This window comes from Coregonus lavaretus (genome assembly GCF_964263955.1).
Source record: "Coregonus lavaretus genome assembly, chromosome: 25".
NCBI classification, from domain to species: domain Eukaryota; kingdom Metazoa; phylum Chordata; class Actinopteri; order Salmoniformes; family Salmonidae; genus Coregonus; species Coregonus lavaretus.
Window position 1 is genome coordinate 23,911,574 of NC_140012.1, and position 142,429 is coordinate 24,054,002.

General features: G+C 44.9%; 6 protein-coding genes and 1 pseudogene across 12 annotated transcripts in view; 4 read left to right on the forward strand and 3 right to left on the reverse strand.

The window, feature by feature from the left end:
- Nucleotides 1-547, reverse strand: part of LOC311100500 (BTB/POZ domain-containing protein KCTD17-like) — a gene marked incomplete at its 5' end in the record, with an annotated part of 13,289 nt that extends 12,742 nt beyond the window's left edge. The window contains 2 exons of the mRNA XM_084141421.1: nucleotides 132-266; nucleotides 535-547. Coding sequence (XP_083997547.1) covers nucleotides 132-266; nucleotides 535-547 — 148 coding nt within the window. The remainder of the gene's footprint in view (nucleotides 1-131; nucleotides 267-534) is intronic.
- Nucleotides 548-3,567: 3,020 nt separating this feature from the next.
- On the reverse strand, nucleotides 3,568-7,822 carry LOC311100501 (phospholipase B-like 1; the record flags this gene model as incomplete). Its single annotated transcript, XM_084141422.1, has 4 exons — nucleotides 3,568-3,725; nucleotides 3,910-3,990; nucleotides 4,311-4,477; nucleotides 7,554-7,822. 4 exons carry the CDS (start codon nucleotides 7,820-7,822, stop codon nucleotides 3,568-3,570), a joined length of 675 nt encoding a protein of 224 aa, XP_083997548.1.
- Nucleotides 7,823-19,698: 11,876 nt separating this feature from the next.
- On the forward strand, nucleotides 19,699-37,481 carry cby1 (chibby 1, beta catenin antagonist). 5 transcript variants are annotated; one of them, XM_084142068.1, is made up of 6 exons: nucleotides 19,715-19,898; nucleotides 21,841-21,947; nucleotides 22,683-22,788; nucleotides 22,917-23,029; nucleotides 30,836-31,021; nucleotides 37,038-37,481. In XM_084142068.1, exons 2-6 carry the CDS (start codon nucleotides 21,861-21,863, stop codon nucleotides 37,116-37,118), a joined length of 573 nt encoding a protein of 190 aa, XP_083998194.1. In that variant the 5' UTR covers nucleotides 19,715-19,898; nucleotides 21,841-21,860; the 3' UTR covers nucleotides 37,119-37,481. The 5 variants fall into 5 exon arrangements, with proteins under 5 accessions (XP_083998196.1, XP_083998194.1, XP_083998192.1 ...); XM_084142066.1 differs by lacking the exon at nucleotides 19,715-19,898 and adding an exon at nucleotides 21,474-21,589; XM_084142067.1 differs by lacking the exons at nucleotides 19,715-19,898; nucleotides 37,038-37,481 and adding exons at nucleotides 21,474-21,589; nucleotides 34,076-34,217.
- A 1,055-nt stretch (nucleotides 37,482-38,536) lies between these two features.
- Nucleotides 38,537-40,481, forward strand: LOC311100502 (monocarboxylate transporter 3-like; annotated as a pseudogene). The gene is made up of 3 exons: nucleotides 38,537-38,754; nucleotides 39,706-39,849; nucleotides 40,023-40,481. The product of its transcript is annotated as a monocarboxylate transporter 3-like (transcript).
- An 880-nt stretch (nucleotides 40,482-41,361) lies between these two features.
- On the forward strand, nucleotides 41,362-45,151 carry LOC311101102 (28 kDa heat- and acid-stable phosphoprotein-like). Its single transcript, XM_084142164.1, has 6 exons — nucleotides 41,362-41,559; nucleotides 42,040-42,122; nucleotides 42,797-42,874; nucleotides 43,060-43,184; nucleotides 43,399-43,550; nucleotides 43,734-45,151. Exons 1-6 carry the CDS (start codon nucleotides 41,547-41,549, stop codon nucleotides 43,766-43,768), a joined length of 486 nt encoding a protein of 161 aa, XP_083998290.1. The 5' UTR covers nucleotides 41,362-41,546; the 3' UTR covers nucleotides 43,769-45,151.
- A 10,089-nt stretch (nucleotides 45,152-55,240) lies between these two features.
- Nucleotides 55,241-73,615, forward strand: LOC311101216 (SH3 domain-binding protein 1-like). The gene is made up of 18 exons (XM_084142324.1): nucleotides 55,241-55,437; nucleotides 59,641-59,683; nucleotides 59,822-59,926; nucleotides 60,023-60,099; nucleotides 60,192-60,303; nucleotides 63,322-63,398; nucleotides 63,561-63,648; nucleotides 63,755-63,823; nucleotides 63,961-64,051; nucleotides 64,218-64,354; nucleotides 64,509-64,617; nucleotides 64,739-64,820; nucleotides 64,938-65,018; nucleotides 66,509-66,622; nucleotides 66,974-67,071; nucleotides 67,333-67,495; nucleotides 67,627-67,982; nucleotides 71,886-73,615. Exons 1-18 carry the CDS (start codon nucleotides 55,391-55,393, stop codon nucleotides 72,137-72,139), a joined length of 2,103 nt encoding a protein of 700 aa, XP_083998450.1. The 5' UTR covers nucleotides 55,241-55,390; the 3' UTR covers nucleotides 72,140-73,615.
- Nucleotides 73,616-73,697: 82 nt separating this feature from the next.
- LOC311101217 (cdc42 effector protein 1-like) lies at nucleotides 73,698-87,709 on the reverse strand. 2 transcript variants are annotated; one of them, XM_084142325.1, is made up of 3 exons: nucleotides 87,567-87,709; nucleotides 81,539-84,676; nucleotides 73,698-75,857 (listed from the first exon to the last, which is right to left on the reverse strand). In XM_084142325.1, the coding sequence occupies exons 2-3, from the start codon at nucleotides 81,987-81,989 to the stop codon at nucleotides 75,106-75,108; spliced, it is 1,203 nt and encodes a 400-aa protein (XP_083998451.1). In that variant the 5' UTR covers nucleotides 81,990-84,676; nucleotides 87,567-87,709; the 3' UTR covers nucleotides 73,698-75,105. The 2 variants fall into 2 exon arrangements, with proteins under 2 accessions (XP_083998451.1, XP_083998452.1); XM_084142326.1 differs by lacking the exon at nucleotides 87,567-87,709 and adding an exon at nucleotides 85,012-85,056.
- Between the last annotated feature and the right edge of the window lie 54,720 nt (nucleotides 87,710-142,429).

A 142,429-nucleotide genomic window follows, 5' to 3' on the forward strand; every position in this document is an offset into this window, starting at 1 on the left:
CCTTTTATCCTCCGTTGCCATTAGGAAATAGCAATGGACGCAAGCAACGTTAACAAGCAATAGCGTGCGTACCAACTGCCGTTTCAGCTTCCTCTCTTTTTCAACAACGTCTCTCTACGACAACAGTGTACCGCGTTGACTCGAGCTCCGCCTAGTCTTCCCCCGGTTAAGCAACCGGAGCGTCATGTCCAAGCTGTTGCCGTGCGTCAAGAACTGTGGATCTTGTAGTTCTAAAATCTGTGACGATACCGTCCACTCCTTGTATCCTAAAGACAATCATGTCAAAATAATATTAAAATTGTATGATAGCCTAATATTATTCAATAACTTATTATTCAATAACTATCTGAGCCAAGACTGCAATTATTTTCAACTGCATTGTTGTGTAAATTGTGGGGAGTGAGAAACATACATTTTTTATTAGACAAAGTGTAATACATGTAGTTTAATTACACAGGATTGGGCTGATTGTTATTAGTTCTATACACACCTTTCATCAAAAGGTTCACAAATGACTCACAAAAAAAATCACACCTGAGAATATCATTATTAGATTGTACAGACAAAAATATAAACACAACATGCAACAATTTCAAAGATTTTACTAAGTTACAGTTCATATAAGGAAATCAGTCAATTTAAATAAATTCATTAGGCCCTAATCTATGGATTTTACATGACTGGGATTACAGATATGCATCTGTTGGTCACAGGTACCTTAAAAAAAAAAGGTAAGGGTGTAGACCAGAAAACCAGTCAGTATCTAGTGTGACCACCACTTGCCTCATGCAGCGCGACACATATCGTTCGCATAGAGTTGATCAGGCTGTTGATTGTGGCCTGTGGAATATTGTCCCACTCCTCTTCAATGCGAAGTCTGGAACACAGAGATCCCGTGTTCCAGCGGGAACTGGAACACGCTGTCGTACATGTCGATCCAGAGCATCCCAAACATGCTCAATGGGTGACATGTCTGGTGAGTATGGAGGCCATGGAAGAACTGGGAAATGTTCAGATTCCAGAAATGTTTCACAGATCCTTGCGACATGGGGCCATGCATTATCATGCTGAAACATGAGGTGATGGCGGCGGATGAATGGCACGACAATGGGCCTCAGGATCTCGTCACGGTATCTCTGTGCATTCAAATTGCCATCGATAAAATGCAATTGTGTTTGCTGTCCGTAGCTTATGCCTGCCCTTACCATAACCCACCGCCACAATGGGGCACTCTGTTCACAATGTTGACATCAGCAAACCACTCGCCCACACGTCTGCCATCTGCCCTGTACAGTTGAAACCAGGATTATTCCGTGAAGAGCACACTTCTCCAGTGTGCCAGTGGCCATCGAAGGTGAGCATTTGCCCACTGAAGTCGGTTATGACGCTGAACTGCAATCAGGTCAAGACCCTGGTGAGGACGACGAGCACGCATATGAGCTTCCCTGAGACGGTTTCTGACAGTTCGTGCAGAAATTATTTGGTTGTGCAAATCAACAGTTTCTGACAGTTCGTGCAGAAATTATTTGGTTGTGCAAACCCACAGTTTCATTAGCTGTCCAGGTGGCTGGTCTCAGACGATCCCGCAGGTGAAGAAGCCAGATGTGGAGGTCCTGGGCTGCGGATGTGAGGCCGGTTGGAAGTACTGCCAAGTTCTCCAAAACGACGTTTGAGGCAGCTTATGGTAGAGAAATTCATTCAATTCTCTGGCAACAGCTCTGGTGGACATTCCTGCAGTCAGCATGCCAATTGCACGCTCCCTCAAAACTTGAGACGTCTGTAGCATTGTGTTGTGTGACAAAACTGCACATTTTAGAGTGGTGTTTTATTGTCCCCAGCACAAGGTGCACCTGTGTAATGATCATGCTGTTTAATCAGCTTCTTGATATGCCACACCTGTCAGGTGGATGGATTATCTTGGCAAAGGAGACACACAAATGAACACACATTATACAAACATAAAGACACAATCACATAATAAAGATACTGTATTTTCAGTGCATCTAACAGTTTTGCTAACAACTTAAACCACAAAATTGACCTTGGATCTGTATCTAGTGGCCACTTCATCCTACTCCCTACTCCCCAGCCCCTCTGGGCTTTCAGTCCCCTGGGTCATGTTCATTAGGCACCAAATGGAAGAAAACTGAATGCAATAGAAAGGGACTACCTGGACTTGTCCAATAAGAAACCCTTATTTTCATCTTCCATTGCAAAAAAAAGAATCTGTTGTTTGCCCTAATGAACACAACCCAGACCCCAGACCCCTCTCATGGCTGGTATAGTGACAGGGTTGGCTTCATGGGGATGAAGCTGAAGTTACAGTGCATTCGGAAAGTATTCAGAGCCCTCTACTTGTTACACATTTTGTTACGTTACAGTCTTGTTCTAAAATTTATTAAATTGCTTTTTTCCCTCATCAATCTACACACAATACCCCATAATGACAAAGCAAAAACAGTTTTTTATAAATTTGAGCAAATTTATAAAAATAGAAAAACTGAAATATCACATTTACATAAGTATTCAGACTCTTTAGTCAGTACTTTGTTGAAGTACCTTTGGCAGCGATTAGAGCCTCGAGTCTTGTTGGGTATGACGCTACAAGCTTGGCACACCTGTATTTGGGGAGTTTCTCCCACTCTTCTCTGCAGATCCTCTCAAGCTCTGTCAGGTTGGATGGAGAACATCGCTGCACAGCTATTTTCAGGTCTCTGCAGAGATGTCTGATCGGGTTCAAGTCCAGGCTCTAGCTGGGCCACTCAAGGACATTCAGAGACTAGTTCAATCTTGGTTTCATCAGACCAGAGAATCGTGTTTCTCATGGTCTGAGAGTCTTTAGGTGCCTTTTGGCAAACTCCAAGTGAGCTATCATGTGCCTTTTACTGAGGAGTGGCTTCCGTCTGGCCATTCTACCATAAAATGCCTGATTGGTGGAGTGCTGCAGAGATGGGATAACCTTCCAGAAGGACAACCATCTCCACAGAGGAACTCTGGAGCTCTGTAAGAGTGACCATTGGGTTCTTGGTCACCTCCCTGACCAAGGCCCTTCCCCTTGATTGCTCAGTTTGCTCAAGGAAGAATCTTGGTGGTTCCAAACTACTTCCATTTAAGAATGATGGAGGTCACTGTGTTCTTGGGGACCTTCAATGCTGCAGAAATGTTTTGGTACCCTTCCCCAGATCTGTGCCTCGACACAATCCTGTCTCGGAGCTCTACGGACAATTCCTTCGACCTCATGGCTTGGTTTTTGTTCTGACATGCACTGTCAACTGTGAGCCCTTATATAGACAGGTGTGTGCCTTTCCAAATCATGTCCAATCAATTGAATTTACCACAGGTGGACTCCAATCAAGTTGTAGAAATCTCAAGGATGATCAATGGAAACAGGATGCACCGAAGCTCAATTTTCAGTCTCATAGCAAAGGGTCTGAATACTTATGTAAAAACATCTAAAAACCTGTTTTTGCTTTGTCATTATGGGGTATTGTGTGTAGATTGATGAGGATTTTTATTTATTTAATCCATTTTAGAATAAGGCTGTAACGTAACAAAATGTGGAAAAAGTCAAGGGGCCTGAATACTTTCCGAATGCACTGTATATGACTGTGGCAGATCCTGGTGGGCTGTGCTGTTGATGTGGCTCCAGGAGAACGGAAGCAGGCCCCCCTGAATGGTGGGACCGTTCACAGCCTCCGCTGTTAACTGTTGGGCCAGGTGGAAGTCTGTTTACCATGGAGAGAGAAGGAGAGAGAGATAATTAAAAGTGCCAATTTGTTTTACTTGAATGTTATTCTAGTATTGTGATGTACTGTAAAACTATAAATTGCGCCATCATGTTCCCTTTGATATTGTTATTTTATGAATGAGTGAATGAATGTCTGGACTGGACATCGTGGTAATTGAAACCCAACCTTTTCAGCCTCAGGTCGTTCCGACAGCAGATGGTTTTACAGGGATGGCCCTGGGAGTACGGGTCTTTCCTGTAGTCTGGAGACACAGTTCAAAAGCACTGAGTTCAGAGGTTAGAACAGCAGACATGAGAATACAGTACATCCACACAGCAAAATGATCTATCCTCCTTGAATAATTTAATCTCTGTCTGAATTCTCATTCTATTTATAGGGATAGTTTGAGCAGACCGGAATGAAAGGCCCGTTATTTTCCAGCCAGATTACGGCTGCAGCAAAAGCCTACAGACACTACAGGGCCAGCGGTCCTCCAGGCCTGGTGTTGCCTGTATCTGCCTAAGTATAAAAGGACTAGAGTTACCAATCCATGTCTGATAAAAATCATATAGCAGCACTCACTGTTGTATCTCATGATGTGCTTGATGGAGGCGAGGTCTTTAACCCTGGCCTGGTCCCTGCGGAAGATCTTGGCTCTGGGACAGAGGTCGTAGGAGAAGTCCTCTGCATGCTTCCTCCACATCACCCCATAGCCACTCAGGTTGTAGATGTCTTCATGGAAGGGCACACTGTAGAATGGTCAGTAGTCTGGTGGAGGGACCAGGAGAAAGACAAGAATAATGTAGAAAGGGTGAAGTAGGGACATATCAGATGTGGAGAGACAGATTGATTAATTGACAGATTGATTAATTGAAACATTTTATTTAAGTGTCATACAACTATTGGTACCCAGCTGACATGGGCTTATACATTTATCCTACTCCCCCAGGCTTTGGAATTAAATTGAGCAACATATCAGCTTGCCATTCATTTAATTACATTTGGGGGAGGCATTTGTAGTTCAATCCTATAAAACTTTATTAATCCCAGAGGGTCAATTAGCATGGAATAAAACCCATCAGATAACACCAGTTTAGCTTTATATCATTGAAGAGACTGACATGACTGTCTTTTACCCTGTCACAGGGCCTATGTCTGGCCAGAGTGTAGCGCCAGCCCTGGTATCTGCTCCACCACTGTCAGAGCCCTATCCGAGTGGCGCAGTGGTCTAAGGCATGCAGTGCTAGCTGTGCCACTAGAGATCCTGGTTCGAATCCAGGCTCTGTCGTCCAGGGTAGGGGAGGGAATGGCCGGCAGGGATGTAGCTCAGTTGGTATTAAATTTTTTTTATAATGTATGCACTCACAAACTGTAAGTTGCTCTGAATAAGAGCGTCTGCTAAAATGTAATGTAATGTTATGCTCCTCTCCAATGACACCCTACTCAGGTCAAACACCATGTACTGGATGTTATACAGTGAGGGAAAAAAGTATTTGATCCCCTGCTGATTTTGTACGTTTGCGCACTGACAAAGACATGATCAGTCTATAATTTTAATGGTAGGTTTATTTGAACAGTGAGAGACAGAATAACAACAAGAAAATCCAGAAAAGCGCATGTCAAAAATGTTATAAATTGATTTGCATTTTAATGAGGGAAATAAGTATTTGACCCCTCTGCAAAACATGATTTAGTACTTGGTGGCAAAACCCTTGTTGGCAATCACAGAGGTCAGACGTTTCTTGTAGTTGGCCACCAGGTTTGCACACATCTCAGGAGGGATTTTGTCCCACTCCTCTTTGCAGATCTTCTCCAAGTCATTAAGGTTTCAAGGCTGACGTTTGGCAACTCGAACCTTCAGCTCCCTCCACAGATTTTCTATGGGATTAAGGTCTGGAGACTGGCTAGGCCACACCAGTACCTTAATGTGCTTCTTCTTGAGCCACTCCTTTGTTGCCTTGGCCGTGTGTTTTCGGTCATTGTCATGCTGGAATATCCATCCACAACCCATTTTCAATGCCCTGGCTGAGGGAAGGAGGTTCTCACCCAAGATTTGACGGTACATGGCCCCGTCCATCATCCCTTTGATGCGGTGAAGTTGTCCTGTCCCCTTAGCAGAAAAACACCCCCAAAGCATAATGTTTCCACCTCCATGTTTGACGGTGGGGATGTTGTTCTTGGGATCATAGGCAGCATTCCTCCTCCTCCAAACACGGCGAGTTGAGTTGATGCCAAAGAGCTCGATTTTGGTCTCATCTGACCACAACACTTTCACCCAGTTGTCCTCTGAATCATTCAGATGTTCATTGGCAAACTTCAGACGGGCCTGTATATGTGCTTTCTTGAGCAGGGGGACCTTGCGGGCGCTGCAGGATTGAAGTCCTTCACGGCGTAGTATGTTACCAATTGTTTTCTTGGTGACTATGGTCCCAGTTGCCTTGAGCTCATTGACAAGATCCTCCTGTGTAGTTCTGGGCTGATTCCTCACCGTTCTCATGATCATTGTAACTCCACGAGGTGAGATCTTGCATGGAGCCCCAGGCCGAGGGAGATTGACAGTTATTTTGTGTTTCTTCCATTTGCGAATAATCGCACACTGTTGTCACCTTCTCACCAAGCTGCTTGGCGATGGTCTTGTAGCCCATTCCAGCCTTGTGTAGGTCTACAATCTTGTCCCTGACATCCTTGGAGAGCTCTTTGGTCTTGGCCATGGTGGAGAGTTTGGAATCTGATTGATTGATTGCTTCTGTGGACAGGTGTCTTTTATACAGGTAAAAAGATGAGATTAGGAGCACTCCCTTTAAGAGTGTGCTCCTAATCTCAGCTCGTTACCTGTATAAAAGACACCTGGGAGCCAGAAATCTTTCTGATTGAGAGGGGGTCAAATACTTATTTCCCTCATTAAAATGCAAATCAATTTATAACATTTCTGACATGCGTTTTTCTGGATTTTTTTGTTGTTATTCTGTCTCTCACTGTTCAAATAAACCTACCATTAAAATTATAGACTGATAATTTCTTTGTCAGTGGGCAAATTTTCAAAATCAGCAGGGGATCAAATACTTTTTTTCCTCACTGTAGGTTCCTGAGGAGGGAGGGAGGGGAAATGTAATTGTGTTATTAGTTGTGGTAACTTGGTTTGTTGTTTATTATCTACTGGTTATTACAGGTCCTTGAAAGACAGGAGAAACTAGTCACCTCCTCAAATACAGTATGTAATGGCTTGGGACTGTGGTGAACACATGTACTACACTGGAGCATGTGGATACCCATAAAAAGTCAAAAGAGGGTGTTTGAATTAGGCACTGATGAGCAGAGTTCGCACATATACGATCATGTGCACATCTCAGGTGTCAGTCAGATTGTACTTTCTGGTTATTTTAGGTTCCAGAGACAGAGAGGCTATGGCCAGTCAGGCTACTCAGTGAGAACAAGCTGTACTGTTCCTCCTAAGCAACACGTTATGTCGTCTCCTGCTGCAGTGGCTCTACATTTACATTTTAGTCATTTAGCAGACGCTCTTATCCAGAGCGACTTATTAACAGAGACCAATTACAATACACCCCAGAGAACAGGACAACTCTGTCATCTGTGGTCAGGGCCTTAGGCGATACATCACACAGCTGGTGCGTACCATACTCTACCATTTATCATACTATGCAACAATCAATTCAAGACAAACTATCTATCGTTATTACACAGAAATCATGTAATCATTAACATGTACAGTAGCACACAAATCACAATATCTATCCGCACACCACACCTAAACACAAGCTCATAGGTTATTCATGCATGTACAGGTTGTTACACAAATTACAAAACCCATTCCCAGAAACGTCCACCACACCCCAGGCCTCACTGGAGTTGTACTTAGAGAAGACATGTGCCCACTGCTCCTTGGTGCATGCCAGAGCGTGTGCCAGCCGCACCCTCTGCCAGGCTAGCAGGCTGTGTGGCATGACCAGGGTGAACAGGGAGGTGTTAAACACACTGTTGGTTATCTGGGTCATCAGTAGCCCACTGACCAACAGGTAGAAGTCTTTCAGGAATGTCAGGAAGCATGGGAGGAGAGAGGGGAGAGGAGAGAGCATTGAGGGTTAGAGGAGAGGAGAGGTAGATCAGGGCATGGAGGTGAAAGGGAGAGGAGAGGGGGCGGGAGATCAGTGCATGGCTGGTTAGGAGAGTAGAGGGGATTAGAGGGCATGGAGGGGTAGGGCAGGGGAGAGGACATGTGGTAGTAGTATAGCCTACCATCCCTTGGACCATAGTGTAGAGAGAAGAGAAGGTGGGCTAATGGCAAGGACATATGTGGGTGTAACATTCCTAGCACCATAGTGTAATTAAAAATGTCATTATAATGTAGAAGGTTTTATTCCTAGGAGACTGTGGTAAGCCTGTGCACAGAAGAAGGGCTTAGGATAAGGGGAAAGAGGGATTCAATTCCTAGCACCCGGAGTGTATTTTAGTCCTTTGTAATGTAGTAGGTTTCTGCACTGAGAGCGAGATAAAATTCCGTACTTAGCTCTAAAAATAGCACTTTTAAGCCACTTCAGTTTTAATGGTGATGGGGCCTGTAAGATAATTTTTATGACAAGGAACAGGGACGATGGCAAATCTTCGATAACGACATCACTTAACCTCCTTGACTTGAAAATAAGAAACCAGGCTACCAGTTTATGTGAATCATCCTTCCATTGCAGTTGCATATACACTACCGTTCAAAAGTTTGGGGTCACTTAGAAATGTCCTTGTTTTCAAAAGAAATGCATTTTTTTTGTCCATTAAAATAACACCAAATTGATCAGAAATACATTGTTAATGTTGTAAATGGCTATTGTAGCTGGAAACGGCTGATTTTTAATGGAATATCTACATAGGCATACAGAGGCCCATTATCAGCAACCATCAGTCCTGTGTTCCAATGGCACGTTGTGTTTGCTAATCCAAGTTTATCATTTTAAAAGGCTAATTGATCATTAGAAAACCCTTTTGCAATTATGTTAGCACAGCTGAAAACTGTTGTGCTGATTAAAGAAGCAATACAACTGGCCTTCTTGAGACTAGTTGAGTATCTGGAGCATCAGCAATTGTTGGTTCGATTATGGGCTAAAAATGGCCAGAAATAAATAACTTTCTTCTGAAACTCGTCAGTCTATTCTTGTTCTGAGAAATGAAGGCTATTCCATGCGAGAAATTGCCAAGAAACTGAAGATCTGTGTACTACTCCCTTTACAGAACAGCGCAAACTGGCTATAACCAGAATAGAAAGAGGAGTGGGAGGCCCCGGTGCACAACTGAGCAAGAGGACAAATACATTAGAGTGTCTAGTTTGAGAAACAGACGCCTCACAGGTCCTCAACTGGCAGCTTCATTAAATAGTACCGGCAAAACACCAGTCTCAACGTCAACAGTGAAGAGGTGATCCTAACTGACCTAAGACAGGGAATGTTTACTAGGATTAAATGTCAGGAATTGTTTAAATGTATTTGGCTAAGATGTATGTAAACTTCAGACTTCAACTGTAGATATTCCATAAAAAATCAGCCGTTTCCAGCTACAATAGCCATTTACAACATTAACAATGTCTACACTGTATTTCTGATCAATTTGATGTTATTGTAATGGACAAAACATTTGCTTTTCTTTCCAAAACAAGGAAATTGACCCCAAACTTTTGAACGGTAGTGTACATCGAACAAAAATATAAATGCAACATCTAAAGTGTTGGTCCCATGTTTCATGTGCTGAAATAAAAGATCCCAGAAATGTTCCATACTCACAAAAAGCTTATTTAGCTCAAATTCTGACACAAATGTGTTTACATCCATGTTACTGAAAATTTTTCCTTTGCCAAGATAATCCATCCACCAGACAGGTGTGGCATATCAAGAAGCTGTTTAAACAGCATGTTCATTACACAGGTGCACCTTGTGCTGGGGACAATTAAAGGCCACTCTAAAATGTGCAGTTTTGTCACACAACACAATGCCACAGATGTCTCAAGTTTTGAGGGAGCGTGCAATTGGCATGCTGACTGCAGGAATGTCCACCAGAGATGTTGCCATATAATTGAATGTTCATTTCTCTACCATAAGCCGCCTCCAACGTCGTTTTAGAGTATTTGGCAGTATGTCCAACCGGCCTCACAACCGCAGACCACGTGTATGGCATTCTGTGGATGAGCGGTTTGCTGATGTCAACGTTGTGAACAGAGTTCCCCATGGTGGCTGTGGGGTTATGGTATGGGCAGGCATAAGCTACGGACAACGACAACAATTGCATTTTATCGATGGCAATTTGAATGCACAGAGATACCGTGACGAGATCCTGAGGCCCATTGTCGTGCCATTCATCCACCGCCATCACCTCATGTTTCAGCATGATAATGCATGGCCCCATGTTGCAAGGATCTGTACACAATTCCTGGAAGGTGAAAATGTCCCAGTTCTTCCATGGCCTGAATACTCACTAGACGTCACCGTTTTAGCATGTTTGGGATGCTCTGGATCGATGGGTATGACAGCGTGTTCCAGTTCATGCCAATATCCAGCAAGTCCGCACAGCCATTGAAGAGGAGTGGGACAACATTCCACAGGCCACAATCAACAGCCTGATCAACTCTATGCGAAGGAGATGTGCCGCGCTGCATGAAGCAAATAGTGATCACACCAGATACTGACTGCTTTTTTGATCCACGCCCCTAAATGTTATTTTTTAAAGGTACTGTATCTGTGACCAACAGATGCGTATCTGTAATCCCAGTCATGTGAAATCCATAGATTAGGGCCTAATTCATTTATTTCAATTGACTGATTTCCTTATATGTACTGTAACTCAGTAAAATCTTTGAAATTGTTGTGTAGTATATGAAGAATTATGACTTTGCTAATGTTTAAAGTGGAACCTGAAAGGATGTTTATTCAGTTTCAGAGGGAGCCATTTTGTAGTGACACCCCAGATGGGACAGAGAAGTCTGTGTGTTGTAGACAGGGGATTGAACAGTAGAGGGAGCCACCCATATCTTGGGAAAATTATAAGTACTGGGTTTAAACAAAGAAGAGCGGAGCGGACGTTGTAATTTGGAAAACACTGCTCTCCGGGTGATCATGACATCTGTAAACTTATGCTGAAATCTTGTGATATGAATAAAACGTATGATCAAAGTTCAGTATAAGCGGACTCCTTTGTTTAACAGCAATAATTAGCAACATTGACTCGACACTACAGTTGCATGTTGCGTTTATAATTGTGTTCATTAGAACTAAACTTCCCCATTTTCAAGACTGGTGGAGTCTGTGAAGTGTAAAATAGAATAATACCAGGCTGCTTGGTTCAGCCATATTAGGTAGGTGGGTGCTACACAATGGTAGTGAATGAGGAGAGTTCTCCCCAATACAATTTTCAAAGCCTGATATATTAAATGAAGTGACCTTTAATATAGACCACATGGAAAATTCAATAAATCTGATTTTTAATATGAATAAAGACTAATATGCTTAAGTGCCAAAATTCTGCATTTTGACATGTCCCTCCGTGCACCCTCTGTGACTTCTAGGAAGATCTATAAGTAGACTCAGCAAAATTACGTTGCCACGAGCAGCAACGGAGATATTGAGATGAGCGAGATGCAACACTTCACTCTCACACAGTCATATACAGTGGGGAAAAAAGTATTTAGTCAGCCACCAATTGTGCAAGTTCTCCCACTTAAAAAGATGAGAGAGGCCTGTAATTTTCATCATAGGTACACGTCAACTATGACAGACAAATTGAGAATTTTTTTTCCAGAAAATCACATTGTAGGATTTTTAATGAATTTATTTGCAAATTATGGTGGAAAATAAGTATTTGGTCACCTACAAACAAGCAAGATGTCTGGCTCTCACAGACCTGTAACTTCTTCTTTAAGAGGCTCCTCTGTCCTCCACTCGTTACCTGTATTAATGGCACCTGTTTGAACTTGTTATCAGTATAAAAGACACCTGTCCACAACCTCAAACAGTCACACTCCAAACTCCACTATGGCCAAGACCAAAGAGCTGTCAAAGGACACCAGAAACAAAATTGTAGACCTGCACCAGGCTGGGAAGACTGAATCTGCAATAGGTAAGCAGAAGAAATCAACTGTGGGAGCAATTATTAGGAAATGGAAGACATACAAGACCACTGATAATTTCCCTCGATCTGGGGCTCCACGCAAGATCTCACCCCGTGGGGTCAAAATGATCACAAGAACGGTGAGCAAAAATCCCAGAACAACACGGGGGGACCTAGTGAATGACCTGCAGAGAGCTGGGACCAAAGTAACAAAGCCTACCATCAGTAACACACTACGCCGCCAGGGACTCAAATCCTGCAGTGCGAGACGTGTCCCCCTGCTTAAGCCAGTACATGTCCAGGCCCGTCTGAAGTTTGCTAGAGTGCATTTGGATGATCCAGAAGAGGATTGGGAGAATGTCATATGGTCAGATGAAACTAAAATATAACTTTTTGGTAAAAACTCAACTCGTCGTGTTTGGAGGACAAAGAATGCTGAGTTGCATCCAAAGAACACCATACCTACTGTGAAGCATGGGGGTGGAAACATCATGCTTTGGGGCTGTTTTTCTGCAAAGGGACCAGGACGACTGATCCGTGTAAAGGAAAGAATGAATGGGGCCATGTATCGTGAGATTTTGAGTGAAAACCTCCTTCCATCAGCAAGGGCATTGAAGATGATACGTGGCTGGGTCTTTCAGCATGACAATGATCCCAAACACACCGCCCGGGCAACGAAGGAGTGGCTTCGTAAGAAGCATTTCAAGGTCCTGGAGTGGCCTAGCCAGTCTCCAGATCTCAACCCCATAGAAAATCTTTGGAGGGAGTTGAAAGTCTGTGTTGCCCAGCGACAGCCCCAAAACATCACTGCTCTAGAGGAGATCTGCATGGAGGAATGGGCCAAAATACCAGCAACAGTGTGTAAACCTTGTGAAAACTTACAGAAAACGTTTGACCTGTGTCATTGCCAACAAAGGGTATATAACAAAGTATTGAGAAACTTTTGTTATTGACCAAATGCTTATTTTCCACCATAATTTGCAAATAAATTCATTAAAAATCCTACAATGTGATTTTCTGGAGAAAAAAAATCTCATTTTGTCTGTCATAGTTGACGTGTACCTATGATGAAAATTACAGGCCTCTCTCATCTTTTTAAGTGGGAGAACATGCACAATTGGTGGCTGACTAAATACGTTTTTTCCCCACTGTACAGTATCTGCGCATGTATCCCGCTGTGTACAGCTTGGTAACCAGGGCACCAAAACAGGAGAAGTTAAGCCTTGCGCTTCAACGCTTTTAGGTGTTGTGGACATTTACCCACTTTGCTATTTATTTTCTGCATCTACGTCATATCGCTGATTCTACCTTTAACTCAATAATTTCTCAAACTTCACCATCATTGTAAAGCCCTATTTATTTTGTTGCTTTGACAAAGTAATTTCTGAAGATTAGATCTCCAACCTCATTCAGAAACTGCAGCGCAAACATGGACAGAGGCTAGGAGGTGGAGAGATGGAAGGAAAGGGTCAGTTGTGATTTGCACTGGGAACTGTTTTTGTTTGGAATTAGGGGTTTTGAATCTATAGATCCCATTAGGTTGGAGGAAAAGCTGGTGCTGACACACACACACAGGCGCGCACACACACACACACACACACACACACACACACACACACACACACACACACACACACACACACACACACACACACACACACACACACACACACACACACACACACACACACACACACACACACAGAGAAAAGGATCTTCAAACACAATTCTCTTCACACCATGTGAGAGAAGAGAACATTCACGCTCTCACACATATATATCTCCCCCCCCCCCCTCTTTCTCCAACACCCCCTCCTTCAGAATCACACTTCTGGGCAGCATCCCAGTACACAGTGGCCTCTTGGATCTCTACCACAGGGGGATAGGGATGAATAACACACCTTACGTAATATTAGAAGAACATTCACATGGGTGGTGGATAGAAACTTAGCAAGCGTGTCTTGTCTGTGTATTCAGCTGAATGGATTCCAAATCAAATCAAATCAAATCAAATCAAATTTTATTGGTCACATGCGCCGAATACAACAGGTGCAGACATTACAGTGAAATGCTTACTTACAGCCCTTAACCAACAGTGCATTTATTTTAAACAAAAAAAGTAAGAATAAAACAACAACAAAAAAGTGTTGAGAAAAAAAGAGCAGAAGTAAAATAAAGTGACAGTAGGGAGGCTATATATACAGTAAAATAAAGTGACAGTAGGGAGGCTATATATACAGGGGGGTACCGTTGCATAGTCAATGTGCGGGGGCACCGGCTAGTTGAGGTAGTTGAGGTAATATGTACATGTGGGTAGAGTTAAAGTGACTATGCATAAATACTTAACAGAGTAGCAGCAGCGTAAAAAGGATGGGGTGGGGGGGCAGTGCAAATAGTCCGGGTAGCCATGATTAGCTGTTCAGGAGTCTTATGGCTTGGGGGTAGAAGCTGTTGAGAAGTCTTTTGGACCTAGACTTGGCACTCCGGTACCGCTTGCCGTGCGGTAGCAGAGAGAACAGTCTATGACTAGGGTGGCTGGAGTCTTTGACAATTTTGAGGGCCTTCCTCTGACACCGCCTGGTATAGAGGTCCTGGATGGCAGGGAGCTTTGCCCCAGTGATGTACTGGGCCGTACGCACTACCCTCTGTAGTGCCTTGCGGTCAGAGGCCAAGCAGTTGCCATACCAGGCGGTGATGCAACCAGTCAGGATGCTCTCGATGGTGCAGCTGTAGAATTTTTTGAGGATCTGAGGACCCATGCCAAATCTTTTTAGTCTCCTGAGGGGGAATAGGCTTTGTCGTGCCCTCTTCACGACTGTCTTGGTGTGTTTGGACCATGATAGTTCGTTGGTGATGTGGACACCAAGGAACTTGAAGCTCTCAACCTGTTCCACTACAGCCCCGTCGATGAGAATGGGGGCGTGCTCAGTCCTCTTTTTTGTAGATCTCCTGAAGAATAGGTCTATTCAGAGCCACATATTTAGAGAGTTAGACCAACTTTTAGAATATTGATCTAATTCTAGACATTCAGTTACATAGCATTGTTCAAATATTCCCCATGTAATGTTAATGAGGAGCTAACATGGCTGCCATAGAATGTTGTAGTGTCATATAAATGTATCATAATGATCATTTTAAGACATTCATTTTTATAGTATTTTTTAAAATATTCCCCATGTAATGTTAATGGGGAGCTAAGATGGTCATGTAAATGCATCATAATGCAGAAACCGCATTGGCCCACTCGCTAAATACATGGTTCTTCTCTATTGATCATATTGTGAGACCAAGGAGTGTTGGTTTTAATTACGCTATGATCCATTGACCAGAGGAAGTCTTATTTGCTGTTAGATAAAGATATTGAATGCTTGATATACAATATACTACATGGAAAGGTAATACGCTTGTTTTTAAAAGAGCTGTAATATTAGAGAAGAAACATTTTGGGTTGGAAAACTTTGTTTTTTGCTAACGGGGCAGGATTTTCAATGTGTTGGAATGGTCGTCAATGGCTTTCAGGCCAATATTAAATTACTTGTTTTATGACAAGGCTTTAAGATAATGATTCAGAGCTGTAATGTAGACCATCTGAAATGTTTAGAAAATATGCATTTTGGATGCAAGCTTTGCTTACATGCTTTAGACAGTACAGTAGAGCAATTAAAATATAAAACAATGCATCAACTTTAAGATAAATTGTTTTGGGGATCATTGCAGGTCTTAATATTACTGTACTGAATGATACCAATTTCACCCGACCCTACTCTGTTCATAGTGGGGTAAACGTTCTGCTTGCAATGTTGGTCAGATCATTAATTTGGTAAAATCATTATTGTTATTAAGACATCACCACCAACAATCTATTGTAACTATATACATCAATCTTATTTATTTTGACCTATTTTATTTTAAGAACTAGGGCAATATAGATATTGTAATAATGTAAAATGTTTTTATTTTCTTTCAACCAATCAGGTACGTTTTTCCTTCATGGACTGTCGCTGGGTAGAATTCAAGGCCACGTTCAGTTTCCAAACGTTGTCGAACGTTGCAGATAGAAATGCCATGAATAGAGCTAATGTGAGTTCTTATTCTACAGTATGAAAAATGTATGCACTCACTAACTGTAAGTCGCTCTGGAGAAGAGCGTCTGCTAAATGACTAAAATGTAAAAAAAAAAATGTTAATGTTCTTTTGAGCAAGTGTATACAGCATACAATAGGCCTATTACCGGGCCATTTTTACTTTAGAGTGTATGTTCAAATAATTATAATGTAAATCTGTATTTCATAAATACATTTGACTGAGTTTTCACATTGAATAGAAATACTTTGTAGAATACAGAATTCAATGATTTTGTATGATTTTTTAAATCTGCGTCACCAAGAAATAAAAAAGGTGTTTGACAATGTAGCCTATTGTCATGATCGTCATTTGAAGAAACGGGCCAATGCGCAGCGTGGAATGCGAACATACTTTATTATATTCACCACACGAACAAAAACAACAAAACGATACGTGAAGTCCTTGGTAACAAACACTAACCATACACGGAACAAGATCCCACAAAATACCAAATGCACACAAGGCTGCCTAAGTATGGTTCCCAATCAGAGACAACAAGCAACAGCTGATTCTCGTTGCCTCTGATTGAGAACCACCCCGGCCAACATAGAAACACAATGAACTAGATCCTGAACATAGAAACACAAAACATAGACTCTACACACCCTGGCTCAACATAACAGAGTCCCCAGAGCCAGGGCGTGACAGCTATGCACCACCCAAAATGTTCACTCTGGGGGTTTTCTGCTACTACAAGTGCATGCATTATAGCTGTCTGACATGACACGTCAATCAAACTGTGCCATTGCCAGATGATAACGACCCTACCGTTACGCTTGTTCACACAGCTGCACTGGGGTCGGAACGCAATAATGGTTACATTAAAGCCGGATGTACACTACCCGGTTTTGGCCCCGATTTAGCTGTCCCAGACACGTTTTTGAGATCGGAGACAAAATCCCATGTTGTTGCTGCAACAACAACATGAAAAAAAATAAAAAAATAAAATAATACATTGTAAAGTGGTTATCCCACTGGCTATAAGGTGAATGCACCTATTTGTAAGTCGCTTGCTAAGAGCGTCTGCTAAATGACGTAAATGTAAATGTAAATGTTGCCTACACGGGGTGCGCGGCCATCACCGATGCTCATCTAATGTGAGTGGGTCAGAGACCCAATCTGAGGGCTACCGAGCCAGTCTTTGAGCCATCCCAGATGTCCCGATATTGGCACAAAATGCTCTTGTAGTGTGAGATGTGCAATGACAAGTTTTAAGAACAGTGATCAGCAATACCAAACAAGAGCTATTTGACCTCTATCCACACTGCTCCATCGAGAAGATTGAAATACTGCTTGTTTTACCGTAAAACTGCCCTTTTCGTCCTCATGCTAACTAGCAGTAGCCACCGCAGCCATTTTGGAATGGCAGTGTCAGCCAATCAGCTCCTTTGTTGTTAAACGCGGTCCATGACGGCTGCGGTGGCTAGCATGAGGACGAAAAGGGCATTTCTATGGGAAAACTAGCAGTATTTCAATCTTCTCGATGGAGCAGTGTGGATAGAGGTCAAATTTGGAGGACAGTGGCATATCCCATCCCTGCAATGAGGTACGTTTCCGACCCATATCTCGCACCGGCTCCATGGTGTCTTAATGTAACCATGATTGTGTTACAACCCCAGTGCAGCTCATTCATAGACGCTAATTGCTTTAGCGTCTATTGACGACAGCATCTTCAGACCGAGGAGTTTTGTTAAGAGCCCCGACACTAGCTCTAAAGATTAACATGCATCGCTTGCAGTATGTTTTTGGAAACATAAGGAACGTATCGTTCATATCAGCCAAAAATAATTTTCAAAAATCACAAAACAAGGTTAAACTAGAAAAGTACATTTCCTGAAGAAAATGTGGTGTGCTTGATAGCTTGTTTTAAAGTATATATGGTTGTGAAATAAGTTATAGTAGTGGTAGTGACTGTAGTAGTAATGGTAGTGACTGGTTATAGTTGAAAAAGTAGGTAGATGGAAAGATTTATTGATTGAGATAAGATAGGATAGCCTGAACATGTGAAAGTTGGTTTGGTGTCCCTAGCATGAACGGTTCAAGAATTACTGTTGGTGAGGTATTTTATGCAAATGTATGCACATTTCTTTAGTTATAGTTGATAAAAGTGTTAAAGAATTTGATAGCCTGAATGTTTTAAAGTTGGTTTTGTAGCTTAATTGGCCAAGGAGCAGGACCATTTTTAATTGCTACCTCTGTATTCCTATGGTTCACATTCAAACCCATGTTAATTTATGTACATTTTAAATGATTAAAGTTCAAAATTATATATAGTAACAAAAGTATTTTGACAAGCAATCTAAGTAGGGTCGGTCTAAACATCTCAGCGTTGGTTTGTGAAATTTTTGATGTTTTAAACCATTCTAGTTTTGGTTATTTTTTGCCATTGAAATGCATTGGTATCCATAGCAATGGCTCTGTTTGGGCTCCTCAATGATGCAAAATGAGAGAGCTGTTAGCTGATGTTAGCTAGCTGCTTTTCGTCACTGTAAACTCTTACAAACCGCTTAAACTTTTTATTGGTAGAAGAAAATTCTGTTGAGTCCAGATTTGAACAGCAGAGAAGTAGAGGAAGATGCCATTCGCTCTACGTTTCTGTCTGACTAGTTGGGGGAGTGGACAAAACGGCAGTTGTTTGGAAAAAGTTGGGAGGAAAATGGTTAACACAGTTACTAAAACAGCTGTATCGTTAGAGCCATAGCGGATATTTTTGAATAGCAGAGTAGTAGACAAAGATGTCATACCCTCTAACTTTTTGACTAAGTTGTTGGCAAAGTGGTTAAAGTATGTCAAAAGTTACATTGTTTACAGTGAATGTTGGAAATGATGATGTCATAATGGGGAGCTTTAGAATGTTGAAAAAAGGCCCATTAAGTGAATGAAGATGGACAAAATGATAAAAAAGTTAAAGAAATATATAAAAGATATCAAAAAGTTGTATGCAAGCAACCTAATCCAGATCAGTCTACACCTTATAAAGTTTGAAAGGTGTTTCAATCTTAAACATTGTAAGAGGAGTAGCGTGCATAAGAATAATGATAATAAGAAGAAGAAGTATGGAAGATTTAAAGTCGGGACTTTTGCTTCGCAAGTCCCACCTAATAATAATATGAATATGTAAGAAATATACATATATACTCGGACCAAAGCGCTGTTATAGATCACTATATAATCGGATCCGTTTGCCATTATCTTTAATAAAAAGTAGGCCTATGGCATACCCTGTCATACCCCCTCAATTCAAGTATTGGTTTAATTTTATCAGACCTTCACTGACGGAGGTAGGCTATTTAAAGAGTGCATGGTGGGTGGACGCATTGACCGACAAATCTATGGATATAGCAGCCTATAGCCTAATTTCGTCTGTCAAACAGGTAGGCCTACCTATTATTTCTTAAATAGGCTGCAACACAAAGCCCTCTTGTTGTTAGTAAAGTCTAATTCAAATGAAGACTGTTGAAATGAATTATACCTCGAATTTGCCTACTTTCAGCACCATGAGCTGTCCATGTCCAATTGATTGCGCTCAGGGGTGTCGCCATACCCTAGCTCAACACCAACAATTTAAAATAGGTAGTAAAATCATTCCAACCCCGATTAAAAGGCAAATGCAGTTTAGCGGTATCAGAGGGTGACTTTAGGACCATGCAAACGCCTGGGAGCAGGAGGGAAGGCTGTTTGTATGGCTGGCTGGTTTATGGAGAGCAGAGACCTGTATATAATGACGAGATGCGCATGTCTCCACCCTAACAATGGGAGTCGTCTCAAAGGCGAGAAGGCAGGTGACAATCTAAGGTACAAAATAAGCCCATAGAAATGCATTGGCCTTATTTTGGACAGATTTTGGCGAAAGAGCAGCCTCTCGCTTCACTTCTTCCTCTCTGTGTAGAGAGCGTTGACGCAGCTGCAGGGACCAGCGGGACTTTTTCTCAACACATTGCAGAGGTAAAGATGGCTGTAGTAGATGGCTTTGGCTAGGTAACTGCTGTTTGACTTGACATGAAACTAAACTATTTTAATCCCGGTGCTGAGCTAGTGTGTAGCAGACAGCTAATTCTTGCATGACGTGTTTGTAGAATGTTAAATCCCCTATTAACTGAAGCTACGGCAACACAGTGATTTCTGGAGTCAACTTTTCTTGTTTTTGCTGTTCTCCTAATTGCATTTTAGAGTTTTTAAATTGTGTAGAAATGCAGTAAATGAGCTTTTAAAAAATTATCTGCACCTTTGCTCTGTGCTTCTCCGAGCATGCATTTCGTAGTCTATAGGCTATGGATCATTTGATTGAGACTATACTAAATAGCCTATAGGCACAGTTGATATTGCACGCCCAGTGGAGAATCAGAGATGAGGGGCGGAATAAGCAACTAATTCTAAAACACTGAGAAATGTAAATGTTTAATCAATTACATGACCCTCCCCTGGACTCGAGCCCAAAAAAATACTAAACCCTCCCCTTGACTGATATTGAAAAAACATTACCCTCCCCCATTTTCCTCCAGGTACTTATTATGTAGATTTCGATCCATCCCTAAGTGTAAACAAGCATAGCAGGTTGTAGCGCGCCGAACTATCTCTGCTTGCTATTTTTTAGGTTCTTGGTTGCAATGAATGAACACCCTACTTTCACCATAATTTGGATACTTTATGAATATCGAAATGCAAAGTTGAAAAACATTGAAAAAAGACTTAAGGTAAGTTTGCACGGAGGCTGCAGCCAAGACACACAAAATAACAAGGAAGTCTCTCTGCTCCCAACTCAAAACCATTTCGTAATTGATCGGTTCTAAAGTTGATAGAGTCATACGTTTGAAGTGGATCAAAGTGCATATTCCAATGCCAATAACATAATGACTTGCTGGTCACTACAGCGTCAAATTGCAGTTCAACTGGGGCAATCGACTTAAATTCAGGTACGACCTGGATAGATAATAACCGAGAGATCTGATTGGAAAAGCGTTAAGAAGGCTATTATTTGCTATGTTTATAAGCATTACATTTAGTTTTTGACACTGCTTTGAACAATTTCATGGACAAAAATGATTCACCCCAGATGGGACTCGAACCCACAATCCCTGGCTTAGGAGGCCAGTGCCTTATCCATTAGGCCACTGGGGCTAGATGTGAAATGAGCGGGGTTAGGCCTTTATCAAATGAATATTCGTGATAACCAGGGGAAATATAGTAACAATGACGGGAACGACTTTTTTGTATCGGATGATAAATCTGTTTACAATCGAGTAATGACAAACTATTTATCGGGGAAAACAGTTCGATCGAAGCGACGCTATCACCATGGTGATGCATTCATGTTGATGGACTATCCCACTTAAACTAAACAGCAGGGGTATTGATCAAGTATTTACATTATTACAAGGATGAAACCTAGACTTTGTCAAACTATATAGAATCGAATTGTATGTAGTTACAGTAAACATTCATAGCAATGCAACATTATTTAATATAATCCAACTCAAATGCTGTGCTGCCATTTGTAGATTATTCCATTATTACCCGTTTGGGGCAAATTGGATCTTGCGCAGTAAACTGCATGTGAGTAAAAATAACTGGTAAACATCAACTAGCTGGGCGAAAAAGAGAAGGGAAGCCTCTGCTAACCAATGATAAGGAATTAGGTAAATATTAGCTCTGTACAGTAGCTAATTAAGATAGCTATTTCATAGCAGATTAAGCTAGATACTTCATCAAAACAACAAAGATAGTTGCGTAACGTTAGCTGTTGGTAGCCTTGGCTAGCTGGCAATGCTATTAGTAAGCTAGGCCGTTACGTAGCTAGTTAACGTTACTTGACTATTTCCAAAGCTGCAAAATAAGAAGTTATGAATCCAACATTAATCATCCACAATCTCTATTTGTCTCACTTCAGAGCTATCCATAAAGTCGCTGATGAAGAAGATGCCGCTTTTTGGCAACACCTTCAGTCCAAAGAAGACTCCTCCTCGCAAGTCTGTTTCGCTCTCCAATCTGCACACGGTGAGTTGATAAAATTCATTTTTCCCATAGGGGATTTTAGAAACACTTAAAATAAGGGCTGTGTTTCGTGTAGGCTTACTCTGGCATGACGTTTTGATAACCATGTAAATCTCTCTAGGACAAGGTGACTTTTATCAATATATTTGCCTGTATTTACACCTCAAATGAAATGCTAATGTGGCTATCATAAAGAACTACAAATGCCATGATGATCTGGACGAGACTGCCTAATCGAGGCAAAGGTAAGAATCTCTGGATGAACTATCTAATGTTAGCTAAATGTAGTGATGAATAAATAGGATACATTTCTTTAAATGGACAATTCTGTGAACAGTCTTGTGCAAGTTTTAAATTGAAACAATACCTGTTCGTGCAGGAGCTTGCAGGGATTTGTAGTTTTACATTGTCTACTTTGATGCTAATTAGCATTTTCAAATCTGAGAGTAAATAGAGCCAAATATATTGATAAACGTCGCCTTGTCCGAGAAAGATTTACAAGGTTATCAAAACGTCACGCCAGCATAAGCCTACATAAAACACAGCCCTTATTTTAAGTGTTTCTAAAAATCCCCTAAGGAAAAAAATAAATGGTGGAAAACGATAGGAACCATTTCCCTGTTTGATCGCTAGGTTTTCTGGGTATTATGACACCTCCACTGTGGAGCTCTATGTGCATCTGTTGTGGTTATGTGAAGTTAGTCTGTGTAATCACCCCTTTCCATTTGTTGGGTCTAGTTGGATCGGTCTACAAGGGAAATAGAGTTGGGTCTTGAGTATGGAGCCCCTGTAATGAACATCGGGGGGCAAAGCTTGAAATTTGAAGAGGGACAATGGATTGCAGGTAACTGATCTTAATTTAAATGCAGTAGAAACTGCACTGTCTGCACTGCTACTGTAAGAAGTCTGATCTGTCTGATCACCACTGGTGTTTCCTTTTTGTTTTTCATGTGGTTCTTTTCTTGACCACAGAGTCCGGATGGAATGTATCAGGGAAGGAGGTGCAGAGACTAAAAAAGAGGAACTTACAGCTTGAAGAGGAGAACAACTTACTAAGGCTGAAGATTGACCTCCTGTTGGACATGGTGAGTTATCAGCCTGAAGCATCCCACTGAATACAGTTGCAGATTGAAAAAGGGACTCCCTTTTTTATACTCTGAGTCTCTATTCACATCATAAACAAGTACAACAGCCACTGTGGAGGAAAACAACTGCCCTTCGCCATCTGCGCCCATTTAACATAGCCCAGATTTACGTAGTTATTACTTAAACAAATAAAACGTTTTGGAATTTTCATAGGCTTAATATGTTGTTTTGATTATTGCTTGAACAGTCGCTAAGATTATATTTGTTTGTGATCGTTGCAAAATACCTATTTGGATGCAGCAATTGTTAGCTACGTTAGAATGCTAACGGTCATTGACATAGGCTGTAGCAAAGCTATTCAAAGAGCCATTTTACTGGTTGAAGTGTTTTTTAAGTACACTGAACAAAAATATAAATGCAATATGTAAAGTGTTGGTCCAATGCAGGGCCCAAATGCGGGTAGATTTTGGCATTGGCGTGTAAGATGTCTATTTCACCAGCCACGTTGGTGGGTGGTCAAATCAAATCACCCTGAGCTCGTCTGGTTTATTGCCCAGGGACTGAACATTAGCGATTTAATATAATCGGAAGCGGTGGATGGTGTGCACGCCTCCGAATACCTCTTCTCCACTGGTGGCGTCTTGGAGCAGCCTAATGGATAAGTTCAATTGGGGGGTATGAACAAAGGATCCAATTCGGGAATGTTGTATTTCTGGTCGGAATGCTGGTGAGTTACCGCCACTCTGACATCCTAAAGTTATTTCCGGCTGTATGTAATACCCAAAAAACGTTCTGGGCTAATTATGTAAGAAATAAAACACATACAAAAAAAATACTGTGAAAGATGCTTAAAAGTTGGTCTAATTTACTTATAATATAATAATAAAATGCCATTTAGCAGATGCTTTTATCCAAAGCGACTTACAGTCATGTGTGCATACATTTTTACGTATGGGTGGTCCCAGGGATCGAACCCACTACCCTGGCGTTACAAGCGCCATGCTGTAGCTCAATTGGTAGAGCATGGCGCTTGTAACGCCAGGGTAGTGGGTTCGATCCCCGGGACCACCCATACGTAAAAATGTATGCGCACATGACTGTAAGTCGCTTTGGATAAAAGCGTCTGCTAAATGGCATATTATTATTTATTATTATTATTATTCTCTACCAATTGAGCTACAGAACCACTTGAAACGAAAGTCTACTGAAGTGAGACTTTGGCCTTGTGTGTTTTGGCTATTTACATTGTTTTGTTCACAAGCTAGGTTGTTTTTCTATGTTTGAGTTTCAGCTGTTGGGAAGGGAAGACAATGCTTCTACTAGTCAGACTTAATCTCACAGGCATAAACATTACTTGAGTCAAGTTAGCTCGGTAACCTCCTGCCCTTAAAGGGACTGGTGACATTTTTTGTCTCATCTGTGATATTTTGGTTAAGACTCACATCACAAAACATGAAATTAAACAATATACCACACTACTTCTTACTAGTAATACATTTGTTTTAGAAACATTACAAAGCATGCTCATCAGTTTTTTTGGTGTTTTGTTGGTGTAATTTTAGCATAAAAAAATATTTTGGCTGGTAAGAAATTTGAGTGGCTGGTAGATTTTTAAAATTTACATGCCACAGTGGCTGGTGGACCAAAAAGTAAATTTTATGCCCTGGTCCCATGTTTCGTGTACTGAAATAAAAGATCCCAGAAATTTTCCATATGCACAAAAAGCTTATTTCTCTCAAATTTGGTGCACTAATTTGTTTACATTCCTGTTAGTGAGCATTTCTCCTTTGCCAAGATAATCCATCCACCTGACAGGTGTGGCATATGAAGAAGCTGATTAAACAGCATGATCATTGGTGTGTGGGTGTGGAGAGTCACCCACTCACATACAAGCTGCTGCTACTCTGTTTATCTTATATCCTGATGCCTAGTCACCTTACCCCTATACATATCTACAGTGAGGGAAAAAAAGTATTTGATCCCCTGCTGATTTTGTACGTTTGCCCACTGAAAAAGAAATGATCTGTCTATAATTTTAATGGTAGGTTTATTTGAACAGTGAGAGACAGAATAACAACAAAAAAATCAAGAAAAATGCATGTTTTTGTGCGTATGGAAAATTTCTGGGATCTTTTATTTCAGCTCATGAAACATGGGACCAACACTTTACATGTTGCATTTATATTTTTGTTCAGTGTAGATGCATAATACTTGCTATCAAGTCACAAAGCTGACTTCAAATGCCAACATCCATGTGAAAGTAACCAGTGCATAAAACAGCTGACTGTGAATGCAAACTATGCCAGATTAATCCTACACATGCATTTAAATAAAATGCATACATCAAAGGATTTAGCCTACTTAGGCCTACAATAGACAGGGACGCATGAAGAAAAACAAACTCGACCAAAGAATGACGAAAATCACGAAATACAAAAGGAAAACCTACACGTGCCTTTTTTAAAGGAAGCTAAGGCCCCGCCAATGATTCCGCACCCTGAATGGACAGCGGCTCAGTACAGGTAGGCATAGTGGAGCTCCGTGGCCTGGTGCTGAATGGACGGCGCCTCTGACTAGTAGCCAGATGTATCATTATTTAGTTTGTGGGCAGTTACACATTTTTTGTGGCGCAGTTAAGTAGCCTACCATGCGCCTATATTTAAATCATAACTGTCTCGCAGATCTTTAGAAATGGTAGGATCAATTGTAAATTGGCACTCCACATGAAAAAGGTTACCGACCCCCTGCTATAAGCTACTGTAAATGAAGCCACCCTTGTTGAACGGTGCATACAGTGTACTATGACTGCCATTGTCTCATGCGCTTCCCACTAATTTTTGCATTTGCCTGTCTGCATTATTCGCCAGGGAAGAGAAACATTCTGCGAATATTGAAGCATTGTATCAACAACGTGGCTCTGAGAATATTGAAACATTGTATCAACAAACAAGGCGGCTAGGAGAATATTGAAACATTTTTTATCAACAACGCAGCTCAGACAATATTCATTGTAACAGTCACCAACGAGGGGGTGGCTCGCGCAAATTTTTCCCGCGGCCAGCTTGTCTGATAGTGCCGCTACTGCGTAGGCAACACAATATCTGGGTGCTGATTTATTATTATTTTAAACCTGCCATACATCCACACTATAGCTAAATAACTTAGCAATATTTAATGACGTTTTGCCAGCCAGATTGATCTGTAAGAATATCACATTTTAATTTAGAAAGATGGACAAGCAAGACTGATAGTGTGAGGTGGGTAGGGATTAGGGATGCAGGCAGAGGATGATGATGATGATGATGAAGTAGGCCTACAGCAAGAAGTTCAAAAAAGTTAGTCCAACTAAGTAATCATTAATGAGTTTCAGTAGCTCAGTTAGGCCTATCATTCTGTCACTGCATGACAATGCACATTTGTTATAGCCTACATGTCATGTATTTTGGGGGCAATGCACTAAATGGCAAGTTGTTCAGTTGCCTATATTTTCATACCAGTACATGAAACCAAAATTGCACTAGCCTACTGGGCGAATGCAAAAAAATATAAATTAGGCATACAGCCATCAAAACCTAATTTTTAATAGCAATTAGAGATCTTTTATAGGAGCCTTTTAAAGTCCAGGTAGCAGATAATTGGACCCTAACAGGTATTTATGCAGTTGGTAACATATATTCCATATTTTGCTACATTACAGCCTTATTCTAAAATATATATATTTTTAAATTTACTCGTCATTCTACACACAATACCCCATAATGACAAAGCGAAACTGTTTTTTAGATTTTTTAGCAAATTTATAAAAAATAAAAAAACGGATACCTTATTTACATAAGTATTTAGACCCTTTGCTATGAGACTCAAAATTGAGCTCAGGTGCATCCTGTTACCATTGATCATCCTTGAGATGTTTCTACAACTTGATTGGAGTCCATCTGTGGTAAATTCAATTGATTGGACATGATTTGGAAAGGCACACACCTGTCTATATAAAGTCACACAGTTGACAGTGTATGTCAGCACAAAAACCAAGCCATGAGGTTAAATGAATTGTCTGTAGCGCTCTGAGACAGGATTGTGTCGAGGTACAGATCTGGGGAAGGGTACCAAAACATGTCTGCCGCATTGAAGGTCCTCAAGAACACAGTGGCCTCCATCATTCTTAAATGGAAGAAGTTTGGAACCACCAAGACCTTGGTCTTGGTCAGGGAGGTGACCAAGAACCCGATGGTCACTCTGACAGAGCTTGAGAGTTCCTCTGTAGAGATGGGAGAACCTTCCAGAAGGACAACCATCTCTGCAGCACTCCACCAATCAGGCCTTTATGGTAGTGTGGCCAGACCGAAGCCACTCCTCAGTAAAAGGCACATGACAGCCCACTTGGAGTTTGCCAAAACGCACCTAAAGGACTTTCAGACCATGAGAAACAAGATTATCTGGTCTGATGAAACCAAGATTGAACTCTTTGGCCTGAATGCCAAGCGTCACGTCTGGAGGAAACCTGGCACCATCCCTACGGTGAAGCATGGTGGTGGCAGCATCATGCTGTGGGGATGTTTTTAAGCGGCAGGGACTGGGAGACTAGTCAGGATTGAGGGGAAAGATGAACAGAGCAAAGTATAGAGAGAACCTTGACGAAAACCTGCTCCAGAGCGCTCAGGACCTCCAACTGGGGCGAAGGTTCACCTTCCAACAGGACAATATCCCTAAGCACACAGCCAAGACAACGCAGGATTGGCTTTAGGACAACATTACATTTACATTTTAGTCATTTAGCAGACGCTCTTATCCAGAGCGACTTACAGTTAGTGAATACATATTTTTTATTTATTTTTTATACTGGCCCCCCGTGGGAAACGAACCCACAACCCTGGCGTTGCAAACGCCATGCTCCATCAACTGAGCTACATCCCTGCCGGCCATTCCCTCCCCTACCCTGGACGACACTGGGCCAATTGTGCGCCGCCCATGAGTCTCCCGGTCGCGGCCGGATGCGTCAGAGCCTGGATTCGAACCAGGATCTCTAGTGGCACAGTTAGCACTGCGATGCAGTGCCTTAGACCACTGCGCCACTCAGGACAAGATGCCGCCGACAGATACGGCAGCTCTGCATCTAGCTCCTAAACAACTTTGCAGTATTTTGTTTTTTTCTGTGTTATTTCTTACATTATTAGCCCAGAATGTTGTGCTTCCGAGTATATTACTCGCTAATGTTCAGTCTCTGGATAATAAAGTAGACGAGCTCAGGACGAGAATCTCCTTCCAGAGAGACATCAGGGATTGTAACATACTCTGTTTCACGGAAACATGGCTCTCTCGGGATATACTGTCTTCGTCCATACAGCCAGCTGGGTTCTCAGTACATCGCGCAGACAGGAATAAAGAACTCTCCGGAAAGAAGAAAGGCGGGTGTTTGTTTCATGATTAACTACTCATGGTGTGATTGTGATAACATACAGAAACTCAAGTCCTTTTGTTCACCCGACCTAGAATACCTCACAGTCAAATGCCGACCGTATTACCTCCCAAGATAATTATTTTCGGTTATAGTCACAGCCGTGTCTATTCCCCCTCAAGCCGATACCACGACGGCCCTCAAAGAACTACACTGGAATTTATGCAAACTGGAAACCACATATCCTGAGGCCGCATTTATTGTAGCTGGGGATTTTAACAAAGCGAAATTTGAGGAAAACGCTACCGAAGTTCTACCAACACATTGACTGTAACATTCGCTCTGAGAAAACAGACCACTGCTACTCAGCTTTTCGAAATGCCTACAAGGCCCTCCCCCGCCCTCCCTTCGGCAAATCTGATCACAACTCCATTTTGCTCCTCCCTTCCTATAGGCAGAAACTCAAACAGGAAGTACCCGTGCTAAGGACTATTCAACGCTGGTCTGACCAATCGGAATCCATGCTTCAAGATTGTTTTGATGACGTGGACTGGGATATGTTCTGGGTAGCCACTGAGAATAACATTGACGAATACACGGATACGGTGACTGAGTTCATCAGGAAGTGTATAGAAGATGTTGTACCCACTGTGACTAATAAAACCTACCCAAACCAGAAACCGTGGATAGATGGCAGCATTCGCGCAAAACTGAAAGTGCATACCACCGCATTTAACCATGGCAAGGTGACTGGGAATTTGGCCGAATACAAACAGCGTTATTCCCTACGTAAGGCAATCAAACAGGCAAAATGTCAGTATAGAAGTATAGTCAGTATAGTCGCAATTCAACGGCTCAGACAGGAGATCTACACTACCAGTCAAAAGTTTGGACACACCTACTGATTCAAGGGTTTTTCTTTATTTATACTATGTTTTACATTGTAGAATAATAGTGAAGACATCAAAACTATGAAAAAACACATATGGAATCTTGTAGTAACCAAAAAAGTGTTAAACAAATAAAAATATATTTTATATTTGCCTTGATGACAGCTTTGCACACTCTTGGCATTCTCTCAACCAGCTTCATGAGGTAGTCACCTGGAATGCATTTCAATTAACAGGTGTGCCTTGTTAAAAGTTCATTTGTGGAATTTCTTTCCTTCTTAATGCGTTTGAGCCAATCAGTTGTGTTGTGACAAGGTAGGGTTGGTATACAGAAGACAGCCCTATTTGGTAAAAGACCAAGTCCATATTATGGCAAGAACAGCTCACATAAGCAAAGAGAAACGACAGTCCATCATTCCTTTAAGACATGAAGGACAGTCAATACGGAACATTTCAAGAACTTTGAAAGTTTCTTCAAGTGCAGTCGTAAAAACCATCAAGCGCTATGAGGAAACTAGATCTCATGAGGACCACCACAGGAATGGAAGACCCAGAGTTGCCTCTGCTGCAGAGGATAAATTCATTAGAGTTACCAGCCTCAGAAATTGCAGCCCAAATATATGCTTCACAGAGTTCAAGTAACAGACACATCTCAACATCAACTGTTCAGAGGGGACTGTGTGAATCAGGCATTCATGGTCGAATTGCTGCAAAGAAACCCTACTAAAGCACACCAATAATAAGAAGAGACCTGTTTGGGCCAAGAAACACGAGCAATGGACATTAGACTGGTGGAAATTTGTCCTTTGGTCTGGAGTCCAAATTTGAGATTTTTGGTTCCAACCGCTGTGTCTTTGTGAGACGTGGTGTGGGTGAACGCATGATCTCTGCATGTGTAGTTCCCACCGTAAAGCATGGAGGCGAAGGTGTTATGGTGTGGGGGTGCTTTTCTGATGACACTGTCTGTGATTTATTTAGAATTCAAGGCACACTTAACCTATATGGCTACCACGGCATTCTGCAGCGATACGCCAGTCCCACTAAGCCCAAACCAGATGGGATATCATTTGTTTTTCAATAGGACAATGACCCAACACACCTCCAGGATGTGTAAGGGCTATTTTACCAAGGAGAGTGAAGGAGTGCTGCATCAGATGACCTGGCCTCCACAATCTCCCGACCTCAACCCAATTGAGATGGTTTGGGATGAGTCAGATGGCAGAGTGAATGAAAAGCAGCCAACAAGTGCTCAGCATATGTGGGAACTCCTTCAAAACTGTTGGAAAAGCATTCCAGGTGAAGCTGGTTGAGAGAATGCCAAGAGTGTGCAAAGCTGTCATCAAGGCAAAGGGTGGCTATTTGTTTAACACTTTTTTTGGTTACTACATGATTCCATATGTGTTATTTCATAGTTTTGATGTATTCACTATTATTCTGCAATGTAGAAAATAGTAAAAATAAAGAAAATCCCTTGAATGAGTAGGTGTGTCCAAACTTTTGACTGGTACTGTATGTGGCAGGGTCTACAGACAATCACGGACTACAAAGGGAAAACCAGCCACGTCGCGGACACCGACGTCCTCAGAGTATGCGCAGACCAGCTGGCTGGAGTGTTTACAGACATATTCAATATCTCCCTATCCCAGTCTGCTGTCCCCACTTGCTTCAAGATGTCCACCATCGTTCCTGTTCCTAAGAAAGCAAAGGTAACTGAACTAAATGACTATCGCCCCATAGCACTCACTTCTGTCATCATGAAGTGTTTTGAGAGGCTAGTTAAGGATCATATCACCTCTACCTTACCTGACACCCTAGACCCACTTCAATATGCTTACCGCCCCAGTAGATCCTCAGACGATGCAATCGCCATCGCACTGCACACTGCCCTATCCCATCTGGACAAGAGGAATACAGTTGAAGTCAGAAGTTTACATACACCTTAGCCAAATACATTTAAACTCAGTTTTCCACAATTCCTGACATTTAATCCTAGTAAACATTCCCTGTTTTAGGTCTGTTAGGATCACCACTTTTATTTTAAGAATGTGAAATGTCAGAATAATAGTAGAGTGATTTATTTAAGCTTTTATTTCTTTCATCACATTCCCAGTGGGTCAGAAGTTTACATACACTCAATTTGTATTTGGTAGCATTGCCTTTAAATTGTTTAACTTGGGTCAAACGTTTCGGGTAGCCTTCCACAAGCTTCCCACAATAAGTTGGGTGAATTTTGGCCCATTCCTCCTGACAGAGATGGTGTAACTCAGTCAGGTTTATAGGCCTCCTTGCTCGCACACGCTTTTTCAGTTCTGCCCACACATTTTCTATAGGATTGAGGTCAGGGCTTTGTGATGCCACTCCAATACATTGACTTTGTTGTCCTTAAGCCATTTTGCCACAACTTTGGAAGTATGCTTGGGGTCATTGTCCATTTGGAAGACCCATTTGTGACCAAGCTTCTTGACTGATGTCTTGAGATGTTGCTTCAATATATCCACATAATGTTCCTTACTCATGATGCCATCTATTTTGTGAAGTGCACCAGTCCCTCCTGCAGCAAAGCACCCTCACAGCATGATGCTGCCACCCCCGTGCTTCACGGTTGGGATGGTGTTCTTCGGCTTGCAAGCGACCCACTTTTTCCTCCAAACATAACGATGGTCATTATGGCCAAACAGTTCTATTTTTGTTTCATCAGACCAGAGGACATTTCTCCAAAAAGTACGATCTTTGTCCCCATGTGCAGTTGCAAACCATAGTCTGGCTTTTTTATGGCGGTTTTGGAGCAATGGCTTCTTCCTTGCTGAGCGGCCTTTCAGGTTATGTCGATATAGGACTCGTTTTACTGTGGATATAGATACTTTTGTACCGGTTTCCTCCAGCATCTTCACAAGGTCCTTTGCTGTTGTTCTGGGATTGATTTGCACTTTTTGCACCAAAGTACGTTCATCTCTAGGAGACAGAACGCGTCTCCTTCCTGAGCGGTATGACGGCTGTGTGGTCCCATGGTGTTTATACTTGCGTACTATTGTTTGTACAGTTGAACGTGGTACCTTCAGGCGTTTGGAAATTGCTCCCAAGGATGAACCAGACTTGTGGAGGTCTACAATTTTTTTTCTGAGGTCTTGGCTGATTTCTTTTGATTTTCCCATGATGTCAAGCAAAGAGGCACTGAGTTTGAAGGTAGGCCTTGAAATACATCCACAGGTACAACTCCAATTGACTCAAATGATGTCAATTAGCCTATCAGAAGCTTCTAAAGCCATGACATCATTTTCTGGAATTTTCCAAGCTGTTTAAAGGCACAGTCAACTTAGTGTATGTAAACGTCTGACCCACTGGAATTGTGATACAGTGAATTATAAGTGAAATAATCTGTCTGTAAACAATTGTTGGAACAATTGTTGAAAAACGAGTTTTAATGACTCCAACCTAAGTGTATCTAAACCTCCGACTTCAACTCTACATATGTAAGAATGCTGTTCATTGACTATAGCTCAGCATTCAACACCATATTACCCTCCAAGCTCATCATTAATCTCGGGACCCTGGGTCTGAAACTCAACCTGTTCAACTTGGTCCTGGACTTCCTGACGGGCCGCCCCCAGGTGGTGAAGGTAGGAAACAACACCTCCACTTCGCTGATCCTCAACACAGGGGCGCCACAAGGGTGCGTTCTCCTGTATTCCCTGTTCACCCATGACTGCGTGGCCACGCACGCCTCCAACTCAATCATCAAGTTTGCAGAAGACACAACAATAATAGGCCTGATTACCAACAATGACAAGACAGCCTACAGGGAGGAGGTGAGGCCCCTGGGAGTGTAGTGCCAGGAAAATAACCTCTCACTCAACGTCAACAAAACAAAGGAAACAGCAGAGGGAGCACACTCCTATCCACATCGACTGGAACACAGGGGAGAAGGTGGAAACCTTCATGTTCCTCGGCGTACACATCACTGACGATCTGAAATGGTCCACCCACACAGACAGTGTGGTGAATAAGGCGCAACAGTGCCTCTTCAACCTCAGGAGGCTGAAGAAATTTGGCTTTGCACCTTAAACCCTCACAAACTTTTACAGATGCACAATTGAGAGCAATTCACCGCCCGGTACGGCAACTGCACCGCCCTTAACCGCAGAGCTCTCCAGAGGGTGGTGCGGTCTGCCCAACACATCACCGGGGGCAAACTACCTGCCCTCCAGGACATCTACAGCACCTGATGTCACAGGAAGGCCAAAAATATAATCAAGGACAACAACCACCCGAGCCACTGCCTGTTCACCTCGCTATCATCCAGAAGGCGAGGTCAGTACAGGTGCATCAAAGCTGGGACCGAGAGACTGAAAAACAGTTTCTATCTCAAGGCCATCAGACCGTTAAATAGGCATCACTAGGCGGCTTCCACCCGGTTACATAACCCTGCACCTTAGAGGCTGCTGCCCTAATATACATAGATTTGAAATCACTGGCCACTTTAATAATGGAACACTAGTCACTTTAATAATGTTTACATATTTTTGCTTTACTCATCTCATATGTATTCCATTCTACTCTATTTTAGTCTATGCCACTCTGACATTGCTCGTCTATATATATATTTCTTAATTCCATTCTTTTACTTTAAGATTTGTGTGAATTGTTAGATATTACTGCACTGTTGGCGCTAGAAACACAAGCATTTTGCTACACCCGCAATAACATCTGCTAAACATGTGTATGTGACCAATACAATTTTATTTTATTTTAATGTCCTTGAGTGGCCCAGCCAGAGCCCAGACTTGAACCCGATCGAACATCTTTGGAAAGACCTGAAAATAGCTGTGCAGTGACGCTCCCCTTCCAACCTGACAGAGCTTGAGAGGAAGAATGGGAGAAATTCCCCGAATACAGGTGTGCCAAGCTTGTAGCGTCATACCCAAGAAGACTCAAGGCTGTAATCGCTGCCAAAGGTGCTTCAACAAAGTACTGAGTAAAGGTTCTGAATACTTATGTAAATGTGATATTTCAGTTTTAAATTTTTTATAAATTTGCAAAAACCTCTAAACCTGTTTTTGCTTTGTCATTATGGGGTATTGTGTGTAGATTGATGAGGGAGGGAAATGTATTTAATCAATTTTAGAATAAGGCTGTACCATAACAAAATGTGGAATAAGTCAAGGGGTCTGAATACTCTCCGAATGCACTGTACATGGTTTCTAACTTGAAAAATTATTTGTTCGTTTACAATTAAGTTAATATAATATGCATTTCTGGCATTGAGAAATAAGTGCTACACTCACTTTTAAAATCGAATTAACATAATACAAAAATCCCCATCAAAATCTGTCAGTTTGAGCTAGAGATAGATAGATAGATAGATATATATATATATATATATATCCAAAAAATGTTTTGCATTGGCTGAGTCTCAATCCACCACATCCGCCTATGTCGCCCTTCTGCATCTGCAGTGGAAAGTGGCAGAGCTACAGCGGTGTTTGTCAGACCAGTAGACGTCCCGAAAACCAGGTCTTCTCATGAAAACGTCTGTAGCATCCGAACGGTTTGGCATACTAACTAATATGTAGTTCGTAGATGAGACTCGAACAAACTCGATGGTGTTCTCTGTTTTGCTCTACGACCCCCACAAGTGTCACAGGACTCATACAAATCAAGGTAACCCATATAAATCAATGGAAGTATGGAGGTAGTTTTGTGCCAACAATAATAAGGGGTTATATATGTCTCCAAAAAAACGTAAATCTTTTCTGAGCGTTCTTAGTGGGGGAAAAAAGTATTTAGTCAGCCACCAATTGTGCAAGTTCTCCCACTTAAAAAGATGAGAGAGGCCTGTAATTTTCATCATAGGTACACGTCAACTATGACAGACAAAATGAGAAAAATAATTCCAGAAAATCACATTGTAGGATTTTTAATGAATTTATTTGCAAATTATGGTGGAAAATAAGTATTTGGTCAATAACAAAAGTTTCTCAATACTTTGTTATATACCCTTTGTTGGCAATGACACAGGTCAAATGTTTTCTGTAAGTCTTCACAAGGTTTTCACACACTGTTGCTGGTATTTTGGCCCATTCCTCCATGCAGATCTCCTCTAGAGCAGTGATGTTTTGGGGCTGTCGCTGGGCAACACGGACTTTCAACTCCCTCCAAAGATTTTCTATGGGGTTGAGATCTGGAGACTGGCTAGACCACTCCAGGACCTTGAAATGCTTCTTACGAAGCCACTCCTTCGTTGCCCGGGCGGTGTGTTTGGGATCATTGTCATGCTGAAAGACCCAGCCACGTTTCATCTTCAATGCCCTTGCTGATGGAAGGAGGTTTTCACTCAAAATCTCACGATACATGGCCCCATTCATTCTTTCCTTTACACGGATCAGTCGTCCTGGTCCCTTTGCAGAAAAACAGCCCCAAAGCATGATGTTTCCACCCCCATGCTTCACAGTAGGTATGGTGTTCTTTGGATGCAACTCAGCATTCTTTGTCCTCCAAACACGACGAGTTGAGTTTTTACCAAAAAGTTCTATTTTGGTTTCATCTGACCATATGACATTCTCCCAATCCTCTTCTGGATCATCCAAATGCACTCTAGCAAACTTCAGACGGGCCTGGACATGTACTGGCTTAAGCAGGGGGACACGTCTGGCACTGCAGGATTTGAGTCCCTGGCGGCGTAGTGTGTTACTGATGGTAGGCTTTGTTACTTTGGTCCCAGCTCTCTGCAGGTCATTCACTAGGTCCCCCCGTGTGGTTCTGGGATTTTTGCTCACCGTTCTTGTGATCATTTTGACCCCACGGGGTGAGATCTTGCGTGGAGCCCCAGATCGAGAGAGATTATCAGTGGTCTTGTATGTCTTCCATTTCCTAATAATTGCTCCCACAGTTGATTTCTTCAAACCAAGCTGCTTACCTATTGCAGATTCAGTCTTCCCATCCTGGTGCAGGTCTACAATTTTGTTTCTGGTGTCCTTTGACACCTCTTTGGTCTTGGCCATAGTGGAGTTTGGAGTGTGACTGTTTGAGGTTGTGGACAGGTGTCTTTTATATTGATAACAAGTTCAAACAGGTGCCATTAATACAGGAAACGAGTGGAGGACAGAGGAGCCTCTTAAAGAAGAAGTTACAGGTCTGTGAGAGCCAGAAATCTTGCTTGTTTGTAGGTGACCAAATACTTATTTTCCACCATAATTTGCAAATAAATTCATTAAAAATCCTACATTGTGATTTTCTGGATTTTTTTACCTCAATTTGTCTGTCATAGTTGACGTGTACCTATGATGAAAATGACAGGCCTCTCTCATCTTTTTAAGTGGGAGAACTTGCACAATTGGTGGCTGACTAAATACTTTTCCCCCCCACTGTATATCTCCTAGATATAGGACAGACACTTCAAAACCTTATTTCTTATAATTTATTTTTTACTGTCTATTTTTGCCATTTATGAATGTGTTATTCAATGTGTTTCTATGGGCTATAGTAGTAAAGGCCAAATTCAATATTTTATCAAATCATACAATTATTTAAAAAAATATTACCTAAAGGGGTCCTAAAATTCTAAATTTACATTTACGTCATTTAGCAAATGTAAATTTAGAATTTTAGGACCCCTTTAGGTAATCTTTTTAAATCAAATAGCTAAATGATAGATGGTATGACCATCTTAAAAAAATAAACAATGGCTTAGACTGAGGTTAAGTAACTGATTTCCTTTCCCTTAAGTTGTCGGAAACCACTGCAGAGACTCACCTGATGGAAAAGGAGCTGGAAGAGGTGAAAAATCACAGTCGAAGGAAGAAGTGATGAATAGAAAACTGAAGACGGGTTCCCAGTGACACCAGAAAAGGAATGAATTAAAAGGAAGGGGATAGATAAGGGATGGTGATGGATGGCTGTGTTAGTGACCAACTGTATGGACTGTAAAATTAGAATAATTGTTAAATGGATTTGAAATCATTGAAGGTATGAGAGTTTAAATGTGCCCTGTCCTTTTATAAAAATGAATTTCTTTGATTCATTAACTTTTGTAAGCATTATATCAGTGCTGAACTATTTTAGAATACTATGATTTCTATTCAACCCCCTGTATGTGTGGTTTTGGCAGCTGTGTGTATTTGAATATTTGTTTTCATATCCTTTCTACTTTATTAAAAGATCTTAACTACATTTCATAAAGTTATGTTTTGTTTGCATACATGTCTATTAGTATACAAGTGCCCATACTAATGCGAGCTTAGACCAACCTCTGATGGAAACTAGCAAGAATGGTAAAGGTAAATTGGGTATTATCAGGAGATAGATTATAGTGGTTGGTATTGGAACAAGGGTTGTTTTGCAAACATTTGGCACCAGAATGGACAACACTTCCGGAACTTTCTGATTAATTCAACGTAATAGCAGGCAACATGTCCTTAGAATTGTCGGAAACCCAGGATTGACAGGGACTCGGTGGCAGCAGAGGGATGCAGATGACTTTGAACTCACAGGTCAGGTGAGATTGTTGTTATTACAATGTAACTACTAGAATATTGTTACACCAGATGCTGAATGTGAGGAATGTCATTAGAGGTAGGCAATTTTAATTCTGTAGCTCAAAAACAAGCTGGTTTCAGAGATATCAGCAGATTTCTCCAGCAGTTTATTTCATTATAAATACTGCATACACTGCAGACTATTATTCAGCTAAAACGTATTTACTGTAACATTCCAGTAATAATGTTTGTGCCATGTGTTTAGCAATGTAGAAGTGTGCAAGAGAAAAGGTTTGAGTAGCAGATCATTTTTCTTAAAGAAGGATAACTGTAGATTCCATTAACTCAAAATGAACTTTTATTGGTGGGGATGCTTGAGAAGATTGTGGTGAAATGGGTCAGTGAATGTCAAGATCAGACACCAGCAACTAAGCAGATATTTAATTCAAGACCTAAACAAACAAGCCCACCAATCAAGTATATAGAGTTACGTCAGACTTCTGTGTGGCAAGAGACAATTCTATAGTAACAGGCTTCTCGCACTGAGATGAACAACAATCTCAGACACAATCTCAGACAAATTCAATCTGATTAGCTTTTACAAACAGGCCAAGTCACTGTAAACAGATGCAATAAATACAATCATAATCCAAAGGCTTAGTCAGTTGTTCATTGAGTAAGCATTGCACAAGTGGCCCACTAACATACCCCACTCCTGCCTCGTAGAAAATAACATCCTCTTGACGGACAATGAGAGTCAGTACAACCAAGAGGATGGGGGCTGGACCACCTGATGGTGGCTGGGGGCAGGATGGTACTGCTCAGCTGTTTCGTTGTTACTGGGTGCTCCTACACCTTCCCCAAAGCCATCAGTGTCTACTTCAAAGAGCTGATGAGGGACTTTGATGTTGGCACACAGCGACAAGCCTGGATCTCCTCCATCATGCTGGCCATGCTCTATGGCTCAGGTCAGAAGTTGATCAAAGTGATGCTATAGGGCCCTCTGAGCTTGAATCCTACACGAAAAACAAAGCTGTCAGATGACAACAAAAGTACTGCATTCAATGGGAGAATCAAAATAGAAAATGTGATCATCTTGGAAATGTATTTTGTCTGGAGATGCAAGTTCTCTCTATCTCTCGTAGTTCTGCATCATTTCATTAACAAATATACATGTCCTGTCTGTCTGTGAACTATACTGAACAAAAATATAAACGCAACATGCAACAATTTCAATTGTTTTACTGAGTTACAGTTCATATAAGGAAATCAATCAATTGAATAAATTAATTAGGCCCTAATCTATGGATTTCACATGACTGGGCATTATTACAGACAGAAATACTCTTCAGTTACATCAGCTGTCCGGGTGGCTGGTCTCAGACGATCCCGCAGGTGAAGAAGCCGGATGGTCCTCGGCTGGCGTGGTTACACGTGGTCTGTGGTTGTGAGGCCGGTTGGACGTACTGCCAAATTGTATAAAACTACATTGGAGGCAGCTTATGGTAGAGAAGTGAACATTCAATACTCTGGCAACAGCTCTGGTGGAGATTCCTGCAGTCAGCATGTCAATTGCACGCTCCCTCAAAAGTTGAGACATCTGTGGCATTGTGTTGTGTGACAAAACTGCACATTTTAGAGTGGCCTTTTATTGTCCACAGCACAAGGTGCACCTGTGTAATGATCGTGCTGTTTAATCAGTTTCTTGATATGCCACACCTGTAAGGTGGATGGATTATCTTGGCAAAGGAGAAATGTTCACTAACAGGGATGTAAATACATTTGAGAACAACATTTGAGAGAAATACGCTTTTTGTGCGCATGGAAAAATTCTGGGATATTTTATTTCAGCTCATGAAACATGGAACCAACACTTTACATGTTGCATTTATATTTTTGTTCAGTATACTTCTGCCCAGGCCCAGTGTCCAGTATCATGGTGAACAGGTTTGGCTGCAGGCACGTGATGCTGGTCAGAGGTTTGCTGGCATCAGCAGGCATGGTGGGATTTTCTTTCACCACTAACATTATACAGCTTTACCTCACCGCCGGTGTCATTACAGGTACCTGCTACATATCACAACACACATCTCACACCAATCATTCTTTACCACATATTTATTATTGATCCACTCCCTCTCTCTATCCAACTCTATCTTATAGCCTCCTACAGCCTGTATACGATTTCGGCCCGGGCCCCCAATGACTCATGCTCTCCCTAACCCTCTATGCTCAGGTCTGGGCCTGGCCCTGAACTTCTAGCCTTCTCTCATCATGTTGGGGAGCTACTTCGACAAGCGACGTCCCCCTGGCAAATGGCCTAGCTGCAGCCAGGAGCCCCGTGTTCCTCTCTGTCCTGTCCCCCCTGGGTCAGGTCCTACTGGACTACTACTTCTTCATCATGGAGGGCTGCTGCTAAACTGCTGCACCTGCGGAGCAGTCATGAGACCTCTGGAGAGGAAGAGGAGTAAGGAGGAAGAGACGGGAGAAGGGAATGCACAAGAGCTGAAAGAGATGCTCCCTTCAAAAGTAGGAAAGGAGAAGAATGAAATAGAAAAGAACCCCCAGAATCAGAAGCCACAGAAAAATAAGCTTCTGGACATTAGTGTTCCGTAACAGAGGGGTTGTGATCTATATCATTGCTAAATTCAATTTGCACAATTACCAAAGCAGTCAACAAGAGCAGAGTCACTAGGCCTACTTCACATTTTAGTAATTGTTATGGGTCTGAAAGCAAACTAAAATAACTTCTATAAAAATGTATTCTGCTCTGAAGACAGTACATGGTTTGTAGTGACTGAAATGCATCAGAAAGGTATTGGGAAGTTCAGAAGATCATCAGGCAATCATGTTGTATGATTTTCTGTGTAGAAAATAACATAATCATTAATGACATTATTTTCCTCCCAGTCTGATTTAGTGCCTGGTGCCCACTCGGTTATAATAGCTTGTGGGCATAGTAGAGGGAAACAGTACGTACGTACGTGTTCCTGAGAGTTATCTTTCAATGAGGGGGTCATATTATTTTGTAGCATAAACCATTCAAAAGATAGACACATTTGTAGGAAGAAAACAGAAACCGCTTGGTTTATTACAACCACAACTAGTGGCTACCGTAGGTTACTGACATAACCCCGGTTATATGAACTAAGCAGCAAATTTTCTCTCACCACCCCATTTTCAAATCAGGCTATCCCGCATGGGGTCGCGACCCCTAGTTTGGGAAACCCTGCTCTACACTCTTCATTCAACCAGTAGCTATATTTGGTTCATTTATCAACACTCGTCTTCAAAATGTACTTTTTGTATTTATCTAATCTCGATTAACCAAGCGTAATCGGTCCACGAGAGTTTATTCTACTTGACTGGTAGGGAACCAAATGTGCATGTTAAAAAATGACCGCCACAAAAGTAATTAGGGCGGTGCTTAGTTAAAGCAACGCACTTACATACCTGTGTTTTCCATTGGCTATTTTTACTTTCCGGACACTGCGCATGTATTTTCCTGATATTAATGGTCTGTTGACAAGTCTGTCAAAATCCCTGGGTAGCGATTGGCTGAAAATTGCGTCATTGCACTCTTAATGCCTTTCACTCTTGTTGCTCTCAGGAAGCGGGTAAAAGATAGTGTTCTTGTCTAGCTGGACGAGGACTGTGTCGTGAAGGCCTTTTCTTTGGAAAATAAACCCTCTGTTTAGCTGGAAACAGTGAACTTATTTGTTTATTTTCGGTCTTAGTCGTTCAAGTTCCTATACCAAATATGCCAAGAGGCGGTGAGTATCCAGCGCCGTTATTTTTTGCTAACGTTCCAAATGTAACTGTTCGCTATCCAAGCTAGCCAGCAAACGTAACATTACCTCAAGGAATATAGCTGGCTAGCTAACTACTTGGAGGATCTGGTCAAATTTTATGTTCTACTTGAGTAGCCACGTTTCGTGAGAACTGACGTAACGTTAGCTAACTAGCAAGTTAAGTAGTTACAGCTATTAGCTAACTAATTAGCTAGTTAACTTGCTAGCTAGGCTACTGTCACTACAGTAGTAGCTAATGTTAGCTAAACTTGGTCTGGCGAACACCATGTGCACCCAGTTGATTTCATCCATTGACAGCAAAGAAGTTCAATCACTTTAACTTTTAATATGGATTGGATTCTGACATCTGTAACCATGCCGCAGAGTGAACGTCATGTCTGATTCATCTCTCGTTATCTGATCTTCTACAACATGCCTCGCGCTCTCATTTGGGTTTTTTAGGTAAAAAAGGTCACAAGGGCCGGGGAAAGCAGTTCAGCAACCCAGAAGAGATCGACAGACAGATGAAAGCACAGAGAGAGCTGGTGAGTAAAGGATCCATGGCTCTGAGGGGATATCTAGTTTTTGCACCTTGTGATTAACATAGCTCTAAACAGATACCTATATTATAGACCTTCCATACGGGGTTCCAGCTTCGCAAGTGCAATGCATGGGAGATATATTTTCAACCTACCTTTACTTGGCGATATTTTAATTACCGGTAATTCTCGATTTGGAAGGCACCCGTGACTTACTCCCGTTGCAGGTGTAACTCTGAGAATGAGGAAATATTCAGAAATATATTAAATCCACTTTTTGTACTGAGTGTGAAATGCCTTACGAATATGTGTAGATCTTTGTTTGGGTCAAGCTGTTTAAAGCACTGTCATGTTCTTCTACATGTGGCCACGTCACTTAGAAATGACTAGTTCCAGCAATGATGTTGGGAAGATCGAGATGTCCGGCAACTAAATGGCGAGGGAACTCCTTACTTATTTTTCTGAATTCTCTGGTTTTTGGAGTTCCACCTGTGCTCAAGAATGGCGGTATTGTCAAGGATGTTTGAAAATGTTTACCATGCAGTCTATAACCCAGCTGCTAGACCTGCACCAGCTAATTTAGCTAGTAACATTTATCTATATATTCAAAGGTGTGTGTGAAATACATTTCAAACAGACATGACGGCTTGAACATGATCTAACAGGTGTATGTGTGATAGGAGGCGAACGGCGGAGTAGAGAAGGAGGAGGAGAAATCATCAGGATCTGACGACAGCAGCAGTGAAGAGGAGGACGTTGTGAGTGCGGGTTCTCCTTTTAATGTCTAGTCCATCCGCCAAGGAATTAGAAGTGTTGTGGTTTTAATGACTCGCTCGTCAAGATGCTCCTACTCACTTTCAAAGTGTCACCTGCCAACACTACCTTAGTCAGAACTGCATTGTTGACTCTCTGTTCAATGTCTTAACGTTGTCTGTTATTACAGAACAAGAAGAAGAGTGGAGTGGAAGGATTGATCGAGATTGAGAATCCCAACCGCATATCCCAGAAAAGTAAGAAGGTGACAGAGCTAGATGTCAACGCACCCAAAGAGCTGTCACGCCGAGAGAGGTGAGGATCTCACTTTTCCTTCAAGTCTCAGGCCTAATGCCTAAAATGAAAAGATTTGAAGTCAGTAAATTCAGGAATAGCCTTGGGTTAGTGAAGGTCTTGGGAGTGGGTGTAGGCAAGGATACTTTATTATTCAGATGGAAATGATAACGGCAAATGTTATTAGATCTTGAAAGCAGGACCCTGTTTGACCGTCTCGCTTTCTCTGTCTCAGGGAGGAGATCGAGAAGCAGAAAGCTAAGGAACGCTACATGAAGCTGCACCTAGAGGGGAAGACAGACCAGGCACGGGCCGACCTCGCCAGGCTGGCCATAATCAAGAAGCAGAGAGAGGACGCGCAAAAGAAGAGGGACGGCATCAAAAAAGGTGAGGGATAAGGAATCTCTTATAAACTGTGCTTGTCCTTTGTGCTATACTGTCTGACAGCAACACAGGACTTAAATGGCTAATCAGAGAAGGTCATATGGGCACCGTTGTGTTTATTCTGACAGACTGTGGTTGCTCCTTTTGAATTCAGTGCCTGACTGTCTTTATCTGATGGTTTCCTAGAAAAAGAAGCTGAAGACTCCAAGTCCAAGCGTTAGTCCTCTGTCTCCCGAGGACTTGGCCTGGAAAACATTCTGGGGAGGATGGAGAGATGAGAGAAGACTGTAGAAGGGAGGGTACCAATACGAGGGTTGTCAGCTCAGGGGTAACGTATGCTTGGGCTCCTGCCCTTCATCTCTGATGAGGGAAGGGTGTGAGCCGGGCGTTTTGGAGGAGACGGGGAAAGGGGCACTTCAGGTTTCCTCCGTATTCTGTGAGGTCACAACGGCAGGTGTTCTAGTGTCTTCCCTCCTCACTCCTCCCCTGTGTTCTAGTTCTAAAGCTGCTGGAGATAATTCTTTGATTATATTTTTTGCATTTTAACATGGTTTACTTATGAATGGGAAGTGTTTGGGGAGGATGAGTAGGGGTTTGTATACTTTCATCTGACCTGTTTTTAAGGTGAATCAGGAGGTGGTTGGGACGGAGGAACACTAAGATCCACATTATACAGGAAATCTATGTGCTCTTTATTTTCTGTTCTGTTCCATCTCTACCAGTTGTCTTCATTCATAACCTGACAGTTCAAAGGCCTTTGCCTCCAAAGGAAACATGTGGGAAATAAAGGTCCCATAGGCAGTAGTGTCTCAGACAAAACATGTATAAAGGAATCAATCAGCCTTTATGCCACTTAACGTTAGGTGTTGAATTTTCTGGAGTTTTTACCCATTATTCTGTTGGTGTTTCTGCCCAGACACGTTCAGCGCGTTTGAGCCGCCACCTGCCTCTAACTTCTGATTGAACCACCTTGCAGCGTAACATCTGCTAATCAAAAAGGAGATCTGTTGGCATAAAAATTAATTGTGCTAATGATATTTCTCAACACTGAAAAAGCATTGCTGGGGCTTCATACTGTAAGTCTCTTTCTCAGTGTTATGGGTCACTGGGTTTCTCTTCTCTAATTTTGTTGCCTTTGACAGTTTTACACAGGACAATGTCAATGGTCGCGTTCCCCTGCTCAGAAGTTGGTTGCATCAACCAATGGTTGCGTGCCACCTCATCGACTGTGTGGTCGGGCACCAGATTGCTATAACATAATGTGGCTAGCTGATGGGTAAAATACCCTTCCGGGCGTTGTAAGATTTGGCATGCGTAAGCAACACCTGGGCAGAGGAACGCGCCCACTCTCTGGTAGTCATGAGGATGCTATGCTATAGTGTGATGGTTGGAACCTGAGATGCCTTTAACAGGAAAGCAATATTCTCTGAATGGAGGTGGCTGAAACTCATTTCTCTCTTGAAAACATAGTATATACAAAGTGTTTTAATGTTTATAAAAAGGACTCTCCAGGACTGACAGGATTGCCAGATAATTGTTTGATTTTTGTCTGTATTTGAATTAATTTGTGTATAGAAATAAATACATTAATAAATTAATAACCATTGTGTATTTTTATTGAATGTACTTTTAATACATTGTGAAAAACGTTGACTCCACTGCTTGGCTTCTATGGTGTCGTGGAACAGAGTGATGACGCACAAGATTATGATACTGTAGTGGATTTGGGGGACAGCACTGATGGTCGCTATAATACATATAGGTCCAATAAATGATTATATATTTTTTTTTGACAGATGGTAGCTGAAGACCATATGCTTTGGCAATAGCTTATTGCAAATTTTCCACACCGTTCACCAATCTACCATCACACCATACCTGTGACTCATCTCTTTGCAATTTCACTGTGACCACCAGGCTGCAGTATTTGATAAGGCCAAAACAGCCAATCTGCCCATGGGCCTACATGCAACTGTACTGATGTTGTAGATAAACTGGACATTTTTAGAACAGCATGACATCTGTATTTAACCAGTGGTGTAAACTATAATATAAGCCTATCAGAAAGGATACATTTACATCATTTAGCAGATGCTCTTATCCAGAGCGACTTACAAATTGGTGCATTCAATTTATGATAGCCAGTGGGGACAACCACTGTTTTATTTTCTTATGTGGGGGAGGGGAGGGGGTAGAATGATTACTTTATACTATTCCAGGTATTCCTTAAAGAGGTAGGGTTTCAAGTGTCTCCGGAAGGTGGTCAGTGACTCCGCTGTCCTGGCGTCGTGGGGGACCTTGTTTCACCATTGGGGTGCCAGAGCAGCAAATAGCTTTGACTGGGCTGAGCGGGAACTGTGCTTCCGTAGAGGTAGGTGAGCTAGCAGGCCAGAGGTGGATGAACGTAGTGCCCTCGTTTGGGTGTAGGGTCTGATCAGACCCTGAAGGTAAGGAGGTGCCGTTCCCCTCACAGCTCCGTAGGCAAGCACCATGGTCTTGTAGTAGATGCGAGCCTCAACTGGAAGCCAGTGGAGTGTGTGGAGGAGCGTGGTGACATGAGAGAACTTGGGAAGGTCGAACACCAGACGGGCTGCAGCATTCTGGATAAGTTGTAGGGGTTTAATGGCACAGGCAGGGAGCCCAGCCAACAGCGAGTTGCAGTAATCCAGACGGGAGATGACAAGTGCCTGGATTAGGACCTGTGCCGCTTTCTGTGTAAGGTAGGGTCGTACTCTGCGAATGTTGTAGAGCATGAACCTGCAGGATCGGGTCACCACTTTGATGTTAGCGGAGAACGACAGGGTGTTGTCCAGGGTCACGCCAAGGTTCTTTGCACTCTGGGAGGAGGACACAATGAGGTGGTGATCCGACATCCACACTGATATGTCTGCCAGACATGCAGAGATGCGATTCGCCACCTGGTTATCAGAAGGGGGAAAGGAGAAAATGAATTGTGTGTCGTCTGCGTAGCAATGATAGGAGAGACCATGTGAGGATATGACACAGCCAAGTGACTTGGTGTATCGAGAGAATAGGAGAGGGCCTAGAACTGAGCCCTGGGGGACACCAGTGGTGAGAGCACGTGGTGCGGAGACAGATTCTCGCCACGCCACCTGGTAGGAGCGACCTGTCAGGTAGGACGCAATCCAAGAGTGAGCAGCGCCGGAGATGCCCAACTCGGAGAGGGTGGAGAGGATCTGATGGTTCACAGTATCAAAGGCAGCGGATAGGTCTAGAAGGATAAGAGCAGAGGAGAGAGAGTTAGCTTTAGCAGTGCGGAGAGCCTCCGTGACACAGAGAAGAGCAGTCTCAGTTGAATGACCAGTCTTGAAACCTGACTGGTTTGGATCAAGAAGGTCATTCTGAGAGAGATAGCAGGAGAGTTGGCTAGAGACGGCACGCTCAAGAGATGGGGATAGGGTCAAGCGAGCAGGTTGTTGGGCGGCCGGCCGTCACAAGTCGCAAGATTTCATCTGGAGAGAGAGGGGAGGGCAGTGTGAGCAGGACCAGCGGTGTCATTTGACTTAATAAATGAGGATTGGATGTCGTCAACCTTCTTTTCAAAATGGTTGACGAAGTCATCCACAGAGAGGGAGGGGGAGGAGGAGGAGGATTCAGCAGGGAGGAGAAGGTGGCAAAGAGCTTCCTAGGGTTAGAGGCAGATGCTTGAAATTTAGAGTGGTAGAAAGAGGCTTTAGCAGCAGAAACAGAGGAAGCGAATGTAGAGTGGAGGGTGTGAAAATATGACAGGTCCGCAGGGAGTCTAGTTTTCCTCCATTTCCACTCGGCTGCCCGGAGCCCTGTTCTGTGAGCTCGCAATGAGTCATCAAGCCACTGAGCAGGAGGGGAGGACCGAGCCGGCCGGGAGGATAGGGGACATAGAGAGTCAAAAGATGCAGAAAGGGAGGAGAGGAGGGTTGAGGAGGCAGAATCAGGAGATCGGAGGGAGAAGGATTTAGCAGAGGGAAGAGATGATAGGATGGAAGAGGAGAGAGTAGCGGGAAAGAGAGAGCGAAGGTTGCGAAGGCACATTACCATCTGAGTAGGGGCAGAGTGAGTAGTGTTGGAGGAGAGCGAGAGAGAAAAGGATACAAAGTAGTGGTTGGAGACTTGGAGGGGAGTTGCAGTGAGATTAGTAGAAGAACAGCATCTAGTAAAGATGAGGTCAAGCGTATTGCCTGCCTTGTGAGTAGGGGGGGACGGTGAGAGGGTGAGGTCAAAAGAGGAAAGGAGTGGAAAGAAGGAGGCAGAGAGAAATGAGTCAAAGGCAGACGTAGGGAGGTTAAAGTCACCCAGAACTGTGAGGGGTGAGCCATCCTCAGGAAAGGAACTTATCAAGGCGTCAAGCTCATTGATGAACTCTCCAAGGGAACCTGGAGGGCGATAAATGACAAGGATGTTAAGCTTGAATGGGCTAGTGACTGTGACAGCATGGAATTCAAATGAGGAGATAGACAGATGGGTCAGGGGGAAAAGAGAGAATGTCCACTTGGGAGCGATGAGGATTCCTGTGCCACCGCCGCGCTGACCAGATGCTCTCGGGGTATGCAAGAACACATGGTTAGACGAGGAAAGAGCAGTAGGAGTAGCAGTGTTTTCTTTGGTAATCCATGTTTCCGTCAGCGCCAAGAAGTCGAGGGACTGGAGGGTAGCATAGGCTGAGATGAACTCTGCCTTGTTGGCCGCAGAACGGCAGTTCCAGAGGCTCCCAGAGACCTGGAACCCCACGTGGGTCGTGCGCACAGGGACCACCAGATTAGAGTGGCAACAGCCACGTGGTGTGAAGGGTTTGTATGGCATGTGCAGAGAGGAGAGAACAGGGATAGACAGACACATAGTTGACAGGCTACAGAAAAAGGCTACAATAATGCAAAGGAGATCGGAATGAAATGAACTAAACATCTGGGAAAGCGAGAGAGCGGGGCCTCCCTCACTTATGTTTAACTGAAACACTCAAATATAACTCTCCCCACTTCCACTTTAGAAATGATAATTGTTGTAAACTACAGCGGTTCAATGTTTTCTAGGAATAGACTCTAACTTAGTTTATTCAGCTAGCTAACTTGGTACAGTATTCTTCCGTGAAAACCGTCCAGGGCACCGAATCCTATGACGCCATAGCCAACTAGCATGCCAGCCTCCAATAACACGGTTTAGCACCAATACTCGGTTACAACAAACCACCAGTGTGTTAACACGCCAAGCAGATCATTCGTGTCCGTGTCTAACGTTGTGTAAAGTTTTGGGTTAGTTTTGACAGTTTGAGTGAGTACTGTATCGTTATTGTATCACCACTCACATACCATAATTATTAGACTCAATAGATGGTGTTTCCCCTTTTCTCTCTCACATCCCGCTCCTGTGTGTGCTGTGGACAGACAGCTTACATTTACAGAAGCAGAGACCGAACAGAAGACATGAATGTCAGATTGCCCAGTATTATTAGCCCATAATATCACCAGATACATTGTATTTAGATTATTCTGTAAAGTAAAAGTATCTTTCCCCCTTCTGATAACCAGGTGGCGAATCGCATCTCTGCATGTCTGGCAGACATATCAGTATGGATGACGGATCACCACCTCAAGCTGAACCCTGGCAAGACGGAGCTGCTCTTCCTCCCGGGGAAGGACTGCCCGTTCCATGATCTCGCCATCACGGTTGACAACTCCGTTGTGTCCTCCTCCCAGAGTGCGAAGAGCCTTGGCGTGACCCTGGACAACACCCTGTCGTTCTCCGCTAACATCAAGGCGGTGACCCGATCCTGCAGGTTCATGCTCTACAACATTCGGAGAGTACGACCCTGCCTTACACAGGAAGCGGCACAGGTCCTAATCCAGGCACTTGTCATCTCCCGTCTGGATTACTGCAACTCGCTGTTGGCCCGTCTGGTGTTCAACCTTCCCAAGTTCTCTCACGTCACCCCGCTCCTCCGCACACTCCACTGGCTTCCAGTTGAAGCTCGCATCTGTTACAAGACCATGGTGCTTGCCTATGGAGCTGTGAGGGGATCGGCACCTCTGTACCTTCAGGCTCTGATCAGTCCCTACACCCAAACGAGGGCATTGCGTTCATCCACCTCTGGCCTGCTGGCTCCCCTTCCTCTGCGGAAGCATAGTTCCCGCTCAGCCCAGTCAAAACTGTTCGCTGCTCTGGCACCCCAATGGTGGAACAAGCTCCCTCACGACGCCAGGACAGCGGAGTCACTCACCACCTTCCGGAGACATTTGAAACCCCACCTCTTTAAGGAATACCTGGGATAGGATAAAGTAATCCTTCTACAAGGCTGGAGATCACTCTGTCATGCTGATAAAGGAGGGTGGTGCTTGAAATCATTGTTCTTCCTCTGTTAACCATGGTTACCTGCAAGGAAACACATGCCGTCATCATTGCTTTGCACAAAAAGGGCTTCACAGGCAAGGATATTGCTGCTAGTAAGATTACACCTAAATCAACCATTTATCGGATCATCAAGTACTTCAAGGAGAGAGGTTCAATTGTTTTGAAGAAGGCGTCAGGGCGCCCAAGAAAGTCCAGCAAGCGCCAGGACCGTCTCCTAAAGTTGATTCAGCTGTGGGATTGGGGCACCACCAGTGCAGAGCTTGCTCAGGAATGGCAGCAGGCAGGTGTGAGTGCATCTGCACGCACAGTGAGGCGAAGACTTTTGGAGGATGGCCTGGTGTCAAGAAGGGCAACAAAGACGCTACTTCTCTCCAGGAAAAACATCAGGGACAGACTGATATTCTGCAAACGGTACAGGGATTGGACTGCTGAGGACTGGGGTAAAATTATTTTCTCTGATGAATCCCCTTTCTGATTGTTTGGGGCATCCGGAAAACACCTTGTCCGGAGAAGACAAGGTGAGCGCTACCATCAGTCCTGTGTCATGCCAACAGTATAGCATCCTGAGACCATTCATGTGTGGGGTTGCTTCTCAGCCAAGGGAGTGGGCTCACTCATAATTTTGCCTAAGAACACAGCCATGAATAAAGAATGGTACCAACACATCCTCCGAGAGCAACTTCTCCCAACCATCCAAGAACAGTTTGGTGACGACCAATACCTTTTCCAGCATGATGGAGCATCTTGCTATAAGGCAAAAGTGATAACTAAGTGGCTCGGGGAACAAAACATCGAAATTTTGGGTCCATGGCCAGGAAACTCCCCAGACCTTAATCTCATTGAGAACTTGTGGTCGATCCTCAAGAGGCGGGTGGACAAACAAAAACCCACAAATTCTGACAAACTCCAAGCATTGATTATGCAAGAATGGGCTGCCATCAGTCAGGATGTGGCCCAGAAGTTAATTGACAGCATGCCAGGGCGGATTGCAGAGGTCTTGAAAAAGAAGGGTCAACACTGCAAATATTGACTCTTTGCATAAAGTTAATGTAATTGTCAATAAAAGCCTTTGACACTTATGGAATGCTTGTAATTATACTTCAGTATACCATAGTAACATCTGACAAAAATATATCATAACACTGAAGCAGCGAACTTTGTGAAGACCAATACTTGTCATTCTCAAAACTTTTGACCACGACTGTACTATGCATGGTGCATCCTCAAGCAGCACACCCAAAATTAAAGATGCAGAATACTACATTTAGGCAGACATACAGTATACAGCAGGGATCATCAACTAGATTCAGCCACGGGCTGATTGTTTCTTGAGCAGATGGTCGGGGGGCCGGAACATAATTACAATTAATTTCTAGTTTGCAAATTGACCGCAAGAAGCCTAAAACATAGTCATTTCAAACCTTGCTTACATTTGTATACGATCACGTGTCTCTCTATTATGTGTGGGAATACTTGGGAACACATTTCCTAAATTAAAATCACTTGGAGCTGATTTCCTGGAGTTTTTACAGTCTATTATGTCCAACAATGAAAATTCTAAAAAGGAACATTTTATTTTTTATTTTTGCTCGTAAAACATGGGGGGCCACATAAAACCAACCCGTGGGTCGCCAGTTGGGGAACCCTGGTATACAGTATACTTTGAGTGTACAAAACATTAGGAACACTTTCCTAATATTGAGTTGCACCCACTTTTATTTTTTATTTATTGAACCTTTATTTAACTAGGCAAGTCAGTTAAAAAACAATTCTTATTTACAATGATGGCCTACCAAAAGGCAAAAGGCCTCCTGTGGGGACTGGGGCTGGATAAAAAAAATGAAAATACTTTTGCCCTCAGAACAGCCTCAGTTCATCGGGCGTGGACTCTACAAGGTGTTAAAAGCATTCCACAGGGATACTGACCCATGTTGACTTAAATGCTTCCCACAGTCGTGTCAAGTTGGTTGGATGTCCTTTGGGTGGTGGACCATTCTTGATACACATGGGAAACTGTTGAGCATGAAAAACACAGCACCGTTGCGAGTTCCTTGACACAAACCGGTGTGCCTGGCACCTACTACCATACCCCGTTCAAAGGCACTTAAACATTTAGTCTTGCCCATTCACCCTCTGAATTGCACACATACATAATCCATGTCTCAATTGTCTCAAGGCTTAAACATCCTTCTCTAACCTGTCTCTTCCCCTTCATCTACACTGATTGAAGTGGATTTAACAGGTGACATCAATAAGAGATCATAGCTTTCACCTGGATTCACCTGGTCAGTCTATGTCATGGAAAGAGCAGGTGTTGCTAATGTTTTGTATACTCAGTGTATATGACTCAGACCATTAGTTTATATCATCAATCATACATATGGAAGTTTACATCCTATAACTGTATAGTACAGTAATATCTTCCATCAAACTGATCATCCTCAATTAAAGGTGCAAATTACTATATCTAGGCAGATATACAGTGCATTCGGAAAGTATTCAGCCCCTTGACTTTTTCCACATTTTGTGACGTTACAGCCTTATTCTAAAATTGATTAAATACATTTTCTCCTTGCTCGCACACGCTTTTTCAGTTCTGCCCACACATTTTCTATAGGATTGAGGTCAGGGCTTTGTGATGGCCACTCCAATACCTTGACTTTGTTGTCCTTAAGCCATTTTGCCAAAACTTTGGAAGTATGCTTGGGGTCATTGTCCATTTGGAAGATCCATTTGCGACCAAGCTTTAACTTCCTGACTGATGTCTTGAGATGTTGCTTCAATATATCCACATAATTTTCCTTCCTCATGATGCCATCTATTTTGTGAAGTGCACCAGTCCCTTCTGCAGCAAAGCACCCCCACAGCATGATGCTGCCACCCCAGTGCTTCACGGTTGGGATGGTGTTCTTCGGCTTGCAAGTCCCCCTTTTTCCTCCAAACATAACGATGGTCATTATGGCCAAACAGTTATATTTTTGTTTCATCAGACCAGAGGACATTTCTCCAAAAAGTACGATCTTTGTCCCCATGTGCAGTTGCAAACCATAGTCTGGCTTTTTTTGGAGCAGTGGCTTCTTCCTTGCTGAGCGGCCTTTCATGTTATGTCGATATAGGACTCGTTTTTACTGTGGATATAGATACTTTTGTACCTGTTTCCTCCAGCATCTTCACAAGGTCCTTTGCTGTTGTTCTGGGATTGATTTGCACTTTTCGCACCAAAGTACGTTCATCTCTAGGAGACAGAACACGCGTTCTTCCTGAGCGGTATGACGGCTGCGTGGTCCCATGGTGTTTATACTTGCGTACTATTGTTTGTACAAATGAACGTGGTACCTTCAGGCATTTGGAAATTGCTCCCAAGGATGAACCAGACTTGTGGAGGTCTACAATTGTTTTTCTGAGGTCTTGGCTGATTTCTTTTGATTTTCCCATGATGTCAAGCAAAGAGGCACTGGGTTTGAAGGTAGGCCTTGAAATACATCCACAGGTACACCTCCAATTGACCCAAATTATGTCAATTAGCCTATCAGAAGCTTCTAAAGCCATGACATAATTTTCTGGAATTTCCCAAGCTGTTTAAACTTCTGACCCACTGGAATTGTGATACAGTGAATTATAAGTGAAATAATCTGTCTGTAAACAATTGTTGGAAAAATTACTTGTGTCATGCACAAAGTAGATGTCCTAAACGACTTGCCAAAACTATAGTTTGTTAACAATACATTTGTGTAGTGGTTGAAAAACAAGTTTTAATGACTCCAACCTAAGTGTATGTAAACTTCCGACTTCAACTGTAAGTAGTCAGACCCTTTACTCAGTACTTTGTTGAAGCACCTTTGGCAGCAATTACAGCCTCAAGTTTTCTTGGGTATGATGCTACAAGCTTGGCACACCTGTATTTGGGGAGTTTCTCCCATTCTTCTCTGCAGATCCTCTCAAGCTCTGCCAGGTTGGATGGGGAGCGCCGCTGCACAGCTATTTTCAGGTCTCTCCAGAGATGTTTGATCGGGTTCAAGTACAGACTCTGGCTGGGCCACTCAAGGACATTCAGAGACTTGTCCCGAAGTCACTCCTGCATTGTCTTGGCTGTGTGCTTAGGGTCATTGTCCTGTTGGAAGTTGAACCTTCGCCCCAGTCTAAGGTCCTGAGCACTCTTGGAGCAGGTTTTCATCAAGGATCTCTCTGTATTTTGCTCCGTTCATCTTTCCCTCGATCCTGACTAGTCTGCCATTCCCTGCCGCTGAAAAACATCCCCACAGCATGATGCTGCCACCACCATGCTTCACCGTAGGGATGGTGCCAGGTTTCCTCCAGACATGACGCTTGGCATTCAGGCCAAAGAGTTCAATCTTGGTTTCATCAGACCAGAGAATCTTGTTTCTCATGGTCTGAGTCCTTTAGGTGCCTTTTGGCAAAATCCAAGCTGGCTGTCATGTGCCTTTTACTGAGGAGTGGCTTCCGTCTGGCCACTCTACCATTAAGGCCTGTTTGGTGAAGTGCTGCAGAGATCGTTGTCCTTCTGGAAGGTTCTCCCATCTCCACAGAGGAACTCTGGAGCTCTGTCAGAGTGACCATCGGGTTCTTGATCACCTCCCTGACCAAGGCCTTCTCCCCAATTGCTCAGTTTGGCCGGGCGGCCAGCTCTAGGAAGAGTTTTGGTGGTTCCAAATTTATTCCATTTAAGAATGATGGAGGCCACTGTGTTCTTGGGAACCTTCAAGGCTGCAGAAATGTTTTGGTACCCTTCCCCAGATCTGTGCCTCGACACAATCCTGTCTCGGAGCTCTACGGACAATTCCTTCGACCTCATGGCTTGGTTTCTGCTCTGACATGCATTGTCAACTGTGGGGCCTTATATAGACAGGTCCAATCAATTGAATTTACCACAGGTGGACTCCAATCAAGTTGTAGAAACATCTCAAGGATGATCAATGGAAACTTCGAGTCTCTTAGCAAAGGGTGTGAATACTTATGTAAATATGGTATTTCAGTTTTTTATTTTTAATACATTTGCAAAAGTTTCTACAAATCTGTTTTTGCATTGTTAATATGGGGTATTGTGTGTCGATTTATGAGGAAATGTTTTTATTTAATCCATTTTAGAATAAGGCTGTAACATAACAAAATGTGGAAAAAGTCAAGGGGTCTGAATACTTTCCGAATGCACTGTATATATTATGTGATAATGTTTCACATTGATATTGAAAAACCCCTCTTCCCCTGCTGCTGCTTCAGTTGAGGCAACTTCCTCTTCTCTCAGACCTATGTGTGACTGAGAGGCGGTTGAACACAGTCACAGAGCACATTTCCGAAGCAAGAACAAATACTGCTGGATGACAAAGCAGCACACTAACAACACACACAGAAGAAAACCACTTGCAGTGGTGTCTGCTCAACAAAATAATACAGACACTGACTTGGTGACACATAACTGAGGACCTGGCTGGAGTCAAGACAGAGGGATAGTTTGTAAGAGGCGGGTTGACCCCTATGCAACCATGCTGAAATCTTTCAACCTCTTGAAGCAGCTTGGATCTGTGGGGAAGTAAGTACTTTCATGTGCCATTTTGGACTTTTGTTTTGTTTTTGGGGTATACATTTGTGAAAATACAATAGCCTATTCCTTTTCAGTTCTAGTACAATAGTTATTTTCAAAGAACTTGGAACTAACTGCATAGAATGGAGAATACAATCGTGAGACACTATACCGCTAACCAATGCTATCAAGTTTTGTGACAATCTAAACTCCAGTCTGATTCTATGTTCTAATCTTAGTTATTTTCACCATGAGCGTCTGTGGTTGAAAGGATAACCTTTAGACAAGCTTTTGGTGAGTGGGGAGCCTGTTTGGTAGAGTCCACAGGAGGTTGGTGGCACCTTAATTGGGGAGGACGGGCTCGTGGTAATGGCTGGAGCAGAATCAGGGGAATGGTATCAAATACATCAAACACATAGATGCCATTCCATTTGCTCCCTTCCGGCCATTATTATGAGCCGTCCTCCCTCAGCAGCCTCCTGTGGTAGAGCCATCTGAGTTCTGCGTAGGACAGGGTATCCTTGGTGTCTGAGGACAACCACAGAGTTTATGATCATCATGCCACCCTTGGTATGAAAGTAGGAGAAAGAGTGAAGAAGACAGGGTTGCATGGTGTAGTGAGAATAGTGGATGTTCATCTTGATGAGTGAGAGAACAGTCATAACATTGAATAGTTATTTTGGAAGGTGTCACAGCGAGATAACGTGCATCATGTCTTACTTTGTGTGTGGCCTGTGACACAATGGGTTAAAGCAGAGCCATATATTTAAGAGAGTTAGGCCAACTTTTAGAATGTAGAATATTGTTCTAATTCTAGACATTCAGTTACATAGCATTGTTTAAATATTCCCCATGTAATGTTAATGGGGTGCTAACATGGCTGCTATAGAATGTTGAAGTGTCATATAAATGCATCAGCCAGAAAATGACTGGCCACCCCTCAGAGCCTGGTCCTCTCTAGGTTTCTTCCTAGGTTCCTGCCTTTCTAGGGAGTTTTTCCTAGCCACCGTGCCTCTACATCTGCACTGCTTGCGCTCTGGAGTTTTAGACTCTGTTTCTGTATGTGCACATTGTGACAACTGCTGTTATATAAAGGGCTCTATAAACAATTGTGATTGATAATGCAGTAATACGTTGTCCCAACTCTCTAAATATATGGCTCTGGGGGGTTAAAGGGTAAACTTGAGGGCACATCCCGCCAACAAGATTCATATCTACCTCAATTACCTCATACCCCTGCACATCGACTTGGTACTGGTACCCCATGAATATAGCCAAGTTATTGTTAATCATTGTGTATTTATTCCTCGTGTTATTATCTTTCTCTCTGCATTGTTGGGAAGGGCCTGTAAATAAGCATTTCACTGTTAGTCTACACCTGTTGTTTATGAAGCATGTGACAAATACAATTTTATTTGAGATTCCCCTGTACCTTAAAGAGTTAACTGTGCCCCTGACTGTCCTTTGACCCAGTAATGTCACATTTACAAAAGCCAATCTGTACATGTGTACAGTGAGGGAAAAAAGTATTTGATCCCCTGCTGATTTTGTACGTTTGCCCACTGACAAAGAAATGATCAGTCTATAACTTTAATGGTAGGTTTATTTGAACAGTGAGAGACAGAATAACAACAACAAAATCCAGAAAAACGCATGTCAAAAATGTTATAAATTGATTTGCATTTTAATGAGGGAAAGAAGTATTTGACCCCTCTGCAAAACATGACTTAGTACTTGGTGGCAAAACCCTTGTTGGCAATCACAGAGGTCAGACGTTTCTTGTAGTTGGCCACCAGGTTTGCACACATCTCAGGAGGGATTTTGTCCCACTCCTCTTTGCAGATCTTCTCCAAGTCATTAAGGTTTCCAGCCTGAAGTTTGGCAACTCGAACCTTCAGCTCCCTCCTCAGATTTTCTATGGTATTAAGGTCTGGAGACTGGCAAGGCCACTCCATGACCTTAATGTGCTTCTTCTTGAGCCAAACCTTTGTTGCCTTGGCCGTGTGTTTTGGGTCATTGTCATGCTGGAATACCCATCCACGACCCATTTTCAATGCCCTGACTGAGGGAAGGAGGTTCTCACCCAAGATTTGACGGTACATGGCCCCGTCCATCGTCCCTTTGATGCGGTGAAGTTGTCCTGTCCCCTTAGCAGAAAAACACCCCCAAAGCATAATGTTTCCACCTCCATGTTTGACGGTGGGGATGATGTTCTTGGGGTCATAGGCAGCATTCCTCCTCCTCCAAACACGGCGAGTTGAGTTGATGCCAAAGAGCTCGATTTTGGTCTCATCTGACCACAACACTTTCACCCAGTTCTCCTCTGAATCATTCAGATGTTCATTGGCAAACTTCAGACGGGCCTGTATATGTGCTTTCTTGAGCAGGGGGACCTTTCGGGCGCTGCAGGATTTCAGTCCTTCACGGCGTAGTGTGTTACCAATTGTTTTCTTGGTGACTATGGTCCCAGCTGCCTTGAGATCATTGACAAGATCCTCCCGTGTAGTTCTGGGGTTCTGGGCTGATTCCTCACCGTTCTCATGATCATTGCAACTCCACAAGGTGAGATCTTGCATGGAGCACCAGGCCGAGGGAGATTGACAGTTCTTTTGTGTTTCTTCCATTTGTGAATAATCGCACCAACTGTTGTCACCTTCTCACCAAGCTGCTTGGCGATGGTCTTGTAGCCCATTCCAGCCTTGTGTAGTTCTACAATCTTGTCCCTGACATCCTTGGAGAGCTCTTTGGTCTTGGCCATGGTGGAGAGTTGGAATCTGATTGATTGATTGCTTCTGTGGACAGGTGTCTTTTATACAGGTAACAAACTGAGATTAGGAGCACTCCCTTTAAGAGTGTGCTCCTAATCTCAGCTCATTACCTGTATAAAAGACACCTGGGAGCCAGAAATCTTTCTGATTGAGAGGGGGTCAAATACTTATTTCCCTCATTAAAATGCAAATCAATTTATAACATTTTTGACGTGTTTTTCTGGATTTTTTTGTTGTTATTCTGTCTCTCACTGTTAAAATAAACCTACCATTAAATTTATAGACTGATCATGTCTTTGTCAGTGGGCAAACGTACAAAATCAGCAGGGGATCAAATACTTTTTTCCCTCACTGTATGTACGTGTATTATGCTGCAGATCAGCTAAAATATGTAATTGGACACCCACGTCAGGTTGTTGATACCCACGCTACCCTGGCTGATAGCTGAGTGTGTCTGCAGCAGGTTGCAACAGACCATGGAAGTTGTGTGTTTGCAGGCCTCTCTGCCACTGACGTGTTTCAGACTATTAATAATCCCTGCTAACAAACAGGGCGGCTGCAACAGAACAGAGCTCTAACCACAGTAGAGGAGCACCTGCCTACACTGTTCTCACTTTGTTCAGAATAAGTGAATGTGACCTTAACTATAAAAAAACACACAGATAGAAAGACAACTATGGGCTTTTGTTTAGTTGAAGAAGAAAAAAACTGTTAGAAAATGCTTGGGCTTCACGGCTACACTGCAGCTGTTTCACTGCTATAAAACTGCTCTCTATGAGATGCTGCTGAAACTTCATTGCCATTGTTTCATTCTCTCTCTCTCTCTCTCTCTCTCTCTCTCTCTCTCTCTCTCTCTCTCTCTCTCTCTCTCTCTCTCTCTCTCTCTCTCTCTCTCTCTCTCTCTCTCTCTCTTTCTCTCTGCCTGTCACTCACTCATCACTCACTCACTCACTCACTCACTCACTCACTCTCTCATCCCCACCTGTAAGTAGCCTAAAACAGTAAATAAAGGATTTGAAAACAAAAAATTTCTGCCCCATGTGGGATTAGAACTCACAAATTTAGCAGACCACCACCAATCAGTCATAGCAGCTGGGAAAAAATACAGCTAGTTGACATGACCACCATTGTCATCTATTAATTTTTATGATGGATGTAGATATGAATATAAATGTATAATCCTCATAGCCTACATGTTTTCTTTCTTCGTAAAAGCACATAGATGTGCATGAAACGGTAAGCAAAAACGTTGCATTTGGTCATATGCGGAATTGTGCCTTACTGCCTTTTTGAATTTTGTGTAACGTCAGTAGTCTAGTCAAAGAAGCATCATGCAAAATATACTGTATTGGCACACTCCACTTACCAAGTACATTGCCAAATAAGACTGCAACACACTGCAACACAAATATGGCCTGAAAGCCTTTTTTATTCTTATCAACAGGTCACAGGATGCCACTGACCTTCTCACAGAAGATCTGGTTATGGTGAGTTAAGGCTGATGATAAAGGGGGATAGTGGTGGCTCAGTTCACTACGTGAAGAGTTTTCTCAGTGAATACATTTGTACCGAGCTCAGTGTGAACATAAGACACGCTCTATATCTGTCATTTTCATTGGTCTAAGGTGGAGCAGCGGGTGGAGCCAGCCAAGAAGGCAGCGCAGGTTATTCACAAGAAGCTGCTGGGCTGTCTGCAGAGTCAACTAGGGCTGGACACAGAGAGACGAATGGTAAAGTCTGCTCTTTGACCTTTCATCCCTTACCCTCGACTTGACGTCCCTCTATTATGATTATCAATACAAAATTATCTCGCTCTCTCTTTTTAGAAAAAACTCCCTCTCATGCTGCTCTCTGTTAGCATGGCTGAGAGCTTTAAAGAATTTGATCCAGACTCTTCTATCAGGTACTTTAAGTAACCAAACCATTTATTCAATCATCCAAATTATCAGTTGAACATTCATCAATTAATCAATCAGTCTATTTCCTCTCTGATAGGAAAGTATTGGAGATGTGTTGCTTCATGGAGAGTCATCTGGCCGCAACACTGGCTGACTTTGAGCTGAAGCTGGAGAAGGAGGTTTTGGAACCTCTCAATAAACTCAGTGAGGTAAGGGTTGCGTTAGCAAGAGGTATTCAGCCACTTTTGGATTAAAATTGAAGTTTGTGATTATGTAGTATTACATATGAATACTTTAAAAATATATATTATTATTATTATTTAAAAAAATGTATTGGCCCATCCACCCCCCCTCTTCGGAGGACAAATGTAACTTTGTTTTACATTTTGTTTTTTTACAGCTTTTTTTGTTACATATACACTACCGGTCAAAAGTTTTAGAACACCTACTCATTCAACGGTTTTTCTTTATTTTTACTATTTTCTACATTGTAGAATAATAGTGAAGACATCAAAACTATGAAATAACACATATGGAATCATGTAGTAACCAAAAAAGTGTTAAACAAATCAAAATATATTTTATATTTGAGATTCTTCAAATAGCCACCCTTTGCCTTGATGACAGTTTTGCAAACTCTTGGCATTCTCTCAACCAGCTTTACCTGGAATGCTTTTCCAACAGTATTGAAGGAGTTCCCACATATGCTGAGCGCTTGTTGGCTGCTTTTCCTTCCCTCTGCGGTCCGACTCATCCCAAACCATCTCAATTTGGTTGAGGTCGGGGGATTGTGGAGGCCAGGTCATCTGATGCAGCACTCCATCACTCTCTTTCTTGGTAAAATAACCCTTACACAGCTTGGAGGTGTGTTGGGTCATTGTCCTGTTGAAAAAGAAATTATAGTCCCACTAAGCCCAAACCAGATGGGATGGTGTATCGCTGCAGAATGCTGTGGTAGCCATGCTGGTTAAGTGTGCCTTGAATTCTAAATAAATCATTGACAGTGTCACCAGCAAAGCACCCCCACACCATAACACCTCCTCCTCCATGCTTTACGGTGGTAAATACACATGCAGAGATCATGCGTTCACACACACCGCGTCTCACAAAGACCTAAAATCTCAAATTTGGACTCCAGACCAAAGGACAAATTTCCACCGGTCTAATGTCCATTGCTCGTGTTTCTTGGCCCAAGCAAGTCTCTTCTTATTATTGGTGTCCTTTAGTAGTGGTTTCTTTGCATTAATTCGACCATGAAGGCCTGATTCACACAGTCTCCTCTGAACAGTTGATGTTGAGATGTGTCTGTTACTTGAACTCTGTGAAGCATTTATTTGGGCTGCAATTTCTGAGGCTGGTAACTCTAATGAACTTATCCTTTGCAGCAGAGGTAACTCTGGGTCTTCCATTCCTGTGGCGGTCCCCATGAGAGCCAGTTTCATCATAGCGCTTGATGGTTTTAGCGACTGCACTTGAAGAAACATTCAAAGTTCTTGAAATGTTCCCTATTGACTGACCTTCATGTCTTAAAGTAATGATGGACTGTTGTTTCTCTTTGCTTATTTGAGCTGTTCTTGCCATAATATGGACTTGGTCTTTTACCAAATAGGGCTATCTTCTGTATACCCCCCTACCTTGTCACTACACAACTGATTGGCTCAAACGCATTAAGAAGGAAAGAAATTCCTCAAATTAACTGTTAATTGAAATGCATTCCAGGTGACTACCTCATGAAGCTGTTTGAGAGAATGCCAAGAGTGTGCAAAGCTGTCACCAAGGCAAAGGGTGACTATTTGAAGAATCTCAAATATAAAATATATTTTGATTTGTTTAACACTTTTTGGGTTACTACATGATTCCATATGCGTTATTTCATAGTTTTGATGTCTTCACTATGTAGAAAATTGTAAAAAATTAAGAAAAACCCTTGAATGAGTAGGTGTTCTAAGACTTTTGACCGGTAGTGTACATTTTACACACATTTTACATACATGGTACTTTTACACACAGTAATTACACAACGAAGATATTGTTTTTTGATGATACATATTACATTTTGGGCTACTCTCAGCCCATCCCACCTATCTCCGTAGACCATCCTCTTTTGATTTCCACGTGCCATATATTTTTCAACTGTGCTGTGACGTTTTACATGAATTTTGAACCTTTCTAATCGCATAGTATCCACAGACTGTGAGTTAAAGAGGAACATTTTTCCTAAGAGTATTATTATATTGTTGATTGATTGACTATGGCTTTCCAAATCGCCCAACACTGCTATTTGTAAGGATAATTTTAAAAGAATGTAGTGATTTTTCAGCCATTCCTGAAAATGTGACCAGAAACAAGCTAGATGGGGACAATACCAGAATAAATTATCTAAGGATTCTGTTTCTTCACAGCAAAATATGCAGAGCAGAGATTGTTGTGTGCCCCATATATATAACATTCTGTTAGTGGCAAGAATTTTGTATAATAATTTAAATTGAAAAACCCAATGTTGAATCAAGCGTTGTTTTGTATATCAATTCATACACCATGTGCATGGAATCGGTACACCGAAAATCTCTTCCTAGCTATTTTTGAAACTTGTATGGCGCAGCTGTCAATATATTTGTCCTCAAATGAAACTGTTATATTTTTCTATTTATGCCAACCTTTTTCAACCAATTTTGGTCTTTAATATACAGTATGGCAGACAGACAAGTTCCCTACCTTCTCCCCCTTCCACTTGTCTCCTCCATTTTTGAGTTAATGCTGCAATCAGTATAACTTTGGATTGAGCAAACATTTCCATATATTTTCGATAGCTGCAAATGTGAGCTGCAAATCAGTGAGCTGAAAGAGAACTACACCATTCCTATTCATAATATCTTTAATATATATAATACCATTTTAAAAAATGCAGGAAAATGTTTTTTTTTCAATCAGTATATTTGTGTTGAACCATAATATTTGTTCTAATATTTGTTCTGTCTTTTCTGGAGGATAATATTGAAATTGTAACCAGCTTTGTATGACTTGTTTAAGGAAGGGCGATATTTGAACACGGTTTCATTTTCAATTAACCAAAAATGAGAAGTTGTAATCTGTATAAAGGCAAAAAGGCCATTTTTTAACAAAGGATGAGCCTTTCTTAGTAATCTACTGGAGAATAACTTATGTATTAGTGAAGCTTTTAGTGAGAGGTTTAATTACATACGAATACTAACTGTTTCTATCTGTAGGAAGACCTTCCAGAGATTCTCAAAAACAAGAAGCAGTTTGCCAAACTCACAATGGACTGGCACAATGCACGCAACAAGTGGGTCACACATTCTTTGTGTTTGTATTTGACAGACCCTATATGCTACAGAAAGTACACAGTTCCTTTATACATATATAATAACTACCTTTAGTCAGTATCTCCATTGTGTCCATTCTTTTGCTTTGTGGCTTCTGATCATGGATGACTTTGCCCCTTCAGGTCCCAGGCCAGTACGGGCCCTCAGGCAAAGCATAATGGGCTGAAAGAGGAAGTGGAAGAGGCCTGGAGGAAACTGGAGAGCATCAAGGTGTTGGATGGTGTTGGATGTTACTGTTTCAGACACTTTGTTGTTTTATGCAGTAGTTTCAGCCTCTTACATATTAACTGTTTGTATGGCTATACGTTCTCTGCAGGACCAATACTCTGCAGATCTGTATCACTTCGCCACTAAAGAAGATGACTATGCCAACTACTTCATTCGTGTGAGTGTGGCCTACTAATTGTCCTCTCTTTCAAGCTGTACTTTTGTTAATTATCATGTGCTATTAGCTATTAGGAATTAGACTTAATAAAATCACAAAAAGTATAATTGATAAGTGCCTGGGTTGTGCTCTCTCAGCTGCTGGAACTACAAGCAGAACATCATAAGAATTCCCATGACTTCCTCGAACGAAACATCAGTGAGCTGAAAGAGAACCACAGTCAAACAGGTGAATAGGGTGTGTGTATGTATGTACTGTATGTATGTGTGTGTGTATTTGCAATTACAATACCCAGGCCATACTTAGTGTACATGGGTAACTCCCCCTATCCAATGTGTAGCACCCACTTGCCTAGTATTTGTCCAGTGTGTCACCAGTATGTGTGTTAACACAGACTCCCAGGAGAATAACTCTAAGCAGAAGGTCTACGGGGAGCCCCTGCTGACTCATCTGTACAACAGCGGCAGGGAGATCGCTGTTCCCATCCAGGAGTGTGTTCACATGCTGCTGCACACCGGCATGAGGGAGGAGGTGAGGACTGGGATTATTAATCTATTACATGGTATTCGTGTGAATGGGATATTATTAATTAACTGAGCAGGTGAAAGGACTCTGTAGTCAGTCTACGATAATGTTTGCCCGCTTGGATAAAATCAGTCTATCTCTCCCTCCATCTCTCTCCCAGGGTCTGTTTCGTCTGGCGGCAGCAGCCTCGGTAGTGAAGAGACTGAAGAGCAGTCTGGATGGAGGGGTCGTGAACCACAGCGAGTTCAATGACCCTCATGCAGTCGCAGGTCAGAGAGACCGTCCCTGTTGACAGTACCCCTTATTCAAGGTTTTCAAGTTTCAAATGTCTTTACTTGACAGTTAAACAACACGTAGGCATAAACAGCATTTTCTCTTTTATCCATGTAGGGGCTTTGAAAAGCTACCTGAGAGAGCTGCCTGAACCCCTCATGACCTTTGAACTCTACAATGATTGGTTTCAAGCAGCAGGGTAAGGTCTTTGATTGGTCTACATCTTAAAAGCATACAGTACATAGTGTCTTTACATGATTTCGCTCCCCCCTAATTTCTCCTCATTAAATATCTCTCTGTTCCTCTCTTTATTTAGGGAGAAAGAATTGACAGACAAACTTGAGCAGTTTAAAATTGTGCTGAAGAAGTTACCATCAGAAAACTACAACAACCTCCGGTATGTCCATATCTCTGTAACCCATAGCTCTCTCGGATCTTGACCGATTCGTGTGTGAAGTTATAAACACTCAAGAATGATGCAGGGTGTGTGATGGTGAATATCTCCCTATCTGCCCAGTAGCGGCGCTTGGGGAAAATCACTGCGGAATCCAAGCCCCCCCCCCCCCCAAAAAAAATGCTATGTGTTGTGATAATTGTGTTGCTTGCTCTATAACCTGTTAGTTCATATGCCTTGACACCGTGATATATAGGCCTAAGGTCGAGACAATTAGAAGACACAGTGGCAGAACAAATTCAACCACACATTTGTTTCATTACAAAACCGGAGAGCAACATCTGTCCGGTGAAGTCCACAAAACATATTGCATCTAACAAACAGTTACATGACCTAGAGCACGGTCAAGCAAGGTAATGTTTCCGACATTTTCGGACTACTAAACAACTATTGATTTAGAACCACAGAGAGTTGTCGCAAAGAAACAGGAGCTGCCTCCACTATTCCAGTACCATTTCAACTTCAACATTTCAACATCATCTAATCACCTATGCCAAAAATGCCAAAAACGATTTAGTTCAACCAATGTAAGCTAAATATGATGTGGCTGTCCATGGTACTGATTTATGTGTGTGTGGTGTGTGTGTGTGCAAGTAGAAAAACATGTTGACTCACCCTACTTATAGAGAAACGCCAATGCAATCCTCCTCATGTTGCCTAAACGGTCTATGACTCTGTCATACAGTACACTCTTTTAGTTTTTGTTGTCCTAGGCTACCTGGCTAAAATGCTTGCTCGCTAGCCTAACTTCCTTTCATGGGCAACGATACGCCAGGCCAGCTAGTTAACATTAGCATACTACATCTAGCTACACGTTGAACTTCCATCCTCTCAGGCCAGGGGCACAATGTATGCATTTTTGGTTGGATCTGAATCACCGTTATAATCATTGGCCAGTACGGAAAGTTAAGTAAAACCACATGTCCAAATCCCTATCTCCATCCATGGCTAATTTAGGAAAGGTTGATTTTAGCTAGTTAGCTAGCCACCGGAGGACAATGACACAACGAGATGGCTTCTGATGTGATGTGATTGGTCTGAAGCCAAATCCAAACTGGCTTCCCTTGACACTTTTTTTTGGTGTGCCGGGACCATTTTACAGCTGAGCTCACTCAGTTTAGCTCAACGCTGATTGGCTATTATTTTATATTTTTTTGTCAAGGGAGGCCAAATGTTCACTGGCTTCCCTTGCATTCAATGCTACGGGCAGCAACAATGTCATACTATTTTTGACCAGACAGAATCAGAATTGAAGGAAATGTATGAAACACAGAGAGACGAAAGATAAATGATTTTGTATGTTTTTGTCTTTTTTTCTTTGTACATTTTTTGGGGAAGCCTGGCTTCCCTTGGCATCCATGAATACACACCACTGTATCTGCCTCTCCCCCCCTCCCGCTTCACCCCCCCCCCCCCCCCCCCCCCCTTATTAGGTACCTGGTACAGTTCCTGTCTTGTCTGTCAGAGCAGCAGGCGGTTAACAGGATGAGTCCCAGGAACATTGCCATAGTACTGGGTCCCAACCTGCTGTGGCCTCGCATGGAGGGGTGGGTACTACTGACATACTGACAGAGAGAGGAAACTGAACCACCCTATTAGTCTGTCATAATAGCCCTATGTCTCAATGTTGTTCCTGGTGTCACTTTCTATTATTAAATAATTGTTATTAATCTGATTAGGTCTCTGTTTAGCTATGTCTCTGTGTTCTTTAGTACTTTACTTTAACCTATGTTTCTTTCTTTCTCTCTCTCCCTCTCTTTCCGTCTCACTTTCTCATCTCTCACCCCTCATCCCACTTCTCTTTCTTCCTTTCAATTTCCCTCTCCCCCGTCCAATTCTGTACCATCATACATTTTCCTCTTCACATCTCTCCATCAACCTCTCTCCCTCTCTTTCAGGGAGGCAGCGTTGTTGGACATGGCATCTGCCTCCTCCGTCCAAGTGATGGGAGTGGTTGAGCCTCTCATACAAAACTCCAGCAGCCTGTTTCCAGAAGGTACAGTACCACCTTCAATGTGATGTTTGTGTGTTTGAGGGAGGAGCAGTGGGAGTCCTTTTAGTGATCAGTTGATTTGCATGAAATGTGTGGAAGTTAGCCACTAGATAACTGAGAGAGCTGCCTGAACCCCTTTGGATAGTATTTTGATTAATTCACTAATTTTTCTTACTATGTTGAGCTACTGTATGTTAGGTAGGTCTATGGATTTTTTATGCAACACAGTTTCTGAGAGTAGGCCTATGTTGTGTTCCTCTCCAGAGGTGGACTTTGAGATTCCTGAGCTTCCTGGGGTCCCAGATTTGAAAATGTCAGAACCTCAACCTTCAGAGACTGGGAAAGAGAACCTTGCCAGAACTACCTCCTCCTCTTCATCATGTGCTTCCTCTTCCTCTTCGCATTCCTCTCTCTGTAAAACAGTCAGGTACCACACACACAGACTGAACAGGAATGAAACATTTCCAATATTCATAAAAAAAGGCATTTGAACAGAATTTCTATGTTCACTTTCTATTATAACAGTGTGTTATCTAACACCGACTGTCACCTCCACAGCTCAGCGTCTCAGGACAGTGGAGGTCTTTTCATCATCAAGTCAGGCTCCATTGGTCGTAGAACCACCACCTGGGGGAACCCTGCCTCAGACCCACCATGCTCAACCCCACTTAACCCTACCCCAGTCCAGACCCAGAACACGTCCCCTGTCCCAAGCCCGACACTGGTTCACAACCCATCCCCACTACCCAGCCCCAAACTGGCACCTGGCCCAAGCCTGGTTCCCTCCCTACCACCAGTGTCTGTCTGCAGTCCGACCCAGAAGCAGAGTCCTGAATCGGGCTCACTAGAATCCATCCTAGAGGCCCCACCGGACTCCCCCAGAGCTATACTGAAGATCACTTCATCATACAAACGTAGGTGGCTGTCCACGACAGGTCCATGACATGTGAACAGTGCCGCCTGGCTCAGTTGGTAGCGCACAGCGCTTGCAACGCCAGACTTGTGGGTTCGATTCCCACGGGGGACCAGTACGAAAAAGTATTAAAATGTATGCACTCACCACTGTAAGTCCCTCTGGATCTGAGCATCTACTAAATTACTAAAATGTAAAGCACATACAGTACCAGTCAAAAGTTTGGACACACCTACTCATTCCAGGGTTTTTCTTTATTTTTACTATTTTCTACATTGTAGAATAATAGTGAAGACATCAAAAAAGTGTTACACAAATCAAAATATATTTTATATTTGAGATTCTTCAAATAGCCACCCTTTGCCTTGATGACAGCTTTGCACACTCTTGGCATTCTCTCAACCAGCTTCATGAAGTTGTCACCTGGAATGCATTTCAATTAACAGGTGTGCCTTGTTAAAAGTTCATTTGTGGAATTTCTTTCCTTCTTAATGCGTTTGAGCCAATCAGTTGTGTTGTGACAAGGTAGGGGTGGTATACAGAAGATAGCCCTATTTGGTAAAAGACCAAGTCCATATTATGTCAAGAACAGCTCAAATAAGCAAAGAGAAACAATAGTCCATCATTACTTTAAGACATGAAGTTCAGTCAATATGGAACATTTCAAGAACTTTGAACGTTTCTTCAAGTGCTGTTGCAAAAACCATCAAGCGCTATGATGAAACTGGCTCTCATGAGGACCGCCACAGGAAAGGAAGACCCAGAGTTACCTCTGCTGCAGAGGATAAGTTCATTAGAGTTACCAGCCTCAGAAATTGCAGCCCAAATAAATGCTTCACAGAGTTCAAGTAACACATCTCAACATCAACTGTTCAGAGGAGACTGTGTGAATCAGGCCTTCATGGTTGAATTGCTGCAAAGAAACCACTACTAAAGGACACCAATAATAATAAGAAGAGACTGGCTTGGGCCAAGAAACACAATGAAAATTAGACTGGTGGAAATCTGTCCTTTGGTCTGATGAGTCCAAATGTGAGATTTTTGGTTCCAACCACCGTGTCTTTGTGAGACGCAGAGTAGGTGAACGGAGGATCTCCGCATGTGTGGTTCCCACCGTGAAGCATGGAGGAGGAGGTGTGATGGTGTGGGGGTGCTTTGCTGGTGACACTGTCAATGATTTATTTAGAATTCAAGGGACACTTTACCAGCATGGCTACCACAGCATTCTGCAGCGATACGCCATCCCGTCTGGTTTGCGCTTAGAGGGACTATCATTTGTTTTTAAACAGGACAATGACCCAACACACCTCCAGGCTGTGTAAGGGATATTTGACCAAGAAGGAGGGAGATGAAGTGCTGCATCAGATGACCTGGCCTCCACAATCCACCGACCTCAATTCAATTGAGATGGTTTGGGATGAGTTGGAATGCAGAGTGAAGGAAAAGCAACCAACAAGTGCTCAGCATATGTGGGAACTCCTTCAAGACTGTTGGAAAATCATTCCAGGTGAAGCTGGTTAAGAGAACGCCAAGAGTGTGCAGCGCTGTCATCAAGGCAAAGGGTGGTTACATTGAAGAATCTCAAATCTCAAATATATTTTGATTTGTTTAATTTTGTATTTTTTTTGTCATTTAGCAGACGGTCTTATCCAGAGCGACTTACATGAGCAATTAGGGTTAAGAGCCTTGCTTAAGGGCACATTGACAGATTATTCACCTAGTCGGCTCGGGGATTAGAACCAGCGACCTTTCGGTTACTGGCACAACGCTCTTACCCACTAAGCTACCTGCCGCAGTGTTTAACACTGTTTTGGTTACTACATGATTCCATATGTGTTATTTCATAGTTTTGATGTCTTCACTATTATTCTACAATGTAGGAAATAGTCAAAATAAAGAAAAACTCTTGAATGAGTAGGTGTGTCCAAACTTTTGACTGGTGCTGTAACTCATGCTAGCTAATGATATCTAATGCTTAGACAGTAGGGAAGACAATACTTATTTAGACGGTACTAAAGTCCCTCATAGCACTCATGTTGCGTTACGGTCCACCCAGCATAAGTGACAAACCACTGCCCCACTTTAGTACAAGGAAGCTGCGATCTGCAGCAGCAGTGGCTAAAATAACCAACGGCTTCTAATGACAAAAATGTCCTAGTAAATAACTGTTGCACTACCACAACCTACAGTTCTAGTTTCAAGCACTACCACAACCTACAGTTCTACACTGCTCAAAAAAATTAAGTGAACACTAAAATAACACCTCCTAGATCTGAATGAATGAATTAATCTTATTAAATACTTTTTTCTTTACATAGTTGAATGTGTTGACAACAAAATCATACAAAAATTATCAATGGAAATCAAATGTATCAACCCATGGAGATCTGGATTTGGAGTCACCCTCAAAATTAAAGTGGAAAACCACACTACAGGCTGATCCAACTTTGATGTAATGTCCTTAAAACAAGTCAAAATGAGCCTCAGTAGTGTGTGTGGCCTCCACGTGCCTGTATGACCTCCCTACAACGCCTGGGCATGCTCCTGATGAGGTGGCGGATGGTCTCCTGAGGGATCTCCTCCCAGACCTGGACTAAAGTATCCACCAACTCCTGGACAGTCTGTGGTGCAACGTGGCGTTGGTGGATGGAGCGAGACATGATGTCCCAGATGTGCTCAATTGGATTCAGGTCTGGGGAACGGGCGGGCCAGTCCATAGCATCAATGCCTTCCTCTTGCAGGAACTGCTGACATACTCCAGCCACATGAGGTCTAGCATTGTCTTGCATTAGGAGGAACCCAGGGCCAACCGCACCAGCATATGGTCTCACAAGGGGTCTGAGGATCTCATCTCGGTACCTAATGGCAGTCAGGCTACCTCTGGCGAGCACATGGAGGGCTGTGCGGCCCCCCAAAGAAATGCCCCCCCCACACCATGACTGACCCACCGCCAAACCGGTCATGCTGGAGGATGTTGCAGGCAGCAGAACGTTCTCCACGGCGTCTCCAGACTCTGTCATGTCTGTCACATGTGCTCAGTGTGAACCTGCTTTCATCTGTGAAGAGCACAGGGCGCCAGTGGCGAATTTGCGAATCTTGGTGTTCTCTGGCAAATGCCAAACGTCCTGCACGGTGTTGGGCTGTAAGCACAACCCCCACCTGTGGACATCGGGCCCTCATACCACCCTCATGGAGTCTGTTTCTGACCGTTTGAGCAGACACATGCACATTTGTGGCCTGCTGGAGGTCATTTTGCAGGGCAGTGCTCCTCCTGCTCCTCCTTACACAAAGGCAGAGGTAGCAGTCCTGCTGCTGGGTTGTTGCCCTCCTACGGCCTCCTCCACATCTCCTGATGTACTGGCCTGTCTCCTGGTAGCGCCTCCATGCTCTGGACACTACGCTGACAGACACAGCAAACCTTCTGGCCATCCTGGATGAGCTGCACTACCTGAGCCACTTGTGTGGGTTGTAGACTCCGTCTCATGCTACCACTAGAGTGAAAGCACCACCAGCATTCAAAAGTGACCAAAACATCAGCCAGTAAGCATAGGAACTGAGAAGTGGTCTGTGGTCACCACCTGCAAAACCAGTCCTTTATTGGGGGTGTCTTGCTAATTGCCTATAATTTCCACCTGTTGTCTATTCCATTTGCACAACAGCATGTGAAATGTATTGTCAATCAGTGTTGCTTCCTAAGTGGACAGTTTGATTTCACAGAAGTGTGATTGACTTGGAGTTACATTGTGTTGTGTAAGTGTTCCCTTTATTTTTTTTGAGCAGTGTAGTTTCAAGTAGATGTAAATACATACCCCAAATACTCTAATATAATAATACACATCTATAGTCCCAATAAGACTTATCCTCAACACCCAACTACCCCTTTCTCCTTTTTCTCTTTTCACAGCGAGGAGATCCTTCCTTCAACACAAGCCGCCCATCCAGAGTAAAGAGCAGGTGGCCATTACATACTCCAAACCCAGGGCCCCAGCACCTCTAGCCCCAGCAGAGGCACCCAAAACACAGCCACAACCTGCACCCAAGCCCCTAACTCCGGTCCTGAAGAAAACCCCAAGCAAAAAGGGTGCAATCAGGCCCCCCCAAATCCCACCACCCAAGCCCCCAGTACTGGAAAGCAAACAGGTGACCTCTATAGCGTAGTGAGGGGTTAGAGATACACTATATATACAAAAGTATGTGGACACCCCTTCAAATTAGTGGATTCGGCTATTTCAGCCACATCCATTGCTGACAGGTGTATAAAATCGAGCACACAGCCATGCAATCTCCATTGACAAACATTGGCAGTTGAATGGCCTTACTGAAGAGCTCAGTGACTTTCAACGTGGCACCTTTTCAACAAGTCAGTTCGTAAAATTTCTGCCCTGCTAGAGCTGCCCCGGTCAACTGTAAGTACTGTTATTGTGAAGTGGAAACGTCTAGGAGCAACAATGGCTCAGCCACGATGTGGTAGGCCACACAAGCTTACAGAATGTGACCGCTGAGTGCTGAAGCGCGTAGCACGTAAAAATCGTCTGTCCTCGGTTGCAACACTCACTACCGAGTTCCAAACTGCCTCTGGAAGCAACATCAGCACAATAACTGTTTGTCGGGAGCTTAATGAAATGGGTTTCCAGCCACACACAAGCCTAAGATCACCATGCGCAATGCCAAGCGTCGGCTGGAGTGATGTAAAGCTCGCCGCCATTGTACTCTGGAGCAGTGGAAACGCGTTCTCTGGAGTGATGAATCACACGTCACCATCTGTTAGTCCAACGGACGAATCTGGGTTTGGCAGATGCAAGGAGAATGCTACCTGCCCGAATGCATAGTGCCAACTGTAAAGTTTGGTGGAGGAGGCTGTTTGGTCTGGGGCTGTTTTTCATGGTTCGGGCTAGGCCCCTTAGTTCCAGTGAAGGGAAATCTTAATGCTACCGCATTCAATTACATTCTAGACGATTCTGTGCTTCCAACTTTGTGGCAACAGTTTGAGGAAGGCCCTTTCCTGTTTCAGCATGACAATGCCCCCGTGCACAAAGCGAGGTCCATACAGAAATGGTTTGTCGAGATCGGTGTGAAAGAACTTGACTGGCCTGCACAGAGCCCTGACCTCAACCCCATCGAACACCTTTGGAATGAATTGGAACGCAGACTGCAAGCCAGGCCTAATCTCCCAACATCAGTGCCTGACCTCACTAATGCTCTTTTGGCTGAATGGAAGCAAGTCCCTGCAGCAATGTTCCAACATCTAGTGGAAAGCCTTCCCAGAAGAGTGGAGGCTGTTATAGCAGCAAAGGGGGGACAAACTCAATATTAATACCCATGATTTTGGAATGAGATGTTCGACGAGCAGGTGTTCACATACTTTTGGTCATGTAATTAATAATATTAATATGCCATTTATTAGATGCTTTTATGCAAAGCGACTTACAGTCGTGTGCATACATTAGTGTATAGTGTATCATCTAAGCCTGTGTAAAGAAGTTTTCTTATGCTTATGTTGACTGTAACCTGACATTTAGTGTAACCTGTTTTGGGTTGCATATCAAGGCCAGAGATGTATTGGGCTTCTGCAGCCGGTTCAACTCCTAGAGAAAAAGTGCTCTGTGGTTTGAGAGCTATCATACGTCCATTATATGTTGTGATTTATTTAGTGCATGTTTTGTATTACAGTTGTATGAACGTTTTCAGACACGTAAATAAAGTATTAATGCCCATGCTTATTAAAAACATTTTATTTCATTTATCATTATAGAAATATCATTGGTATCAATAGCAGCACATTTATGCGGATGGGGGACACTGCTTTTCATAATATAGTCTAAAAAGAGGATTCAACCATTGGTTGACACAATAGCAGACAAGCAGGTGACTATCATATCGAAAAGCAATATGAGAGTTAGCTAGACCCATAATGAATTTGGGAAACATGTCTAAATGGGGTATGATGTAAATATGTGAATTAACAAACTTACAGTAAAAACATTATACTTGTGAATATTACATTGTACAAAATTATCTTCTTCCATTTAACTTCTGAGTAAATTTCTCATGGTTTGTGCTTCATACTGTATCTGTAGAATAAGCAGAAATGAAGTGTTTGTCTTGGGTGTAATCTTCAGGCAAAAGAGGATTGTTTTCCTGTAGTTAACGTCACGTGCTAAGAGTTAAGATCTCTCTCTTGGTGTAGTGTGTTTCCATGGGACTGGTTGGTGGTGAGGGAAAGATGAAGTTGGGTTGAAACCGCTACTGCCTTGTCTTCGTGTCCTGTTTGTTGCCTTGGATAGTTATATGAAATCACACATTGAGCAGTTTTCTTAGAAAGCACACAGTATATTTAACCAGCTGTTAACAGACTTACACATTGTTGTGCAACGTCTTTGGTGTTTCCATCACAGGAGGCTGCTGAGAGGAGAACAGTTCATAATAATGGCTGGAACGGTGCAAATGGAATGGCATCAAACACCTGGAAATCATGTGTTTGATGAATTTGATACCATTCCACCTATTCCACTCCAGTCATTACCACGAGCCCGTCCTCCCCAATTAAGGTGCCACCAACCTCCGGTGGTTTCCATGGTAACTCCTCTGCGTCAGACCACTTTCTGTGGTATATTCTCACACTTTCTACCCCATCTCTTTGTTTCTTTGTTCGCCACTGGTTCCAGTGACCTCTTTTAAAAGCACATGTAGTTAGCTATTATTAGCCTGTTCTAGCTCCTTCCATAATGTATGTTTGCTTGGGGAACTTTCAGCATCCATCATCTTTCAATGAGTCTTTCAACAAATATACTTTCCACCACATTTGGGAGAATTCGGGAACAATATCAAATTCTTTAAGTGAGTCTTCTGACGACATAACATTCAATTTCTCCAAGGAATATTTGAAAATGATGAAGAAGAAGGGTCAATAGAGGCAGTTTCTTAAGACAAAAGACTTTACAAGGAATTAACCAATAATCACAACCCACTGGGCACAGACATCAATTCAACGTCTATTCCATGTTGGTTTCAACGTAATGTAATTGAAATGACATGGAAAAAACATTGATTCAACCAGTGTGTGCCCAGTGGGAAATCTGTAGTAGGTACTTCTGGTTAAACACAATTTAGGCTGTCATTATAGTTCAGACTTTGATTTCCTCCTCCTCCTCATCAGGTGTAATGCAAATGTAAGGGGTTTTCTTCATGGTCTGGCACATGGTCACCTTTCCCTCCAGATCCATCCTCTGCTGCCCCTTCAGGAGCCCTCCAACCCCGTAGAGCACCCCCAGCACATCAGTGGAACCCTGGAACCTCTCACTCTCCATAGCAGGCCTCTGTCTAGAGGGGGAGCCCATCACTAAATCAGGCACCGCCCCTTTAAGATGCTGCTCACCTCCATCCACATTCGTTCTCCTAGCCTCCTCTTCCTCCTCTTCCCACTCCATCCCATATGGACTCTTCCTGCTACTACTACAGTCCTCTCGAAGCAGAGAATCCACCAATGAGGCAGTGGTGGCATCCATCTCCGAGTCCATCTCCGAGCCTTCATTGGTCGCAAACCCGAACGCAGAGCCGCTTGGCTCCTCCGCCTCCTCTGCCTCCCAGGCGTGGCTGGGCTCTGGGTGGCCATTGGGACTGTCAATCAAACCGAACACCTCGCTCATGAGGGAGGGCCCCAGGTCGAAGGTGAAGGATGCCATGGAGGACAAGGAGTCGAACCGGGTCATGTGACCAGGGTCAGAGGTCAGGGTCGGGTCAGCAGAGGAGGACAGGAGGGCGGAGACGTCGGTGAGCGAGCCGCCGTGGGTGTTGGGGGTACAGGAGCCTCCCTGCTGCAACTGACGCTCCGCTGAGCAGGAGAGGCGAGGCAGAGTGACGAAACCTGACTCCAGACCTGAGGTGGAGCAGAGACAGGGAGTTTAAAATAATTTAAAATAATACATGGAATTTCAGTTGGCACCCTAGTTTTACCATTAAATACATTCAGGAATAAACATGTACTTAACAAGTCACATAATAAGTTGCATAGACTCACTCTGTGTTCAATAATAGTTTTTAACATGATTTTTAAATCTTTGTACCCCACTCATACAATTATCTTTAAGGTCCCTCAGTCGAGCAGTGAATTTCAAACACAGATTCAACCACAAAGACCAGGGAAATTTTCCAATGCTTCGCAAAGAAGGGCACCTATTGGTAGATGGGTAAAATAAAATAAAAAAGCAGACATTGAATATCCCTTTCAGCATGGTGAAGTTATTAATTACACTTTGGATGGTGTATCAATACACTCAGTTGCCGGAGAGGAAGGAAACCGCTCAGGGATTTCACCATGAGGCCAATGGTGACTTAAAACAGTTACAGAGTTTAATGGCTGTGATAGGAGAAAACTGAGGATGGATCAACAACTTTGTAGTTACTCCACAATACTAACCTAATTGATAGAGTGAAAAGAAGGAAGCCTGTACAGAATACAAATATTCCAAAACATGCATCCTGTTTGCAACAAGGCACTAAAGTAATACTGCAAAAAATGTGGAAAAGCAATTAACTTTTTGTCCTCAATACAAAGTGTTATATTTGGGGCACATCCAATAAAACACTCTCCATATTTTCAAGCACAGTGGTGGCTGCATCATATCATGGGTATGCTTGTAATTGTTAAGGACTGGGGAGTTATTCAGGATAAAAAAGAAACGGAATGGAGCTAAGCACAGGATCCTAGAGGAAAACCTGGTTCATTCAGCTTTCCACCAGATACTGGGAGATGAATTTACCTTTCAGCAGGACAATAACCTAAAACACAAGGACAAATCTACACTGGATTTGCTTACCAAGAAGACAGTGAATGTTCCTGAGTGGCCGAGTTACAGTTTTGACTTAAATCTGGTTGAAAATCTATGGCAAGACTTGAAAATGGTTGTCTAGCAATGATCAACAACCAATTTGACAGAGCTTAAATACTTTTTTGAAGAACAATGGGCAAATGTTCCACAATCCAGGTATGGAAAACTCTTAAGAGAGACTTACCCAGAAAGACTCACAGCTGTAATTGCTGCCAAAGGTGATTCTAACATGGGTTGAATACTTATCTAATCAACATACTGTATATTAGTGTTTTATTTGTTATTATAATTTTTTACAAATGTTAGCATTTTTTTCCCACAATTAAATCCATTTTAATCCCACTTTGTAACACAACAAAATGTGGAAAAAGTCAAGGGGTGTGAATACTTTCTGAACGCACTGTAGATGCTCTCCAATCACCAACAGAGGGCAGTGTAAACTATGTCATCAAATAGTGAGTCCTGACAGTTTCAAAATGCTGACAACTCCAGCTCTATCTCTATCTCTGAGTTAGACATCATCTCTCAGGCATGCTGTTCCCAGGACAGGTTACTCACATGACATGTCACACACTAGTGCCCTCATGACCTACTGCTTCCATAGCTGAAACCAGACCTGGGATAACTATAGTTTTAACTATTCTTTGTGGATGGTAACATTTGTTTCCGGGGGAAAAAATAGTTACTTTGGAGGTGACTACAACTATTTGAATACAAATCCAGAAAAATAACTACTTTTTAAAGCTATTTGAATACAGATTTCAGAAAGTGAATACTTTTCAAAACTACACTGAACAAAAATATAAACGCAACATGCAACAATTTCAAAGATTTTACTGAGTTACAGTTCATATAAGGAAATCATTAGGCCATAATCCATGGATTTCACATGACTGGGAATACAGATATGCATCTGTTGGTAACAGATACCTTTAAAAAAAGGGGTAGGGGTGTGGATCAGGAAAACAGTCAGTATCTGGTGTGACAGGCATTCTCCTTCACATTGAGTTGATCAGGCTGGTGATTGTGGTCTGTGGAATGTTGTCCCACTCCTCTTCAATGGTAGTACGAAGTTTCTGGATATTGTCGAGAACTGGAACAAGTGGTCGTACACGTCGATCCAGAGCATACCTAAACATCCCTGCTCAATGGGTGACCTGTCTGGTGGGTATGCAGGCCATGGAAGAAAAGGGACATTTTTAGCTTCCAGGAATTGTGTACAGATCCTTGCGACATGAGGCAATGCATTATCATGCTGAAACATGAGGTGATGGCGCCGGATGAATGGCACGACAATGGGACTCAGGATCTCGTCATGCTATCTCTGTGCACTCAAATTGCCATCGATAAAATGCAATTGTGTTCGTTGTCCGTATGCCTACCCATACCATAACCCCACCATGGGGCACTCTGTTCACAACGTTCACATCAGCAAACCGTTCGCCCACACTACGCAATCTGCCTGGTACAGTTGAAACCGGAATTCATCCGTGAAGAGCACACTTCTCCAGTGTGCCAATGGCCATCGAAGGTGAGCATTTGCTCACTGAAGTCTGTTGCAACGCCGAACTGCAGTCAGGTCAAGACCCTAGTGAGGACTACTAGCACGCAGATGAGCTTCCTTGAGACGGTTTCTGACAGTTTGTGCAGAAAGTCTTCGGTTGTGTAAACCCAGAGTTTCATCAGATGTCCGGGTGGCTGGTCTCAGGCGATCCCGCAGATAAAGAAGCCAGATGTGGAGGTCCTGGGCAGGCTTGGTTACACATGGTCTGCGGTTGTGAAGCCGGTTGGACGTACTGCCAAATTCTCTAAAACGACATTGGAGGCGGCTTATGGTAAAGAAATGAACATTAAATTCTCTGGCAACAGCTCTGGTGGACATACCTGCAGTCAGCATGCCAATTACACGCTCCCTCAAAACTTGAGACATCTGTGGCATTGTGTTTTGTGACAAAACTGCACATTTTAGGGTGGCCTTTTATTGTCCTCAGCACAAGGTGTACCTGTGCAATTATCATGCTGTTTTAATCAGCTTCTTGATATGCCACACCTGTCAGGTGGATGGATTATCTTGGCAAAGGAGAAATGCTCACTAACAGGGATGTAAACAAATTTGTTCACAAAATTTGAAAGATATACGCTTTTCGTGTGTATGGAACATTTCTGGGATATTTTATTTCAGCTCATGAAACATGGGACCAACTACATGTTGCGTTTATATTTTTGTTCAGTATATTTGAATACAGTTCTCAGAAATTAACTACTTTTGTAAAATACTTGAATACAGATCTCAGGAAGTGACTCAGGAAACTATCGGATTGGCTGCTTTGAACTAATGGCAGGGCTGTATCTGGAACTGCATGTTGAAGATAAATAGAATGAATAGAGCACACACAATCTCCTATACTATTGCAATCGATCTGACAGTCATATTTGAACCATTTAGTTCCAAAACACTATATACATTATTCATTTAAAATGATTTGTTTATTAAACATGTACCCGTAGGCTGCCACAAATACATACAGAGTTTAAGTGATGAATTCCACATAAACAGGAAAAGAAAACAAAAAAGAAGTGGGCCTCCACCCTCAACCTCCACCCCCAACCTCCACCCACAACCTCCCCCCACTCCTGGAAACCATGTTTCCCACCCCTTCCCACCCCACCTAGCGACTAGGGTTGCTTATAAGTCACCCACCACCCCTTGCTCCCCCTCTCGGCGACGAGTAAAACCCCTCCCTATACCACCCGTTCCCCCGTGGGCCTGAAAGCAAAGAAAGTAAAAAAGATGAATATACACTACCAGTCAAAAGTTTGGACACACCTACTCATTCAAGGGTTTTTCTTTATTTGTACTATTTTTTACGTTGTAGAATAGTAGTGAAGACATCAAAACTATGAAATAACACATATGGAATCATGTAGTAACCAAAAAAGTGTTAAACAAATCAAAATCTATTTTATATTTGAGATTCTTCAAAGTAGTCACCCTTTGCCTTGATGACAGGTTTGCACACTCTTGGCATTCTCTCAACCAACTTCACTTGGAATGCTTTTCCTACAGTCTTGAAGGAGTTCCCACATATGATGAGCACTTGTTGGCTGCTTTTCCTTCACTCTGCGGTCCAACTCATCCCAAACCATCTCAATTGGAGATCATCCGTTCACCCACACCGCATCTCACAAAGACACGGCGGTTGGAACCAAAAATCTCCAATTTGGACTCCAGACCAAAGGACAAATTTCCACCGGTCTAATGTCCATTGCTCGTGTTTCTTGGCCCAAGCAAGTCTCTTCTTCTTATTGGTGTTCTTTAGTAGTGGTTTCTTTGCAGCAATTCGACCATGAAGGCCAGATTCACACAGTCCCCTCTGAACAGTTGATGTTGAGATGTGTCTGTCACTTGAACTCTGTGAAGCATTTATTTGGGATGCAATTTCTGAGGCTGGTAACTCTAATGAACTTATCCTCTGCAGCAGAGGTAACTCTGGGTCTTCCATTCCTGTGGTGGTCCCCATATATATATATATATATATATATATATATATATATATATATATATATATATATATATATATATATATATACAAATTTGCGGGGGATTTTTCAGGGTGTGCTGCAGCACCCTTAGCACCCCTACTTCCCGTGGCTATGTTTGCAAACATTGCAAACAGCAAATTGAATGCTTAGCAATTATAAAGCAATTTCCAAAGTCCTATGTAACAACAATGTTGCAACTACTTACTACACATGTATAAGAACTTGATGTCAGGGGAGATCGTCTATCCATGTCCTGAGGACATCGGGAAATGCCATCAAAACCGGCCACTCTGGATCAGAAGGTTGCATGTTCGATCCCAGTCATGGACACTGGTTTTAAATTAGTTTGTTTTAACCCTATCCCAAACCTTAACCCTTACCTTAACCTCTATCCCATGACTCTGGATCAGAAGGTTGTATGTTCGATCCCAGTTGTGGACACTGTTTTTTTATTTTGGGGTTTTAACCCTATCCCAAACGTTAACCCTTACCTTAACCTCTCTCCCATGACTCTGGATCAGAAGGTTGTATGTTCGATCCCAGTCGTGGACACTGTTTTTTTATTTTGGGGTTTTAACCCTATCCCAAACCTTAACCCTTACCTTAACTATTCGGAAAGAGTGCCTAAGGCAGTCTGACTCGACCTTCACCTCTCCCGAGCCAGTTGGGGAGTTGAGACAAGATCGAAATTGGGGAGAAAAAGGGGGTAAAAAAAATTAAAATAATAATACAGCAGAGAGGTCAGACAGTGAAACATGAGGATATTAATGTGGGGCAGTCAGTCACACAGGGCCTCAGAAAAGACACACAACAGCACAGTAATGCGTCTCTCTCTTATCATCACATAACAAGCTAGAGAGAGTGTGAGGGTTGTTGTGTGTCAGTCAAGGTGATTCATCATGACAGCTGTGGAAAATCTGTCTGAATTACTGTGTAAATGAGAGCATGTTTTCACAGCATGTCCAATGGCAGCTCCTGCTTCTATGTTTGATACATGACCATGTATCAAATCCAAGTCTCATGTATGCCACAAGACGGTGTTAGCCTGCTGAGCTTAAGCCTAGACCTTACGTCCAGGACATACTGCAAGTCTTCACAGGTACGGTTGCATGTTCACTTATTGTGTGGATGCGTCCATATGTTTGTGTATGTGTGTGTATGTGTGTGGGTGTACAGTAAGACTCACCATAACCATAAGTGGTCTCCTCCAGGGAGGTAGGAGAGGTGTGGAAGAGGTTTTTAATAGGGCAGCCGTCCACATCCAGCCGGGGGAGGGACACTGCGTTCTTGATGATGGGGGAGATGGGAGGGGGTGTCGGGGACAGGTCCTTCGACCCCCCCCTGGGACGCTCTGGTGTCTTCCGAACATGCCGGAGGGTCCGAGAGAAGAAAGCCCCGATCTTGTTGTCAGGACTTGTGACGGAATCATCATCCCCGTTTCCGTTGGCGGCCCCACCGTGGTTGCTAAGGAATGAAGTGTCCCCGAACACGTCCCCTCCGCGGCCCACGTGCATGGTGTGGCGGAAGTCTCCCAGCGGAGGGCTGATCATGTCCAAGGTGAGGTCACCTTTGAAACTACGTTTACCCTGAGAGCCGGCCACCAGGCCCTTTAGCCCAGGGATCTTCCCCAGGTTCATGGCGATGGCCAAGGGTATGGTCTTCTAAAAAATTACAAAAATCTGTTTAAATCCACTGAAAGTGGGGATGGATATGGAATTTAAATATCTTTGGCGAAACTGTTAGTGGAGATTTGCTTTAGAAATGCTCCCAGGGGGATTGTGTGCCTCAAAAGTAATGATTGTGATCGTTTAGGTTTTGAATAGAATTCCACCACCAGGTCTTGTAGAGTCAACTTCAGTAATGGAGCAGTCTATTGTATTATTTTGTTATCATGTGCTGTTTGCAATTTCAGTCCCATTTTCTGCTGTTTGTTGTCATCCATATCCAGCTGGATTAAATCAAGAGAAATGGAGGAAAAAAGTATGCAGCTCAGTTCCTGGAATCCACTGACAGTTTGAGTGTGGTCAGAGACGCTGGGCTCGACAGTTGTTTTAGGCTTTGGGTTTATAAAACATCAGCTCAGGAATAACCCCAGTTCCAGCTGCAAATATCCCTCCTGCGGTTGTACACTGGAACCATTTATTAAAAGAAAGCACAAAAATGTATTCAATTCTCCATCTAGGAGAGGCTCAAATGCAGCTATAACAGTCCAGTAACCTTGAGGGGACTTTCTTTGCTAGAGACTGATTTGGTGTATTGATATAGAACCAGGTAAGGGGTCTGGCAGAACACATCACTATCTGGAACATTCAGTCATAAAGTAACTGGATCAGGTTTTTCTACAGACCCTTGCCTTCTGTTAGTCCTCAATGTTCCGGGTTTCAAAGTCCACTGTTCTGGAACCTTCTAAATGTAGACCACAGTAACTCTCCTGACACTTCTCTCGAGAACAAATTCAATGTAAGTCTGTTTTTTGTCTGAGAGTTTCAGGATATTTTGTCTCTCTCTCATCCTGCGCTTTGCTACAACACGAGTGCTACTTAATCATATCACATATTTCCCCAAAATACTTTTTATCTGTCTTCAAAAGCAGAGCAGAGACCCTCATTCAACACTTCAAACTGATCTGACCAGAAGCCCCAAATCTTGTTTACAAACATGCAAAGTATGTGCCACCAGATAAAAACATACTGCTCTATTTTTTGCCATAAATGCATAAAATACTGACAAATATCCTGATAAGAAAATCACTTAGCTGACTTTTATTGCACAAAATACCCCAGTAAGTCAACACTGGCAGGAGGTGTACAAATAATGGACTTTTCCTTTGTTCTCTTTAGCCAGCAAAGTAATGGATATCGCTTTCTGTAATAATTTGATAGTGTAACGTACACTGTTCTTTTAAGAGCTTTCCACTGCCGAGGCCCTCCAACGCGCGATAGCCTGGCTTTATTAATGACTTGAAGCAGACCTCTGAATGGGATTGCGTCAGGGTTAAAGCAGCCTTTTAGTTTGCTCCTGACCACAGTCCCAGGCCCTCTCCTTTAGGTCTCCACTGGCTGGCGTTTTAAGAGGGGCAGCTGGGAGCAGCACAGAGGGAGGAAGTATGCCTCATACCACAGACTGGAAAGAGAGCGAAAGAGAGAGAGCGCGAGAGAGAGAGAGAGAGAGAGAGAGAGAGAGAGAGAGAGAGAGAGAGAGAGAGAGAGAGAGAGAGAGAGAGAGAGAGAGAGAGAGAGAGAGAGAGAGAGAGAGAGAGAGAGAGAGAGAGAGAGAGAGAGAGAGAGAGCAGTACCAGGGGTTCACTTACCAGACCAACAGACTTCTATTAGGTGTGTGTAACTATTAGGTGTAATGTTGAATTTGAGATAGTCTTAACTTCTAGAGAGCATGAACCAGACACTCATAACCAGACTTCATATACTGAGAGTTCAAGCCACCACCTCAACATCCCTTACTAACTCTCCTGTGTGACTGTGAGCTGCAAAGGCAAAAGCAATCATGCACTGGTCAGCTTGTGTGTGAATGTGAGGCAAAGCAGATACTCCTCAGTTTCAACCATGTATTTCAAGTGGAGGAGAGATACCTCAACCCCCGTCACACTGTACTAACAGAAGGGCATGGAGCTCTGTTTTACTGTAATCCTGTTTCAGTCGGAGGATCTTTGGCCCATGCTCAGTGGGGGTCGAGTCTGTCCTTACTGTCCTGAGGGGCACGGAGAGAGAGAGCGAGAGAGAGAGAGAGAGAGAGAGACTTTTTGACCTCTCGTCTGACTCCCGCAGACACAGCTGGAGCCCGAAGGTTTATCCCCACACGTCTTTACGGAATGGTCCTATATGTCTCCTATACGTTCCAGCATCCCCCCCGTGCCCTGTCCTCCTCCTCTCCTTCTGATCCTTTGTTTTCAGAGTTACGCAAATCCAGCCGCCCACACTCCAGGCATCTGATAGAGCAGGGCTGAAACCGAGCACTGGTTGGTTTCAGAAAAAATAACAAAAACAGAAGTTAAGTCTCTAAAAGGTAATAAGTTTAATGCAGTAATCCGGGCAGCTGTCTGTGTCTTCAGAAGGAAAAAGGGGGGTCTCCTCAGGGGATTGGTCGTGGCCTGGATTAGCCCCTAATCCCTGGATCTCTTCTTCTCCTTGCCCGTCCGTCCAGACTCCCTCTTTTTTTGGGCTCTCTCCTCCCTCTTTCTGGGCTCTGTCCTGGCTCTGACCTCACGCTCTCTGGGTCTGTACTGGTTCTCTCAGCCAGACCTGCTGGTTATCTGCTGGTTATCTGGGTCTGAGAAGCTACCTTGGCCTCACTGAAAACATGCTGTCTGCTGTGGGAGAGAGAGAGAGAGGGGGACACAGGGAGTTAGACATGGTAGGGCATGGTACTGGTACATAGGTAAGGCAGACATAGAAATATAATGAAACATAAATCCTCTGGTATTTGGAGTGCAGCTGTTACTGACAGTTGTTTTCAAAGTTTAATTAAACGTTTAATTTGTATTCCACATTTTTTCCACTCCTTTTCCTGCCACTACCCAAGTAGTAACTATATAATAGATTATGTTTGATTGTAATTCAACTGGCTCAACATTTCTAAACAAATCTCATAACGGCAAAACTCCAAAATTACACAAGCTGAGTATTAAGGGGGTTTCCCAAATACCTCTTCTGTAGGCTACATCACAGACCCATCCAGCCAATCCACCCCCTCCACCATGTAGCTGCCATACCTGTGAGCCAAGGTGAGGTATGGTAGATGTTCACTGCCTGGCCTGTGAGGTATGGTATGCTTTCATCCCAAATGGCAGCCTATAACTTATATAGTGCACTACTTTTGACCAGGGTCCATATGTCTCTGGTCAAAAGTAGTGCACTATGTAGTGAATAGGGTGCCATTTGGGACACACTCTAGATGTTACCCAGAGAAGCCAGGCTCTAATAGGAGCCGTGTGTGTGAACACATTCCTGGGAACAACATCACTGGACTCTCTCTCTCCATTACAACCATCACATCAGAGAGAGAAGAGAAGAACCCAACCACATCCCTGATTAGAAACACCTTTAAGTCTAATCCCCCTTTCCTTCTCTGAGGCTGGTTGGCTATATTACAGTACTGTATGAAGATCTCATGGTTTGGAAAGATACAGCTGGCACACACACATGCAAAAAACACACGGCTAGATCAATGGACTGGAGAGATACTGTACTGTACTATCAATAATCTTTTATTGAATTGAATGAGTCAGGATTTTATACAGAATTATGTTTTGTTGGGTATACCAACCAGTATTCATTTGACCCCTCTCCTCCTTTCCAAACTCCAGTCCTATTTTAAGTCACTTACTCACTAACTAAGTTAACCAGGTGAACAAACATACAAGATAAGGCTGCATTTTTTCACTCCCCCTGCAACATCCAAATAATTGTTCTTCCTCTTAGCTGTACTCTATTTGAATCCAAGGAAACTAGAGCAACACTTCCCCTAAGACAATATTTTTTTGTAATGCTTCTTCAACAAACATCCATAGGCATAGGCTCTTGAAGCGTCTATCCTTCCTTTATCCTTTGTCCTTCTTTGCCCCCCTTTCATCGCTCTCTCTCCCGCCCTCCCCCCTCACTCTCTCTCTACACCTCTTTCTCTCTCTCTCTCTCTCTCCATTTGGCATTTGCCATGCTGTTGTGGACAGACTTTGAAGGGGTCAGGGAGGGAATGAGTCAGGCCCATTTGGTGACGTTGACAGGTCATGATGGAGCATGTATCCCTTTGCTCTTTATGTGTGGCAACCAAGACACCAACAACAAGTAGCCTCAGGTGTTAAAACAGACAGTGCGTCCATACTGGGAATTCACACCTCCTAAACTGACCTCTTTCCTGGTTGCGTCAAACAAAGATGGTGGATAAATGAAGATAGTTCACCCAGACCATTTACCATTGGATTTTTTTCTCTGCTTAATGGGATGACTCTCCCATAGACACAAATACGATAGCAGCTGGGTCTGGTCTGATTAGGTAATTGAATTCAATGTAACCAGAAAAAACCTGCGAGTGGGGTGTCTTGCTTCTTCTTCCGTCTCTGGCGTCAATGACACAGGGGTCACATGGGAGGATTGTGGGGCACAGGTACAATTGTCCAGAGTTAAAATTAAGGAATCTCATTGGATGAGGCCAACAGGGAAGGAATGCCCCAACTCTACATTCCAATACCGCATCATCAGATTCTGATTCTAGGTGTTTGATGGTTATTCTGGTTAAATATGCACGAGTAAAGCCGGCTGCAGGACAAAATTGAAAACCCAAAATCAATAGAGGCATGAGATGGTCAAACAGGTCTACTGTGGCCATGCGTAAGCTAGAGTAGATCAATCAGACCTGCCTGGTGTTGCAGGCAGAGCGCCAGGAAAACATTGCTATTGAATAACACACACGTTATCACAGAGCCTGCTCTCTCCATTGATCTGCCTGGTGTGTGAAGCTAACAAGCTCTCCAATCAATTGTATTGTCTGATCTCCCTAATGAGGTCAGAGTAATGAGACCTCTGTTATGTAGTGTTGCTACCCTTGACATTTGGAGCAGGGGCTACATCATTAACTTGTTGATATGTGAGTTAGGGGGTCCCCCTACAGTTTAATAACAGTGCTGTTACACAAGTCATTTTGATTAATTGTTGAATCCTCAATGGTACATTTTCTGATTCACCCCATTAAACATCAGATGAACATATATGCTGAATGCAGACCACAGGAGAGGATAGATTAATATAATTTGTGGACAATATTGTTGATCTGCTAAGACCTAAGCATAGACCAGTGATATATTGCAACACAAGCAACCCTAAATATAATGCATGACAGATTATGTTTCATGCCAAATGATCTATGGACAGTCACCCACAACACTTTTACCACAATAACAAATGTGCATGTTAGGCTACAGTTAGGCTACAGAGCCATAGAACCATATACATAGGCAGCCTTCATAGTTTCGGATATCAAATATGAAGACTTGATTGTGAATAGACAGCAAGAGAACATCAAACATTTTAACACAAAAAAGCTTTCCTCCATACTTTACTTTCAGTTGACACAGAGTCTATTGATATTTGAGAGATTACATTTATAGAAGGCTAATTAATAGACGTAATAATTAAACAAATAGCCTAATGAAATGAGAGGCTACATGAGCAAAATAAAAAAGTTGAGTGTAAAGAAAAACTTACCTGGGCAAGTAGACTAAGAGACGTTCACACAGACAGGATACGATTAAAAACCAGTACTTTTTATGATAACCCACAAAATCCGTAGTATCATGAAGTATTGTGATTTCTAGTCGCCGGTCTTGTAGCGGGACAAGTGCCGCTAGTGCGTTCAGCTTCACTAGAATGAGTTTGAGTAGGCAGTGAAGAAGGGGGCGGGCTAGTCAAAAACTGATGACGAGGCCATCATCGAATCAGCAGCAGCGAAACAGTCAAGGGGAATTTACTGTATGAAGGAGCTAGTGATACACGGGTTGACTCATAACCTGCAGTCCCGCAGTTATATCCGCGGGGCAGGCGGGTTTAGGGTCATTAAGTATTGTGTGGATGAAGGGCAGATGGGTGGGTGGCAAGGGGGTTGAATAAAGATAAAACAATATTTAAAAACATCCATAAATGTATAATTATTGTGCAATTTATATCTATAGGCTACATTGAGGTTCTTTCATTATTTGTAGGATATCTGGCATTAGTGCTTAAGCCTGAGCTTTAGGGCCTAACTGTACCCATGCCAAACAGCCTACATGCCAAACGCCAAATGCTTTTGGGAATGGGCAGGAAAATGGGGGCTGTAGTGGAGAGGGTTGAGAGCTTCAAGTTCCTCGGTGTCCACATCACTAAGGGCCTATCATGGTCCAAACACACCAGCAATGTTGTGAAGAGGGCACGACAACACCTCTTCCCCCTCTGGAGGCAGAAAAGACTTGGCATGGACACTCAGATCCTCAAAAAGTTATACAGCTGCACCACTAAGAGCATCTTGACTGGCTGCATCGCTGTTGGCTATGGCAACTGCTCGGCATTGACCGCAAGGCGTCGTGGGTACGGCCCAGTACCGTGTCAGAGGAAGGCCCTAAAAAGTGTCAAAGACTCCAGACACCCAAGTCATAGACTGTTCTCTCTGCTACCGCACGGCAAGTGGTCCCGGAGCGCCAAGTCTGGGACCAAAAGGCTCCTGAACAGCTTCTACCCCCAAGCCATAAGACTGCTGAACAGTTCATCAAATGGCTACCCAGACAATTTACATTGACCCCCTTTATTATATATGTATTTATCTTAATTGTTTTGCACTGACTCCCTTGCACTGGCTCTATGCACACTCACTAGACTCTACCCACACACTCACACATACTGCACTGACACTCCACACACACACACACACTTCACATATGCTGCTGCTACTCTATTTAATATATATCCTGATTGCCTAGTCACTTTTACCCCTACCAACATGTACATACTGTATTACCTCAATTACCTCGTACCCCGGCTCATTGACTCGGTACTGGTACTCCTTGTATATATACCCTCGTTATTGCTTTTACTGTGTTATTATTTCAGTTTTGTATTTATAGTGATGAATCATGCTTCACCATCTGGCAGTCCGACGGACGAATCTGAGTTTGGCGGATGCCAGGAGAAAGCTAGCTGCCCCAATGCATAGTGCCAACTGTAAAGTTTGGTGGAGGAGGAATAATGGTCTGGGGCTGTTTTTCATGGTTCGAGCTAGGCCCCTTAGTTCCAGTGAAGGGAAATCTTAATGCTACAGCATACAATGACATTCTAGACGATTCTGTGTTTCCAACTTCGTGGCAACAGTTTGGGGAAGGCCCTTTCCTGTTTCAGCATGACAATGCCCCCGTGCACAAAGCGAGGTCCATACAGAAATGGTTTGTTGAGATCGGTGTGGAAGAACTTGACTGGCATGCACAGAGCCCTGACCTCAACCCCATCGAACACCTTTGGGATGTATTGGTACGCCGACTGCGAGACAGGTCTAATCGCCCAACATCAGTGCTCGACCTCACTAATGCTCTTGTGGCTGAATGGAAGCAAGTCCCCGCAGCAATGTTCCAACATCTAGTGGAAAGCCTTCCCAGAAGAGTGGAGGCTGTTATAGCAGCAAAGGGGGGACCAACTCCATGATTTTGGAATGAGATGTTCGACGAGCAGGTATCCACATACTTTTGGTCATGCAGTGTATATTATATATATATATACAGTGGGGAGAACAAGTATTTGATACACTGCCGATTTTGCAGGTTTTCCTACTTACAAAGCATGTAGAGGTCTGTAATTTTTATCATAGGTACACTTCAACTGTGAGAGACGGAATCTAAAACAAAAATCCAGAAAATCACATTGTATGATTTTTAAGTAATTAATTTGCATTTTATTGCATGACATAAGTATTTGATCACCTACCAACCAGTAAGAATTCCGGCTCTCACAGACCTGTTCGTTTTTCATTAAGAAGCCCTCCTATTCTCCACTCATTACCTGTATTAACTGCACCTGTTTGAACTCGTTACCTGTATAAAAGACACCTGTCCACACACTCAATCAAACAGACTCCAACCTCTCCACAATGGCCAAGACCAGAGAGCTGTGTAAGGACATCAGGGATAAAATTGTAGACCTGCACAAGGCTGGGATGGGCTACAGGACAAAAGGCAAGCAGCTTGGTGAGAAGGCAACAACTGTTGGCGCAATTATTAGAAAATGGAAGAAGTTCAAGATGATGGTCAATCACCCTCGGTCCGGGGCTCCATGCAAGATCTTACCTCATGAGGAAGGTGTGGGATTAACCCAGAACTACACGACAGGACCTGGTCAATGACCTGAAGAGAGCTGAGACCACAGTCTCAAAGAAAACCATTAGTAACACACTACGCCGTCATGGATTAAAATCCTGCAGCGCACGCAAGGTCCCCCTGCTCAAGCCAGCGCATGTCCAGGCCCGTCTGAAATTTGCCAATGACCATCTGGATGATCCAGAGAAGGAATGGGAGAAGGTCATGTGGTCTGATGAGACAAAAATAGAGCTTTTTGGTCTAAACTCCACTCGCTGTGTTTGGAGGAAGAAGAAGGATGAGTACAACCCCAAGAACACCATCCCAACCGTGAAGCATGGAGGTGGAAACATCATTCTTTGGGGATGCTTTTCTGCAAAGGGGACAGGACGACTGCACCGTATTGAAGAGAGGATGGATCCAGAAAATCATATTCTATGATTTTTAAGTAATTAATTTGCATTTTATTGTGTGACATAAGTATTTGATACATCAGAAAAGCAGAACTTAATATTTGGTACAGAAACCTTTGTTTGCAATTAGAGATCGTTTCATATGTTTCCTGTAGGTCTTGACCAGGTTTGCACACACTGCAGCAGGGATTTTGGCCCACTCCTCCATACAGACCTTCTCCAGATCCTTCAGGTTTCGGGGATGTCGCTGGGCAATACGGACTTTCAGCTCCCTCCAAAGATTTTCTATTGGGTTCAGGTCTGGAGACTGGCTACGCCACTCCAGGACCTTGAGATGCTTCTTACGGAGCCACTCCTTAGTTGCCCTGGCTGTGTGTTTCGGGTCGTTGTCATGCTGGAAGACCCAGCCACGACCCATCTTCAATGCTCTTACTGAGGGAAGGAGGTTGTTGGCCAAGATCTCGCGATACAGTGTGCAATCTAGTTTTAGAGAGACAAAATAAGGACATAAACAATCTGATGCACAGGTATATTTCAAGGCCTTTTACTTCTCAACATTCAAAAGCAGAAGGAATGAATAAAGCCTGACTGGCCCAAAACTATTTTAACATGGAATTTAAAATTGGCAATCCAACACTTCAACTCGTGATTGCTTATAATCTGAAAATAATCATAACACCATATTATTGGAGTATTATTAGGATTCCGTCTCTCACAGTTGAAGTGTACCTATGATAAAAATTACAGACCTCTACATGCTTTGTAAGTAGGAAAACCTGCAAAATCGGCAGTGTATCAAATACTTGTTCTCCCCACTGTATATATACAGTCGTGGTCAAAAGTTTTGAGAATGACACAAGTATTGGTCTTCACAAAGTTCGCTGCTTCAGTGTTATGAGATATTTTTTTCAGATGTTACTATGGTATACTGAAGTATAATTACAAGCATTCCATAAGTGTCAAAGGCTTTTATTGACATTTACATTAAGTTTATGCAAAGAGTCAATATTTGCAGTGTTGACCCTTCTTTTTCAAGACCTCTGCAATCTGCCCTGGCATGCTGTCAATTAACTTCTGGGCCACATCCTGACTGATGACAGCCCATTCTTGCCTAATCAATGCTTGGAGTTTGTCAGAATTTGTGGGTTTTTGTTTGTCCACCCGCCTCTTGAGGATCGACCACAAGTTCTCAATGGGATGAAGGTCTGGGGAGTTTACTGGCCATGGACCCAAAATGTCGATGTTTTGTTCCCCAAGCCACTTAGTTATCACTTTTGCCTTATGGCAAGGTGCTCCATCATTCTGGAAAAGGCATTGGTCGTCACCAAACTGTTCTTGGATGGTTGGGAGAAGTTGCTCTTGGAGAATGTGTTGGTACCATTCTTTATTCATGGCTGTGTTCTTAGGCAAAATTGTGGGTGAGCCCGCTCCCTTGGCTGAGAAGCAACCCCACACATGAATGGTCTCAGGATGCTTTACTGTTGGCATGACACAGGACTGATGGTAGCGCTCAACTTGTCTTCTCCAGACAAGGTGTTTTCCGGATGCCCCAAACAATCGGAAAGGGGATTCATCAGAGAAAATGACTTTACCCCAGTCCTCAGCAGTCCAATCCCTGTACCTTTTGCAGAATATCAGTCTGTCCCTGATGTTTTTCCTGGAGAGAAGTGGCTTCTTTGTTGCCCTTCTTGACACCAGGCCATCCTCCAAAAGTATTCGCCTAACTGTGCGTGCAGATGCACTCACTCCTGCCTGCTGCCATTCCTGAGCAAGCTCTGCACTGGTGGTGCCACGATCCCGCAGCTGAATCAACTTTAGGAGACGGTCCTGGCACTTGCTGGACTTTCTTGGACAACAATTGAACCTCTCTCCTTGAAGTTCTTGATGATCCGATAAATGGTTGATTTAGGTGCAATCTTACTAGCAGCAATATCCTTGCCTGTGAAGCCCTTTTTGTGCAAAGCTATGATGACGGCATGTGTTTCCTTACAGGTAACCATGGTTAACAGAGGACGAACAATGATTTCAAGCACCACCCTCCTTTTAAAGCTTCCAGTCTGTTATTCTAACACAATCAGCATGACAGAGTGATCTCCAGCCTTGTACTCGTCAACACTCTCACCTGTGTTAACGAGAGAATCACTGACATGATGGCAGCTGGTCCTTTTGTGGCAGGGCTGAAATGCAGTGGAAATGTTTTTTGGGGATTAAGTTAATTTTCATGGCAAAGAGGGACTTTGCAATTAATTGCAATTCATCTGATCACTCTTCATGACATTCTGGAGTATATGCAAATTGACATCATCAAAACTGAGGCAGCAGACTTTGTGAAAATTAGTATTTGTGTCATTCTCAAAACTTTTGACCACGACTGTACAGTACCAGTCAAAAGTTTGGACACACCTACTCATTCCAGGTTTTTTTTCCTTTATTTTTTACTATTTTCTACATTATAGAATAACAGTGAAGTCATGTCACTGGCTTTCTTTCCATTTTCCCGAGAAACCGGAACATCCGGTTCTTGGGGACTCTGAAGAGGCTACTAAATGTATGACATAAATGGTCTGTATCTAAATATAGATATCTATGCAAAGATTTAGAAGGTGTAGTGTATCTTGTCGCTGCTGGTGCTCATTGCTGTCAAACAAAGGAGTCCGCTCATACTGAACCTTTGATCATAAGTTTTATTCATATCACAAGATTTCAGCATAAGTGACGGATGTCATGACACCCGGAGAGCAGTGTCCTCGAATTGTAATGTCTGCTCTAACCCCCTCTGCCTCCAGCATATACTTATAAACAATGCAAAAATATGGGTTGCTCCCTCTGCTGTCCAATCACCTGTCTCCCCTGGGGCGTCACCCTACAAATGGCTACTTTTGAACTAAAATAAACATCCGTTCAGTTCCACATGAAAAACATTAACAAAGACATAATCCTAATACACTACAAAGGGTTGGCTTACAGTATAGTCATAGACTGTTCTCTTTGCTACCCTGAACAGCTTCTACCCCCAAGTCATAAAACTCCAAAATAGTTAGTTAAATAGTTAATCAATGCTATCTGCATTGACCCTTTTTGCACTAACTTTTTTGACTCATCACATACGCTGCTGCTACTGTTTATTTTCTATCCTGTTGCCTAGTCACTTTATTCCAAGTTATATGTACATATCTACCTCAGTTACCTCGTACCCCTGCACACCGACTCGGTACTTGTACCCCATGTATATAGCCAAGTTATCGTTATTCATTGTGTATTTATTATTACTTTTATTATTACTTTTATTTCTTTTCTATTATTTCTCTATTTTCTTTCTCTCTGCATTGTTGGGAAGGGCCGGTAAGTAAGCATTTCACTGTTAGTCTACACCTGTTGTTTACGAAGCATGTGACGAATACAAGTTTATTTATTTTATGATTTTATGAGGAATTGTTCGTTATCTGTCCCTTCATATAGGAAACGCTTAATCTGCTAAAACTAGTTATCCATTGATCTGACTGTAGGCATAGCTACCATTTTAACCCCTCAGGTGCTGTCACGCCCTGATCGAGAGAACTCTTGTTGGTTTGGTCAGGGTGTGAGTTCAGGTTGAGATCTATGTTATTAGATTCTATGTTTAGGATCTAGAATGTGTATTTCTATGTTTGGCCGCGTGTGATTCCCAATCAGAGGCAGCTGTCGCTCGTTGTCTCTGATTGGGGATCATACTTAGGTAGCCATGTTGCCTACCTTAGTTAGTTGCGGTATGGCCTGTGCCAGCTCCTCGCACCAAACCAGTGGTGCCTGTCACCAGCCCGGTACGGCCTGTGCCAGCTCCTCGCACCAAACCAGTGGTGCCTGTTGCCAGCCCGGTACGCCCCGTACCTGCTCCCCGCACCAAACCAGTGGTGCGTGTCGCCAGACCGGTACGCCCCGTACCTGCTCCCCGCACCAAACCAGTGGTGCGTGTCTCCAGCCCGGTACGGCCCGCACCTGCTCCCCACACCAAACCAGTGGTGCGCGTATCCAGTCCAGTCCGGCCTGTACCTGCTCCCCACACCAAACCAGTGGTGTGTGTCGCCAGCCCGGTACGCCCCGTACCTGCTCCCCGCACAAAACCAGTGGTGCGTGTATCCAGTCCAGTATGGCCCGTGCCTGCTCCTCGCACCAAACCAGTGGTGCATGTCTCCAGTCCGGCACGACCTGTGCCTGCTCCTCGCACCAGCCCAGTGGTGCGTGTTCCCAGTCCAGCTCCGGTCAGCGGTTCCACTCCGGAGACAGAGCAGTCCGCTCTACCGGTGCCTAGTCCAGCCCCGGTCAGCTGCTCCAGTCCAGTGCCAGAGCAGTCCGCTCCACCGGGGTCCAGTTCAGCTCCGGTCAGCTGTTCCACTCCGGAGCCAGAGCAGTCCGCTCCACCGGTGCCCAGTCAGCTCCGGTCAGCGGTTCCACTCCGGAGCCAGAGCAGTCCGCTCCACCGGTGCCTAGTCCAGCTCCGGTCAGCGGCTCCACTCCAGACCCAGAAGTCAGCCCCTCTCCAGGGTCGGGGCCTCCCACACCAGGGTCCAGACAGGGCTAGGTACATCGCGGGAGGATTGCCGATCCAGGCCCAGACGTCAGCCCCTCTCCAGGTTCGGGGTCTCCCACACCAGGGTCCAAACAGGACTTGGTGCATCGTGGGAGCAAGGAGAGGGGAAGCATCGCGCCGAGGTCCAGACCAGACCAGGGGCGCAACGGGGAGGCAGAGAGAGAGAGGTCATCACGCCCGGAGCCGGATCCGCCTCCGAGGCTGAATGCCCACCCGGACCCTCCCCTAATGAGTCAGGTTGGTGCGGCCGGAATACGCACCTTTGGGGGGGGGGGGGGGGGGGGGGGGGGGGGTGGTACTATCACGACCTGATCAAGAGAACTCTTGTTGGTTGGGTCAGAGTGTGAGTTCAGGTTGAGCTCTATGTTATTAGATTCTATGTTTAGGATCTAGAATGTATATTTCTATGTTTGGCCGGGTGTGATTCCCAATCAGAGGCAGCTGTCGCTCGTTGTCTCTGATTGGGGATCATACTTAGGTAGCCATGTTGCCTACCTTAGTTGTGGGATCTTGACTCGTGTTTGGCTTGTTAGTGTGTAGCCATTGTTTGAGCTTCACGTTACGTTGCTTTTGTTGTTTTGTCAAGTATTTATCGTCATTAATAAATATGTATGCATACCACGCTGCACCTTGGTCTGACCCGTCTCTCAACGATCATGACAGGTGCCCCTCGCCTGATGTCAAATTAAACTATTAAGTCTGCTTCTATCCTCTGTCTAAGAAGTCTTCAACAGATTATACAAAATTGATGATTGATTTCTATAATTCCTCATTAAATTTTCATGACACACAGTAATGAAACCGATTTCCAGTACCTCTTTAGAAAGCACCAGAGAGGCAGCCAAAGCCCACTGACGCTGTGGGTTAAAAGAGAGCAGTTTCCAATGCTGACCTGTTCAACAGGATACTACGTTCTTATCGACAGGAACACAGAAGTATCCTCAGACGGTCTTCAAAGTATTTCATGTGTCGGCCGCTAAGTAGTTACAACTCCCAGGTGGCCTGAGCTTCTGGCAAGGCTGTTAGAGTGATGATGACACCCCCTCTTCATGTTTTACCTCTTCCCCAACACACACACACACGCACGCACAAACACCAACACAAACCTGTATCAGTATAAACAAGTAGAGCAGGGCATGTGAGGATGGCAGGGCTGTATATGGTCTGTGCTGTGTTCAGCTGCCACCTCAACCCACGCTTCTCTGATTCAAATGGTGTGGCATGAGGCGTTGACAAGGCTGGTAATTATACAAACCACTTTCTGTGCACAGCTCTCAGTGCCATAGCCCAAATGGGTCTTTGTTTCACCCCCTGACTAGGTTCAATGCCTGATCGATATTGTGATCTATCTTGTGACAAAGAGCATTTTTCACTGCTGTTACATCAGCAATTTGAAACAAACCGATCCGGCTTTCCAATCTGGTTTAACACGGGATGGATGAAGGGATAGCATCAGGTTTAGGCCTACTTCTTATTCTTTCTCTCTCATCTCTCTCATTTCTCCCTCTCCATCTTTCTTTCTTCTGTTGCCTTTGTATAAGCTCATATTGTATCTTCAAATCCATCTCTTTGGGTCTGTTTTCTCCTCTTTTCTCACAGGCTTTCCCTGAATCCCTCCGTACTAACCCTCCTCTCCGTCCCAAGATAAACAACCCCCTGCTGAAGCATGCCAGCTATTTGTCCAAAAAAGCCCACAGATTTTGGACACTGTTCAGATATATGGGTCCCCACAGGGAGGCAAGATTACATATGTAGTGCTTTCTATGTTTCTCTCGATCTCCCTTTGTCTGACTAACTCTTTCGTTCCCTCACTCTCTCACATGAGGTTTTAGTCAATCATTCAAAGGGCCCTGTGGACTCAAAATTTGAGTAATTATCACACCCAGTACCGTCGTACTGGCACCCTTACATTTGACCCGCACACCCTCTCTATAGCCCAGCAGTTCTACTGTATCAAGTCCCCCTCTCCCTCAATGTTTAACAATCACTGATATGTTTCAATGGCTGTCCAGAGGTTTCAACACTCTCCCTAAATTAGCATAAGGGGAAAACGTCTGGTTTTCAGGCTTCAAAGCTATGGCTAAACTTCAGTAAAGTCCCACAAGAGCACACATACATATGCACGAACACACACACAGTCACACACACACACATACATATTCACGAACACACACACAGTCACACACACACACACTTTAATAACACAGTTGGAGGTAACACACTACATTCTCTTTTAGGTTTGAATAATTGTCTTGATTTTTTTCTTGGTTATCTTTGGTACTTGGCTTGACTTTAAACAATCTCTGTATGTCTACATATCTATACCTCTGTCTCCTCTCTCCCTCTCTCTCTCTCAATCTCCCTCTCTCTCTCTCTCTCTCCCTCTCTCTCTTTCTCTCTCTCTCTCTGTCTCAGTGTCTACAACTCTATACCTCTGTCTCCTCTCTCCCTCTATTGCTCCTCTGTCTCTCTGTCAACATCTCTATACCTCTGCCTCCTCTCTCCATGTCTCTCACCGTCTCTGTGTCTAGATCTCTATACCTCTGTCTCCTCCCTCCCTCTCTCTCTCCTCTCTCTCTCCTTGTCTACATCTCTATACCTCTGTCTCCTCTCTCCCTCTATATCTCCTCTCTGTCTCTGTGTCTAAATCTCTATACCTCTGTCTCCTCTCTCCCTCTCTCTCTCCGTGTCTAGATCTCTATACCTCTGTCTCCTCTCTCCCTCTCGCTCCTCTCTCTCCTCTCTGTCTCTGTGTCTACATCTCTATACCTCTGTCTCCTCCCTCCCTCTCTCTCTCCTCTATGTCTCTGTGTCTACATCTCTATACCTCTGTCTCCTCTCTCCCTCTCTCTCTCCTCTCTGTCTCTGTGTCTACATCTCTACACCTCTGTCTCCTCTCTCCCTCTCTCTCTCCGTGTCTAGATCTCTATACCTCTGTCTCCTCTCTCCCTCTCTGTCTCCTCTCTCTCCTCTCTGTCTCTGTGTCTACATCTCTATACCTCTGTCTCCTCTCTCCCTCTCTCTCTCCTCTCTGTCTCTGTGTCTACATCTCTAATACTCTGTCTCCTCGCTCCCTCTCTCGCTGAATGTCTACATCTCTATACCTCTTTCTCCTCTCTCCCTCTCTCTCTCCTCTCTGTCTCTGTGTCTACATCTCTATACCTCTGTCTCCTCTCTCCCTCTCTCTCTCTCCTCTATGTCTCTGTGTCTGCATCTCTAATACTCTGTCTCCTCGCTCCCTCTCTCGCTGAATGTCTACATCTCTATACCTCTTTCTCCTCTCTCCCTCTCTCTCTCCTCTCTTTCTCTGTGTCTACATCTCTATACATCTGTCTCCTCTCTCCCTCTCTCTCTCCTCTCTGTCTCCGTGTCTACATCTCTATACCTCTTTCTCCTCTCTCCCTCTCTCTCTCTCCTCTCTGTCTCTGTGTCTACATCTCTATACCTCTTTCTCCTCTCTCCCGCTCTCTCTCCTCTCTGTCTCTGTGTCTCCATCTCTATACCTCTGTCTCCTCTCTCCCTCTCTCTCCTCTCTGTCTCTGTGTCTACATCTCTATACCTCTGTCTCCTCTCTCCCTCTCTCTCTCTCCTCTCTGTCTCTGTGTCTACATCTCTATACCTCTGTCTCCTCTCCCCCTCTCTCTCTCCTCTCTGTCTCCGTGTCTACATCTCTATACCTCTGTCTCCTCTCTCCCCCTCTCTCTCTCCTCTCTGTCTCTGTGTCTACATCTCTATACCTCTGTCTCCTCTCCCCCTCTCTCTCTCCTCTCTGTCTCTGTGTCTACATCTCTACACCTCTGTATCCTCTCTCCCTCTCTCTCTCCTCTATGTCTCCGTGTCTACATCTCTATACCTCTGTCTCCTCTCTCCCCCTCTCTCTCTCCTCTCTGTCTCTGTGTCTACATCTCTATACCTCTGTCTCCTCTCCCCCTCTCTCTCTCCTCTCTGTCTCTGTGTCTACATCTCTACACCTCTGTATCCTCTCTCCCTCTCTCTCTCCTCTATGTCTCTGTGTCTACATCTCTATATCTGTCTCCTCTCTCCCTCTCTCTCTTCTCTCTGTCTCTGTGTCTACATCTCTATACCTCTGTCTCCTCTCTCCATCTCTATCTCCTCTCTCTCTCTCTGTGTCTACATCTCTATACCTCTGTCTCCTCTCTCCCTCTATCTCTCCTCTCTGTCTCCGTGTCTTCATCTCTATACCTCTGTCTCCTCTCTCCCATTCTCTCCGTCTCTGTCTACATCTCTATACCTCTGTCTCCTCTTGCCCTCTCTCTCTCTTTGTCTACATCTCTATACCTCTGTCTCCTCTCTCCCTCTCTCTCCTCTATGTCTCTGTGTCTACATCTGTCAGCTTCCTGCCTCCTGTTTGTCTCCGGGCCTCTAGAGGTCAGCTGTGTTCCCCTCTGCCTTAGTTCTTCCTTGTGTGTCCTCATTAGTTTGATCCAGGTCACCTGTGCCTTGTTTCCCCTTTAGTATTTTAGCTGTGTGTTTTCCCCTTGTTTCTCACTTGGTTATTGAGTCCTGGCTATGTGTCTCCTGCTTTGTCCCACCGTGTCTGTCCTAGTAAGCTGTTCTAAGTTATCTTTAGTTTGTTTTTCTCCCCTCGTGGAGTTATTTTGTTTTGCCTCCTGTTTTGGTACATTAAATCTACTTGCCTGGAGTATTGCCTTGGGTGTTTCATTTGGGTCCTACTACACCTCCTCTGTGGCTAAGGGGTAGAACCCCCAGCTCTCCACATCTGAGACCGGAGTTCAAGCCCAGCTTGTGACAGAATAACCAAGTCAATCATGGACCCAGAAACACTCAGTTCCCAGGACCTGTTGGCGGTGATCACTCGACATGAGGCTTCTTTCCAGCGCCATGAAGCCGTTCTCAGCCGACAAGAGGAGCTGATGGCTAGTCATTCTCAACTCCTGGCCGAAATGATGAGTTCCCTCCGCCAGCTCTTTGAACGCCTCCCTGGTCCTCTCCCTTCCCCCAGGTCACCCCCCAGTGACGACAGGCCTTCTCGGTTGGCGGAGCCCCGACTACCACCTCCCAAGCCCTTTTCTGGGGATCCAAGCTCTTGCCAGGGTTTCCTCACCCAATGCTCCCTCACCTTCGAGCTCCAACCCTCAAGTTTTCCCACAGACCGTTCCAAGATTGCCTACATCATTACCCTTCTTTCAGACAAGGCGCTCGCCTGGGCCTCTGCGGTGTGGCAGTCCCAGGAGGCTTGTTGTGACTCCCACGCTGCATTTGTAGAAGAGTTCAAGCGGGTGTTCGATCATCCTGTCAGTGGGCGGGAGGCTTCCAAGCGCCTACTGTCTCTCCGTCAGGGCCCCCGAAGCACGGCAGATTTTGCCATTGATTTCCGGACCATAGCAGCAAGGAGCGGATGGAATGATGAAGCGCTGAGGGTCTGCTTTCAGGGAGGGTTATCTGAGCCCCTTCAAGATGAGTTAGCCACCCGAGAACCAGCTGGAGATCTCGAGTCCCTCATAGCCTTGGCCATCCGCCTGGACAATCGTCTAAGAGAGCGGAGAATGGCTCGCCGCCAGGTGTCTCAGTCCCAAGTTCCTCTGAGCAGCTCTGTTTCTCCTGTTTGGACTCCGTCATTCAGAGCTTCCCCGGCTCCTGAACTGCTCCAGGATTCCCCGGAGAGCATGCAGTTAGGCCGTTCCAGGCTTTCTCCCAACGAAAGGGAACGTCGCATGAGGGAGCGTCGGTGCCTCTACTGCGGGGTTGCCGGCCACTTCCGCTCCACTTGCCCCGAGCTTTCGGGAAACGCCTGTCCCCGCCCAGCTACAGGAGGGCTGTGATGGGGAGAATTAGAGCGCCTCCTACTAACGCTGTCCTGGCTATTCCAGCCACTCTGTCCTGGGAGGGCCACCAGCATCGGGTCCAGGCTATGATCGATTCCGGTGCCGCAGGTGATTTCCTGGATGTAACCTTGGCTAAGGAACTTAAGATCCCTACCCAACTACTTCCTCAACCCCAGGCAGTTACAGCCTTAGATGGCAGACCTCTGGAACCAGGAAAGGTTACAGAGGCGACTCAGTCCCTGCGACTTACCATCTCTCAAAACCAGAAGGAGGAGGAAGCAGCAGGGGCCTTCGAGGATCTCAAGCGCCGCTTCACTTCTGCTCCGATTCTGGTGACCCCTGACCCAGAAAGACCTTTCGTGGTGGAGGTGGACGCCTCAGAGGTGGGGGTGGGAGCCGTCCTGTCACAGAGGGGTGAGGATGGGAGATTACACCCTTGTGCCTTCATGTCTCGCCGCCTGTCTGAGGCCGAGCGCAACTACCACGTGGGGGATCTAGAGTTGCTTGCGGTAAAACTGGCCTTGGAAGAGTGGCGCCATTGGCTTGAGGGGGCTCAGCACCCTTTCCAGGTTCTCACAGACCACAAGAACCTGGAATATCTCCAACAGGCTAAGCGGATGAACCCTCGGCAAGCACGATGGTCCCTTTTCTTTAATCGATTCCAGTTCCTCCTGTCTTACCGACCTGGCACCAAGAACGTCAAGCCGGATGCCCTGTCTCGAGCCCATTCTCCCGAGGTACAAGAGAAGCCCTTGGCATCGATTATTCCGAGGTCTAGGATCGTCGCACCTCTTCAGTGGGAACTAGAAAGAGGGGTACGAGAAGCCCTTGTCCATGAGCCCGATCCAGGCGGTGGTCCTGCCGGTCGCCTGTACGTTCCTCTCTCTGTTCGGGCCCGCGTCTTGCAGTGGGGTCATGAGTCGCCCTTGACATGCCATCCAGGCAGTGCTCGCACACTGGAATTCCTCCGACGGCGGTTTTGGTGGCCGTCCATCAAGAAGGACGTGCAGGTCTATGTTGAGGCCTGCCCTGTGTGCAACCAGGGAAAGTCGACACGCCAGCGACCCCAGGGACTGCTCCATCCCTTACCTGTTCCTCGAAGGCCATGGTCACACCTTTCTCTGGACTTTGTTACGGGACTTCCTCCATCCCAGGGCAACACCGTCATCCTAGTGGTGGTAGACCGGTTCTCTAAGGCTGCCCGGTTTATTCCCCTGCCCAAGCTGCCCTCGGCTAAGGAGACTGCTGAGCTCCTCATGAACCATGTCTTCCGGATATTTGGTATTCCCCTGGACGTGGTCTCTGACCGAGGTCCCCAATTCTCGTCCTGGTTTTGGGGGGCCTTCTGCAGGCTTATTGGGGCCACAGCCAGCCTATCGTCGGGGTTCCATCCAGAGTCTAATGGCCAAACGGAACGGATTAATCAGGATCTGGAGACCACCCTGCGGTGTATGGCGGCCAGTAATCCCACGTCTTGGGCCACCTATATCATTTGGGCTGAATATGCCCACAACACCCTCCAGTCCTCAGCCACCGGATTGTCCCCCTTCGAATGCCAGTTCGGTTACAACCCTCCATTATTTCCAGAGGAGGAGGCGCAAGTTGGTGTTCCCTCGGCCCAGCGCTTTGTCCAACGCTGTAGGCGGACCTGGAAGAAGGCCAGGCGTACCCTCCTTCGGACCTCCCAGAGATACCAAAGTCAGGCTAATCGCCACCGCCGGACGGCCCCTAGTTTCCGAGCTGGTCAGAGTTTGGTTGGCCACTAAGAACCTGCCCCTCCGGGTCGAATCCAAGAAGCTTTCCCAGAGATACATCGGCCCTTTCCGCATAGCTAGAAAAGTTAACCCTGTGTCTTATCGTTTGGTTCTCCCTCGCTCCCTTAGAATTAACCCCACTTTCCATGTTTCACTAATTAAACCTGTCTTGTCTTCTCCCTTTGCCCCCCCACGCAGACCCCCGCCACCTCCCAGGATCATTGACGTCCAGCCAGCCTACACAGTCCGCCGGATACTGGACTCCCGGAGGGTCCAGAACTCTCTGCAGTATCTGGTGGACTGGGAGGGCTACGGGCCAGAGGAGCGCTCCTGGGTTCCAGCCAGGGACATCCTGGACCCAGGGTTGATCCGAGATTTTCGCACCCTGAGGCCAGGGTGTTCTGGAAGGAACGTCAGGAGTCGTTCCTAGAGGAGGGGGTCCTGTCAGCTTCCTGCCTCCTGTTTGTCTCCGGGCCTCTAGAGGTCAGCTGTGTTCCCCTCTGCCTTAGTTCTTCCTTGTGTGTCCTCATTAGTTTGATCCAGGTCACCTGTGCCTTGTTTCCCCTTTAGTATTTTAGCTGTGTGTTTTCCCCTTGTTTCTCACTTGGTTATTGAGTCCTGGCTATGTGTCTCCTGCTTTGTCCCACCGTGTCTGTCCTAGTAAGCTGTTCTAAGTTATCTTTAGTTTGTTTTTCTCCCCTCGTGGAGTTATTTTGTTTTGCCTCCTGTTTTGGTACATTAAATCTACTTGCCTGGAGTATTGCCTTGGGTGTTTCATTTGGGTCCTACTACACCTCCTCTGTGGCTAAGGGGTAGAACCCCCAGCTCTCCACATCTGAGACCGGAGTTCAAGCCCAGCTTGTGACAACATCTATATATAACGCTGTCTCCTCTCTCCATCTCTCGCTCCTCTCTGTCTCCGTGTCTACATCTCTATACCTCTTTCTCCTCTCTCCCTCTCTCTCTCCTCTCTGTCTCTGTGTCTACATCTCTATACCTCTGTCTCCTCTCTCCCTCTCTGTGTCTTCATCTCTATACCTCTGTCTCCTCTCCCTTTCTCTCCGTCTCTGTCTACATCTCTATACCTCTGTCTCCTCTCGCCCTCTCTCTCTCCGTGTCTAGATCTCTATACCTCTGTCTCCTCTCTCCCTCTCTCTCTCCTCTGTCTCTGTGTCTACATCTCTATACCTCTGTCTCCTCTCTCCCTCTCTCTCTCCTCTGTCTCTGTGTCTACATCTCTATACCTCTGTCTCCTCTCTCCCTCTCTCTCTCCGTCTCTGTGTCTACATCTCTATACCTCTGTCTCCTCTCTCCCTCTCTCTCTCCGTCTCTGTGTCTACATCTCTATATCTCTGTCTCCTCTCTCCCTCTATCTCTCCTCTCTGTGTCTACATCTCTATACCTCTGTCTCCTCTCTCCCTCTCTCTCTCCTCTATGTCTCTGTGTCTACATCTCTATACCTCTGTCTCCTCTCTCCCTCTCTCTCTCCGTCTCTCTCTCTACATCTCTATACCTCTGTCTCCTCTCTCCCTCTCTCGCTCCGTGTCTAGATCTCTATACCTCTGTATCCTCTCTCCCTCTCTCTCTCCTCTCTGTCTCTGTGTCTACATCTCTATACCTCTGTCTCCTCTCTCCCTCTCTCTCTCCGTGTCTAGATCTCTATACCTCTGTCTCCTCTCTCCCTCTCTCTCTCCGTGTCTAGATCTCTATACCTCTGTCTCTTCTCTCCCTCTCTCTCTTCTCTCTGTCTCTGTGTCTACATCTCTATACCTCTGTCTCTCCCTCTATCTCTCCTCTATGTCTCTGTGTCTCCATCTCTATACCTCTGTCTCCTCTCTCCCTCTCTCTCTCCTCTATGTCTCTGTGTCTCCATCTCTATACCTCTGTCTCCTCTCTCCATCTCTCGCTCCTCTCTCTCTCTGTGTCTTCATCTCTATACCTCTGTCTCCTCTCTCCCTTTCTCTCCGTCTCTGTCTACATCTCTATACCTCTGGCTCCTCTCGCCCTCTCTCTCAATTCAATTCAATTCAATTTAAGGGCTTTATTGGCATGGGAAACTTGTGTTAACATTGCCAAAGCAAGTGAAGTAGATAGTAAACAAAAGTGAAATAAACAATAAATATTAACAGTAAACATTACACTCAGAAGTTTCAAAATAATAAAGACATTTCAAATGTCATATTATGTATGTATACAGTGTTTTAACAATGTGCAAATAGTTAAAGTACAAATGGGAAAATAAATAAACATAAATATGGGTTGTATTTACAATGGTGTTTGTTCTTCACTGGTTGCCCTTTTCTTGTGGCAACAGGTCACAAATCTTGCAGCTGTGATGGCACACTGTGGTTTTTCACCCAGTAGATAAGGGAGTTTATCAAAATTGGGTTTGTTTTCGAATTCTTTGTGGATCGCTGTAATCTGAGGGAAATATGTGTCTCTAATATGGTCATACATTTGGCAGGAGGTTAGGAAGTGCAGCTCAGTTTCCACCTCATTTTGTGGGCAGTGTGCACATAGCCTGTCTTCTCTTGAGAGCCAGGTCTGCCTACGGCGGCCTTTCTCAATAGCAAGTCTATGCTCACTGAGTCTGTACATAGTCAAAGCTTTCCTTAAGTTTGGGTCAGTCACAGTGGTCAGGTATTCTGCCACTGTGTACTCTCTGTTTAGGGCCAAATAGCATTCTAGTTTGCTCTGTTTTTTTATTTGTTCTTTCCAATATGTCAAGTAATTCTCTTTTTGTTTTCTCATGATTTGGTTGGGTCTAATTGTGTTGTTGTTGTTGTTGTCCTGGGGCTGTGTGGGGTCTGTTTGTGTTTGTGAACAGAGCCCCAGGACAAGCTTACTTAGGGGACTCTTCTCCAAGTTCATCTCGCTGTAGGTGATGGCTTTGTTATGGAAGGTTTGGGAATCGCTTCCTTTTAAGTGGTTATAGAATTTAACTGCTCTTTTCTGGATTTTGATAATTAGCGGGTATTGGCCTAATTCTGCTCTGCATGCATTATTTGGTGTTTTACGTTGTACACGGAGGATGTTTTTGCAGAATTCTGCATGCAGAGTCTCAATTTGGTGTTTGTCCCTTTTTGTGAATTCTTGGTTGGTGAGCGGACCCCAGACCTCAGAACCATAAAGGGCAATGGGTTCTATAACTGATTCAAGTATTTTTAGCCAGATCCTAATTGGTATGTCAAATTTGATGTTCCTTTTGATGGCATAGAAGGCCCTTCTTGCCTTGTCTCTCAGATCGTTCACAGCTTTGTGGAAGTTACCTGTGGCGCTGATGTTTAGGCCGAGGTATGTATGGTTTTTTGTGTGCTCTAGGGCAACGGTGTCTAGATGGAATTTGTATTTGTGGTCCTGGCAACTGGACCTTTTTTGGAACACCATTATATTTGTCTTACTGAGATTTACTGTCAGGGCCCAGGTCTGACAGAATCTGTGCAGAAGATCTAGGTGCTGCTGTAGGCCCTCCTTGGTTGGTGACAGAAGCACCAGATCATCAGCAAACAGAAGACATTTGAATTCAGATTCTAGTAGGGTGAGGCCGGGTGCTGCAGACTGTTCTAGTGCCCTCGCCAATTCGTTGATATATATGTTGAAGAGGGTGGGGCTTAAACTGCATCCCTGTCTCACCCCACGGCCCTGTGGAAAGAAATGTGTGTGTTTTTTGCCAATTTTAACCGCACACTTGTTGTTTGTGTACATGGATTTTATAATGTCGTATGTTTTTCCCCCAACCCCACTCTCTCTCCGTGTCTAGATCTCTATACCTCTGTCTCCTCTCTCCCTCTCTATCCTCTATGTCTCTGTGTCTACATCTCTATACCTCTGTTTCCTCTCTCCCTCCGTCTCTGTGTCTACATCTCTATACCTCTTTCTCCTCTCTCCCTCTCTCTCTCCTCTCTGTCTCTGTGTCTACATCTCTAATACTCTGTCTCCTCTCTCCCTCTCTCTCTCCATGTCTAGATCTCTATACCTCTGTCTCCTCTCTCCCTCTCTCTCTCTCCTCTATGTCTCTGTGTCTCCATCTGTATACCTCTGTCTCGTCTCTCCCTCTATCTCTCCTCATAGCCCTGGTGTCTTTAAGGAGAGGATATAGCCCTGGTGACTTTAAGGAGGTAAGCATGGCTTATAGACATAGTTTGGGCTTTGTCGAGTAAAGCTTAAACTATGTATTTAGATTGTAGTTAGGTATTGTAGGTAGTTATTGTGGGTTGTTGTATGTAATTATTGTTGGTTAGTATTGTATTCGGCTGAGCCCGGTGAAGCACGAAGCTAGCTAACCCACTACCTGGACTAGCTGGCGGGTAGCTACTGGTAACTATTTGCAACTGTGGATAGTTGTTTCACGCCTGAGAGTACCTGTAATTACGCCAGCTAGCTGCCTACAATAGTTACATACAATAATGCCTACCATTCAGCTGTTTTTCTAACCTCATTGTCTGAAGCGTTAACGTTAGGTAGTAAGTGGCTACTGTGCTTGAAATCTAGCTAGCTTGTTGCTACCTGGATAGCTACTAAACAATGGCTGGAACGACCTAGCGAACAGACGCGAACTGGCTGAGTCAATTCAGTGGCTAGCTTTGCACTTGGCTAGCTAACAGTAGCTGCTAGGGGTAAGTTATAACCTACATTTGTGTTTTGTTTTTACATACTGGTAGCCAGAGTCGTTCAAGGGAATTCGGGACATGGGTGACTAGTTAACGTTAGCTTGGCTCTCTCTGTGTGTTCGTGCCGTGGGAGGAGGGGTTTCTTCTTTGTCTGAAAGCAATGGCTAGCTAGTATGCTAACTATTCTAGCTAACTAACTGGCTGAATAAGATGACGACGGTCTCGCTCAAGCTGTCGGGACTAACCCACAACGTTAGACACGGACACGAATGATCTGCTTGGCGTGTTGACACACTGGTGGTTTGTTGTGGCCGAGTATTGGTGCTAAACCGTGTTGTTGGAGTCCGGCATGCTAGTTGGCTGTGGCGTCATATGACTAGGTGCCCTGGACAATTTTCACGGAAGAATACTGTACCAAGTTAGCTAGCTGAATAAACTAAGTTAGTCTATTCCTAGAAAACATTGAACCGCTGTAGTTTACAACAATTATAGTTTCTGAGGTGGAAGTTGGGAGAGTTATATTTGGGTGTTTCAGTGAAACGTAAGTGAGGGAGGCCCCGCTCTCTCCTTTCCCAGATGTTTAGTTCATTTCATTCCGATCTCCTTTGCATTATTGTAGCCATTTTCTGTAGCCTGTCAACTATGCCTCTGTCTATCCCTGTTCTCTCCTCTCCGCACAGGCTATACAAACGCCTCACACCGCGTGGCTGCTGCCTCTCTAACCTGGTGGTCCCTGCACGTACCACCCACGTGGAGTTCCAGGTCTCAGGCAGCCTCTGGAACTGCCGTTCTGCTGCCAACAAGGCAGAGTTCATCTCAGCCTATGCTACCCTCCAGTCCCTCAACTTCTTGGCGCTGACGGAAACATGGATTACCACTGAAAACACTGCTACTCCTACTGCTCTTTCCTCGTCTGACCATGTGTTCTCGCATACCCCGAGAGCATCTGGTCAGCGGGGTGGTGGCACAGGAATCCTCATCTCTCCCAAGTGGACATTCTCTCTTTTTCCCCTGACCCATCTGTCTATCTCCTCATTTGAATTCCATGCTGTCACAGTCACTAGCCCATTCAAGCTTAACATCCTTGTCATTTATCGCCCTCCAGGTTCCCTTGGAGAGTTCATCAATGAGCTTGACGCCTTGATAAGTTCCTTTCCTGAGGATGGTTCACCCCTCACAGTTCTGGGTGACTTCAACCTCCCTACGTCTACCTTTGACTCATTTCTCTCTGCCTCCTTCTTTCCACTCCTCTCCTCTTTTGACCTCACCCTCTCACTGTCCCCCCCTACTCACAAGGCAGGCAATACGCTTGACCTCATCTTTACTAGATGCTGTTCTTCTACTAATCTCACTGCAACTCCCCTCCATGTCTCCGACCACTACTTTGTATCCTTTTCTCTCTCGCTCTCCTCCAACACTACTCACTCTGCCCCTACTCAGATGGTAATGTGCCGTCGCAACCTTCGCTCTCTCTCTCCCACTACTCTCTCCTCTTCCATCCTATCATCTCTTCCCTCTGCTCAATCCTTCTCCCTCCAATCTCCTGATTCTGCCTCCTCAACCCTCCTCTCCTCCCTTTCTGCATTCTTTGACTCTCAATGTCCCCTATCCTCCCGGCCGACTCGGTCCTCTCCTCCTGCTCCTTGGCTTGATGACTCATTGCGAGCTCACAGAACAGGGCTCTGGGCAGCTGAGCGGAAATGGAGGAAAACTAGACTCCCTGCGGACCTGGCATCTTTTCACTCCCTCCTCTCTACATTTTCTTAATCTGTTTCTGCTGCTAAAGCCACTTTCTACCACTCTAAATTCCAAGCATCTGCCTCTAACCCTAGGAAGCTCTTTGCCACCTTCTCCTCCCTGCTGAATCCCCCCCCCCCCCCCCCCCCCCCCCCCCCCCCTCTCTGTGGATGACTTCGTCAACCATTTTGAAAAGAAGGTTGACGACATCCGATCCTCGTTTGTTAAGTCAAATGACACTGCTGGTCCTGCTCACACTGCCCTACCCTATGCTTTGACTTCTTTCTCCCCTCTCTCTCCAGATAAAATCTTGCGACTTGTGACGGCCGGCCGCCCAACAACCTGCCAGCTTGACCCTATCCCCTCCTCTCTTCTCCAGACCATCTCCGGTGACCTTCTCCCTTACCTCACCTCGCTCATCAACTCATCCTTGAACGCTGGCTATGTCCCTTCCGTCTTCAAGAGAGCGAGAGTTAAACCCCTTCTCAAAAAACCAACACTCGATCCCTCTGATGTCAACAACTACAGACCAGTATCCCTTCTTTCTTTTCTCTCCAAAACTCTTTAGCGTGCCGTCTTTAGCCAACTCTCTTGCTATCTCTCTCAGAATGACCTTCTTGATCCAAACCAGTCAGGTTTCAAGACTGGTCATTCAACTGAGACTGCTCTTCTCTGTGTCACAGAGGCTCTCCGCACTGCTAAAGCTAACTCTCTCTCCTCTGCTCTTGTCCTTCTAGACCTGTCTGCTGCCTTTGATACTGTGAACCATCAGATCCTCCTCTCCACCCTCTCCGAGCTGGGCATCTCCGGTGCGGCTTACTCTTGGATTGCGTCCTACCTGACCGGTCGCTCCTACTAAGTGGCGTGGCGAGAATCTGTCTCCGCACCACGTGCTCTCACCACTGGTGTCCCCCAGGGCTCAGTTCTAGGCCCTCTCCTATTCTCGCTATACACCAAGTCACTTGGCTCTGTCATATCCTCACATGGCCTCTCCTATCATTGCTACGCAGACGACACACAACTAATCTTCACCTTTCCCCCTTCTGATAACCAGGTGGCGAATCACATCTCTGCATGTCTGGCAGACATATCAGTGTGGATGACGGATCACCCCCTCAAGCTGAACCTCGGCAAGACGGAGCTGCTCTTCCTCCCGGGGAAGGACTGCCCGTTCCATGATCTCGCCATCACGGTTGACAACTCCGTTGTGTCCTCCTCCAAGATTGCGAAGAGCCTTGGCGTGACCCTGGAAAACACCCTGTCGTTCTCCGCTAACATCAAGGCGGTGACCCGATCCTGTAGGTTCATGCTCTACAACATTCGGAGAGTACGACCCTGCCTTACACAGGAAGCGGCACAGGTCCTAATCCAGGCACTTGTCATCTCCCGTCTGGATTACTGCAAGTCGCTGTTGGCTGGGCTCCCTGCCTGTGCCATTAAACCCCTACAACTCATCCAGAATGCCGCAGCCCGTCTGGTGTTCAACCTTCCCAAGTTCTCTCACGTCACCCCGCTCCTCCGCACTCTCCACTGGCTTCCAGTTGAAGCTCGCATCTGCTACAAGACCATGGTGCTTGCCTACGGAGCTGTGAGGGGAACGGCACCTCCGTACATTCAGGCTCTGATCAGTCCCTACACCCAAACGAGGGCATTGCGTTCATCCACTTCTGGCCTGCTGGCCCCCCTACCTCTGCGGAAGCACAGTTCCCGCTCAGCCCAGTGAAAACTGTTCGCTGCTCTGGCACCCCAATGGTGGAACAAGCTCCCTCACGATGCCAGGACAGTGGAGTCACTCACCACCTTCCGGAGACACTTGAAACCCCACCTCTTTAAGGAATACCTGGGATAGGATAAAGTAATCCTTCTACCCACCCTTACCCCACCCCCCAAAAAATACAAATAAAATAGAAAATACATATTGTAAAGTGGTTATCCCACTGGCTATAAGGTGAATGCACCAATTTGTAAGTCGCTCTGGATAAGAGTGTCTGCTAAATGACGTAAATGTAAATGTAAATGTAGGTCTCTGTGTCTCCATCTCTATACCTCTGTCTCCTCTCTCCCTCTCTCTCTCCTCTCTCTCTCTGTGTCTACATCTCTATATCTCTGTCTCCTCTCTCCCTCTATCTCTCCTCTCTGTCTCTGTGTCTCCATCTCTATACATCTGTCTCCTCTCTTCCTCTCTCTCTCTCTCCGTCTCTGTCTACATCTCTATACCTCTGTCTCCTCTCTCCCTCTCTCTCTCCGTGTCTAGATCTCTATACCTCTGACTCCTCTCTCTCTCTCTCTCCTCTCTCCCTCTGTGTCTACATCTCTATACCTCTGTCTCCTCTCTCCCTCTCTCTCTCCTCTATGTCTGTGTCTACATCTCTATATACCTCTGTCTCCTCTCTCCCTCTCTCTCTCCGTCTCTGTGTCTAAATCTCTATACCTCTGTCTCCTCTCTCCCTCTATCTCTCCTCTCTGTCTCTGTGTCTACATCTCTATACCTCTGTCTCCTCTCTCCCTTTCTCTCCGTCTCTGTCTACATCTCTATACCTCTGACTCCTCTCTCTCTCTCCCTCCGTCTCTGTGTCTACATCTCTATACCTCTGTCTCCTCTCTCCCTCTCTCTCTCCTCTATGTCTCTGTGTCTTCATCTCTATATACCTCTGTCTCCTCTCTCCCTCTCTCTTTCCGTCTCTGTGTCTACATCTCTATACCTCTGAATCCTCTCTCCCTCTCTCTCTCCGTCTCTGTGTCTAGATCTCTATACCTCTGTCTCCTCTCTCCATCTCTCACTCCTCTCTGTCTCTGTGTCTACATCTCTATACCTCTGCCTCCTCTCTCCCTCTCTCTCTCCTCTCTGTCTCTGTGTCTACATCTCTATATCTCTGTCTCCTCTCTCCCTCTATATCTCCTCTCTGTCTCTGTGTCTACATCTCTATACCTCTGTCTCGTCTCTCCCTATCTCTCTCCTCTCTCTGTCTGTGTCTACATCTCTATATCTCTGTCTCCTCTCTCCCTCTATCTCTCCTCTCTGTCTCTGTGTCTCCATCTCTATACATCTGGCTCATCTCTTCCTCTCTCTCTCTCTCCGTCTCTGTCTACATCTCTATACCTCTGTCTCCTCTCTCCCTCTCTCTCTCCGTGTCTAGATCTCTATACCTCTGACTCCTCTCTCTCTCTCTCTGTCCTCTCTCCCTCTGTGTCTATATCTCTATACCTCTGTCTCCTCTCTCCCTCTCTCTCTCCTCTATGTCTCTGTGTCTACATCTCTATATACCTCTGTCTCCTCTCTCCCTCTCTCTCTCCGTCTCTGTGTCTAAATCTCTATACCTCTGTCTCCTCTCTCCCTCTATCTCTCCTCTCTGTCTCTGTGTCTACATCTCTATACCTCTGTCTCCTCTCTCCCTTTCTCTCCGTCTCTGTCTACATCTCTATACCTCTGACTCCTCTCTCTCTCTCCCTCCGTCTCTGTGTCTACATCTCTATACCTCTGTCTCCTCTCTCCCTCTCTCTCTCATCTATGTCTCTGTGTCTTCATCTCTATATACCTCTGTCTCCTCTCTCCCTCTCTCTCTCCTCTCTGTCTCTGTGTCTACATCTCTATATCTCTGTCTCCTCTCTCCCTCTATATCTCCTCTCTGTCTCTGTGTCTACATCTCTATACCTCTGTCTCCTCTCTCCCTCTCTCGCTCTTCTCTGTCTCTGTGTCTACATCTCTACCTCTGTCTCCTATCTTCTTCTCTGTCTCTTTCTCTGCATCTCTATAACTCTGTCTCCTCTCTCCCTCTCTCTTTCCGTCTCTGTCTCTATATACCTCTGTCTCCTCTATCCTTCTCTCGCTCCTCTCTGTCTCTGTGTCTCCATCTCTATACCTCTGTCTCCTCTCTCCCTCTCTCTCCTCTCTCTCTCTGTGTCTCCATCTCTATACATCTGTCTCCTCTCTTCCTCTCTCTCCTCTCTATCTCTGTGTCTACATCTCTATACATCTGTCTCCTCTCTCCATTTCTCTCCCTCTCTCTCCTCTCTCCCTCTGTATCTACATCTCTATACCTCTGTCTCCTCTCTCCCTCTCTCTCTCCTCTATGTCTCTGTGTCTACATCTCTATACCTCTGTCTCCTCTCTCCCTTTCTCTCCGTCTCTGTCTACATCTCTATACCTCTGTCTCCTCTCGCCCTCTCTCTCTCCGTGTCTAGATCTCTATACCTCTGTCTCCTATCTCCCTCTCTCTCTCCTCTCTCCCTCTGTGTCTACATCTCTATACCTCTGTCTCCTCTCGCCCTCTTTCTCTCCTCTATGTCTCTGTGTCTACATCACTATATACCTCTGTCTCCTCTCTCCCTCTCTCTCTCCGTCTCTGTGTCTACATCTCTATACCTCTGTCTCCTCTCTTCCTCTCTCTCTCTCTCCGTCTCTGTCTACATCTCTATACCTCTGTCTCCTCTCTCCCTCTCTCTCTTCGTGTCTAGATCTCTATACCTCTGACTCCTCTCTCTCTCTCTCTCTCCTCTCTCCCTCTGTGTCTACATCTCTATACCTCTGTCTCCTCTCTCCCTCTCTCTCTCCTCTATGTCTCTGTGTCTACATCTCTATATACCTCTGTCTCCTCTCTCCCTCTCTCTCTCCGTCTCTGTGTCTAAATCTCTATACCTCTGTCTCCTCTCTCCCTCTATCTCTCCTCTCTGTCTCTGTGTCTACATCTCTATACCTCTGTCTCCTCTCTCCCCTTCTCTCCGTCTCTGTCTACATCTCTATACCTCTGACTCCTCTCTCTCTCTCCCTCCGTCTCTGTGTCTACATCTCTATACCTCTGTCTCCTCTCTCCCTCTCTCTCTCCTCTATGTCTCTGTGTCTTCATCTCTATATACCTCTGTCTCCTCTCTCCCTCTCTCTTTCCGTCTCTGTGTCTACATCTCTATACCTCTGAATCCTCTCTCCCTCTCTCTCTCCGTCTCTGTGTCTAGATCTCTATACCTCTGTCTCCTCTCTCCAACTCTCACTCCTCTCTGTCTCTGTGTCTACATCTCTATACCTCTGCCTCCTCTCTCCCTCTCTCTCTCCTCTCTGTCTCTGTGTCTACATCTCTATATCTCTGTCTCCTCTCTCCCTCTATATCTCCTCTCTGTCTCTGTGTCTACATCTCTATACCTCTGTCTCCTCTCTCCCTCTCTCGCTCTTCTCTGTCTCTGTGTCTACATCTCTATACCTCTGTCTCCTATCTTCTTCTCTGTCTCTTTCTCTGCATCTCTATAACTCTGTCTCCTCTCCCCCTCTCTCTTTCCGTCTCTGTCTCTATATACCTCTGTAAAATAAAAAATAAATAAAATAATTGTCTGTGTCTGTCTCCTCTATCCTTCTCTCGCTCCTCTCTGTCTCTGTGTCTCCATCTCTATACCTCTGTCTCCTCTCTCCCTCTCTCTCCTCTCTCTCTCTGTGTCTCCATCTCTATACATCTGTCTCCTCTCTTCCTCTCTCTCTCCTCTCTATCTCTGTGTCTACATCTCTATACCTCTGTCTCCTCTCTCCCTTTCTCTCCCTAACTCTCTCTCCTCTCTCCCTCTGTATCTACATCTCTATACCTCTGTCTCCTCTCTCCCTCTCTCTCTCCTCTATGTCTCTGTGTCTACATCTCTATACCTCTGTCTCCTCTCTCCCTTTCTCTCCGTCTCTGTCTACATCTCTATACCTCTGTTTCCTCTCGCCCTCTCTCTCTCCGTGTCTAGATCTCTATACCTCTGTCTCCTATCTCCCTCTCTCTCTCCTCTCTCCCTCTGTGTCTACATCTCTATACCTCTGTCTCCTCTCGCCCTCTTTCTCTCCTCTATGTCTCTGTGTCTACATCACTATATACCTCTGTCTCCTCTCTCCCTCTCTCTCTCCGTCTCTGTGTCTACATCTCTATACCTCTGTCTCCTCTCTTCCTCTCTCTCTCTCTCCGTCTCTGTCTACATCTCTATACCTCTGTCTCCTCTCTCCCTCTCTCTCTCCGTGTCTAGATCTCTATACCTCTGACTCCTCTCTCTCTCTCTCTCCTCTCTCCCTCTGTGTCTACATCTCTATACCTCTGTCTCCTCTCTCCCTCTCTCTCTCCTCTATGTCTCTGTGTCTACATCTCTATATACCTCTGTCTCCTCTCTCCCTCTCTCTCTCCGTCTCTGTGTCTAAATCTCTATACCTCTGTCTCCTCTCTCCCTCTATCTCTCCTCTCTGTCTCTGTGTCTACATCTCTATACCTCTGTCTCCTCTCTCCCCTTCTCTCCGTCTCTGTCTACATCTCTATACCTCTGACTCCTCTCTCTCTCTCCCTCCGTCTCTGTGTCTACATCTCTATACCTCTGTCTCCTCTCTCCCTCTCTCTCTCCTCTATGTCTCTGTGTCTTCATCTCTATATACCTCTGTCTCCTCTCTCCCTCTCTCTTTCCGTCTCTGTGTCTACATCTCTATACCTCTGAATCCTCTCTCCCTCTCTCTCTCCGTCTCTGTGTCTAGATCTCTATACCTCTGTCTCCTCTCTCCGTCTCTCACTCCTCTCTGTCTCTGTGTCTACATCTCTATACCTCTGCCTCCTCTCTCCCTCTCTCTCTCCTCTCTGTCTCTGTGTCTACATCTCTATATCTCTGTCTCCTCTCTCCCTCTATATCTCCTCTCTGTCTCTGTGTCTACATCTCTATACCTCTGTCTCCTCTCTCCCTCTCTCGCTCTTCTCTGTCTCTGTGTCTACATCTCTATACCTCTGTCTCCTATCTTCTTCTCTGTCTCTTTCTCTGCATCTCTATAACTCTGTCTCCTCTCTCCCTCTCTCTTTCCGTCTCTGTCTCTATATACCTCTGTCTCCTCTATCCTTCTCTCGCTCCTCTCTGTCTCTGTGTCTCCATCTCTATACCTCTGTCTCCTCTCTCCCTCTCTCTCCTCTCTCTCTCTGTGTCTCCATCTCTATACATCTGTCTCCTCTCTTCCTCTCTCTCTCCTCTCTATCTCTGTTTCTACATCTCTATACCTCTGTCTCCTCTCTCCCTTTCTCTCCCTCTCTCTCTCCTCTCTCCCTCTGTATCTACATCTCTATACCTCTGTCTCCTTTCTCCCTCTCTCTCTCCTCTATGTCTCTGTGTCTACATCTCTATACCTCTGTCTCCTCTCTCCCTTTCTCTCCGTCTCTGTCTACATCTCTATACCTCTGTCTCCTCTCGCCCTCTCTCTCTCCGTGTCTACATATCTATACCTCTGTCTCCTCTCGCCCTCTTTCTCTCCTCTATGTCTCTGTGTCTACATCTCTATACCTCTGTCTCCTCTCTCCCTCTATCTCTCCTCTCTGTCTCTGTGTCTACATCTCTATATACCTCTGTCTCCTCTCTCCCTCTATGTAACCTCTCTGTCTCTGTGTCAACATCTCTATATCTCTGTCTCCTCTCTCCCTATATATCTCCTCTCTGTCTCTGTGTCTAAATCTCTATACCTCTGTCTCCTCTCTCCCTCTCTCTCTCCTCTCTTTCTCTGTGTCTACATCTCTATACCACTGTCTCTTCTCTCCCTCTCTCTCTCCGTGTCTAGATCTCTATACCTCTGTCTCCTCTCTCCCTCTCTCTCTCCTCTCTCCCTCTGTGTATACATCTCTATACATCTGTCTCCTCTCTCCCTCCCTCTCTCTTCTCTGTCTCTGTATCTACATCTCTATATATCTGTCTCCTCTCTCCCTCTATCTCTCCTCTCTGTCTCTGTGTCTATATCTCTATATCTCTGTCTCCTCTCTCCGTCTCTCACTCCTCTCTGTCTCTGTGTCTACATCTCTATACCTCTGCCTCCTCTCTCCCTCTCTCTCTCCTCTCTGTCTCTGTGTCTACATCTCTATATCTCTGTCTCCTCTCTCCCTCTATATCTCCTCTCTGTCTCTGTGTCTACATCTCTATACCTCTGTCTCCTCTCTCCCTCTCTCGCTCTTCTCTGTCTCTGTGTCTACATCTCTATACCTCTGTCTCCTATCTTCTTCTCTGTCTCTTTCTCTGCATCTCTATAACTCTGTCTCCTCTCTCCCTCTCTCTTTCCGTCTCTGTCTCTATATACCTCTGTCTCCTCTATCCTTCTCTCGCTCCTCTCTGTCTCTGTGTCTCCATCTCTATACCTCTGTCTCCTCTCTCCCTCTCTCTCCTCTCTCTCTCTGTGTCTCCATCTCTATACATCTGTCTCCTCTCTTCCTCTCTCTCTCCTCTCTATCTCTGTTTCTACATCTCTATACCTCTGTCTCCTCTCTCCCTTTCTCTCCCTCTCTCTCTCCTCTCTCCCTCTGTATCTACATCTCTATACCTCTGTCTCCTCTCTCCCTCTCTCTCTCCTCTATGTCTCTGTGTCTACATCTCTATACCTCTGTCTCCTCTCTCCCTTTCTCTCCGTCTCTGTCTACATCTCTATACCTCTGTCTCCTCTCGCCCTCTCTCTCTCCGTGTCTACATATCTATACCTCTGTCTCCTCTCGCCCTCTTTCTCTCCTCTATGTCTCTGTGTCTACATCACTATATACCTCTATCTCCTCTCTCCCTCTCTCTCTCCGTCTCTGTGTCTACATCTCTATACCTCTGTCTCCTCTCTCCCTCTATCTCTCCTCTCTGTCTCTGTGTCTACATCTCTATATACCTCTGTCTCCTCTCTCCCTCTATGTAACCTCTCTGTCTCTGTGTCAACATCTCTATATCTCTGTCTCCTCTCTCCCTATATATCTCCTCTCTGTCTCTGTGTCTAAATCTCTATACCTCTGTCTCCTCTCTCCCTCTCTCTCTCCTCTCTTTCTCTGTGTCTACATCTCTATACCTCTGTCTCTTCTCTCCCTCTCTCTCTCCGTGTCTAGATCTCTATACCTCTGTCTCCTCTCTCCCTCTCTCTCTCCTCTCTCCCTCTGTGTATACATCTCTATACATCTGTCTCCTCTCTCCCTCCCTCTCTCTTCTCTGTCTCTGTATCTACATCTCTATATATCTGTCTCCTCTCTCCCTCTATCTCTCCTCTCTGTCTCTGTGTCTATATCTCTATATCTCTGTCTCCTCTCTCCCTCTATCTCTCCTGTCTGTCTCTGTGTCTACATCTCTATACCTCTGTCTCCTCTCTCCCTCTATATCTCCTCTCTGTCTCTGTGTTTACATCTCTATACCTCTGTCTCCTCTCTCCCTCTATCTCTCCTCTCTGTTTCTGTGTCTACATCTCTATATACCTCTGTCTCCTCTCTGCCTCTATCTCTCCTCTCTGTCTCTGGGTCTACATCTCTATATCTCTGTCTCCTCTCTCCCTATATATCTCCTCTCTGTCTCTGTGTCTAAATCTCTATACCTCTGTCTCCTCTCTCCCTCTCTCTCTCCTTTCTTTCTCTGTGTCTACATCTCTATACCTCTGTCTCCTCGCTCCCTCTCTCTCTCCGTGTCTAGATCTCTATACCTCTGTCTCCTCTCTCCCTCTCTCTCTCCTCTCTCCCTCTGTGTCTACATCTCTATATCTCTGTCTCCTCTCTCCCTCTATCTCTCCTCTCTGTCTCTGTGTCTATATCTCTATATCTCTGTCTCCTCTCTCCCTCTATCTCTCCTCTCTGTCTCTGTGTCTACATCTCTATACCTCTGTCTCTTCTCTCCCTCTCTCTCTCCTCTCTGTCTCTGTGTCTACATCTCTATACCTCTGTCTCCTCTCTCCCTCTATCTCTCCTCTCTGTCTCTGTGTTTACATCTCTATACCTCTGTCTCCTCTCTCCCTCCCTCTCTCCTCTCTGTCTCTGTGTCTACATCTCTATACCTCTGTCTCCTACCTACTTCTCTGTCTCTTTCTCTGCATCTCTATAACTCTGTCTCCTCTCTCCCTCTCTCTTTCCGTCTCTGTCTCTATATACCTCTGTCTCCTCTATCCCTCTCTCACTCCTCTCTGTCTCTGTGTCTCCATCTCTATACCTCTGTCTCCTCTCTCCCTCTCTCTCCTCTCTCTCTATGTGTCTCCATCTCTATACATCTGTCTCCTCTCTTCCTCTCTCTATCCTTTCTGTCTCTGTGTCAACATCTCTATACCTCTGTCTCCTCTCTCCCTCTCTCTCTCCGTGTCTACATCTTTATACCTCTGCATCCTCTCTCCCTCTCTCACTCCTCTCTGTCTCTGTGTATACATCTCTATACCTCTGTCTCTTCTCTCCCTCTCTCTCTCCTCTCTGTCTCTGTGTCTACATCTCTATACCTCTTTCTCCTCTCTCCCTCTATCTCTCCTCTCTGTCTCTGTGTCAACATCTCTATATCTCTGTCTCCTCTCTCCCTCTATCTCTCCTCTCTGTCTCTGTGTCTACATCTCTATACCTCTGTCTCCTCTCTCCCTCTATCTCTCCTCTCTGTCTCTGTGTCAACATCTCTATATCTCTGTCTCCTCTCTCCCTCTATCTCTCCTCTCTGTCTCTGTGTCAACATCTCTATACCTCTGTCTCCTCTCTCCCTCTATCTCTCCTCTCTGTCTCTGTGTCTATATCTCTATACCTCTGTCTCCTCTCTCCCTCTATCTCTCCTCTCTGTCTCTGTGTCAACATCTCTATATCTCTGTCTCCTCTCTCCCTCTATATCTCCTCTTTTTCTCTGTGTCTACATCTCTATACCTCTGTCTCCTCTCTCATTTCTCTCTCTCTGTGTCTAGATCTCTATACCTCTGTCTCCTCTCTCCCTCTCTTTCTCCTCTCTCCCTCTGTGTCTACATCTCTATACATCTGTCTCCTCTCTCCCTCCCTCTCTCCTCTCTGTCTCTGTGTCTACATCTCTATACCTCTGTCTCCTCTCTCCCTCTCTCGCTCTTCTCTGTCTCTGTGTCCACATCTCTATACCTCTGTCTCCTATCTTCTTCTCTGTCTCTTTCTCTACATCTCTATACCTCTGTCTCCTCTCTCCCTCTATCTCTCCTCTCTGTCTCTGTGTCTCCATCTCTATACATATGTCTCCTCTCTTCCTCTCTCTCTCCTCTCTGTCTCTGTGTCTACATCTCTATACCTCTGTCTCCTCTCTCCCTTTCTCTCCGTCTCTGTCTACATCTCTATACCTCTGTCTCCTCTCGCCCTCTCTCTCTCCGTGTCTAGATCTCTATACCTCTGTCTCCTCTCTCCCTCTCTCTCTCCTCTCTCCCTCTGTGTCTACATCTCTATACCTCTGTCTCCTCTCGCCCTCTTTCTCTCCTCTATGTCTCTGTGTCTACATCACTATATACCTCTATCTCCTCTCTCCCTCTCTCTCTCCGTCTCTGTGTCTACATCTCTATACCTCTGTCTCCTCTCTCCCTCTATCTCTCCTCTCTGTCTCTGTGTCTACATCTCTATATACCTCTGTCTCCTCTCTGCCTCTATCTCTCCTCTCTGTCTCTGGGTCTACATCTCTATATCTCTGTCTCCTCTCTCCCTCTATGTAACCTCTCTGTCTCTGTGTCAACATCTCTATATCTCTGTCGCCTCTCTCCCTATATATCTCCTCTCTGTCTCTGTGTCTAAATCTCTATACCTCTGTCTCCTCTCTCGCTCTCTCTCTCCTCTCTTTCTCTGTGTCTACATCTCTATATCTCTGTCTCCTCTCTCCCTCTATCTCTCCTCTCTGTCTCTGTGTCTATATCTCTATATCTCTGTCTCCTCTCTCCCTCTATCTCTCCTCTCTGTCTCTGTGTCTACATCTCTATACCTCTGTCTCTTCTCTCCCTCTCTCTCTCCTCTCTGTCTCTGTGTCTACATCTCTATACCTCTGTCTCCTCTCTCCCTCTATCTCTCCTCTCTGTCTCTGTGTTTACATCTCTATACCTCTGTCTCCTCTCTCCCTCCCTCTCTCCTCTCTGTCTCTGTGTCTACATCTCTATACCTCTGTCTCCTACCTACTTCTCTGTCTCTTTCTCTGCATCTCTATAACTCTGTCTCCTCTCTCCCTCTCTCTTTCCGTCTCTGTCTCTATATACCTCTGTCTCCTCTATCCCTCTCTCACTCCTCTCTGTCTCTGTGTCTCCATCTCTATACCTCTGTCTCCTCGCTCCCTCTCTCTCTCCTTGTCTAGATCTCTATACCTCTGTCTCCTCTCTCCCTCTCTCTCTCCTCTCTCCCTCTGTGTCTACATCTCTATATCTCTGTCTCCTCTCTCCCTCTATCTCTCCTCTCTGTCTCTGTGTCTATATCTCTATATCTCTGTCTCCTCTCTCCCTCTATCTCTCCTCTCTGTCTCTGTGTCTACATCTCTATACCTCTGTCTCTTCTCTCCCTCTCTCTCTCCTCTCTGTCTCTGTGTCTACATCTCTATACCTCTGTCTCCTCTCTCCCTCTATCTCTCCTCTCTGTCTCTGTGTTTACATCTCTATACCTCTGTCTCCTCTCTCCCTCCCTCTCTCCTCTCTGTCTCTGTGTCTACATCTCTATACCTCTGTCTCCTACCTACTTCTCTGTCTCTTTCTCTGCATCTCTATAACTCTGTCTCCTCTCTCCCTCTCTCTTTCCGTCTCTGTCTCTATATACCTCTGTCTCCTCTATCCCTCTCTCACTCCTCTCTGTCTCTGTGTCTCCATCTCTATACCTCTGTCTCCTCTCTCCCTCTCTCTCCTCTCTCTCTATGTGTCTCCATCTCTATACATCTGTCTCCTCTCTTCCTCTCTCTATCCTTTCTGTCTCTGTGTCAACATCTCTATACCTCTGTCTCCTCTCTCCCTCTCTCTCTCCGTGTCTACATCTTTATACCTCTGCATCCTCTCTCCCTCTCTCACTCCTCTCTGTCTCTGTGTATACATCTCTATACCTCTGTCTCTTCTCTCCCTCTCTCTCTCCTCTCTGTCTCTGTGTCTACATCTCTATACCTCTTTCTCCTCTCTCCCTCTATCTCTCCTCTCTGTCTCTGTGTCAACATCTAAATATCTCTGTCTCCTCTCTCCCTCTATCTCTCCTCTCTGTCTCTGTGTCTACATCTCTATACCTCTGTCTCCTCTCTCCCTCTATCTCTCCTCTCTGTCTCTGTGTCAACATCTCTATATCTCTGTCTCCTCTCTCCCTCTATATCTCCTCTTTTTCTCTGTGTCTACATCTCTATACCTCTGTCTCCTCTCTCATCTCTCTCTCTCTGTGTCTAGATCTCTATACCTCTGTCTCCTCTCTCCCTCTCTTTCTCCTCTCTCCCTCTGTGTCTACATCTCTATACATCTGTCTCCTCTCTCCCTCCCTCTCTCCTCTCTGTCTCTGTGTCTACATCTCTATACCTCTGTCTCCTCTCTCCCTCTCTCGCTCTTCTCTGTCTCTGTGTCCACATCTCTATACCTCTGTCTCCTATCTTCTTCTCTGTCTCTTTCTCTACATCTCTATACCTCTGTCTCCTCTCTCCCTCTATCTCTCCTCTCTGTCTCTGTGTCTCCATCTCTATACATATGTCTCCTCTCTTCCTCTCTCTCTCCTCTCTGTCTCTGTGTCTACATCTCTATACCTCTGTCTCCTCTCTCCCTTTCTCTCCGTCTCTGTCTACATCTCTATACCTCTGTCTCCTCTCGCCCTCTCTCTCTCCTCTCTCCCTCTGTGTCTACATCTCTATACCTTTCTCTCCTCTATGTCTCTGTGTCTACATCACTATATACCTCTATCTCCTCTCTCCCTCTCTCTCTCCGTCTCTGTGTCTACATCTCTATACCTCTGTCTCCTTTCTCCCTCTATCTCTCCTCTCTGTCTCTGTGTCTACATCTCTATATACCTCTGTCTCCTCTCTGCCTCTATCTCTCCTCTCTGTCTCTGGGTCTACATCTCTATATCTCTGTCTCCTCTCTCCCTCTATGTAACCTCTCTGTCTCTGTGTCAACATCTCTATATCTCTGTCTCCTCTCTCCCTATATATCTCCTCTCTGTCTCTGTGTCTAAATCTCTATACCTCTGTCTCCTCTCTCGCTCTCTCTCTCCTCTCTTTCTCTGTGTCTACATCTCTATACCTCTGTCTCTTCTCTCCCTCTCTCTCTCCGTGTCTAGATCTCTATACCTCTGTCTCCTCTCTCCCTCTCTCTCTCCTCTCTCCCTCTGTGTATACATCTCTATACATCTGTCTCCTCTCTCCCTCCCTCTCTCTTCTCTGTCTCTGTATCTACATCTCTATATATCTGTCTCCTCTCTCCCTCTATCTCTCCTCTCTGTCTCTGTGTCTATATCTCTATATCTCTGTCTCCTCTCTCCCTCTATCTCTCCTGTCTGTCTCTGTGTCTACATCTCTATACCTCTGTCTCCTCTCTCCCTCTATCTCTCCTCTCTGTCTCTGTGTTTACATCTCTATACCTCTGTCTCCTCTCTCCCTCTATCTCTCCTCTCTGTTTCTGTGTCTACATCTCTATATACATCTGTCTCCTCTCTGCCTCTATCTCTCCTCTCTGTCTCTGGGTCTACATCTCTATATCTCTGTCTCCTCTCTCCCTATATATCTCCTCTCTGTCTCTGTGTCTAAATCTCTATACCTCTGTCTCCTCTCTCCCTCTCTCTCTCCTTTCTTTCTCTGTGTCTACATCTCTATACCTCTGTCTCCTCGCTCCCTCTCTCTCTCCATGTCTAGATCTCTATACCTCTGTCTCCTCTCTCCCTCTCTCTCTCCTCTCTCCCTCTGTGTCTACATCTCTATATCTCTGTCTCCTCTCTCCCTCTATCTCTCCTCTCTGTATCTGTGTCTATATCTCTATATCTCTGTCTCCTCTCTCCCTCTATCTCTCCTCTCTGTCTCTGTGTCTACATCTCTATACCTCTGTCTCTTCTCTCCCTCTCTCTCTCCTCTCTGTCTCTGTGTCTACATCTCTATACCTCTGTCTCCTCTCTCCCTCTATCTCTCCTCTCTGTCTCTGTGTTTACATCTCTATACCTCTGTCTCCTCTCTCCCTCCCTCTCTCCTCTCTGTCTCTGTGTCTACATCTCTATACCTCTGTCTCCTACCTACTTCTCTGTCTCTTTCTCTGCATCTCTATAACTCTGTCTCCTCTCTCCCTCTCTCTTTCCGTCTCTGTCTCTATATACCTCTGTCTCCTCTATCCCTCACTCACTCCTCTCTGTCTCTGTGTCTCCATCTCTATACCTCTGTCTCCTCTCTCCCTCTCTCTCCTCTCTCTCTATGTGTCTCCATCTCTATACATCTGTCTCCTCTCTTCCTCTCTCTATCCTTTCTGTCTCTGTGTCTACATCTCTATACCTCTGTCTCCTCTCTCCCTCTCTCTCTCCGTGTCTACATCTTTATACCTCTGCATCCTCTCTCCCTCTCTCACTCCTCTCTGTCTCTGTGTATACATCTCTATACCTCTGTCTCTTCTCTCCCTCTCTCTCTCCTCTCTGTCTCTGTGTCTACATCTCTATACCTCTTTCTCCTCTCTCCCTCTATCTCTCCTCTCTGTCTCTGTGTCAACATCTCTATATCTCTGTCTCCTCTCTCCCTCTATCTCTCCTCTCTGTCTCTGTGTCTACATCTCTATACCTCTGTCTCCTCTCTCCCTCTATCTCTCCTCTCTGTCTCTGTGTCAACATCTATATATCTCTGTCTCCTCTCTCCCTCTATCTCTCCTCTCTGTCTCTGTGTCAACATCTCTATACCTCTGTCTCCTCTCTCCCTCTATCTCTCCTCTCTGTCTCTGTGTCTATATCTCTATACCTCTGTCTCCTCTCTCCCTCTATCTCTCCTCTCTGTCTCTGTGTCAACATCTCTATATCTCTGTCTCCTCTCTCCCTCTATATCTCCTCTTTTTCTCTGTGTCTACATCTCTATACCTCTGTCTCCTCTCTCATCTCTCTCTCTCTGTGTCTAGATCTCTATACCTCTGTCTCCTCTCTCCCTCTCTTTCTCCTCTCTCCCTCTGTGTCTACATCTCTATACATCTGTCTCCTCTCTCCCTCCCTCTCTCCTCTCTGTCTCTGTGTCTACATCTCTATACCTCTGTCTCCTCTCTCCCTCTCTCGCTCTTCTCTGTCTCTGTGTCCACATCTCTATACCTCTGTCTCCTATCTTCTTCTCTGTCTCTTTCTCTACATCTCTATACCTCTGTCTCCTCTCTCCCTCTATCTCTCCTCTCTGTCTCTGTGTCTCCATCTCTATACATATGTCTCCTCTCTTCCTCTCTCTCTCCTCTCTGTCTCTGTGTCTACATCTCTATACCTCTGTCTCCTCTCTCCCTTTCTCTCCGTCTCTGTCTACATCTCTATACCTGTGTATCCTCTCGCCCTCTCTCTCTCCGTGGCTAGATCTCTATAACTCTATATCCTCTCTCCCTCTCTCTCTCCTCTCTCCCTCTGTGTCTACATCTCTATACCTCTGTCTCCTCTCTCCCTTTCTTTCTGTCTCTGTCTACATCTCTATACCTCTGTCTCCTCTCGCCCTCTCTCCCTCTGTGTCTACATCTCTATACCTCTTTCTCCTCTCTCCCTCTCTCTCTCTCCTCTCTGTCTCCGTGTCTACATCTCTATACCTCTGTCTCCTCTCTCCCTCTATCTCTCCTCTCTGTCTCTGTGTCAACATCTCTATATCTCTGTCTTCTCCCTCCCTCTATATCTCCTCTCTGTCTCTGTGTCTACATCTCTATACCTCTGCCTTCTCTCTCCCTCTCTCTCTCTGTGTCTAGATCTCTATACCACTGTCTCCTCTCTCCCTCTCTTTCTCCTCTCTCCCTCTGTGTCTACATCATTATACACCTGTCTCCTCTCTCCCTGCCTCTCTCCTCTCTGTCTCTGTGTCTACATCTCTATACCCCTGTCTCCTCTCTTCCTCTCTTGCTCTTCTCTGTCTCTGTGTCTACATCTCTATACCTCTGTCTCCTATCTTCTTCTCTGTCTCTTTCTCTGCATCTTTATACTTCTGTCTCCTCTCTCCCTCTCTCTTTCCGTCTCTGTCTCTATATACCTCTGCCTCCTCTATCCCTCTCTCGCTCCTCTCTGTCTCTGTGTCTACATCTCTATACCTCTGTCTCCTCTCTCCCTCTATCTCTTCTCTGTCTCTGTGTCTCCATCTCTATACATATGTCTCCTCTCTTCCTCTCTCTCTCCTCTCTGTCTCTGTGTCTACATCTCTATACCTCTGTCTCCTCTCTCCCTTTCTCTCCGTCTCTGTCTACATCTCTATACCTATGTCTCCTCTCGCTCTCTCTCTCTCCGTGTCTAGATCTCTATAACTCTATATCCTCTCTCCCTCTCTCTCTCCTCTCTTTCTCTGTGTCTACATCTCTATACCTCTGTCTCCTCTCTCCCTCTCTCTCTCCGTGTCTAGATCTCTATACCTCTGTCTCCTCTCTCCCTCTCTCTCTCCTCTCTCCCTCTGTGTATACATCTCTATACATCTGTCTCCTCTCTCCCTCCCTCTGTCTTCTCTGTCTCTGTGTCTACATCTCTATATCTCTGTCTCCTCTCTCCCTCTATCTCTCCTCTCTGTCTCTGTGTCTATATCTCTATATCTCTGTCTCCTCTCTCCCTCTATCTCTCCTCTCTGTCTCTGTGTCTACATCTCTATACCTCTGTCTCTTCTCTCCCTCTCTCTCTCCTCTCTGTCTCTGTGTCTACATCTCTATACCTCTGTCTCCTCTCTCCCTCTATCTCTCCTCTCTGTCTCTGTGTTTACATCTCTATACCTCTGTCTCCTCTCTCCCTCCCTCTCTCCTCTCTGTCTCTGTGTCTACATCTCTATACCTCTGTCTCCTACCTACTTCTCTGTCTCTTTCTCTGCATCTCTATAACTCTTTTCCCTCTCTCTCTCTCTCTTTCCGTCTCTGTCTCTATATACCTCTGTCTCCTCTATCCCTCTCTCACTCCTCTCTGTCTCTGTGTCTCCATCTCTATACCTCTGTCTCCTCTCTCCCTCTCTCTCCTCTCTCTCTATGTGTCTCCATCTCTATACATCTGTCTCCTCTCTTCCTCTCTCTATCCTTTCTGTCTCTGTGTCTACATCTCTATACCTCTGTCTCCTCTCTCCCTCTCTCTCTCCGTGTCTACATCTTTATACCGCTGCATCCTCTCTCCCTCTCTCACTCCTCTCTGTCTCTGTGTATACATCTCTATACCTCTGTCTCTTCTCTCCCTCTCTCTCTCCTCTCTGTCTCTGTGTCTACATCTCTATACCTCTTTCTCCTCTCTCCCTCTATCTCTCCTCTCTGTCTTTGTGTCAACATCTCTATATCTCTGTCTCCTCTCTCCCTCTATCTCTCCTCTCTGTCTCTGTGTCTACATCTCTATACCTCTTTCTCCTCTCTCCCTCTATCTCTCCTCTCTGTCTCTGTGTCAACATCTCTATATCTCTGTCTCCTCTCTCCCTCTATCTCTCCTCTCTGTCTCTGTGTCTATATCTCTATACCTCTGTCTCCTCTCTCCCTCTATATCTCCTCTCTTTCTCTGTGTCTACATCTCTATACCTCTGTCTCCTCTCTCATCTCTCTCTCTCTGTGTCTAGATCTCTATACCTCTGTCTCCTCTCTCCCTCTCTTTCTCCTCTCTCCCTCTGTGTCTACATCTCTATACATCTGTCTCTTCTCTCCCTCCCTCTCTCCTATCTGTCTCTGTGTCTACATCTCTATACCTCTGTCTCCTCTCTCCCTCTCTCGCTCTTCTCTGTCTCTGTGTCTACATCTCTATACCTCTGTCTCCTATCTTCTTCTCTGTCTCTTTCTCTACATCTCTATACCTCTGTCTCCTCTCTCCCTCTATCTCTCCTCTCTGTCTCTGTGTCTCCATCTCTATACATATGTCTCCTCTCTTCCTCTCTCTCTCCTCTCTGTCTCTGTGTCTACATCTCTATACCTCTGTCTCCTCTCTCCCTTTCTCTCCGTCTCTGTCTACATCTCTATACCTGTGTATCCTCTCGCCCTCTCTCTCTCCGTGGCTAGATCTCTATAACTCTATATCCTCTCTCCCTCTCTCTCTCCTCTCTCCCTCTGTGTCTACATCTCTATACCTCTGTCTCCTCTCTCCCTTTCTTTCTGTCTCTGTCTACATCTCTATACCTCTGTCTCCTCTCGCCCTCTCTCCCTCTGTGTCTACATCTCTATACCTCTTTCTCCTCTCTCCCTCTCTCTCTCTCCTCTCTGTCTCCGTGTCTACATCTCTATACCTCTGTCTCCTCTCTCCCTCTATCTCTCCTCTCTGTCTCTGTGTCAACATCTCTATATCTCTGTCTTCTCCCTCCCTCTATATCTCCTCTCTGTCTCTGTGTCTACATCTCTATACCTCTGCCTCCTCTCTCCCTCTCTCTCTCCTCTCTTTCTCTGTGTCTACATCTCTATACCTCTGTCTCCTCTCTCATCTCTCTCTCTGTGTCTAGATCTCTATACCACTGTCTCCTCTCTCCCTCTCTTTCTCCTCTCTCCCTCTGTGTCTACATCATTATACACCTGTCTCCTCTCTCCCTGCCTCTCTCCTCTCTGTCTCTGTGTCTACATCTCTATACCCCTGTCTCCTCTCTTCCTCTCTTGCTCTTCTCTGTCTCTGTGTCTACATCTCTATACCTCTGTCTCCTATCTTCTTCTCTGTCTCTTTCTCTGCATCTTTATACTTCTGTCTCCTCTCTCCCTCTCTCTTTCCGTCTCTGTCTCTATATAGCTCTGCCTCCTCTATCCCTCTCTCGCTCCTCTCTGTCTCTGTGTCTACATCTCTATACCTCTGTCTCCTTTCTCCCTCTATCTCTTCTCTGTCTCTGTGTCTCCATCTCTATACATATGTCTCCTCTCTTCCTCTCTCTCTCCTCTCTGTCTCTGTGTCTACATCTCTATACCTCTGTCTCCTCTCTCCCTTTCTCTCCGTCTCTGTCTACATCTCTATACCTATGTCTCCTCTCGCCCTCTCTCTCTCCGTGTCTAGATCTCTATAACTCTATATCCTCTCTCCCTCTCTCTCTCCTCTCTCCATCTGTGTCTACATCTCTATACCTCTGTCTCCTCTCTCCGTCTCTCTCTCCCTCTCTGTGTCTACATCTCTATACCTCTGTCTCCTCTCTCCCTCTCTCTCTCCTCTCTGTCTCTGTGTCTACATCTCTATACCTCTGTCTCCTCTCTCCCTTTCTTTCTGTCTCTGTCTACATCTCTATACCTCTGTCTCCTCTCGCCCTCTCTCTCTCCGTGTCTAGATCTCTATACCTCTGTCTCCTCTCTCCCTCTCTCTCTCCTCTCTCCCTCTGTGTCTACATCTCTATACCTCTTTCTCCTCTCTCCCTCTCTCTCTCTCCTCTCTGTCTCTGTGTCTACATCTCTACACCTCTGTATCCTCTCTCCCTCTCTCTCTCCTCTATGTCTCTGTGTCTACATCTTTAATACTCTGTCTCCTCGCTCCCTCTCTCGCTCCATGTCTACATCTCTATACCTCTTTCTCCTCTATCCCTCTCTCTCTCCTCTCTCTCTCTGTCTACATCTCTATAACTCTGTCTCCTCTCTCCCTCTATCTCTCCTCTCTGTCTCTGTGTCTCCATCTCTATACATCTGTCTCCTCTCTTCCTCTCTCTCTCCTCTCTGTCTCTATGTCTCCATCTCTATACCGCTGTCTCCTCTCTCCCTTTCTCTCCGACTCTGTCTACATTTCTATACCTCTGTCTCCTCTCACCCTCTCTCCATCTGTGTCTACATCTCTATACCTCTGTCTCTTCTATCCCTCTCTCTCTCCTCTCTCTCTCTGTGTCTATATCTCTATATCTTTGTCTCCTCTCTCCCTCTATCTCTCCTCTCCTCTCTGTGTCTCCACCTCTATACATATGTCTCCTCTCTTCCTCTTTCTCTCCTCTCTGTCTCTGTGTCTACATCTCTATACCTCTTTCTCTTCTATCCCTCTCTCTCTCCTCTCTCTCTCTGTCTACATCTCTATAACTCTGTCTCCTCTCTCCCTCTATCTCTCCTCTCTGTCTCTGTGTCTCCATCTCTATACATCTGTCTCCTCTCTTCCTCTCTCTCTCCTCTCTGTCTCTATGTCTCCATCTCTATACCGCTGTCTCCTCTCTCCCTTTCTCTCCGACTCTGTCTACATCTCTATACCTCTGTCTCCTCTCACCCTCTCTCCATCTGTGTCTACATCTCTATACCTCTGTCTCTTCTATCCCTCTCTCTCTCCTCTCTCTCTCTGTGTCTATATCTCTATATCTTTGTCTCCTCTCTCCCTCTATCTCTCCTCTCCTCTCTGTGTCTCCACCTCTATACATATGTCTCCTCTCTTCCTCTTTCTCTCCTCTCTGTCTCTGTGTCTACATCTCTATACCTCTGTATCCTCTCTCCCTCTCTCTCTCCTCTATGTCTCTGTGTCTACATCTCTAATACTCTGTCTCCTCGCTCCCTCTCTCGCTCCATGTCTACATCTCTATACCTCTTTCTCCTCTCTCCCTCTCTCTCTCCTCTCCGTCTCTGTGTCTACATCTCTATATATCTGTCTCCTCTCTCCCTCTCTCTCTCCTCTCTCTCTCTGTGTCTACATCTCTATAACTCTGTCTCCTCTCTCCCTCTATCTCTCCTCTGTGTCTCTGTGTCTCCATCTCTATACATCTGTCTCCTCTCTTCCTCTCTCTATCCTCTCTGTCTCTATGTCTCCATCTCTATACCGCTGTCTCCTCTCTCCCTTTCTCTCCGTCTCTGTCTACATCTCTATACCTCTGTCTCCTCTCTCCCTCTCTCTCTCCGTGTCTACGTGCTCTCACCACTGGTGTCCCCCAGGGCTCAGTTCTAGGCCCTCTCCTATTCTCCCTATACACCAAGTCACTTGGCTCTGTCATATCCTCACATGGCCTCTCCTATCATTGCTACGCTGACGATACACAACTAATCTTCTCCTTTCCCCCTTCTGATAACCAGGTGGCGAATCGCATCTCTGCATGTCTGGCAGACATATCAGTATGGATGACGGATCACCACCTCAAGCTGAACCTTGGCAAGACGGAGCTGCTCTTCCTCCCGGGGAAGGACTGCCCGTTCCATGATCTCGCCATCACGGTTGACAACTCCGTTGTGTCCTCCTCCCAGAGTGCGAAGAGCCTTGGCGTGACCCTGGACAACACCCTGTCGTTCTCCGCTAACATCAAGGCGGTGACCCGATCCTGCAAGTTCATGCTCTACAACATTCGGAGAGTACGACCCTGCCTTACACAGGAAGCGGCACAGGTCCTAATCCAGGCACTTGTCATCTCCCGTCTGGATTACTGCAAGTCGCTGTTGGCTGGGCTCCCTGCCTGTGCCATTAAACCCCTACAACTCATCCAGAATGCCACAGCCCGTCTGGTGTTCAACCTTCCCAAGTTCTCTCACGTCACCCCGCTCCTCCGCACACTCCACTGGCTTCCAGTTGAAGCTCGCATCTGTTACAAGACCATGGTGCTTGCCTATGGAGCTGTGAGGGGAACGGCACCTCTGTACCTTCAGGCTCTGATCAGTCCCTACACCCAAACGAGGGCATTGCGTTCATCCACCTCTGGCCTGCTGGCTCCCCTTCCTCTGCGGAAGCATAGCTCCCGCTCAGCCCAGTCAAAACTGTTCGCTGCTCTGGCACCCCAATGGTGGAACAAGCTCCCTCACGACGCCAGGACAGCGGAGTCACTCACCACCTTCTGGAGACATTTGAAACCCCACCTCTTTAAGGAATACCTGGGATAGGATAAAGTAATCCTTCTACCCCCCGCCCCCCCCCCCTAAAAAAAAAAAAAATGTGTAAAGTGGTTATCCCACTGGCTATAGGGTGAATGCACCAACTTGTAAGTCGCTCTGGATAAGAGCGTCTGCTAAATGACGTAAATGTAATGTAAAATGTAGATCTCTATACCTCTGTCTCCTCTCTCCCTCTCTCTCTCCTCTCTCCATCTGTGTCTACATCTCTACACCACTGTATCCTCTCTCCCTCTCTCGCTCCTCTCTGTCTCTGTGTCTACATCTATATACCTATGTCTCCTCTCTCCCTCTATCTCTCCGTCTCTGTGTCTAGATCTCTATACCTCTGTCTCCTCTCTCCCTCTCTCTCTCCGTCTCTGTGTCTAGATCTCTATACCTCTGTCTCCTCTCTCCATCTCTCGCTCCTCTCTGTCTCTGTCTACATCTCTGTACCTCTTTCTCCTCTCTCCCTCTCTCTCTTCGTCTCTGTGTCTACATCTCAATTCCTCTGTCTCCTCTCTCCCTCTCTGTCTCTGTGTCTACATCTCTATACCTCTGTCTCCTCTCTCCCTCTCTCTCTCCTCTCCGTCTTTGTGTCTACATCTCTATACCTCTGTCTCCTCTCTCCCTCTCTCTCTCCTCTATATCTCTGTGTCTACATCTCTATATACCTCTTTCTCCTCTCTCCCTCTATCTCTCCTCTCTGTCTCGGTGTCTCCATCTCTATACATCTGTCTCCTCTCTTCCTCTCTCTCCTCTCTGTCTCTGTGTCTACATCTCTATACCTCTGTCTCCTCTCTCCCTTTCTCTCCGTCTCTGTCTACATCTCTATACCTCTGTCTCCTCTTGCCCTCTCTCTCTCCGTGTCTAGATCTCTATAAATCTGTCTCCTCTCTCCCTCTCTCTCTCATCTCTCCCTCTGTGTCTACATCTCTATACCTCTGTCTCCTCTCTCCCTCTCTCTCTCTGTCTCTGTGTCTACATCTCAATTCCTCTGTCTCCTCTCCCTCTCTCTCTCCATGTCTACATCTCTATACCTCTTTCTCCTCTCTCCCTCTATCTCTCCTCTATGTCTCTGTGTCTACATCTCTATACCTCTGTCTCCTCTCTCCCTCTTTCTCTCCTCTCTGTCTCTGTGTCTACATCTCTATACCTCTGTCTCCTCTCTCCCTCTATCTCTCCTCTCTGTCTCTGTGTCTACATCTCTATACCTCTGTCTCCTCTCTCCCTCTCTCTCTCCTCTCCGTCTTTGTGTCTTCATCTCTATACCACTGTCTCCTCTCTCCCTCTCTCTCTCCTCTCTGTCTCTGTGTCTACATCTCTATACCTCTGTCTCCTCTCTCCCTCTCTCTCTCTGTATCTGTGTCTAGATCTCTATACCTCTGTCTCCTCTCTTCATCTCTCTCTCCGTCTCTGTGTTTACATCTCAATTCCTCTGTCTCCTCTCCCTCTCTCTCTCTGTGTCTACATCTCTATACCTCTGTCTCCTCTCTCCCTCTCTCGCTCCTCTCTGTCTCTGTGTCTACATCCCTAATACTCTGTCTCCTCTCTCCCTCTCTCTCTCCGTGTCTAGATCTCTATACCTCTGTCTCCTCTCTCCCTCTCTCTCTCCTCTGTCTCTGTGTGTACATCTCTATGCACCTCTGTCTCCTCTCTCCCTCTCTCCCTCTCTCGCTCCTCTCTGTCTCTGTGTCTACATCAAAATACCTCTTTCTCCTCTCTCCCTCTTTCTCTCCGTGTCTACATCTCTATACCTCTGTCTTCTCTCTCCCTCTATCTCTCCTCTCTGTCTCTGTGTCTACATCTCTATACCTCTGTCTCCTCGATCTCCTCTCTTTCTCTGTGTCTCCATCTCTATACCTCTGTCTCCTCTCTCCCTCTCTCCTCTCTGTCTCTGTGTCTATGTCTCTATACCTCTGTCTCCTCTCTCCCTCTCTCTCTCCTCTCTGTCTTGTGTCTACATCTCTATACCTCTGTCTCCTCTCTCCCTCTCTCTCTCCGTGTCTACGTCTCTATACCTCATCTCTCTCTCTCTCTCTCTCTCTCTCTCTCTCTCTCTCTCTCTCTCTCTCTCTCTCTCTCTCTCTCTCTCTCTCTCTCTGTATGTCTTGTTCATAGTATTACCCCTTGTTGTCTCCTAATGTCTCTTGAGTTCTGTGCCTGGAAGTGGAATTGTGCCAATCTTTTTGCAAACCTTTGCTTGTGATTTGTGTCTTGAGTTTGTGTCATTGTAATTGGATAGAAGAACAGTTTGGATATTATTCCGTTCTTCAAGGGGGCCAGTAAAACATTATGAATATTTCCCAGACAGAACAAGGATGTCTTTCCAGGAAATGACTTTCACACAGTGTAGAAGGTCTGCCAGCTATGTTGAAACCCTTTTACCAAACTCCTCCTCACATGTTTTATTAAATTTAATGATTTACTTCAGGATTTAGCAGGATGCTTATCTTACTGCATCATTTAAAATGTTCAGGTAATAAACAACTTCACAAATGTATATTTAATGGTTTGAAAAAAGGTGGCGTTGTAAATGGTCCAGCAACAGTTTGCTAATAACATAGACACACAGTAGACTGGGTCTACTACTAATAAGTGCAATGATAAGACTATCCTTTTAAAGTGCAATTTACACACAAATGTAACTTAACTTAGTTAAATTCAAATTATCCAGCTAACCAATATCCTCCTAGTTTTATTGTAGTGAATGCTTCATTGGGGGCTTAACAACTGTAAATAATACTCTCAGTTACTATTGAACTTATTCCCATTGGTTGAACTCTTTTGAATTACTCATCTAGAGCTGCAATGAGGTTCCATGTTGAGGCCCAAACTAATTTGACTCCTAAAATAGCAGCAGCTACTGTGTTTTTCAGCCATCTGAGGGAGGGAGAAGTCTGGAAGGAGCCGTAGACACAGGTACACTTTCTCCAGGAGTATGGCACAGGGTTTGATATGTTTTGGAGTGACTGACTGCAGTAGCAGTGAAATCTAAGTGGCCAGAGGAAAAATCCCAAACATCTTGTTTTCATGAAGTCTGTATCCTGACCTACTCTTTCCTTTCCTATACTGCTATGGGCTTAGTAGAGGAAAGGTTTGTGTGTGTTTATATGTTTACATTCACATCATAAAAGAAACTTCTCTATATCCACTTTCTGTTTTTCTAGTCTCTGAACAGCAGGGACATCAACAGTTAACATGTCGGGTAATTGTCTCCTTCTTTTGTTTTCCCAGAAAGCAAATATTTATGTAATGGAGCAGCCAGAGCAGCCAAAGCATAGACCTAGAGACCCTTGGCCATGCAGCCGCGGTATTTGAGCTCTATTAGGAGCTGGAGAGCAGAGCTGGATTTGGTTATTATAAGTCCCAGCTGTTGCCTTCAGAAGGGAAGGAGGGAGGTGGAGGGGATTATTATTTCATTAAAAAAAAAACTTTATTTAACTAGGCAAGTCAGTTAAGAACAAATTCTTATTTACAATGACGGCCTACACCGGCCAAACCCGGACGACGCTGGGCCAATTGTGCACAGCCCTATGGGACTCCCAATCACGGCCGGTTGTGATACAGGGGGTCTGTAGTGACGCCTCAAGCCCTGAGATGCAGTGCCTTAGACCGCTGCGCCACTCGGGAGCCCAACAGGAGGGGCCTGTATCCCTGGTACCCAGTCTATATCCCTGAGTCCAGTAATCTGCTGTGGAACCTCTCTGGGTGGATGGTGCCTGTACGCACAGATCTAGGATCAGTTTACCTTCCTCAAATCCTTACCCTGGATTAGGACCAAACATGCTACATGGGCTACTATTGAATATCACAGTCTTGGTTTCATTTTATAACCCTCATCCGCCCATTTATCTCTATGTACCCAAACCCAGGCACAATTGCATGTGGCTTTTTCTCAGGTCAGGGTGTGATGTTGATTAGCTTCCTCTGGGGAACAAGACCCCTGTAGGCACAGAGTTCCTCCAGTGATGCAGTAGTGAGTTAGGGATGGAGGTGTAGCTGTTGGTATTTGTTTGGACTGTGTCCCTATTTCCGTGAATTCTGACCTGGAAGGAAATGTGGCGTGGACCAGAGACAATGGGCTATTATAAGGTCCAGCTTTATGCTCATGCAAGACTAAAACAGGAAAACGTACTGAAACACACACATACACACACTAACACACTCTCTCTCTCTCTCTTTCTCTCTCGAAAGACCCACACACTCACAAACAGCAATCCTCTGACATACCTCAGTCTCCAAATAGCTTTGGATCTCTCCCACTAAAGATTTTTCATCCTTTCTTACCCATCCTAAACAAATGGATCATCCCAGCCCCAACCTTCCTCTCTTTTGTTGTAAAGGTGACTAAGCTGAGACTCTGGGTCTCAGTTATCAGGGATCTTATGGAAAAAGCCAGTGTTGTCCTCTAAGCCTGTATCTGTCCATGTGATAACAGAGAGCAGGAGAGCTTAGCTACATAAACTGTATGTGTGTTTATTTAGTTTGAGCCGTTTGTGGTGTATATCCAAGGAGCAGGGGACAGGAAGGGTCAAGAGTGTGTGTGTGTCTGTGTCTGGAGTGGAGCAGTGTGTGTGTGTGTGTGTGTGTGTGTGTGTGTGTGTGTGTGTGTGTGTGAAGCCAGGCGTGGAGCAGACACATAAAGGGTTAGCCTCTCAGGTCAGTGGTCCACAGAAAGGTCATGATCACAGACATTCCTCATAGCATGCACAGTGGCAAACACACACACACGCACACACCAGACACACTCTTGACTCCTCCCTGCGTGCAAAAGACATGCAACATACTGAAATGTAATGTGTGTGTTTGTATGTCGGTCAACATGTGGATAACACTCTCTCCCATTCTGTTTTTGGAGACGGTGTCTGTGTGTGTTTGTATTCACCTCAGAGTAATTAGTACTCAACATGTGGTGAAGAGTGGCATCTTAATAGTAGAGTGTGTGTTTGTGACAGTAGGCATGTAAGTGTGGAAATAGAAGCATGCGGTCACCCATTCTGTGGAGGGGTAGAGATTGGCCATTTTTCTATTCAAGAACACAGCGCTAAAAGCTCCTTGATTTCCAGAATTATAGCAACAACCAACAGAAGTTTTGTTGCCATGAGAAACAAACAGCTGGACTTGTTATCTTCATCCAATGGGTCACTGTGGTCTGGGCTTTTTCTGTGCTGGTTGGTATGTGCTGCTGTTCACTCTTCTATGCTGGTCTCTGAAGTGGACCGTTCTGGTCTTTGTGTCTGGTCTGTCTAGTATGTGAAGTTCCATGCTGGTCTTTGCTATTCTAACTAGTCCACTCTGGTATCTGTACTGATCTGTGCTGGTATCTCTTCTAGTCTGTACTGGTCTCTGTATTGCTGTATTCTCAGAGAGACAGGTGGTGGTGTAGGGATGATGCCAGGACAGGGAGGCAGACAGAGACAGAGACAGGGCCTGATGTGGACTAGCCTTGAGAGGAGACTGTGGTAGTCCTACTGCTGTGCTGTGACAGCCGGTCTCTGCATGGCTCTCTGCCCAGGCCCAGCCATCACTGGGTAGCATTCCTTACTTACCCTGAGGCCAGGGCCAGAGAGAGAATCTGTGTCCCAAATGGTACCCTGTTTCCTATATAGTGCACTACTTTTGACCAGGGCCTTATATAGGGAATAGGGTGCCATTTGGGACAAAAACAGAGTGAGGCACAGGAGGCCTCCTTATATAGAGACCCAACTCTCTCCACGCTCCACAGAGACACTGGTTTACTGCATGTAAAATCCACAATGACCCTGCCGAGAGGTTTAAACATATTTTTTTTATGTCTTAAGTAATATTTTAGGCCTTGATTTACTTACCATAAATGTTGCTTTCAACAGCTCTGTTTATAGCTCGCATCTACTCTCCTAAGACAGCCACTCAAAGCACTGCTTGTTACTGTATACATAGATATGCCACATGACCACACAATTGAACGGCAAAAATGCTATGAAAACACATGCAGGGAGGAAAGCACGCATGCACGCACGCACACACAGACAAGGAAGGAAGGAATGTCATATCTTAGGGTTGACTTATGATGTACGGGGCAGTTTGAAACAAATTCACTGTAATGCTGAGATTGCAGGAGGGACTCCAACCTGTTATACACTTACCATTCCTTGAGGAACTTTAGTTTGAGTGTGTACGTGCAAGTGTGTGTGTTTGTTTGTGTATGTGTGTATGGTATCTCCATTGGGAGCTGCTGGCATGGGGACAGTCAGACTGTGGATATGGAGCTTGGCTTGGTGCTAAAGCCTGACTATAACTGAGGAGCCACATATGCAGGGCCTTTACTGCCCAGCTAATGACAGGCTTCCCCTGCCCTCATTCCCTCCCTCACATACACACACACACACACACACACACACACACACACGCACACACACGTGCACACGCACATACACACACAAAATAAGAAGATTGCGCCGCAGTGGATAGCTGCCTTCTTACGGGCTCCTGACCAATTCTGCTGTTTTGTGTTTTTTTACACTGATCTTCACTTTTTTTGTACATAATATTTCCAATGACCGAAAACAGCTTCTGGACATCAGAACAGCGATCACTAACCTCGATTTGGATGAAGATTTCTACTTGAACGACTCGGCAGCTGTGGATGTACTGCTCATTGGGTAACCTTGAGCCACAGGACTGTTTCGCTAGCACAGACTGGAATATGTTCCGGTATTCATCCGATAACATTGAGGAGTTTACCACATCAGTCACCAGCTTCATTAATAAGTGCATTGACGACATTGTCCCCACAGTGACCGTATGTACACATCGCAAACAGAAAACATGGATTACAGGCAACATCTGCACTGATCTAAAGGCTAGAGCTGCCGCTTTCAAGGAGCGGGACACTAATCCGGACGCTTACAAGAAATCCCGCTACAACCTCCGACGAGCCATCAAACAGTCAAAACGTCAATACAGGACTATGGCAGGGATGTGGCAGGGCTTGCAAACTATCACAGATTAAAAAGGGAAAATCCAGGTGCGAGCTGCCCAGTGACGCAGGCCTACCAGATGAGCTACATTTGTTCTATGCTCCCTTCGAGGCAAGCAACACTGAACCATGAATTAGAGCACCAGCTGTTCCGGATGACTGTGTGATCTCGCTATACATAGCCAATGTGAGTAAGACCTTTAAACAGGTTAACATTCACAAGGCTGCGGGCCCAGACGGATTACAAGGACGCGTACTCAGAGCATGCGCTGACCAGCTGGCAAGTGTCTTCACTGACATTTTCAACCTCTGCCTGACCCAGTCTGTAATACCTACATGTTACAAACAGACCACCATAGTCCCTGTGCCCAAGATCATGTCTAAATGACTGTCGCCCCGTAGCACTCTCATCTGTATCCATGAAATGCTTTGAAAGACTGGTCATGGCTCAGATCAACACCATCATCTCAGACACCCTGGACCCACTCCAATTCGCATACCGCCCCCAAAGATCCACAGATTACACTATCTCTATTGCACTCCACACTGTCCTCTCCCACCTGGACAAGAGGAACACCTACGTGAGAATGCTGTTCATTGACTACAGCTCAGCGTTCAACACCATAGTGCCATCCAAGCTCATCACTAAGCTCAGGACCATGGGATTGAACACCTCCCTCTGCAACTGGATCCTGGACTTTCTGACAGGCCGCCCCCAGGTGGTGAGGGTAGGTAACAACACATCCGCCACACTGACCCTCAACACAGGGTACCCTGAGGGGTGCGTACTTAGTCCCCTCCTGTACTCCCTGTTCACCCATGACTGCGTGGCCGCGCACGACTCCAACACCATCACTAAGTTTGCTGACGACACGAGGGTGGTTGCCCTGATCACCCACGATGATGAGACAGCGTATAGGCAGGAGGTCAGTGACCTGGCAGTGTGGTGTCAGGACAACAACCTCTCCCTCAACGTCAGCAAGACAAAGGAGTTGATCGTGGACTACAGGAAACGGAGGGCCGAGCATGCCCCCTTTCACTTCAACAGGGCTGTAGTGAAGCGGGTCGAGAGCTTCAGGTTCCTCGGTGTCCACATCACTAAGGAATGATCATGGTCAACACACACCAACACAGTCGTGAAGAAGGCAAGACAACTCCTTTTCCCCCTCAGGAGGCTGAAAAGCTTTGGCATGGGCACTCAGATTCTCAAAAACGTATACAGCTGCACCATTGAGAGCATCTTTACTGGCTGCATCACCGCTTGGTATGGCAACTGCTTGGCATCCGACCGCAGGGTGCTACAGAGGGTAGTGCATACGACCCAGTACATCACTGAGGCTGAGCTCCCTGCCATCCAAGACCTCTATACCAGGCAGAGTCCGAGGAAGGCCCTAAGAGATGTCAAAGACACCAGCAATCCAAGCCATAGACTGTTCTCTCTGCTACCGCACGGCAAGCGGAACCAACAGAACCCTGAATAGCTTCTACCCCCAAGCCATAACACTGCTAAATAGTTAGTTAAATAGTTAACCAATAGCTACCCAGACTATCTGCATTTACCCTTTTTGCACAAACTCTTTTGACTCATCACATACGCTTCTGCTACTGTTAACTATCTATCCTGTTGCCTAGTCACTTTATCCCTACCTATATGTACATACACTATATATAGAAAAGTATGTGGACACCCCTTCAAATTAGTGGATTCCGCTATTTCAGCCACACCCATTGCTGACATGTGTATAAAATCGAGCACACAGCCATGCGATCTCCATAGCCAAACATTGGCAGTAGAATGGCCTTACTGAAGAGCTCAGTGACTTTCAACGTGGCATAGGATGCCACCTTTCCAACAAGTCAGTTTGTCAAATTTCTGCCCTGCTAGAGCTTCCCCAGTCAACTGTAAGTGCTGTTATTGTGAAGTGGAAACGTCTAGGAGCAACAACGGCTCAGCCACGAAGTGGTGGGCCACACAAGCTCACAAAACGGGACCCCGAGTGCTGAAGTGCGAAGCGCATAAAAATCGTCTATCCTCGGTTGCAACACTCACTACCGAGCTCCAACCTGCTTCTGGAAGCAACGTCAGCACAAGAACTGTTCATCAGGAGCTTCATGAAATGGGTTTCCATGGCTGAGCAGCCGCACACAAGCCTAAGATCACCATGCGCAAGCGTTGGCTGGAGTGGTGTAAAGCTCGCCACCATTGGACTCTGGAGCAGTGGAAACGCGTTCTCTGGAGTGATGAATCACGCTTCACCATCTGGCAGTCCGATGGACGAATCTGGGTTTGGCGGATGCCAGGAGAACACTACCTGTCCCAATGTATAGTGCCAACTGTAAAGTTTGGTGGAGGAGGAATAATGGTCTGGGGCCGTTTTTCATGGTTTGGGCTAGGCCCCTTAGTTCCAGTGAAGGGAAATCTTAATGCTACAGCATACAATGGCATTCTAGACAATTCTGTGCTTCCAACTTTGTGGCAACAGTTTGGGGAAGGCCCTTTCTATCACGACTCAGGATATGACCCAGATGACCCAGGGGATAATGGGGAAAATAGGAGACACCTGGTGGGGGATGGGGATAAGCACAAGACAGGTGAAACAGATCAGGGTGTGACACTTTCCTGTTTCAGCATGACAATGCCCCTGTGCACAAAGCGAGGTCCATACAGAAATGGTTTGTCGAGATCGGTGTGGAAGAACTTGACTGGCCTGCACAGAGCCCTGACCTCAACCCCATCGAACACCTTTGGGATGAATTGGAACGCCGACTGCGAGCCAGGCCTAATCGCCCAACATCAGTGTGCGACCTCACTAATGTTCTTGTGGCTGAATGGAAGCAAGTCCCCGCAGCAATGTTCCAACATCTAGCGGAAAGCCTTCCTAGAAGAGTGGAGGCTGTTATAGCAGCAAAGGGGTGACCAACTCCATATTAATGCCTATGATTTTGGAATGAGATGTTCGACGAGCAGGTGTCCACATACTTTCGGTCATGTAGTGTATCTACAGTGGGGAAAAAAAGTATTTAGTCAGCCACCAATTGTGCAAGTTCTCCCACTTAAAAAGATGAGAGAGGCCTGTAATTTTCATCATAGGTACACGTCAACTATGACAGACAAATTGAGAAGAAAAAATCTAGAAAATCACATTGTAGGATTTTTAATGAATTTATTTGCAAATTATGGTGGAAAATAAGTATTTGGTCACCTACAAACAAGCAAGATTTCTGGCTCTCACAGACCTGTAACTTCTTCTTTAAGAGGCTCCTCTGTCCTCCACTCGTTTCCTGTATTAATGGCACCTGTTTGAACTTGTTATCAGTATAAAAGACACCTGTCCACAACCTTAAACAGTCACACTCCAAACTCCACTATGGCCAAGACCAAAGAGCTGTCAAAGGACACCAGAAACAAAATTGTAGACCTGCACCAGGCTGGGAAGACTGAATCTGCAATAGGTAAGCAGCTTGGTTTGAAGAAATCAACTGTGGGAGCAATTATTAGGAAATGGAAGACATACAAGACCACTGATAATCTCCCTCGATCTGGGGCTCCACGCAAGATCTCACCCCGTGGGGTCAAAATGATCACAAGAACGGTGCGCAAAAATCCCAGAACCACACGGGGGGACCTAGTGAATGACCTGCAGAGAGCTGGGACCAAAGTAACAAAGCCTACCATCAGTAACACACTACGCCGCCAGGGACTCAAATCCTGCAGTGCCAGACGTGTCCCCCTGCTTAAGCCAGTACATGTCCAGGCCCGTCTGAAGTTTGCTAGAGTGCATTTGGATGATCCAGAAGAAGATTGGGAGAATGTCATATGGTCAGATGAAACCAAAATATAACTTTTTGGTAAAAACTCAACTCGTCGTGTTTGGAGGACAAA

Excerpts from the sequence above, each read along its gene's own strand:
- cby1 (XM_084142068.1), top strand. The coding sequence starts at position 21,861 with ATGAAGAAGATGCCGCTTTTTGGCAACACCTTCAGTCCAAAGAAGACT. Across the intron at positions 22,789-22,916 it reads AGAGGGACAATGGATTGCAG|AGTCCGGATGGAATGTATCA; the intron begins GTAACTGATCTT and ends TCTTGACCACAG. Across the intron at positions 31,022-37,037 it reads CTGTTCCTAAGAAAGCAAAG|TTGTCGGAAACCACTGCAGA; the intron begins GTAACTGAACTA and ends CTTTCCCTTAAG.
- LOC311101102 (XM_084142164.1), top strand. Across the intron at positions 42,123-42,796 it reads TGAAAGCACAGAGAGAGCTG|GAGGCGAACGGCGGAGTAGA; the intron begins GTGAGTAAAGGA and ends TATGTGTGATAG. Across the intron at positions 43,551-43,733 it reads GAGGGACGGCATCAAAAAAG|AAAAAGAAGCTGAAGACTCC; the intron begins GTGAGGGATAAG and ends ATGGTTTCCTAG.
- LOC311101216 (XM_084142324.1), top strand. The coding sequence starts at position 55,391 with ATGCTGAAATCTTTCAACCTCTTGAAGCAGCTTGGATCTGTGGGGAA. Across the intron at positions 64,052-64,217 it reads AGAGAACCACAGTCAAACAG|ACTCCCAGGAGAATAACTCT; the intron begins GTGAATAGGGTG and ends GTGTTAACACAG. Across the intron at positions 64,618-64,738 it reads TGACCCTCATGCAGTCGCAG|GGGCTTTGAAAAGCTACCTG; the intron begins GTCAGAGAGACC and ends TTATCCATGTAG.
- LOC311101217 (XM_084142325.1), bottom strand. The coding sequence starts at position 81,989 with ATGAACCTGGGGAAGATCCCTGGGCTAAAGGGCCTGGTGGCCGGCTCT. Across the intron at positions 75,858-81,538 it reads GGAGACCACTTATGGTTATG|GTCTGGAGTCAGGTTTCGTC; the intron begins GTGAGTCTTACT and ends GCTCCACCTCAG.